This window comes from Chrysemys picta, chromosome 9 (genome assembly GCF_011386835.1).
Source record: "Chrysemys picta bellii isolate R12L10 chromosome 9, ASM1138683v2, whole genome shotgun sequence".
Classification (NCBI taxonomy): domain Eukaryota; kingdom Metazoa; phylum Chordata; order Testudines; family Emydidae; genus Chrysemys; species Chrysemys picta.
In genome coordinates, this window is record NC_088799.1 from 56,890,001 (window position 1) to 57,001,068 (window position 111,068).

Sequence of the window (111,068 nt, forward strand, 5' to 3'; positions counted from 1 at the left end):
GGGGTATATAGTGAAATGGGTGCAGACCTGTGCCGGTGGGGTACATAATGAAATGGGTGCAGAGCTGTGGGTGTTTGGGGGGGTAGATAATTTACTGGGTTTAGAACTGGGGGTGGGTAGATAATGAAATGGGTACAGAGCTGTGGGTACATGGGGGTGGGGTAGATAACACTGCTCTACAGCCAAAATGCTTCTGAAATAAATGTAGTCAAACTTTACTAATTCTGGGTCACTGAGAACGAAAATGATGCTTAAAATTGTTGATTGGCTCTAGTTTTCAAGATATGCTATTGGGTCAGTATATACGACCCTTGACTTGGGAATGGCGGAGGATAAGTGAGTTATAAAGGGAAGGGATCTCAATTTAAACCAGAAATGACTAAAATACATCTTTGACTGCATCTATGAATAAATCTATGACTGGGTTTGGACAGTACTTGCTTTTTAGGCAAAACAATGAATGATGCAATCTGAAGCTGGTATTGTGTCATACATGATATGAATTGCATCATGTTATTCCTAGAAGTCATGGATGATGCAATTATAACGAAGCTTACATCACTCTGCTGAACAAATTGCCCTATATCAGCTCTAGAAATCATACAGTGTCGTGCTCTCTTATTTGTCGGTGTTTGATTTTGCAAAGGGACACATTTCTGTTTAGCCAAAGTAAGCAGAGATGCCTCGTACTTGTGTGAGCAGTGCAGATAACTTCTGCTATGTTTGTGGCGAAGTGGCTTTTGCATCACAAAAGCGCAGTATAACCACTATAGTTAAGAAAGCCTATCACCTTTATTTTGTCTGCAAAATTGGAGATCAGGACAAGAGGTGGGCCCCACACCTCTGCTGCAACACTTCTGCAACAAATCTTCGCCAGTGGTTGAACAGGAAAAGGAAATCTATATCTTTTGCAGTGCCAATGATTTGGAGAGAGAGCCAACAGATCATACCAGCAATTGTTACTTCTGCATGGTGTCTCCAGTTGGGAAAGGTGTGTCAAAGAAGAAAAAGTGGACTGTGCATTATCCAAACATTCCATCAGCTATACGCCTAGTACCCCACAGAGAAGGACTGCCGGTTCCTGATGCACCAGAATCATTCTCACTTGAGTCAGACGAGGAAGAGGCAGAGGATGAAACTTCTGGTCCTGAACCATCAATGTCACAGGACCCACATTTTCTCCCATCCTCCTCCTCTGAACCACACCTCATAACACAAGGTGAACTGAATGACCTTGTCAGGGATTTGGAACTACCCAAGAGTAAGGCAGAGCTGTTGGGCTCCAGACTACAGCAGTGGAATCTCCTGGCAGATGATGTAGGGTTTCCATGTTCCGTGACCGTCAAAAGGATCTTGTCCCATTCTTCTTCATGGAAGGTGATCTTGTAGCCTGCAACAACATCATTGGTGTGATGGCAGCCCTCAACATCGTTCACGATCCAGATGAGTGGAGACTGTTCATTGATTCATCGAAGACGAGTCTTAAAGCTGTTTTACTGCATAATGGCAATGTTTTGCCATCAATTCCAGTTGGTCATGCAGTCCATATGAAGGAAACCTATGACAACATGAAACAACTTTTGAGGTGCATAAACTATGACCAACATCAGTGGCAGCTTTGAAGGTTGTTGCTCTCTTGCTTGGTCTGCAGACTGGATACACAAAGTACTGCTGTTTTCTCTGCGAATGGGATAGCCGTGCAAGAGATTGCCACTACATCAAGAAAGATTGGCCACTCCGACAGTCATTGGAGCTTGGGAGGAAAAGTGTTCAGCATCCACCACTTGTTGAATCAAGGAAGATTTTGTTACCACCCTTACACATCAAGCTTGGTCTGATGAAGAACTTTGTCAAGGCCATTGACAAAACACAAGCAGCTTTCAAGTACCTCCGTGGAAAATTTCCAAGGTTAAATGAAGCTAAGATAAAGGAAGGTGTCTTTGTTGGTCCTCAGATTCGTGAACTTCTTCGAGATGATGCATTTGACCATGCACTGTGTGGCAAGGAAAAGATGGCATGGAAAGCCTTCCAGTTAGTGGCAATAAATTTTCTCGGAAACAACAAGGCAGACAACTACAGGTTGTTGGTGGAAAACCTCCTCAAGGCATACAAAAGCCTTGGTTGCAACATGTCACTAAAGATACATTTTTTGCACTCTCATCTAGATTTTTTTTCCACCGAACTGCGGAGCAGTGAGCGACGAGCACGGCGAGCGATTTCACCAGGACATTGCAACAATGGAGAAACGCTATCAGGGCAATGCTTGCAGACTATTGCTGGACAGTGACAAGAGATGCTCCATTTAATGAATACAAGAGACAAGCCAAGAAGCGCCGAGTAGACACTGAATAGGACTAAACTATGTACATAATAGTTTTTTGCCTTTTGTTTCATAAAATTTTTTATTTATATAACCCTTTTGCTGATTTTTAAAGTGTTACATAAATAGGACAGGTGAAATATTATCATGTAAAGCAACCATAAACACGTGAAAAGACCCAGGTTTACAATTTATGATTAAAACTCTACTATCTACACAATATACATAGACATAAAATGTAAAAACTTAAATATCTTAGAAACAGTAGCCAATCAGTTGTTTTAATTGTCACATTTGAATTCAGCACATCAAAATACATAATAAATAGCACATTTTATCTCTGAAGCAGACGACTTCTCAAATTGTAGACCAGTGTAATGAAATGGGTGCATAGCTGTGGGTACGTGGAGGTGGGGTAGATAATGAATGGGGTTCAGAGCTGTGCCCCCAAATTCATATTCCAAGTGAACTGGTGGATGCATGCAAGGTTTGTGCATAGATTGGGGTGCACTGGCAGAGTTGTGGGGTTCAGGATGTTGGTGTGCATTATCGGGGGTTGGAGTGTATGGGCAAAGCTAGTGGGCTCACCTGTCTCACCTGAGTCCCCAAACTTCTTAACAGCGAAAAGGAGCAGCTAACGGGAGTTTTGTGAGGAAGTTCTCCGGATGAAGGAGGAGCAATTACATGACCTTTGGGGTAATTTTGTTGTCTGTAGCGTTTGTGTTTGTGTTGTGCTTGCTGCTTGACTGAAATATGTAGTGTGGTCTGTTTGTTTGGGGCACCGTGTGCTAACCGTGTGTGTGCTGAGCTTAGCGGCCTGCTAGGCAAGGCTGGGAGCTTCTTAATGCGGCTTTGATCCCTAAAGCCTTGGCTACACTTGCGAGTTACAGCGCAATAAAGGAGCCCCGGGCGCTCTAGCTCACTATCTGTCCACACTGGCAAGGCACGTAGAGCGCTCTGACTCCATGGCTACAGCGCTGCTGGTACTCCACCTCGGCAAGTGGAATAACATTTGCTGCGCCCCTGCTGGAGCGCCAAGGTGCCAGTGTGGACGCCCTGATCCTATAGTGCTCTGATTGGCCTCCAGAAGTGTCCCACGATGCCTTTTCTAGCCACTCTGGTGCTCACTTTGAACTCTACTGCCCTGCCCTCAGGTGACCAACCGTCAGACCCACCCTTTAAATTCTCTGGGAATTTTGAAAAATCCCTTCCTGTTTGCTCAGCCAGGTGTGGAATGCTATCAGTGAATCTTTCCAGGTGACCATGCCTCCACACGCCAGGTGGTCCCCAGTATGGAGCAATGGCAAGTTGCTGGACCTCATCAGTGTTTGTGGGGGGGAGGAAGCTGTCCAGTCCCAGCTGCGCTCCAGCCATAGGAATTACAATACCTTCAGGCAGATATCAAGGGACATGATGGAAAGGGGCCATGACCGGGATGCACTGCAGTGCAGGGTTAAAAAGTGAAGGAGCTGTGGAATGCCTACCACAAAGCCTGCGAGGCAAACCACCACCCCATGCTGCCCCAGGACCTGCCATTTCTACAAAGAGCTGGACGCGATAGTTGGGGGCGACCCCACCTCCACTCTGAGGAACCACCATGGGCACTTCAGAGTCCAGTCCAACAAGGCAAGAGGAGGAGTAGCAAAGTGGGAGCAAGGATAATACCCCAGAATCCCTAGATGCATGCAGCCAGGAGCTGTTCTCAAGCCAGGAGGAAGGTAGCCAGTCATGGCGGCTGGTGCTGGGGGAAGAACAAACACCGGAGGAGGTTCCCGCTAAGTGACTTTTATTTTGGGAAGGAAATTATTTGGTGCAGGCTCTTGGGGCAAGAAGGGTTAGGGCTGTATGCATGCCTAGATGCGGAATATGGCGTTGATGTGATCTCTCACATCGCGGTAATCGGCCTCAGTGATCTCTTCAAAGGTCTCATCCAGAACTTGGGCAATGCGCTTGCGCGGGTTTCATGGGAGATCCACTGTAGTCCTTGTCCCAGTCAGGCTAACTTGTCTGCATCACTGTGCCGTGAGGGGCGGGGGAACCAATGCTGCACACAAAGCAAGCTGCATATGGGCCTGGGCAGAAGCCGCATTGCATTTGAAGACCCTCCCTTGCTTCCCAGGTCACCCTCAGCAACGAGATATCTTCCAGGAAGAACTCCTGTGGAAAATGTGGGGACAGTGTTCAGTATAGGGGCCCCCTTCCACTGTTGGCTCTCCCCAAGGCACAGAAACCTAGAGGACAGTACGGCCATGAAACAATCAGTCACGCTTGACCCTGTGCTTACTCACCATTTTGGGGCTCCCGAGGATTATGTGCGCTCGCTTTGGAACGGGCAAATTATGCTATTGTGTAGACTGTGCTTGCCCTTAAGTATGGGGGAATCGTTGCTTTGTCTGGTGTGAACAATGCTGCCTCTGTTAAGTATTGCATTTTGCCTTTACAGATGCAACCTTGAGATCTCAGCCGTCCATGTTATCACCGGCCGAAAGACTCCAAAGAATCAGAAAGAGGCCACGTAGAAGCAAGGAAGACGTTGCATGAAGTAATGCAGCATTCAAGTAATGAAAATCAAAAAGTGCAGGAGTGGTGGGGAGAGTGAAAGGAGGGTCCGCCAGCAGAATGCGGATTGCTGGCACCAAAGCACGGAGTGGCTGCTAAGCATCATAGAGAGCCAAGCGGACTCGATACAGGTGCTCGTAGCAATGCAGGCGGAGCACATCCGCACCCGCTCCTCCCCTGCAGCCCTTGTCCCAAAACTCTTTCTCTTGTGCCCCCATGTCACCTCCAACCCACTTTCCCCAACATCCAGGTTCTTATCGCCACCAGCTGCTTCCAACACCTGTAGCTTCACCACCCAGCCCTGAAAACTATGACCCTTACCCATTGCACTCAACCCCCATCATCATGCAGTATAGCCATCCTGAAGTGCAGCACTCATTGCACAGCATACCAGACATATGCAAATCTGTGATTGTACCGTTCCCCTCCCCCTTGCCCATTCTGTTTCCCAAGCAGTTGTATCTCTTTTCAATAAATGCATTTTCTTTTCAATAAATGGATTTTTAGGAAAGAAACAGGCACTGCAAGTCAGTGTAGCAAACACAGATTCCTACTAACATTGGAAGCACTGCACTTCACTCCCGTGCAGGACACCAGACATTACAGGTGGCTTTCAGCCTCAAATTGCTCCCTCAAGGCATCCCTAATTGGTGCAGCCCCATGCTGGGCCCCTCTAATAGCCCTGCTCTCTGGCTGTTCAAATTCAGCCTCCAGGTGTTGAACCTTTGAGTTCCATGTCTGAGTGAATCTTTCACCCTTCCCTTCATAAATGTTATGGAGGGTATAGCACGCGGATATAACCGTGGGGATGCTGTTATTGGTCAGATCCAGCTTCCCATACAGAGAGCTCCAGCGGCCCTTTAAACAGCCAAAAGCACACTCCATAGTCATTCTGCATTGGCTCAGCCTGTTGTTGAACTGCTCTTTGCTGCTGTCAAGGCCCCCTGTGTAGGGTTTCATGAGCCACGGCATTAAAGGGTAAGCTGGGTCTCCAAAGATCGCAATGGGCATTTCAACTTCCCTTACGGTGAACTTCTGGTCTGGAAAAAAAGTCCCATCTTGCAGCTTCCTGAACAGGCCAGTGTTCCGAAAGATGAGTGCGTCATGCACCTTTCCGGGCCAGCCTGCGTTAATGTCAATGAAATACCCACAGTGATCCACAAGCGCCTGGATAACCATAGAGAAATAGCCCTTCCTATTAACATACTCAGAGACTAGGTGGGCTGGTGCCATAATTGGAATATGCGTCCCATCTATCGCCCCTCCGCAGTTAGGGAAACCCATTTGTGCAAAGCCAGCCACAATGTCATGCATGTTACCCAGAGTCACGGTTCTTCTGAGCAGGATGCGATTAATGGCCCTGCAAACTTGCATCAACACGATTCCAATGGTCGACTTTCCCACTCCAAACTGGTTAGCGACCAATCGGTAGCTGTCTGGAGTTGCCAGCTTCCAGATTGCAATAGCACCCGCTTCTCCACCATCAGGGCATCTCTCAATCTCATGTCCTTGTGCCACAGGGTGTGGGCGAGCTCCTCACACAGTCCCATGAAAGTGGCTTTTCTCATCCAAAAGTTCTGCAGCCACTGCTCGTCATCCCAGACTTGCAGGACGATGTGATCCCACCACTCAGTGCTTGTTTCCCAAGCCCAAAAGTGGCATTCCATGGTGGTGAGCATGTCCGTGAATGCCACAAGCAAACTCATGTCATATGTGTTACTCGAGTCGATATCATTGTCGGAGCTCTCACTGTCACTTTGGATCATAAGGAAAAACTCGACTGCCAAACGTGACATGCTGGTGAGACTCATCAGCATACTCCTCAACAGTTTGGGCTCCATTTTCACAGACCAAAAGGGAAACAGTGGGGGCGACGGACCTGTCCGGTTTTAAGATAAAGTTAGATAAGTTTATGGAGGGAATGGTTTAATGGTAAAACATAGTAGTCAAGGAAAGCCAAGCAATGGTGGGTAAATAGTATAATGGCTAACGGGGTTGGGCTGGAGACTCTTGCCTATATGCTCGGGGTCTTACTGATCGCCACATTTGGGGTCGGGAAGGAATTTTCCTCCAGGGCAGATTGGCTGAGCCTCTGGAGGTTTTTCGCCTTCCTCCGCAGCATGGGGCAGGGATCTCTAGCAGGAGGGTCTCTGCCGATTGCAGTCACTAAAAACAGGATTGGGGACTTCAACAGCAGAGTCCAGGGAAGGGGTAGGGACGGTTTTATGGCCTGCAGCATGCAGGGGGTCAGACCAGATGATCATAATGGTCCCTTCTGACCTTAAAGTCTATGAGTCTATGAGTCTATGAGACAGCGTGCAGTACAAAAAACGTTGAAAGATGGTGCCAAATGTGGACGGAAGCAAAGGGAATGCTGGGATGCGAACCAATGCATCATGGGGCGTTGGGATAGGACCCAAAATGCCCCGTACTCCATGCCCCCTTCCCATGAGCCACAGCACCAGAATGGGAAGAGGTGCTCTGTGGGATAGCTGCCCATAATGCACCACTGCAAGTGCCGCAAATGTGGCCACGCCAGTGCGCTTGAAGCTGTCAGTGTGGACAGACTGCAGCGCTTTCCCTACTGCGCTCTCTGAAGGCGGGTTTAACTCACAGCGCTCTACATCTGCAAGTGTAGCCATGCCCTAAGCCCTTTAGCACCCATCAATCCTTAACCAGGGGGTGGAGCTACTCAGGAAGACCAAGGCTCCTAAGTGACCAGAGGAGCTAGCGAACAGGAGAGGCTAACAGGGGAGTTTTGCGAGGCAGTTTAGAGGGGAAGTGTGTGGGAGGGGTGTCTAGATAAACTTAACATTCTTTAACCTTAAAGCTAAAAACACCCCGTGATAAAAACAAAACAGCAATAAAGGAACAAGCTTCAGAAGTAAAAAGAGAATTCCGGCAGAAGTCCAGCAACAGAGTAGGGGCTATCCAGTTTATTGCACCCAATGCAGCATGTATGATTACCTGCCCTATGGGCAGGTGGCATGTGTGTGCATTCGGTGCAAGGAGTTCCTGGCCCTCAGAGACTATGTACGAGCTTTGGAGACCAGGGTGGCTGAACTGGAGAAGCTAAGGGAGACAGAGAGGTACATAGATGAGACTTTCCGGGACACAGTAGAACAGTCCCATCCCTGGTCTGACAGCCTCTGTGCTGTTGAGGAGAATGAAAGTCTCAGGGAAGGAGAACATCTAACCGGAGCAGAGGAAAATGATCCCATATTTGGGACCCTCCTTCCAGATGATGTTGTGGTATCCTCTCACAGTGAGGATATCTCTCTGGGGGAGGGAACTCCAGTTATTGGAAAGAGACAGGTATTAGTAATGTGCAATTTGATCATTAGAAACAGATAGCTGGGTTTGTGATGACCGGGAGAACCGCATGGTGACTTGCCTGCCTGGTGCGAAGGCTGTGGATCTCTCAAGACATCTAGATATACTTCTGTGTAGTGCTGGGGAGGAGCCAGCGGTTGTGGTACATGTAGGTACCAATGACATAGGAAAGGATAGGAGAGAAGTCCTGGAGGCCAAATTTAGGCTGCTAGGTAAGAGATTGAAGTCCAGGACCTCCATTCTCTGAAATGCTTCCAGTTCCATGCGCAGGGCCAGTTGGACTGGCAGAACTGCTGGGTCTCAATGCGTGGATGAGATAATGGTGTAGGGAGAAGAGGTTTTGATTTATTAGGCACTGGGGAAACTTTTGGGAAAGGGGGAGCCTATACAGGAAGGATGGGCTCCATCTAAACCAAAATGGAACCTGATTGCTGGCACTTAAAATTAAAAGGGTTGTTGAGCAGTTTTTAAACTAAGGGCTGGGGGAAAGCCGACAGGTACAGAGGAGCATGTGGTTCAGACAGAGACATCCCTTAGGGAAGGATCTATTAATGGAGATTCTCGATGACCTAGTAAGGAGGAGAGGATGGAAGCTGATAAAATATAGGTAAGATCTGATTAGAAAGAGTCAAATGAAAAAAAGTCCCATTCAATTACATCATGTAATGGCAGACAGCTAAAAAGTAACAAGTTTTTTAAGTGCATATATACCTATGCTAGAAGTCTAAATAATGAGATGGGTGAACTAGAGTGCCTTATATTAAATAAAGATATTGATATAATAGGCATCACAGAAACTTGGTGGAATGAGGATAATCAATGGGACACAGTAATACCAGGGTACAAAATATATCGGAAGGACAGAACAGGTCGTGCAGGTGGGGGAGTGGCACTATATGTGAAAGAAAGCATAGAAACAAATGAAGTAAAAATCTTAAATGAACCAAACTGTACCATAGAATCTCTATGTATAGTAATTCCATGCTTGAATAATAAGCATATAGCAGTAATATATTACCGACCACCTGACCTGGATGGTGAAAGTGACTGCGAAATGCTCAGGGAGATTAGAGAGGCTATTAAATTAAAAAAACTCAATAATAAGGGGGGATTTCAACTATCTCCATATTGACTGAGTACATGTCACCTCAGGATAGGATGCAGAGATAAAGTTTCTTGACACCTTAAATGACTGCTTCTTGGAGCAGCTGGTCCTGGAATCCACAAGAGGAGAGGGAATTCTTGATTTAGTCCTAAGTGGAGCACAGGATCTGGTTTAAGAGGTGAATATAGCTGGACTGCTTGGTAATAGCGACCATAATATAATTAAATGTAACATCCTTGTGGTGGGGAAAACACCACAGCAGCCTAACACTGTAGCATTTAATTTCAGAAAGGGGGACTACAGAAAAATGAGGAAGCTAGTTAAACAGAAATTAAAGGGTACAGTGCCAGAAGTGAAATCCCCGTAAGTTGCATGGAAACTTTTTAAAGACACCATAATAGACGCTCAACTTAAACGTATACCCCAAATGAAAAAACACAGTAAGAGAACTAAAAAAGTGCCACCATGGCTAAACAACAAAGTAAAACAAGCAGTGAGAGGCAAAAAAGCATCCTTTAAAAAGTGGAAGTTAAATCCTAGTGAGGAAAATAGAAAGGAGCATAAACTCTGGCAAACAAAGAGTAAAAATATAATTAGGAAGGCCAAAAAATAATTTGAAGAAGAGTTAGCCAAATATCAAAAAATTAAGTGCATCACAAGCAGGAAGCTTGCTAAACAAGCAGAGGGGCCACTAGATGATCAAGATGCCAAAGGAGCACTCAAGGACAATAAGACCATTGTGGAGAAACTACTGTCAATGAATTCTTTGCATCGATCTTCATGGCTGAGGATGTGAGGGAGATTCCCAAACCTGAGCCATTCTTTTTAGGTGACAAATCTGAGGAACTGTCCCAGATTGAGGTGTCATTAGAGGAGGTTTTGGAACAAATTAATAAACTAAACAGTAATAAGTCACCAGGACCAGATGGTATTCACCGAAGAGTTCTGAAGGAACTCAGATATGAAATTGCAGAACTACTAGCTGTAGACTGTAACCTATCATTTAAATCAGCTTTTGTACCAGATGACTAGAGGATAGCTAATGTGACGCCAATTTTTAAAAAGGGCTCCAGAGGTGATCCCAGCAATTTCAGGCCATTAAACCTGACTTCAATGCTGGGCAAACTGGTTGAAACTATAGTGAAGAACAAAATTGTCAGACACATAGATGAACATAATTAGTTGGGGAAGAGTCAACGTGGTTTTTGTAAAGGGAAATCATGCCTCACCAATCTACTAGGATTCTTTGAGGGGGTCAACAAGCATGTGGACAAGGGGGATCCAGTGGATATAGTGTACTTAGATTTTCAGAAAACCTTTGGCAAGGTCCTTCACTAAAGGCTCTTCAGCAAAGTAAGCTGTCATGGGATAAGAGGGAAGGTCCTCTCATGGATTGATAACTGGTTAAAAGATAGGAAACAAAGGGTAGGAATAAATGGTCAGTTTTCAGAATGGAGAGAGATAAATAGTGGTGTCCCCCAGGGGTCTGTACTGGGACCAGTCCTATTCAACATATTCATAAATGATCTGGAAAAAGGGGTAAACAGTGAGGTGGCAAAATTTGAAGACGATACAAAACTACTCAAGATAGTTAAGTCCCAGGCAGACTGTGAAGAGCTACAAAAGGATCTCTCAAAACTAGGTGACTGGACAACAAAATGGCAGATGAAATTCAATGCTGATAAATGCAAAATAATGCACATTGGAAAACATAATCCCAACTATACATATAAAATTATGGGGTCTAAATTAGCTGTTACCACTCAAGAGATCTTGGAATCATTGTGGATAGTTCTCTGAAAACATCCACTCAATGGGAATCATTAGGAAAGGAATAGATAATAAGACAGAAAATATCATATTGCCTCTATATAAATCCATGGTAACACTTCATGCAGATGTGTTCAACCCATCTCAAAAAACATATATTGGACTTGGAAAAGGTTCAGAAAAGTGCAACAAAAATTATTAGGCATATGGAACAGCTTTCGCATGAGGAGAGATTAATAAGACTGCGATTTTTCAGCTTGGAAAAGAGACAACTAAGGAGGGATATGATTGAGGACTATAAAATCATGACTGGCGTGGAAAAAGTAAATAAGGAAGTGTTATTTATGCCTTCTCATAATACAAGAACTAGGGGTCACCAAATGAAATTAATTGGCAGCAGGTTTAAAACAAACAAAAGGAATTATTTCTTCACACAATGCACAGTCAACTTGTGGAACTCTTTGCCAGAGGATGTTGTGAAGGCCAAGACTATAACAAGGTTCAAAAAAGAACTAGATAAATTCATGGAGGATAGGTCCATCAATGGCTATTAGCCAGAATGGGCAGGGATGGTGTCCCTAGCCTCTGTTTGCGAGAAGCTGGGAATGAGCGACAAGGAATGGATCACCTGTTCTGTTCATTCCCACTGGGGCACCTGGCATTGGCCACTGTCAGAAAAGAGGATCCTGGGCTAGATGAACCTTTGGTTGGACTCAGTATGGCTGTTCTTTTTCCTACAATCTATACCCATTGATTCCCCTCCCCATAACTCCCTCCTCGCTCCCCTTATTCTGCTACTGTTCTGCCCCCTAATATTCCTCCTCTCTGAGGAAGCATTCACATGTCTAATTTTTCTTCCCTAAATACTTTGATTACATTCCCCTCAAAATAAAACTGACCCCAAGACTCACAAATGCTAGCATCTTCTAGCCACTCAGTGCAAAACTTCTTTTGTCTTAGGTGGCGGCTTGTGAGAAACTTATCCTTAGTTCTGTTAATTGAAGGGTGAGTTCATAACCAACAATCTCAATGAGCTCTGATTCATCTAATCCAGTGGTTCTCAACCCGTGGGCTGCTTGCAGCCCATATGACATCCTCAGGGCCACAAAGGTATAATATATATAGTGTGTATGGCCCACATAACACTTGAGACCTGCATATGTGGCCCATAATGGTAAATAGGTTGAGAACCACTGATCTAGTCATTTGTACCTCTCAGTTTAACAGTACAAGGCAGCAGAAGGGAAGTGATTTTTGGCAGGGGCCTGTAACTTGGAATACTCTGGGCAAACAGCCGCAAATTTTGGATCACTAACACTGCCCCCTGCCTGCATGAGGCACACCAAATTTGGAAGCAATCTGGTTAACCATTTGGATGTCAGAGCACTGACAAGAGTCAAGGTTTAAAGCATATAAAACAGGAATGGAAACCCTCTAGCTGCTTTTTTTTTTTTAATTGGGGCATGCACATTGTCTTGAACCATTCTCAATGTAGGTCTCCAAAGGTTTAGTGTGTACTATGCACTACCCTGAGGAAATGTGTCTAGAGTGTGCCCACTGTGACCCGCACCACATCAATAGTTTGATCTCTAGCTCTGCACAAATAAAAAACACCTAGAAACTGTTTGAAAATGGATTTTTTTCAGGGCTTAGATTGCTGCAACTCCCTCACACAAGTGACCCCACATCTGCGGCCTGAAGCCTATGCCCTGCGCTCTCCTGAGGCACACAAATTTGCAAAGGAATCTGACTGAACGTTGATGTTAGAGAACTTTGAATGGGCAACCTTTAAACAGAAGTCAGGATGCAGCCTTAACTCTAGTGGTGTGGCTGCACCACTGTCATATTGCACTCATCAGCAGAGCTGCCATAAACATCTACAGCCTTTTCCTGAAGCCCTTCACCAGAGAACTGGAGCTGGGCCTAGCTTGTTCCCAGAAACTTTGTGGGAGTCTTCCTGATGTGGAGAGCACTCACACACAGTCTACTGAGTCCTTATCCAAGGACAGGGCCCAGAGGGATTGTGGAGCAGGTGTGAGGTGGATAGACTAAAGGGTCATGTTTTAGGCCTACAAACTTTGTCAAAAGACAATTTACTTTATAAATTTAGGTTACTGAATTGCATCCTACAATATTTTCTACTTTTCAGAAGAGGCCAACAACTCAACACACACATGATGAGCAGCCTTATAGTATCAAAGCAGCGTGAGGAAGAGCTGGGGTTGGGAAAAGAACAAAAAATGTGGGTAAGGAAACAGATTTCAACTGTTAAAGGGGCAGGAGAGGTCATAAACAAGTGACTATATTCAGCCCTGAATTACAGTTCTTTCTACAATCCTGTGATAATCTGTAGCCCTAAGTAAGCAACAGTTTTATTTTTCTTCCTAGATTGTGTCTCTACATGAGATTTCAGTCTACTGCTCTCATTTTAACAGTTTATTTGAGCCAATGTGGGCTGCTTAGATTTTCAGGTCAGAGCTGAATTTCTCTGCCATCATCTTGTAGCACTACAGACTGTGTACAATACAGGCCTGATCCAACCTTCACTGAAGTCAATGGCAAGACTCCAATGTCTTCACTGAGAACAGGAGCAAGCATTAAGAGACAGGTCACTAGTGATACAATTACATAGGAGAGTTTCTGGATGAAAACGACAGGTGCCCTGGAAAGTACATAAATTCTGAGGTGACTCTTAGTTCATTACAAGAACAAAGAGAGGTATTGTGAGTAACACCAATATACTGAGGATTGGGTTACTTTTGCCTTGTATAAGCTGAAATCTCTGAATTTGTCTCATCAAGGTTATTATAGAACCAAAATTATCTACAGCTAGCAATTAGTTGACACTAATGAACACTATAGGAAGAGATTATATTTCATAGGGAAAGTAGTGCTGATCATTGAATGGTGTAGGAGCAGAGATATTCCATTTGGAAATCTGAATGATTCTGTAGCTTCCAAGTTTCACCTGGCATTGATCATTTAATAGTTACCCAAACACATAGAGCAGATCTATGCAAAGGCTTTTGGAATGCCCACCTTTACCTACCCTTACCTTTACCATGGTGAATAGGATCTCCCATTTATTCCGAAATAAAGGATCCCGTCCTGCTAGGTGGTGGAGTATAAATTTTGTTTCCCACAGTATACAGCATCCCTGAAGCAGCAGTTGCATATAAAAGTTTCATTTTCCAGTGCAAATATATTGCTTATTGTACAGAACCCCTATGCAAACTGGTGCTTGTCATATTTTAAATGCTAAACCATGCCCTGCTGCTTCATGGGTGAGGAGCCCAGCCAACACCCTTAGTCACTTTGCACTTCATACCACGCTGGCCTGGCTCCCGACCACAAGCTGATGTGGGGCTCCCCTCTGCAGGAGACAGCGGATTTCAGGATATTACTCATAGAAAAGATACAGACTCCAATTACAGAAGTTGAAAGAATACTCACCTAAATAGTTAGAGTGCAACTTGTGTAGCAAGCAATTGTGGCAGAGCCAAGCCTCAAATCACTCTGATCCTGCTTATGGGCTGAAATACAAATGCATTTGAAGTTTTGAGCATGGATTGTTAGAAGGGGTTAACTGACAAAACAAAAACTGAAGGTTGGGTGGAAACAGCAGAAGTGTATCAATTAATAATTTCAAAATTAATTTCCTGATCCTGCAATCACACATGTGCATAACTTTACCCCAATGAGTATTGATTTCAAATTGGTTGGAAAGTTAGGCACGTGCTTAAAGTTTTGCAGGTTCTGTTCCTAAGAGGAGCAGGAAACTACCCTCTTCATTCTGACAAAATGAGCAGGTCAGAATTTCAGGTACTGTTTCAGGTAAACTGTTTGAGTTTACTGCCACCAAATGAATTATTAAAAAGCTGACATGTAGACTAATCAAGCAAGCCTGCAAATATGTGTCATCCAGCTGTCTTTGTTTTGTAAAGACAACCACGCAACTGGTATAAGCAACAGCCAGACCTTAAACACTTCAGAAATCAGATGTGACAGGAGCTGAATAAGCAGAAATATTCCTACATACTGAATACTGGTTAAAAAATCAAACTTGGCACAAAATAGTAAATCATACAGCAAGCTGCACACATGGCCTTTGACAACTGGAGAATCCTCTGTGGCCACTAAATGCCAGAGTGTTTGCAAAATGTGTATTGACCATTTCATACTAGCATTATGGATCTGAAAATGCACCTACCGTAGTTTTACATCTGGCTAAAATTAACTAAGCAATTTTGTTTTGCACCAATTTAAAATAATCTGCAGTGCTTAAGTGAAGCAAGGGGAAATCCCCCCGACAAACTCTTATAAAGTCAAACTGAGCAAATGAGCTTTATTAGAGACACCTTCCCAGCTCCAATCAAGCTTCAGAAGCTCATCCTTGGGACCCAATTGGTTCCTCAATAATAGTAGTTTGTTTTTTTCCCTCCCTCCACAGATTAACCTGTATAAAGAGCCCAAGGAAGTGATGCATGCTAAAGGGCAAAGGATGGATTTCACAGACACCACGCTTAGCTACTAACACATTTCAGTGTGGCTGGTGGATGTACAACCAACCAACCACTCTTTCTGCATCTTCGTGTACACACGCACACAGAGCAGAATACCTACCACACAGTCTTATTGAACAGCGTGGGCAAGGAGTCAGCACTTCAGGCATAGCACATCCAATGTGGTGGTGTCTTGGCCCAGGGACAGGTGAGGAACAGTCAGAGAGGAGAGCTATGAGAAGAAATTCATGCAATGTGACGTTAACATGAGTATAGAAATGTGAGTGCAATAACTGAACTTAATGGGATTCCTGGGTTCAGCTCAATAGCCAGCAATTGACATCTGAGCTGGCTATTGGTGACAAGACACGTAGGTTTCTATTAAAGGGGAAGTTTTGGCAACTGACTTGACACAGCAAGTCCTGTCCTCAGTAAGATGCACATTCTTCTCCCTGTTTCAGTGCCTGCCTTTCCCAGAACCAGGCTTCACAGGGAATGATGTAAGAGCATCATTGCCTAGTCCCGGCAGCACGGGGGCCTCAGTTACTGCAGTTCCAGTCTCTCCCAGTGGTGTTGATTGTAGGGGAGATCCTCCCGTTCCAGCTGAAACCCCCACAAATACGGATTCCTTGCAGGATGTCCAGCACTGACAGGCCCTTGGGAGAAGGGGACCTGCGGCAGCTGCTGAAGCTATACCGCACAGAGATCTCCATGGCTGTGGACGACGTTTTCCCATTGCTTCATGGACTTGCTGATCATGATGTTGTCACAGAGGAGATGTTCAAGGTGAGAAGAACACTGGCACTCCATGCTAAGTGACCTGCTCAGGTCTAATGTCTGAGGCGTATATTCTAGTGAGGATTCTAACCCTAGAAGCAGTTTGAATGTGGATACTTGTAAATCTGAAAGAAAGGGTCTCAGAGGTGTGGGGAGCTGTAAAAGGGATTGTCAATGTCTTTTGGGGGTGGAGGAAAGTGTCATATTTTAAGCTCACTTTGGGAATTATTGGGGTTATGACTACATTCCTTCGGGACTAGGCAATGATTGTGCACTGCTCTGTATGTGCACATGTACGTATACATGTGCATGCATATAAACCAAGACTTTCAAGTAAATAGTGATTATGGGTGCTCCTTAAAGGGGCAGGAGTTTCAGAAAGTGCTGAGTACCCACCATCTGAAAGTCAGGTGTCAAGCTAAGCACTCCAAACCACTGGGCACTTATGAAAAGCTTGACTGGAGCGCCAGGTTTATACTCTTGAAAAGGAATTGGAAAAACTGGAAATATTCCACTGAAGAACGAGGTGTATTTCCTCACACTCCGATTCTCTCCCCCACTGCAGGTAGCTGGGAGTCCTATCAGCAAGGATGATTGTACTGGCACAAGCTAGTGCAGATAGTGTGGAGCCCCAAGTGCTGGGCCTGTGGGGAGAGACATTTGAAATGTAGTTGTAGTAAAACTGCCTGATGAGTTATATATAATGCTTAAGGTTAAAATAGGGAAGGAGAAACAACTGAAGGATACACGCTGCAGAGCTGACTTCCTTTTTCAGCTGCCCTCCCCAAGGGTAGAGACTGCTGAGTCTTACCTGGGGGCAGTGTTTTCAGGAGTTTTCTCTTAAATCAGCAGAGGCCACAATTCCTGCAGGTGGCTGCTGGACTCTATTTGAGTCATTAGGTGGGGCTTTGAAATGCTGCTATTTTTATTCTTACACAGCACACCCTTCTGTCAGGGCCGGATTAACCTTTTGTGGGCCCGGCACCAAACATATTTGTGGGCCCCCATGGAAGCAATGGAGCATGGTGCGGGGAGGTCAGTCCCCAGAACGAGGGGCCAGCCAGAGGCAATGGGGCATGGCATGGCAGGGGAAGCCCCGCTCCGTCCAATGCAAGGGCACTATTTACAAACCGGCAGTTGCCAGACGCACAGTGGCCTGCCCGGCCCTGTACTGCCAGCGTGCCCCTTCCCCTCGGGGGCAGGCCCATGCCATACCACACAGCCCCCACCCTCCAGCGTCCCCTGACTCCCTATGTTCAGAGGCCCCCCGGACCCACTATGCCCAGCGCGCCCCCAGACTCACTCACAAATACACAGCACCCCCCACCCCCACTCTCTAGTGCCCCAACACACACAGATCTTCCCTGCCCCTTCACAGCCCAGCACCCCCGTCCCAGACTCCCTACAGACCCATTTCCCCAAGCCGTGCCTCCCGGCCACACTCCCTGCTGGGTGGTGACTGTGTCTGCCGGGCTGTGCCGGCAGCGCAGCCAGTGCTGGTCCCAGGGCCGGGAGTCGCTCTGGCCCCTCGGGAATGGCGTGAGCAGTCAGGTCAGGGCCTGCCCGGCCGGGCTCCCTCAAGATGCACTTGCCTGGAGGGTCCCAACCAAGCCCCTCCCCCACTGTCTCCTCCTTCACCTGGCTGAGACTGGCCAGGCTACTGCACCAGTTCCAGGCAGCTCAGCTCTGGGGAGACAGGCGGGGCCCCAAAGGTGGTGGGAAGCAGAGACTGCTCAGAGTCAGAGGTGCACTGGGGTCCAGCCAGGGGGCCGAGAGGAGCAGGGGGTGGGGCCAGGGAGCGGAGAGGAGCCCTCAGCCAGCCTGCGGGCAGGCCGAGAGGAGCAAGTGGTGGCCGTGGGGAGCCAGCGGGGTCTCGGGGTGCAGTGCAAGCAGAGCAGGCTGGGGACCCTTCTGAGCATGTAAACCATGCCATTGGAGCCATTGTAAACCCAGAACTGACAATACTGCAAGGAAGTCAGCATGGCAGCTCCCCCCAAGGAGCCGAATGTTAAATACTCAGTGTGTGTTGTAATTCTGGTTTGTTTGGTTTTGGATGGTTTCTTGGCTGGAATAGATAAGGTGAAAAGTGTTTTCATGGTGGGAGCACATACACACAAATAAAAGGGGGGAACAGCATGAGGAGGAAGGGGGAGCGGGTTGGATGAAAAAAAGGGGTGGAGCCAAGTAATTATAAAACTGATCTCTGGTGCTAGAGGCTCAGTCTCAGTTATTAGAATTTAGTGCTGGTCAGATTGCAGGTCAGATGCACATTTGCCCTTAACAGCAATTTTTAGGAAGCGGTGGCTATTTTATATGATGGTTGTTAATGGAATGTTGTAAGTCAACTTAATGTACTTTTTAGGGGATCTTTGATTAAAGTCCTTTGCTTTTATATTTACAATGGACTCTTGGCTTCTTTCTGCCCTTCCTCTGCTGTTTTCATGACTCACCACCCCCCACCTCTTATGCTACAATGATAATGTGACTTTGTCGTCAGCTCTAGGCAATACAATTTCAAATCTTATGCTATTTGTCAAACATGGTTTCAGCCTCATTCAGTCCATCCTAGGGTCTCACTCCACCCCCCCAACACAACACAGCCTACCCCAGCATCCTATTGCATGTGATCTTTTTGCTTTCCTTTAATGGCTGATTAAAGCATCCATTCATGCACACCCAGGCACCACCGGGGGAGGAGGTGCTAGGTGCTGTAACCATTGCTCCCTCTTTGCCCAGAGCCTGCATTACACAGCATGGGTGCAGCACAGCTGCGGAGGGAGGCATGGGAACAGGAGGGATGCCCTTGAGAACTGCACATTTGATTACACTGCTCTTTTTGTTCTTGAAGGAAACGCTGAGTTTGAAGGAGCAGGAGGGCTCTCACAAGGCCTTCCATGCCATGCTGACCTGGCTACTGAACCGGGATTCATCCTCCATCCAGGACTTCTGGAGGGTCCTCTTCAAGGATTACAACCTGGAGAGATACTCCAAGCTCCAGCCTATTCAGAGTAGCTTTCCCAAAGGTAGGAGGGTGCTCAGACAGACTGTGAAAAGAATGAGTCCTTACCTAGCAGGCCTCTGCTCCATGCGGGTCCCTCCTCTTTAGGAACCAAGAGCTTCGCCTCTCGTACTCCAATTCCAGCCCTAGGAGAGGTGCAGAATGGCAGCCATCAGCCCAGGAATGAAGTGCAAAGGGAACAGGGTGGGAGGGGAGGGGAGAAGCAAGCAGTGATTGTCTCAGTAACGATCAGCGCCAAGGGGTGAACCTGCACCAGATCACTGGGGAACTTAAGAAATCTAGAGCCCCAGCAAAGCACTGGGCAGTTTGGAGTGTCCCCGCCCTGATGCCAATCTCTCTGCTGTCATTCTTTCCAGATGTGGATCTCAGCAGACAGCGCCGGGGGAAGAAACCACTCCCCAGCCCCAAGACGTTGGTGCAGCACAAACAGCAGCCGAAAAGGAAAGCACCAGAGGAAAGGGACTCTCCCCAGCCAGCTCAGCCCTTGCTGAAATGCAGCTCGAATCCTGGTACAGAGCCTCTTTCGCTGCCTGGCCCATGCTGGATCCTGAGCTGTGCTGGTGCACAGCCTCCCAAACCCATCAAGCAGATAGTTCACCAGGCCTTTCTTACGCTCACAATTCCCCCAGGCTCTATAGGCAACGAAGAGCAGCTGTCCTGTTTTGGACTTTCAAGGAGCTCTTCCCACTTGGGTCTAACAGCTTCTATCCTGGCTTCTTGTAAATATATGGAGATATCCCATCTCCTAGAACTGGAAGGGACCTTGAAAGGTCATTGAATCTAGCCCCCTGCCTTCATTAGCAGGACCAAGTACCAATTTTGCCCCAGATCCCTAAGTGGCCCCCTCAAGGATTGAACTCACAACCCTGGGTTTAGCAGGCTAATGCTCAAACCACTGAGCTATCCCTCAAGTAGCTCCCCATCCTCTCCACAGCTATCTAAATGGAGTGGGGAAGAGAGGTCTGCATTCTGCTGCCCAGCCAGGCAAGGGAGCAGATCAAACTCCCAGCTAGGGGCTTGTGATCAGGCAGAGATTTGGCTGGGCCTTGCAGGGAGATAGATGCCAGTTATCGGGGGGGGGGGGGGGGGGGGCAGGAGGAGTAGGGAAGGATGAGATGGAGAATGTAGAAATGAAGAAGGAAATGGAAAGAATGGCGGAGAATCAGAGTGACTGGAAGAAGGGATGGAAGAAGAGAGGAGAAAAGAATGAAGATTGAGAATTTTAAGAATGGAGATAGAGGAGAGGAAAAGAGAACTGAAAGGAGAGAACCTAACAGAATGGAGAGAGAAAGGAAGGAAAAGTGGTAGATGGAAGAAGAGGAAAAAGAATAAAGAGTTGGAGAAAATGTAAGAAAAGTCACATTGGATATTTTTCTAAAACTCAGCTTTAGGATTTATTTGGGGGCAGGTCTCTGGCCTGTGCTCTACAGGGTGTCAGTCTGGATGATCACAATGGTCCCCTCCGGCCTTGGAATCTATGAATCTCTTTAAAGTTCATATAAATCCATAATATACATTGCAGGGAGATGCAATCATTTATTTATGGTCTTTGGACTTCAGCTGAGTTTCTAAAGCTGCCCATTGTGCCCAGAGGTGTGCACCATGACTGCATGTGCAAGAAGGAATGTAACCACTTGCAATAAGGAGTTCTTACTGCTGAAATAGTTTCTCTTACACCTCAGCGGGTGCAATCTAAGCACCTAAGTAGCTAGATCTGTCTGCTCACGTTGGAGCATTCACCATCCCTGCCTACTGTTCCAGTTTCTTGTAAGGTTTCCATTATCTAACCAGGAGGCGAATTAAGGGCTCTTTCTAATAACATCCAATGTGTACCCTTGTCTCTAACCCATATTATAACCCCACAGGGACCCTGCCAAAGGCAAAAGCTGTAAAGAAACCAGAAGGTGTGGAGATCCAACGTTTCCCTCTGGGAAATGGTGAGTGATGTGTTTCCCCTCATTTCTCCAGCCCTGTTTGGAGAAATCTTTGTTATTAGCACCATCCAGTAATGAACAGGCTAAAACCATTCCTGAGCTGGGTGTCACTGGGCCTCCTTCAGCATGGGAAGAGAATCCATTATCCTGCAGAGCAATGGCCCCTGTGAGTGCTAGTGGGTTGGCGTCTCCCATACACAACATTAGCTTAAGTAAAATGTCTCAGAGAAACAGCAGCTCCCAGAACCAGGAGACAAGTGCAGCACCACACAGGCACCTCAGTGGGCAAAGGGAGGATTCTTAGTGTTTGTGAAGCTAAAGGACTAGTAGCAATGGATTAAAAAAAAACAGCAAACCCATCAACTGCATGACCTTCCCTACACAGCTCTGCCAACACACCTTGGGCACACCTTGCTCCAGAGCTGGGCTTGGCTGGTGTGCAGAGACTTTCAGTCATGCCCTGTAATGTGTGATATGACCAATGATTTACTAGGGACTAGATTGAGCCCACCAATCTCCTTTCATTTGAAATCGAATCCCTATTTAAACCTCCTCAGATGCTGATCTCAGCAGGTGGGGAAGAGAGGTCTGCATTCTACTGCTCAGCCAGACATCGGACCAGATCAAGTGGCCAGCCAGGGGCTTGTGATCTAGTGGAGATTTGGGATGGGTCTTGCAGGGAGATGCAATCATCACGATTGGGGTCATCAAGTTGTATTTAATGCCAGTTTTTAACATACACCTCTACCTCGATATAACGCTGTCCTCGGGAGCCAAAAAATCTTACCGCGTTATAGGTGAAACCGTGTTACATTGAACTTGCTTTGATCCACCGGAATGCGCAGCCCCCCGCCCCCTCCCGAGCACTGCTTTACTGCGTTATATCTGAATTCATTTTATATCGGGTCATGTTATATCGAGGTAGCGGTGTACTTCAAACCATAGCCCTCCCCCGTCCCTTGGGAGAATATATGTACAAAGGCCTCATGTTTCATTGATAATGACTGTTTTTAAAACCATAGGCATTCAGAGTATGGCTGCCTCAGTCCAGAGGGCTGTTACTGTGTCATCCAGTGAACTACCAGTGAGCTGCGGGGCTGTAGAAGGAATTCTCATCAAACAGGTGTTTGAGTCAGGTAGATATGCCAATGTTCTTGGGCCAAGAAATCATGAACTTGGGGCTAGTAGTGACTATAATGAGAGACACAGCTGAGTATCTAGGGAGTTAAAGAACAGTTCTCATGACAACAATGTGGGCCAACTCCATTCCAGGTTTCCCCCCTTCCTAAGGACAGCCTGGTTCCAGGGGACAGATTTAGTTCAGGTTAATCAGTGTGAAAGGACCCTCCTTCTTGAAGCTAGAAGCCACCCAGGCAATTATAGGTAGGGCAAGATTTCAATGCATGCTGGCAGAAGGGCTAGTAGGGTGGATGGTGAAGCCGGCGGGGTGGGCGTGGGGGGGATTAGCAGATCAGACCAGCCAGAGGGCTCTGTAAATAGCATACACTGGTGGAAAGTGTGGATGGCTGTGGGAAGAAGAACAGAGACACAGATAGGGTTAGCATTTGGGGAAGAGCTGGGATATTGGGGGATGGGGAAACCCACAAGGGAGTCCCACTTCAGGTGGAAAGTGTAGCGGTACTGTAACCCTGGACTGGGAGACCCCCTCCTCCTATCATAGATGGTCTTTAATTTTTTAAAAGTCACTGGCAGAATATAAACAAACACAGCCTTCTGGCTACCCCCTGCCTGTGTAAGGAGGATGGAGTTGTGAGCAGTAGTTGTTGTGATGTGGGCATGTACGTAGCATCCTGCCATGGTGCACAAGAGTTATTTTTGCAGCAATGTGAAGTAGCAAGTGGCAGCAGGACCCAGCACTACACCTTGCTGGGCCAGCTGGACAGGTGGTGTTCTGCCCCATGATTCTCACTAACAGGCTGCACATGGCAGGGTGCACGGCTACCAGCCACTGCCCCTGCTGTGCTCTCTGCCCTATCACTGGGATTTGGCCCTTGAAACGTCAGCATATCGTGTGGATGATTCTTGACAAAGCCCATGCAGGTCAGATCCTTCATTTACCTGCTAAGCGTTGGGCTCAGGATAAAGTTCCCTGATAAGAGTGCATCCCATCGCTAGCAGCTAAACAGGGACCTGAACTCCTGCCTGCCACATTTTCTGGGGTCCGTGGTATCATCAGCTGCTTCAGAGGAAGTGCTGACTCCTGAACTGGGCCCTGGGAGGGAAACAGAGAAGATGGTTTTCAAACATTTCTAAAATGTAATGCTTTTACACCTGTTCTGCTTGAACTCCAGCATCCTTACCACGTTAACAATTAAACCTTCCCCTGCACCTGAGCATCGTTCGAGCAGCATGTGCATGTGTTCCCAGCACACAGCTTACATAAGCCAGAGTGTCCTCTCTTCCAGGGGGCTCCAAGAAATGTGTCAAAGTTGGAGGCGAGTTTTATGCACCAAGCAAGTTTGAGGAACCTGGGGGAAAGAACAAAAGCCGAAGCCTGAAGCCCAGTGTACGAGTCAAGGGATTTCAAGGGCCCCAATATGTATGCTTTCAGCAAACATGAGTTGTTTTTACATCTTTGTTCTGTTTGAGTCCTCTTTGCAGTAAGGGGTTTCACACGTTGTACTGGTTCCACCCATACAGCTTAGCTCAGCCTTGTCCTTTTTCTTCATAAACTATTGAGCAGGTTTGTGCTTGGCTTGGCCCTGGGCAGGTTGGGCAGACCTCGTGCTGAATGTGAAAGGTCTGAGTGGTTTTCTAACCTTTCCCTACTCTCTGAACCAGCTTGGCCTAAAGTGCTGTCAGAGCAGTGTTCTTCCTGCAGCACAACAGCTTCTCCAGCCAGTTGGCACAAGTCCGACTCCATTGCCGGAGAACACAGGATGCTCTAGAGTCTAGACCTAGCATCCATCTGAGATAGGACATGCATCTATGGGATGTGCATTTATACAGCTAGTCTGATCACAGCAGCATTTCCTGCCTCACCCCCTGTCCATCTCACTCTGCAGAATGGGGAGCTGAAAATAAACTCACAGAGCAGCCTCCATGTCACCCCTGTTCACACCGTGGATCAACCCCTCCACCAGGTAAAAACCCTATTGAGGAGCTGAGCTTCTCTTCCCCTCTGCCAGGAGCAGGCAAACTGTTTCTGTCCAGTGTCACTCCTTCCTCCTCCAGGGCGAATTTTCCAAATGTTATGCAGGGCCAACATCTCGTTTTCACTGATTCTCTCGTGGTGGATAGCAGTGTGCCTCTTTGCTGCACCACCTTGTCTCCGTGAGAGTGAGATTCTCCTGTTGGGCCTCACGGTGCTGCATGGAATTAGTACATGACTCCTGGAAGTCTCTGGTTTCCTCAGTGTGGTAGTCTTGCTACCAGAGAGGGGGAGACACAAGGGCTTGGTCAGGACAAACATTTGCTAGTGAAAAGCCTCCTGCCCTGGGAAAACTGGAATTCCCCAGAAGATTCCAAAGTGAAACAGCCGCCATTTCCATCCACTGCCCAGCCCAAGAGCTCCCTGCTTAACTGACAGTCTGTGTGTGGGCACTAGACCTACATGTTGAAAGCGTAAAATGGGCAAAGGTTTTCAGAGGTTCAGAGCTTCCCTGCAGGCTGTCAAACATGTTGTATATAACCCATGGAGACAAGTGTCTGTTGAATTTGTGGGATTCTGGAGCTTGGAATTAAGGATGAAGCGTTCACTGCTTTAATTCCTTGCCAGATCCCCAGCAAGGAAGCACCTGCCAGGTGTAATGTCTCCGAAATACAATAGACAGTATCTGGCCACAGAAGTTAAGCAGGCTTGTGTTATAATACTACATCTGCCAGCCAGCTGTAACACATGCTGTCCCCTGAGCATTCACCTCCCTTGGCTGCTCAGCTCTGTATTCTGTTTAGTCATCCTGTAGTGAGAAGAGAGAGGTATTTTCTGAAGTCCAGGATACTAATGTTTTGCTCTAGCTATTAGTTTTGTGACATCTGATAGCAAGGATTCACCAATTGGTCACCTATGCTGGAACATGACCCTTTATAACAGACCAAATCCAGTTTGTCCTGCAGTATACTGGATTGCACTGCACTAGTGTAACAGATCACCATAGTTGGAGTGAGAGAGAAGTTGGCTTTGAGTTTCTGTACTTTTGCTTTCTGTTACATCGTGCGCTATTTGCCTCCCTGGGTCAGAAGAACGATGATGAATGTGCAGTGTGCAGGGATGGTGGGGAGCTGATCTGCTGTGACGGCTGCCCCAAAGCTTTCCATCTGGCCTGCCTTGTGCCCCCACTGACAGAAATTCCAAGGTAATAACAAGCATTCCCAGGCACACTCCCCACAGCGAGTATTTACTGCTCTATCACCCCATCAGCTCACTCTGGTCCAGGGGTGGGGGGAAGATGCAGGATTTTCAAAGTGCTCAGTGTTGGGCTAAAAAAATGCTGAAATAATTTTGCATTATTTTGCCTGATTTTCTTAACCAGATTTAAAATAAAAACCAAAACTTATTGTCCTAAATATAGGAAGGCTTCCCTCTTCCCTAAATATAGGATTTAGTTGGGGATTGGTCCTGTTTTGAGCAGGGGGTTGGACTAGATGACCTCCTGAGGTCCCTTCCAACCCTGATATTCTATGATTCCTACAGAGGCAGAGACCTTGGGTACTTGTAGGGCCTACATGCAGGGCCAGGTCCTTAGTGGGTGTAAATCTGCATAGCTTCATTTTAATTCATTGCTGTTTACAGAACTAACCACTAGCCAGTACTGTTGCTTTACACAACTGTGACCAATCAGTTGAGTTGCCAGAAAAAATCCCTTGTATCTATAAGAAAGCACCATTGCGGTAAATGCAGGTTGGCTTTGCTTTCTCGTTTCTTTTGTTCCCCCTAAACATTTGCTTACTTATTTCTTTACCATGTGACTTTGGACAGCGGGACATGGAGGTGCATCTCTTGCTCAGCTGGGAAAGTGAAGCAGGACCAGCACATAGAAGAGAAGAGGGCCAGAGAGCCACCATCCGAGACACAGGTATAGCTAGGAGCCTTGCTTCACCAAACTTAGCCACGTCCAACCACTCCTCTATCGATATCCCCACACTGCTCTTCTCTTGTGCCCTAGATAGAAATTGGGCAAAATGAGAGGATTATGTTCCAGGTGCTGTTGGGATTACCCTGCCTTGTGTGTAATGTGACATGTGAACCCCCCTATGGCCACCCTCCTCTGCCCCTTGTACCTAAACACGAAAGGGTGGGCAAGATTTTGCTCAGAGTTTTTGCCCAGTCTGTTGGGATGGTTGAAGTTTGCTTCCCTCAGTAGGGACGAATTCTTTGAGGGTGTCAACAAGCACATGGAGGAGGGTGATCCAGTCAACACAGTGTACTTGGGATTTTCAGAAAGCCTTTGACAAGGTCCCTCACCAAGAGCTCTTAAGGATGCTAAGTGGTCATGGGATAAGAGAGAAGGTCCTCTTTTGGGTCAGTAAGTGATTAAAAGATAGGAAGCAAAGGATAGGAATAAATTATCAGTTTTCACAAATGGAGAGAGGTAAAGAGCGGGATCCCCTATGATCTGTCCTGGGACGTGTGCTGTTCAACATATTCATTAATGATCTGGAAAAAGGGATGAGCAGTGAGCTGGCAAAGTTTGCAGGTGATACAAAATTATTCAAGATAGTTAAATCCAAAGCTGCCTGCAAAAAGTTACAAATGTATTACACAAAACTGGTGACTGGGCAACAAAATGGCAGATGAAATTCAACATTGATAAATGCAAAGTAATGCACATTGGAAAAAAAAATAATCCCAACTGCACATAAAATGATGGGCTCTAAATTAGCTGTTATTATTCAAGCAAGATCTTAAAGTCATTGTTCATAGTTCTCTAAAAACTTCAGCTCAATGTGCAGCAACAGTCAAAAAGGTGAACAGAGTGCTAGGAAATACCAGGAAAGGATAGAAAATGCCACAGTGCCATTATATAAATCCATGTTATGCCACATTACTGTTTCCAGTTCTGGTTTCCCCATCTCAGAAAGGTTATAGTGCAACTAGAAAAGGTTCAGAGAAGGGCACAAAGGTGATCAAGGGAATGGAAAGGCTTCCATACAAGGAGAGACTAAAGATTAGGACTGTTCCATTTAGAAAAGAGATGGTTAAGGGGGGATGACAGAGGTCTATAAAATCATGAATGGTGTGGAAACAATGAATAGAAAAGTTCTATTTACCCTTTCCCAAAATACAAAAACCAGGGAACACCCGAGGAAATTAATAGGCTTAATAGATTTAATACAAACAAGAGGAAGTACTTTTTCATATAATGCACAATTAACCTGTGGACTTCATAGCCAGGGGATGTTGTGAAGGCCAAAAGCATAACTGGGATCAAAAAATAATTAGATAAGTTCATGGAGGATAAGCTATTAGCCAAGATGGTCAGGGACCCAACCCCATGCTTGGGACAACCCAAAACCTCTGATTACCAGAAGCCAGGAGAAGAAGATGAGGTGGATCACTCCAAATACCCTGTTCTGTGCACTCGCCCTGAAGCTCTGGTACGGGCATACTGGGCTAGAGGGACCATTGGTCTAACCCAGTACGGCCATCCAGGAGACTGAAGTGCCTCTATACAGAACTGTCCTCAGCAGATCCACCTGCAGGGGCCTGAGGTGCCTCCTCTGGAGGGACTATCTAACGACACTTCTGTTTGTGCCTAGAAGGGTCTGTATGGACAGAGGGCAGCTGGAGACAGAGAGAGGATTCTTATCAAAGAACCCACGCCAGGCTCCGATGCCTCATTCACCTTCAAACAACCTCTGCCCCCTGCGCCTTCCCGCTCACCAATGCCAGTGGTAATGCCAGCCTCAACCCTCCAGCTGCTGTCAAGTCTGGGCCTGGAGAGACAGCTAGTTTGTGGCTCTGCTTTCCATGTGATTTTCAACCACCTTACTCTACAGGGCCTTTAAAACCATGGTGTGCACAGTGTTCAGATTCAGAGAATATGTTAAGCATATCTGAGTTGGCTATAAGGCATATTCAGCTTAGCCCCAGCACTACAAATGTACCCCAAAATACTCCATGGAGTTGCTACCCCAGTGCTCAGAGCAGCAGGTGTGGGGTCAGTGCATGTGTCCTGTAAAGCAGAGCATGCACCATGCCTGCTGCAAAGTGGGGGAGAGAGGGCAGGGAGAGGAGAAGGGGCCAGTGGCAGAGGAGGCACTGCACCTAAAAAGGAGGTGGGCTGGGAGGGATAGTCAGAGCACATATACCCAAGACTCAGCAGGCCCCATGACTGATCCAGAATGTGAGTGTGATGGGATCCCCCACAGTGTGCAGCCTGGGACTGTGGGATCGCTGTGCCCCCTTAATGCTCTCCTGCCTGGGCTGTCTCTCACAATGCTTTGCTAGTGACCAGCAGCAAACCCCTCCGGGTGCTGTTATCACTCAGCACAAAAGCATGTGGAGCCCCCACCCAGCTAGATTGCATGAATGCTCCCAGAGTCACTCATGAATAGGGTGACCAGATGTCCCAATAAAATCGGGACTGTCCCGATATTTAGGCGTTTGTCCCGTGTCCTGATCGATCTTCGGTCGGGACGCTGCACTCTGCCTTTTTTTCCCTCCGCCAGCAGCACTCAGCTGTTCTTGGCTTTTTTTTCCCCCCTCTCCTCTGACTGCCAGTAGCACTCGGCTGTTCTCGGTTGTTGTTTTTTTCCCTCTCCTGAAAACCAGAGGCTCCCCCACTGTAAACTGATCCACACATTGCTACCAGTCTGGACCCAGCTAGACTTGCATGTCAGAATGCAGAGTGAAAGGAAAAGTTACAGTGGTTGTTACTTCTCTGCTCTGTCATTATGGTGATAAGCATGGTGTAAATACCTAGACGCTGGACGTATGCATAGCTAAGGGAGGGTGCATAATCGCCTCTGACTGCCGGCAGCACTCGGCTGTTCTCGGCTTTCTCCCCGCCTCCTCTGACTGCCGGCAGCACTGGGCCACACTAGGGAATTGGGAGAGGGAACTGTTTGTGTCATTACACGAGTAGCACTCGGCTTTTTTTTTTTTTTTTGCTTCGCCGGTGACACCCCGCCCTTGTGTCCCAATATTTTCTTCCTGTCATCTGGTCACCCTACTCATGAATTACACAGAGAAAGGCACCAGAGGCAAATCCCCCCAGCTCCCAGCACTGTACCTCAGGAATATACTGTCTTGCACTGCTCAAGATGGGCAATGCAATTTATTAATTGGTTCACCACTTCAACAATGGAAAGTGGATATACACCAGCCTTTGTCAAACCTGAGCAGATTTGCCACACACTTCATACAAATTCACTGGTAAAGATAAACAGTAAAACAAATGTATTGACTATAAAAGATAGATTTTAAGTGATAGGCAAAAAGTCAGAGTTAGTTACCAAAAGAAAAAAAATATAAGCATGCAGTCTAAACTCTCAACCCTATTAGATTGGGCAACAACTAGATCAAGCAGTTTTTCTCACCCATTGGATATTGCAGTCCTTAATATACAGATTTCACCCTTGAAATCTGAGCCAATCTCCTCTGTTGGAGTCTTGTCTTCTCAGTATCTTAGTTGCTTGCAGAATGGGTGGGGGCAGGAGAAGGGCCCAGTATGTGTCCACTCTGCCTGTTTTATACCCTCAGTCCGTGTGCTTGGAAAACACAAGTACAGGCATGTCTGGGGGCATTGCTGAGTCTCCCGGCAAGGTTGAGCAATTCCCCAAGTGTGGCCTCATGCAGGTGAGTCATTGAATTGTAGTTCCCTTGCTGGACAAAGGTTGTTGATGGGTTGTTTGAAACCCCGCCCGGGTGTTGATTACTTTTCTTGCTGTTGCCTCTGGGGAGCTAATGTCTGGCTGATTCCCCAATTTACAGCATGTTTTAGTGACAACCGTACTACACAATCTCATAATTTCATATGTATTAATGATATACATATATAGATAGAGAAATGACTCTCAGCAGATCATAACCTGATACCTTACAAGGCATGCTTTATATGTAAGATCACAATTATATAAAAATGAGAAATATGGGGGTTACAGGATGCTCCCCCAAGGTATAGAATGCCACAGTGGGGCTGAGAATAAAATCCAAATTCTCCGCCTTTCCTTTCCACAGAAACTGACAGTTGGTGAGAGATGTGGAGTCTGCAAGGGAGGAGGAGACATGACCTACTGTGCCCAGTGCTTCAAGGCCTTCCACGCCCATTGCCACTTCCCTGCCCAAGCAGAGCGGCTCAGGTGAGGTGCACAAGTGCAAAGGCATTGCCATCTCCCACCCGGCTGTACCTGATTTAATCCAGATACAGGTATTTTGTCTATTATTTTACAAGGGAAAAGTTACACTTGCTGGACACTGCTGTTCTCCAGTTTCTTAAGATCAAAAGTACATTTGATTCTCTCAAATCTCTGGTAGCTCCCCATGACTCTGGTATTTTGCACTCATGCTCTATGTTCCAGCCCCCATGCACATGCACTATATTCCACTAAGGGGTCTGGCCAGTCTTTAGAAGCTGAAGGCTACTGGCTTGCTGTCAAAGATGGCACTGAAATTCTCTATACTGTCTTAAATCCTTCATAGTACTCTGCCTCACTTATCTTTTCTGATCCAAAATAGCAACATATACAAAGACTCTCCTTAATTTTTCCAGTCTGCAGGGTGATGCTTTGACTAGGATCCATAATCTTTATCTTCTGTTCCAGTGAAACCTGGCTATGCAAGTCCTGCTCTGGCAGCTCTGGAACCAGTGGCCTGGAGGGAACAGTGACCTCAAATAACCCTGCACTAAGAGCAGTAAAGGTCAGTACAGTCAGAGCCTTTTCCGCAGTGCATGCAGAAGTCCTAGATGACTTTTTTAGGGCTACTTAGCAAAGTGCGTTTCAGTGGGAGCAACCTCTTCCAGCAGATGCTTAGCCCTCTTGTATCATCTGCCATCAAAGACTCTCAAAGCACTTTACAAATACAGGTATACTTATATGGACATATACCTATCTCATAGAGCTGTAAGGAACCCTGAAAGGTCATCGAGTCCAGCCCCCTGCCTTCACTAGCAGGACCAAGTACTGATTTTGCCCCAGATCCCTAAGTGGCCCCCTCAAGGACTGAACTCACAACCCTGGCTTTAGCAGGCCAATGCTCAAACAACTGAGCTGTCCCCCTGTGAGGTAGGAAAGCTCCAGCTTCTTTTACAGATGATGAAATGGAGGCAGAGACATGTTGTGCTCTACCTGGATCTGTGGGGGAACAGAATCCAGATCCTGTGCTTTAACCACAAGGCCAACCTTTCTAGCTGATCCACGTCTTCTGTAAAGCACCATACACATGCCTAGGGCTAGAGTATAACATGCTTATTATAAGAGTAACAAGATTCACAGTTCCCCTGAACTTAGTACACAGTTCCAAGTCCATCTGGTTAAGGGAATCCCCTGTACAGCCTGGTATAGACTGGAGGTCAAATTTTTAGAAGCCCTTTTGAGAATGTTACCAGAGAAGCACATATCGCAGTATATCACTTCATAGACACTGCCACACTTACTTACCACTCTAATGATTGCAGAGAAGACATAGCCAGTCACCTTGCCAATATTCACTCCAAGAACCTCAGTCATTCAGGACCAGAAGGGACCACCATGCTAATCCAAGTAATGAAAGCATAACCAGGAGTGGCCACATTTACTGATCCTCCAATAATCTTCAGAGAGCCACAAGACACATAACCTGGCCCACAGGGCAGCGCCTGCTGGAGAGTAGGGATTCTGCCCTGATCTCCCCCCAACAGGGCTAAAGCCCTTAGACCTCCTTCTCTGCAGAACAGAAACCACTGGTCTCACTACACCACCACAGGGCAGAAACCCTGAGCTCTCCCCCTCCCCCCGCCCAGTCTGGTAGGCAGAAAATGGGGGAAGGGGCTCTGCAAGCCACATTTTACCTGTAAAAGAGCCACAGGTGGTTCACAAGCCACAGTTTGGCCATGCCTGCCATAATCATCTGTGTAACATCCCTACTCTGGCTTAGGTTCTTGTGAGTTTAGCACCACTTTGTTCCCAATTGCCTCACTATCTTCTAAACAAACTGCATGGAGCAACCAGGGCCGGCTCCAGGCACCAGCCGAGCAAGCTGGTGCTTGGGGCGGCAGCTTGTAGGAGGCGGCATTCCGCCCAATCCTAGGGCAGCACGGCTGCTTTTTGTTGTTGTTGTTGTTGTTCCGCTCCGGCCTCCCTGTAGGGGGCAGCGGCGTGGAGGACGGGAGTGCCCTGCAGCAAGCCTGGCAGGGTAGCCCGCATCCTTCCCTCCCAGCTGACCGGAGCGGTGCGGAGCCCTCCCGGTAGGGGGCACAGTGGGAGGGGCCGCGTGGCAGGGCCCCGCTGAAGCCCTGGCCGCCCCTCTTCTCTCTCTCCCCCCGCTCCCTCCCCCTCCCCCTCCCCCTCCCCCTGCCCCCGCTAGCCAGGGCACATCTGAAGGGCAGGGAGTCTCCCTGCACCCTGGCTCTGGCCGCGCCACAGGTTTTTTTTTTTTGGCTTTGCTGTTCTGGCCGCTGCGGGTTTTTTTTTGTTTTTTTGCTTGGGGCGGCCAGAAAGCCAGAGCCGGCCCTGGGAGCAACAAGTGTCTTTAATTCTCAGTAACAGATGAGCTTGACTGGAATTGATTCTCCTCTTGGTTACAGAAGGCTTATGTTGGTATAACTACATTGATGACAATGGTATTACTCCATCATAAACCAGTGTAACTGGGTAGAGACTCAGACCCATTGTGTTTAACATTTCACCTTCATGTTGGGAAACTGAGCAGTCTGGCCATGTTCTGGATTCCAGGCAGTGGAAGAATCTGCTGGGAATGACCCGATCCTGAATAAAGAGGAGTTGGACTCTCTCCTGGGTGAGGTAATAAACCATTTCATCTTCTCATCTCTCCAATTTTATTTTATGCAAGAAAATAGTCCACAATCTGAATAGAGCAGTTCCTACAGGTCCTGGAATTCACAGGCACTCCACTCACCTCTGTTTGCAAAGGCTCCCTACCCAATCCAGGCCTAAAGGCAGCTGGGTCCAAGTGCAGAAATATTGCAACACCTTCAGCAGTCCAGGTATGACTGTACTGAATGGGCAATCCTGTGTCAATGAGTATTCCCTGTAAGCCTTGCTGCGCCATCAGAAACCCCTGCTGGCAAAAGGTGTAGGTTAGGGCTCCTGGGGAGCCAGCGTACAGGCTGAGGCAGGATCAGAGACTGAACAGGCCCATTTACAAGGCTGATAATGCGTAAAGCAGGTTTATTTTTGTATACTGTGTTTGAAATTGGTGCCCATTAAAGTGGGGACAGAGAGCAAAGGCATGCACATGCAAGTGCCTCATATAGCCAGATGAACCAGTTCTCCTAATCTTCCTCTCTCACTTGGAGAAAATCTTCTTACTGCCCTCATGAAGCCCTTCCTTTGCTTTCCTGAGATGCCCTGAATACATACTACCCCTTTGTTGTCTTTGTTTTGTCTTCCAGAGCTCCTTTGATGGGATCCTGCAGTGGGCATTCCAGAACATGTCTCGTCCACTCTCAGATACTCACGGATTTTTCTCTTAGCTCCTGCTGTAATTGTGGACATGTCATACCAACTTGTTGCCCTCCATCAGGGCCTCCCAGTGGGGCAATTTGCCCCAGGTCCCGGGCCCTGCAGGGGCCCCGTGAGTCCTGGCCGAGAATCCCTTCCCTGGCTACTCACCCGGCAGCGGTCCGGGTCTTCGGCGGCACTTCAGCGGCGGGCCCTTCAGTCGCTCCGGGTCTTTGGCGGCATTTCGATGGCGGGTCCTTCAGTGCTGCCGAAGACACGGAGCAAGTGAAGGATCCGCCACCGCCGCCGCAGACTCGGAGCGCCGCCCGGTGAGTACAAGCATCGCAGCGGGTGGTGCCTTTTTTTTTATGTCCGCTCCCCCACTTTGCCCCAGGCCCCCTGAATCCTCTGGGTGGCCCTGCCCTCCATACATTGGACTTGACACTAATCATCTTTAAACATCTTATGCCGACATCTTGGGATATACAGGATTTTCCCATGTTGAATCCTTGTTCATTTACTTCCACTTCTACCACTTTATTACAGTGCTAGGCTGGTTTCAAATTAATATAATGAGAGATTCAGGGTCTAAGGGTTTCAAAAACTTCACTTCCTTAATCTACAAAGGATCATATACCATCCCTTGGATTTTTGTTTCCCTGTGACCCTTTCTTTCCCTGTTGTATTCACAGTCCATCTGCTAATATATTACTGGATTTATCTCACAGGAAAATTGCTTAAGAGCTAGTAGGATTTTTTCAGTTTTGTTTATTCCTGAGTATAGGATGTAGATTTGTTCTCATTTTCCATTAAAAATAAATCTGTATGCTCCCCTTAATCTGAAATAAAAGGCATCTAGAGTGACTGAAACATTCATGTTCTTTAGCCCTTTGTAATTGGGAACACGACAACACACAAGAGAAGGGAGGAATATAAAAATATTGCTAGAGCATGCAGGGGTGTAATCAGGAAGGCCAAGGCACAATTGGAGTTGCAGCTAGCAAGGGATGTGAAGGGTAACAAGAAGGGTTTCTACAGGTATGTTAGCAATAAGAAGAAGGTCAGGGAAAGTGTGAGACCCTTACTGAATGAGGGAGACAACATAGTGACAGAAGATGTGGGAAAAGCTGAAGTACTCAATGCTTTTTTTGCCTCAGTCTTCACAGACAAGGTCAGCTCCCAGACTGCTGCACTGGGCAACACAGTATGGGAAGGAGGTGAGCAGCCCTCAGTAGTGAAAGAACAGGTTAAGGACTATTCAGGAAAGCATGACATGCACACGTCTATGGGTCCAGATCTAACGCATCCGAGGGTGCTGAGGGAGTTGGCTGATGTGATTGCAGAGCCACTGGCCATTATCTTTGAAAATTCATGGCAATTGGGGGAGGTCCCAGATGATTGGAAAAAGGCAAATATAGTGCCCATATTTTAAAAAGGAAAGAAAGAGAACCCGGGGAACTACAGCCTCACTTCAGTCCCTGGCAAAATCATGGAGCAGGTCCTCAAGGTTTTTTTTTGAAGCACTTGGAGGAGAGGAAGGTGATCAGGAACAGTAAACATGGATTCACCAAGGGCAAGTCATACCTGACCAACCTGATTGCCTTCTATGATGAGATAACTGGCTCTGTGGATATGGGGAAAGCGGTGGATGTGGTATATCTTGACTTTAGCAAAGTTTTTGATACGGTCTCCCACAGTATTCTTGCCAGCAAGTTAAAGAAGTATGGATTAGATGAATGGACGATAAGGTGGATAGAATGCTGACTAGATTGTTGGACTCCATGGATACTGATTAATGGCTCGATGTCTAGTTGGCAGCCGGTATCAAGTGGAGTGCCCCAGGGGTCGGTCTTGGGGCCGGTTTTGTTCAACATCTTTATTAATGATCTGGATGATGGGATGAATTGCACCCTCAGCAAGTGTGCCAATGACACTAAGATGGGGGGAGTGGTAGATACACTGGAGGATAGGGATAGAGTCCAGAGTGACCTAGACAAATTGAAGGATTGGGCCAAAAGAAATCTGATGAGGTTCAACAAGGACAAGTGCAGAGTCCTGCACTTAGGAAGGAAGAATCCCATGCACCGCTACAGGCTAGGAACCGACTGGCTAAGCAGCAATTCTGCAGAAAAGGACCTGGGGATTACAGTGGACGAGAAGCTGGCTATGAGTCAGCAGTGTGCCCTCGTTGTCAAGAAGGCCAATGGCATATTGGGTGTATTAGTAGAAGCATTGCCAGCAGATTGAGGGAAGTTATCATTCCCCTCTATTCAGCATTGGTGAGGCCTCATCTGGAGTACTGTGTCCAGTTTTGGGCCCCACACTACAAGAAGGATGTGGAAAAATTGGAGAAAGTCCAGCAGAGGGCAAAGAAAATGATTAAGGGGCTGGGGCACATGACTTACGAGGAGAGGCTGAGGGAACTGGGGTTATTTAGTCTGCAGAAGAGAAGAGTGAGGGGGGATTTGATAGCAGCTTTCAACTACCTGAAGGGGGGTTCCAAAGAGGCTGGAGATCAGCTGTTCTCAGTGGTGGCAGATGACAGAACAAGAAGCAATGGTCTCAAGTTGCAGTGGGGGAGGTCGGGGTTGGATGTTAGGAAACACTATTTCACTAGGAGGGTGATGAAGCACTGGAATGGGTTACCTAGGGAGGTGGTGGAATCTCCATCCTTAGAGGTTTTTAAGGCCAGCTTGACAAAGCCCTGGCTAGGATGATTTAGTTGGTGATGGTCCTGCTTTGAGCAGAGGATTGGACTAGATGACGTCCTGAGGTTTCTTCCAACCCTAATATTCTATGATTCTAAGGGGAAATTTATTTCAGTCTGTCTCCTTAGCAGTCTCTTCTCTCATTGCTTTGGACACCCCATCATTTACTCATTTGCCCAGACCTAACTCCATTAACCCGCCCCCCATGCAAACATACGTTCACTGTGCCCTCACCTGGGGAAGGGAGTTCTGCTGCTGCTCGGAGGGAATTTTCTCCCTCCTTCCTGCAAGACAGGGCTGTAGCAAGGGGAAGCACTGAGTTGGGCTGAGGCAGGGCCGGCTCTGGCTTTTTTGCCGCCCCAGGCAAAAAAGCCTCCGGCCGCCCCCCCCCCCCCTCCAGCGCGGCAGGGGAGGGCGCCGGGGGGGAGAGCGGCTGGAGCCCCAGGGGGAGGGCGGTGAGCCCCGGCCGGGGCTCTGCTCTCCCCGGCGGCCAGGGGGAGGGCGCTGGAGGGGGAGGGTGGCCGGAGCCCTGGGAGGAGGGCGGAGTGCCCGGCCGGGGCTCCACTCTCCCTGGCGGCCAGAGCGCCGGGGGGAGGGCGGCGAGCCCTGCCGTGGCCCCACTCTCCCCGGCGGCCGGAGCCAGAGCACCGCACTGCGCTGCCCCCCTCCAGGTGCCGCCCCAAGCACAAGCTTGGTGGGCTGGTGCCTGGAGCCAGCCCTAGGCTGAGGGGAATGATTCAGGTGCATTTCCACCACAGACGTCAACATTCTCCTGTGGCCTCCACACACACGACACAGGGGAACCTGAGAGTTGAGCTGCTGTGACTAGCCACAAGTGTACCTGTGTCTGAAGGATGTTGGTGAAGGATGTTGTGAGAGAAGCCTCTTGGGGAATACCGAGCAATTCAAGGACAGGGAGCTGGGCCACCTGGAGAGCAAAGCAACACTGTTCATCAACACATTCATGTCTCTGAGTATTTGCAGCCTAATGCTCCTAACTGGCAAGAGCATTGCAAATGTGGTATCGTCTTAGGGCACCCGAATAACTGTAGCTCTGTCCTGGAGTGACACCATGCAACCATCAGACTGATTAAGGCATTTGCTTTTAGTCCCCAATTAGCTGTAACTGATTTTTAAAGACAGATTTTTATTTTCCTTGTGGCATCACTGCAGTGTGAAGGTTGGCCAGGTGAGCCTTCACATCTTTGGATTGCTCAAGTTTAACTGCACCTCACAGTTTCCTGCATTTATATTGCTTGTGTGATAAATGAAGGGGGGAGGTAGCTCCCTTTTATGGACACCCAGCCAGCCAGTTAGCTACAAAGTCCCTCTTGGTGGCTGCTTGCTTTACCTGTAAAGGGTTAAAAAAAGTTCCCCAGGTAAAGGAAAGGGAGTGGGCACCTGACCAAAAGAGTAAATGGGAAGGCTAGAACTTTTTAAAATGGGAAAAAAGCTTCACCTTTGTCTCTCTGTTGTTCTCTCCGGGCTGAAGAGATGGGGGCAGCTGCAATGCTGTGTAATGTTTGGACCAGGTATGAAAAATCATTGTCCATACCTAGAAGGATTCATTGGGACAGGGAATGTTTAGATAGACGTGATTAGGTTTATTTATTTTATTTTCTGTAAGGCTTGTGGTCTCTTCTGTGCTAACCCCAGATGCTTTTGTTTTGCTTGTAACCTTTAAGCTGAACCTCAAGAGAGCTATTTTGGGTGCTTAATTTTTGGAATTGCTCTTTTAAAATCTAGCAAAAGCCTAAGTTCCAGATGTATTTTCTTTCTTTTTGTTTTTAATAAAATTTACCCTTTGTTAAGAACAGGATTGGATTTTTGGTGTTCTAAGAGGTTTGTTGCATATGTTGTTAAATTACCTGGTGTCAACAGCTAATTTCCTTGTTTTCTTTCTCAGCTCGTGTGTGTGTGTGTGTGTGTGTGTGTGTGTGTGTGTGTGTCCAAGCCAAGGTCAGAGAAAAGGTATTTTAATTTTAGTTTAATACAAACCTGGAGTGGCCAGTATTAATTTTTAAAATACTTGTGGGGCCCCCACCTTTTGCACTTGAAGTGCCAGAGTGGGGAATCAGCCTTGACAACTTGTTTTTGTGATAACTACACCATCCATACCATGTGTTTCAGGTTGAATTACTGATAAATACGCTCAACCTTAACATTTGTGTCTGGAAATTCCTGTTTATAATAAAAGATCCATACTTTAAAAGCAAACAAGAAACTCAAGGACGTTACTGTCTGACATTTCTAATTATTTGAAGATACAGTTTTCCTTCCAAAAACTCACTGAAATCTTATGTTTTGGCTACATTTAAAGAAACTGATTTAACTTCCTTTCCTCATCTTAATTTCATTCTGCTATAATTTTCTTAATAAAACCAACTGCACTGATTTTTTTCGAACATTATTATTTTTATCTGCTCTCATTTAAGCACATTTATCTGCAGAATATAAATCTCAGGAGTGGAATTTGATTTCCTACAGCCCCTGCATCTTCCTTTGCTATCTTTGCCTGAAACACAGACCAACATGTAAGTGTACATGCCATTAGGATATTTACAATTTATATGTTAATTGTAACAATGAAATTAGTGCTGTTTTGTATGCATAGACAAACATTTGCACACATTGTGACAGCCTGTACCCCATGTTCATCACATTTACAAGACAATGATAAATTTTGTACAAAGTATGCCTTGTAAGGTATCATTTGAAAACTCATAATCTGCTAAACATTATTGTCCTGGTAAAATATGTGTGGCAACCTTGTATGTAAAATTATAAGATTCTACTCTATGAATTGTTGTGACATGTTCCAATGTTAGAAAAATAGCCCAAAACAGTTCCTCAGAGACAAAAAGCACCTCAGCTAGGTGTCAGTATAATCAAATAGACTATCACCTGGGTAAACGTGCACTCTTTGACAGGAAGTAGGGTGTGAACAACAAATTTACCTTTTAGGCAAGGGAACAGTTGAGGGTTCCTGTCGCCTGTACCCCAGCTGGAGATAATCCTCAAAGAGGAGAGAAAGATATAAGAATAGAGGCCACTCAACACAAATTACCTATCTCCTCCATTCCTCTCTGCTCACGGCAGCAACACCTGAAGAAACACTGAACTGGGGGCGGACTCCTGACTGGGAGGCTTTCAGCAAAAAGCATGAGATCAGAAAAGCCTTTGCTTTGAATTCATTTAGTTTGTGTTTTATATTTTATTTTCTTTGTAATCAATTCTGACTTTTATGCCTCATGACTTGTAATCACTTAAAATCTTTCTCTTGTTAATTCACTTGTTTTATTGTTTTATCTAAACCAGTGTATGTTTGGAGTGAAGTGTTTGGGAACCTCTATTTGGGATTACATGATTTGTGCATATCATTTTCTATTATTGAAATAACAGACTTTCTATGAGCTTGTAATGCACAGAAGGAAAGAGCTGGGCAGTACAAGACACATTTTTCTGGGGACAAGCCTGGAACTGTGAATTTGCTGTCACCCTGTAATGTAATATTATGACATGCCTACAATTCAGATGGGAGTGATTTTTGCATATTAGAGACTGTGTGTGAGCAGGACCAGGCATGATTGCTCTCCCCAGGTAGAAGATTTGAGGGGACACAGCTGTCCTTCTGTTCACATTGTATCCTGAGGAATGTCACACACACATACACACTACTGTTGCGTATTTTGCGGCCACATTGTACTTTTATTACTGACTTGTATTGTAGTAATTGGATATTACAATCACGACAAGGGCCCTTTTCAATTTTGTATCAAAATAACCAACATGTTTGTATTCATTTCTGTCAAAACATCCCTATTTTAAAAGTTCTGGCTGCTGCCACAGAATTCAGCATCACTGATCTACAGGTGTTATAAACAGGGAGGGAATCCTTTAGTGGGAGATTGGGGGGCTGGATGCCTTGATTGTCCAGCATTAACAGTCATGCGAAAGATGGGAGACTCCTGTTCAAATCTCTTCTCCCCATCAGTTCACCCGTCAGCATGTCATATTTGTGCTGCCCAGTGAATGTACAATCATAGCACTATTCAACTGAGTCTTTAAAATATATACCCAAATGGCACCCTTATCTAAATAGAAATCTGGGGATTCCTATGCAGTACTATAAAGGCCCAGTGCCTCTATAATAAATAATATACAATGATGGATTCATTGTCAGCTCATACAATGATCTCAGCCATCACCTGGGTAGTTTACAGTTGTATTCAACCCCCTCATTGATTCAGAGTCTGGCAATCCAACCATCTCCACTGGCATCCATCTAGTATTTAAACACATGGCTCTGTCAAACTGATTGGCATTACCACACTGTTGGCCTTGGTCCCTGTGGCACGAGAACAAAGAGCGAGATAGTGGAGTCTCTGGGAAGGTACCCATGTCCCACTTCCTTATGACCAGGTTTTTAAAGCTGCCCAGCCGCCTGCCTTACACTGTGATATCCCCAGCAAGCCACCCTGCCTAACTGCCAGCACCTCTGCATTGCTTTTCACTGATGGCTATGAACAGCATATTCCCAGCAATTACAAGTTACTATGCAACTCTTTCTAAGCAAGCAGCTTTATTCTTAAAGTAAAAGCATTTCAGAGAAAGCATACGCAAAACAATAAAAGTTCCTATACATATGCCCAAAACTTACCAGATGTCACTCATCAGCCTTATGGAGGCCAAGCAGGCCAAAGTCTTTCCAACCCTTTTGTTTTTGATTTCTCAGATCCTCCTTTGAACTTGATGGAAAGAATGCTGCTTCTGACTGGATAGTGGTTGGTTTTGTCAGTCACAGAAAGCTTTTCTCTTCTGGTCCAAAAGGGCTGTAATCTTAATGTTGTTGTTGTCAAACCAGTCCTGATGGTAGCAAAGCCAATGGATTCCTCACAAACCTCATGGATGGTCTGTTTTAGGGCTTCCCAGTCTTCTTTGACACTTGTGCTGTCATTTCCAGGTGTGCATATGGCCAGTTTTTCACTGAGGAGTATTTGGAAGTTCTCTTGGTGCACTGAGGAGTGAAGTCTTTTGAAGTTGTATTTGCGGTCTGTGAGATTTGGATTGCGTTCTATATTTCAGTGCAATCCTGATGGACATGATTGACCTCACGAGGCGGTGTTCAGTCCAGCAATCATTGACTCCTCTCATGACATGGGTGATTTAGACATCTCTTCAATCCTGTGTTCTTACAATGACACAGTCTAGGAGGTGCCACTGTTTTGAGTGGGGAAGTTGTTTTGTACTTGTTGCTTTGTCTGAAGATTGTGTTTGCGCACATTTGCTGAGTAGAAGGATGCCATTGGAATTGTCTTGTCCACTCCTTCCTTCCCAATGTTGCTACTCCATATGTTAGCATCTCAGCCAACTCTTGTGTTAAAGTCTCCTAAAAGGATTATCTCATCTGTTTTTGGAATGGATGACAAAATGTTATCAAGGTCAGTTTAGAAGGATTCTTTCTGTTCTTTTTCAGCATCAAGAGTTGGTGGATATGCATTAATCATAGTGGCAAATGACTTATTAACCAATTGGATGTGGAGGGTCATAAGATGCCGGTTGATAACAACAAGGAGCTCAGTCAGGCAGTTGGCTAGCAGGTTTTTGATTGCAAAGCCGACACCTGTCACTTGCTGGTTTCCTTTCCAGAAGAAAGTGCAACCACCGCTCTCTTCCCTCAAGTGGCCTTCATCTGCATGTCTTGTTTTGCTGAGAGCAGTGATGTCAATGTAGTACCTCGAGAGTTCTCGAGCAACATTTGCTGTTCTGTGTTTGGGTCTTTCACTTTTTGATCCGTCTAGTAGGGTACAGACATGCCAAGTTGCAAGAAACATTTTTGGTTTTGACCACATTGGGAGTGATCCCTCTGGACACAGTTCTCCAGTCAGGTATCATGGGATATAGCCTATATCCCCTTTTTAGCCCCATCTCCGTATGGGGTGAGCAGAAGGGTTCCTAAAAAGGCCTGCTCAATCATGACCACTGCTGCTGAAAATGCCCCCCATCCCAGTACAGGGATGACAACCATCTTGCGGTCACCGCCTGTGTGTGCATCTCTGACTAGGGACTCCTGGTGATCACTTCACCTATCCCTGTCACCACTCGCTCATCGCCGCAGGACTTTTATGGGTAGGGGTGGGGAAAAAGTTCTTCCTGTGAAAGAAGCCTGCGCATGAGTAGTTTAATGTGGAGGAGCAGATGTGCACCAGCAGCCACACAAATCTTGGCAGAAGAGGCACCTGTGTCTGGTGGCAAGGAGGTCCAAGATGATCGGGTGTTTCTCCTCCGTTGCAGCCTTCGTCCACCTTTGCAGCCATTGAGAGGTGATCCTGCTTCATCCACCTGTTCTGACATTGAGGTCTTCTACTGGGTTGTGCCGTGCTAGACTGCACTTTGTCTAGTACTTCACCTTCAACCTTACTGCTGTAAGCAGAGTCAGAATGAGCTCTACCCTGACATCTGGTGGTGAGTGGTGAAAAAGGAGTTCAGGGGCTGATCTAGTTTGCATGGGCACACCCACCCTGCCTATCATGATGAGACTGCTTGCCCAAATGGTCACTTTGGCTGCTGCAGGATCCCCAGTCTCTTTGTTATTGGGGCAGGAGTAATAAAGTGTTGTTATCCTGGTTATGTGAATCAAGGACAGTAGAACTGTGCTTGGCATTTTATGATGGAGGGACTCGCCCTCAACTAAGTAGCACTTGCTCTGCAAGGGACATGGGTTCCAAAGCCCAGTGAATAGAGAGAGGCTGGGAACAGGTATGTGTACCTGGTAGTGTGGGCCCTAAACACATTTTGATTCTTCCTCTCCCCACAGTATAATAACAGAGCTAATTTTGACTCCATTAGGAGTCTTGTTATATGTTACAGAGCTGAAATTGCTGATTCCTAGGTCTAAGTATTAGACATACTTTGGGCTAGTGGTTCTGGGTGCGCCAACACTGAGGCTCCCCTACTAACAGCTGAAATCATTAAAGTGCTAAAGTTACTAAAATCTGAAGTCACTGAGAGCTGTTTTAAGTGTGCGGGGGGGGGGGGGGGGGAGGCTGAAGACATGGTGAGCGGCTAGCAGGATGGCTGGCAGAGAGGCATGGCAATCGGGCGTCGACCCAAGCAACAGAGCATGTAAGGTGCCTCCATACCTCCCCCCCTTCCACTCTGGCTGGGAGGTAAACTCTGCAGATGATCTTCTGAACTCTGGGGCTGCACTGACCAAGGACAGAAACTGTGGGAGGGGTGACTTAAAACCCTGAGGGGAAAAGGACACTGCCAAACTTACTTGGGGGTGGGTCTTTTGCTCATGGTTTGTATTATGAATCCTGTTTGTGGTGTTTCCCCACATAATGCCATATTGTTTCCCTCCTTTATTAAAAGGCTTTTGCTACACTCAGTCTCTGTGCTTGCGAGAGGGGAAGTATTGCCTCTTAGAGGCGCCCAGGGGGGTGGTATGTAATTGTTCCAGGTCACTGGGTGGGGGCTCGAGCCGGTTTTGCATTGTGTTATTGAAAAGGAACCCCTAGATACTGAACCCGGCCCTTGTTGCTGCCGACTCTGACGGGCAGAAGGGTTACACTGCCATAGATGACCCTACCAGGAGTACAGGACTACAGACAGCATCATTATTAGGGTCTTAAGTATACGCAACATGGTAGTATAAAGATAACGAATCCATCAAAGAGCAGTGGATGGAACACTACCAAAAGCTTCTAAATTGAGAATCAACTATGAGTGACAACACCATCAACTCCATCCCTGGAAAACTCTTGCCAACCCACCAACATCTGAGGAGGTCTGCAAAGCAATTAAACACATGAAGAACAATAAATCACCAGGCCCTGATGGCATGCCAGCTGAAGTACTGAAAATGAGAGAAAAAAAACCTAACAAGCTTCACTTGCTGCTCCTCAAAATCTGGCGCACCGAAGAAATCCCTGCTGACTTATGTAATGCTAACATCATCACTATTTTCAAAAAGGGACACAGAGCTGTCTGTGGCAACTATTGAGGCATTGCCCTCCTCTCGATTGCCAGGAAGATTCTTGCTAGACTCTTATTGAATCGCCTGCTCCCTGTTGCAGGGGAAGTACTTCCAGAGTCCCAGTGTGGCTTCAGACCATCACAAGGCACAACTGACATGATTTTCGCAGCCAGGCAGATCCAGCAAAAATTTCAAGAACAACACCAGGAGCTGTATATGGCCTTTATGGCTCTGACCAAAGCCTTCAACTCTGTCACCTATGAGCCTCTGTGAAAAATCATGTCACAGTTTGGCTGCCCAAGCAAATTTATCACCATTGTAAGATTCCTCCATGATCAGATGACTGCCTCCATCTTGTGCAGTGACTCTACCTCTGAGCCCTTTGTCATCCGAACTGGCATAAAACAAGGCTGTGTACTGGCACCCACCATTTTCTTAGCAGCTATGAAAACACTAATCCAAGACAGTCTACCACAGGGCATTGGCATCCAATATAGGATTGACATCAACCTCTTCAACCTTTCTTGTTTCTGTGCCTGAACTAAAGTAATATTGGCAACAGTAACCAAACTCCAGTATGCAGATGCTTGTGCAATAGTTGCACACTCAAAGGAGGATCATCAAACACCCTTAATTGCTTCTCTGAAGCTTACAAAAGCCTAGGGCTAACTCTGAACATCAGCAAAACAAAAGTTCTCCACCAGCCAGTCCCCCGGTCAATCATCAGACCCAACAAGGAAGCTCTATATCACTAGTTCTCAACCTTTTGTACTGGTGACCCCTTTCACATAGGAAGCCTCTGAGTGTGACCTCCCCCTTGTAAATTAAAAACACTTTTTTGTACATTTAACACCATTATAAATGCTGGAGACAAAGCGGGGCTTGGGGTGGAGACTGACAGCTCGCGACCCCCTCCCATGTAATATCCTCGTGACCCCCCTTAGGGGTCCCGACCCCCAGTTTGAGAACCCAGTCTATATCGACAAAGAAGAACTGGAAAATGTAGAACACTTTACCTATCTCTCACAGAAGGCAGATATAGATGTCAAGATTCAGCACAGAATTCGCTGTGCAGGCCTTGCCTTTGGCAGACTGTCTCACTGCGCGTTCAACACTCACAACATCAGAACACACACTAGACTTTTAGTTTATAAAACAGTGGTAATCCCAACTCTCCTCTATGGCTCTGAGACTTGGGTGACCTACAGAAAACACTTGAAAAACCTGGAACGCCAGCACCAGCACTTTCTTTAGAAGCTCCTCAACATAAAGTGGGAGGATCATCCTCACAGAGGCCAACATCTTCAGTGTTGAGGCCCTGATTATCCAACACCAGCTAAGGTGGCACGGGCATGGTGTCTGTCTGATGTACGCTTACCAAAAAACTGGTGTATGCCCAACTCACCAAAGGAGAAAGGAAACGGGGAGGTCAAAAGAAACGCTTTGAGGACATCCTCAAGATAAACATCAAAAGATGTGGCATCGACATCACACACTGGGAGAGAGCAGCCCAGGATAGGGATAACTGGTAAAGACTTGTCAGAGAGGGAATGTCCATTTTTGAGGAAAATCACCTTGCCCTGGTCGCAGAAAAACACCAGAAAAGAAAGGAAAGACTATCATCATGCAGCCCAACACTGTTTTCCAACACTACCTTCAATATCTGCCAACGGGCCTGTGGCTCAAGAACTGGACTCCTCAGCCACCAAAGGATCCATGAAAAATAAAACCTGTGAAAGAGATCACCGCCGCTGCCGCCATCAAGTCTGTTTTTTTAACCCTTTGAACTTGTCCTAAAGCATCCAGGCAGTCCACTGGCTGTGGGAAGTGACAAGGGACAGGATGCTTAGAGGAGAAAATGTCAGTTGGGTGCCAAGGAAAAGCTTTAAGCTCAATTACATCCTGAAAGTAAATGCTCTTTAGATGAGACCTGCCCCAGCTATGGAGATACCCCTGGAAACCCCTAAGGCACAGATCTAAAGTTTTTACACAAGAGGCCCTAAGGAAAGCTTAAAAGACCAGATAGGCTTGCAGCGCTGCTGGCTGGGAGCAAGCCTTTCCTTGTGCTTTAAGTGCTGTTGGTGGGATAATGCCTCACCTTTTCTCTTCAGAACAGCTTGGGTGGAGAAAAGCTTTATTTAAGCTGATGGATTCCAAATGTTTGGAGTTTGATCCTTTGATAACCCTACAGTCTCAGTGTGGCAGTTTGCTTCCTACAGATGCATGAATAGCTCCTGCACCCACTGACCCATTATAGTGGGTCTCCCCATATCTGCAGAAACCTGTGGATTAGTGGTTTGGCCTCCATTTAATCCTTGGGCTTGAGGCCCAGACTGCTACAAACCTGTCCCCCGGGAATTAGACAGGTATTCCCATACACCTGGCAAGAAAGATGTTTGCCTGCCACCAACCTGGGCCAGACCTCACCTGATGACCAGAAAGGGAAGACCAACCCAGTAGGCCATGCAGCCCCTCAAATTCGTAACCACAGAATTTCTAAAATTCCTGTTTTTTTCTCTAAGTGTCCAAGTTGCAAAAGCCTGGTAAAAAAATGAAAAATCTAACAAATCTGTGAGTGCGCTGTGTCATCTGTCAGTCACAGAAGGGGAAGTTTTTTGAGTTTTGCTGGGAGTGCCTGAAACCCTGGAAAGGAAACCCAATCTGATAAGTGTCAGAATGAATGATGCACTGAGTTCTTATAATAATCGTTGTTATAGTAATGTTATAGGTTGTAATTTCATGCATATAGGTACGAGGCTGAAAATGTGTCCTCATGGCTGAAAGCAAGTCCTGGCAAAAAAATACTCCAGACGCAGAGGGTCAGTTCACACCTTATCAGAGCATATATGGGACAAACCCAGCCCATCTTTAGAGGAACAAAGGACACTAGCCTAGAAAACAACAAGGGTTCCGTTGGACTAGATATACACCTATCTCATAGAACTGGAAGGGACCCTGAAAGGTCATTGAGTCTAGCCCTCTGCCTTCACTAGCAGGACCAAGTACTGATTTTGCCCCAGATCCCTAAGTGGCTCCTTCAAGGATTGAACTCACAATCCTAGGTTTAGCAGGCCAAAGCTCACACCAGTGAGCTATCACTCCTCCCTGTTAGAGACTGTGATGAGATAATTCTCACCTGAATCTGAAGGGGGACGGGCAAAGAACATGATAAAAGTGAGAGACATTTGCCATTCTCTCGCTCTTCCACCTCCAGCTACAGATATCACCAGCAAGAGACTGACATGCTGATCAAAGGGGGGAGCCTGGCTTAAAGTCAACAATCCAGCCTGTGGTGAGAAGCAGCTAACTTTGTAAGAGCCCTGAAAGTGTTAAGATCATCTTTAAATGCATTTTGCTTTTATTTCATTTGACCAAATCTGATTTATTGTGCTTTGACTTATAATCATAGTTAATAAATGTGTTTGTTTATTCTACCTGAAGCAATGTGTTTGGTTTTAAGCGTGTCAGAGACTCCCCTTGGGATAACAAGCCTGGTACAGATCAATTTCTTTGTTAAAGTGATGAACTCATATAAACTTGCAGCGTCCAGCGGGCATAACTGGACACTGCAAGACAGAGGTTCCTAGTGTTGTGTCTGGGACCGGAGATATTGGCTAGTGTTGTTTGGCTGCACGATCCAAGGAGCACCTTACATGCCAGAGGCTGTGCTTCAAGATACGAGGAGTGTGGAGTTCGCACAGCAGAGCAGAGTACGGCTGGGTTGGATTGGAGTGACCTAGCAGATCACCGGTCTGGATAACACCAGAATGTCACATACCTTATTTGTGTTTCTAGTATGCTTAGGCCCAGTAAATAATAGAGACAGCTGTACATTATTTCTATTCTTGAGTCTACAAAAAAAATCCTATATACATAAATTACAATTGTTTGGACATGTATATGTGCATATTCATTTATTTTTCCGAAAGCTACTTAAGTATTTTAGGAAAAATATATCTCTGGGCGGGTATGTTGTTTTTCGTACAGTTATTTGCATGTGGTGGATGGCCTTTTTTCCCCCTCCACATTGGAGCTGATGTTTTCCATATCAGTCCATTCATCACACAGCTGTCTTTAGAGCACTCAGACGATTTTAATACTTTATTTCTCCTTATATGGTGAAAAGTACTAAACTTATGACCAATAGTCAATTAATTCTGCTAGGGGCCTATAGACTTTGTATACTCGCTTATTTTTAGTTGTCCCAAGAGAAGAGTTTTAATTTTTTAACAGAAGCACAAATTGAAAGGGGCATTAAGAATTTGGGGGGGGGGAATCTCAGTTTTTGTTAAAATTAGAAAAAAAAATCATTATTTAAAAGCGCTTTTGACAAATTTCTTTGTTTTAAAGTAGTTAGGATTCTCTGTTTCAAGCATTCCTGGTAGGTCACTTCCTGAAAATAACAAAAACGAGAAAGTCAATACTTATCAGTTCTTGTGACAAATTTCTCGTGGAATTTTAATCTAAAAGGCATTACCTTTCTGTCCTGAACATTTGGTTCAGCTGCACCCTGCTGGCAGCTAACAACCTGGACAGCTCTCTCCCTGGCAGGCATTACACCACCATCCCTTCCTGATGTGGTGTTGCCTCCAGCTGCAGTGCAGGAGTTGGTCTCAACCCCCCCACCACCTGGAAGCATTTGGCTCCCCCCGCTGCAGAAGTATCAAGAAGACTCTCTCCCATTCTCTCAGCAGTTCCTGAGACCTTACCCTTTCCCTTGGGGGTCCCAGCATAAAACTCCCTCCTGCTGCAGGCAAATAGTTTAACCTGAGCTACATGGAAAAAAATCAAGAAGTAGGTTGACTAAGGGGTGTTCCATTCTCCCCCCTCCCCCGGTAAAACACTTTCCAAACCTTCGCACAGTACATGGATTTTAGCTAGTGGTGCAAGGCATCCACTTTCTCTCACAATCGCTGCCATTTTGCCAGGTAACATACTGGCCTTTGGGACCACACTCTGCTTAACCAGAGAGATCTGGAACCCCTTATCCCTCTGCCCCAAGTACTCCCTGCCATTAATTTTGACAACCTTAACATACTCCATATCTTGTTCTGTAGAGGCTAATCGCACAAAACCAATATGATAGGTTTCAATTCCATATGTGTGTGTGTGTGTGTGTGTGTATTCCTGTGTTGAGAACAGCAGAACTAACATGAGCTATTGGTTGCCTGCTTCCGCCTAGCATAGGGCATTTATACCTCACATGATCAGTGGAATTACACTGATTGCACCTTTTGGGCTCTTCTGTTTTTACAGGAGATTTGGGATGAGGGTGAGCAGTAGACGGATGTTTTTGGGTGAGAGACTGTTTAGGCTCCCAATCCCCCTTCTCTCATCCCAGGGACAGAATGGGATCGTCCCTTTCCACCAGTTTTAAATCCCTCTTTCTGGGGCCTGCCCTCAATAGACTCCTACGTCTGTTCAAAGGCGTCAGTTTAAAAAGCCATCTCATCCACAGTCTACATTTTTATCCCATAGAGACTGCTTTACTTCAGCCTTACATGTGCTTAGGAAATGGTCTTGAGCAACGAGATCAAGCATTCCTTCAAAACTCGCCACCTCTTTACCCCGCACCCATTTTCCGAACAAATCTTTCATTTTGTTTACATAGTCCCCATTACTCATACTAATATCCCTTTTAAGATTTCTAAATTTAATTCTATATGTTTTACAGGTAATCTGAAAACTTGCAAAACAGTATTTCAAAATTTCCAATAGTCTAAAGCATTTTCAATAGACATTCCATTGAATACATTTCGAGCTTTACCAGTTAATTTCGCAATCAGGATAGGAACTCTATCATCAGTGATTTCATGTATTACACAAATCCTTTTGATGTTAGTCAGATATTCAGCAATATTATCCTCTTCACTGTATGCAGGACATAAGTGTTCCCATTTGTGGATTTTTGGAGTGACGGGAGTCGTTGGGGTCAGTACTGGATTACCATGGCATCACTGGCGCCAGGCCCACAGTCCAAAGGGGCCCTAGCCCGGCTTGCACTTCTCCGCCTCCCGCTTTCTCCTGCAGGGGCAGGAAGCTTGGTGCTGTCAGCTCCTGGGGCTGTTTTGCTGCAGCAGCCAAGCTCTCCCCTCCCCCACCTCTTCCCCACAGGGTGCTATGTTCCTGCCCCTCCCCCATCTCTGCTGCCAATCAGCTGTTTGCCAACAGAAGGGAGGGGGAAGAGCGGAGCTTCAGCATGCTCGCTGCTGAAAAGGTGGGGGAGGGGACTTGGGGGAGCCCCCTGCCATGAGCACCCCCACAACCCAAGCGCACATCCCCAGCCCGCTGCCCTGACCTCTCCACCCCCTCACCCTCCCAGCCCGCTGCACCCCCTCACATCTCCCCTGCCCTGACTCCTGCACCCTGCCACATACCCAGCCCCCCAACACCCCAGCCCTGACTCCTGCACCCCCCCACACACCCCAAGCCCTCTGCCCTGACTCCTGTACCCCCCCACATCCCCACCCCCACCCTGAGCACCAAACGGGAGCTCCTGCACCCGCCCCATTCCCACCTGCACCTCTCGCACCAAACAGGAGCTGCCCCAGGTAAGCGCTCCACACCCCAACCTCCTGCCCCACCCCTGAGCCCCCTCCCTCACCCTAGCTCCTGGCCAAACCCTGCACCCCATTTTTTTTTTTTTATAAAACGCTCGTATCCAAAGTGCTTTACAATAGTTAGCTAATGGTACAAACAATATTTGGAAAGATCATTAAGTGGTCCGGCGAGACCCTCCGCGATTTTCAAGTGGTCTGTGGAAAAATAAGTTAGATTATAAAACAATTAAGGTACCAAACTTTATTTTCATTTACTTGCTTTACTTATAGGAGGAGGATGAAGAAAAAAAGAATGAAAAACATGGGTGGGGGGAGATAAGAGAAAATGTTCTTTTTCTTGGCTGGGTCCCAAGGAGGGGCCCCAAAAATGAAGCTGAGCACAGGGCCGGGGGGCCCCACTAACTCTAAATCCACCACTGGCTGTCATGTCACCTGGGCTGGGGATACTGTGTCCACTGATCCCCACAGTCTCCAACCTACCTGGGCAGTTCAGCAGACCTGGCCCTGCCCACTAGCTCCTCTCCACTCCCTAGCCCACCCACCACTTGCTTCCCCCATCTCCCCACCTGCTTAAGGCTTAGCCCTCTCATTTTAAAAAATGATTGCTTGCCCATCCCTCCCCCCCGGCTTTTCTGACAGCCCTGTTGACTATCCAGTTTTAGACTGGAAACTCCAGTAGAAAACGGGACCTGAGTGTCCGGTTAGCAGTGCTGACTGGAAACTAAAAGTCCGGTTATAGGAGTAACCACATTAGCCTCTGATCCTCCCACTCCCAACACCCACCCCAGAGGGCTGAAAGAAAACTTGTCCTGCTGCTGTGGGAGGAGGGGCAGCTCAGTGTAGAGAGAGACGAAGAGAATGGGCTAGAACCAGGTAGGTACCCGCTCTATGTGGGCAGGGGCGGGGAGGGGGGGAGATTCTGTTTACCCCCTCCCCAGCCCTGCTGTGCTTGCAGTTTACCCCTGGTCCCTCCCTTGCTCCAGGAACCAACCCTAGCTCCTGCCCCACTGTGCTTTTGCCCCCAGCCCCTTTTACAATCATTCCCCAGGGGGCCCACAAATATGTTTGGTGCAGGGTCCACAACAAGTTAATCTGGCCCTGGGCCTCTGGTTGCTAAATTCCACAGTATCCAGGTCATTGTCTGGGATCCAGGCTACTAGGCAAGGTCATGCCTGGTCCTCTGCAACAACAAACATTCTCTCCCACCACCTTGTTAAACATGCAGCACATAGGGTATTCATGCAAAACACTAAGAAAATCCCCCACTTTGTCACACCTAAAATTGGCCATTTATATATTAACAGTCTAATAGGATAATTTGGCACATTTGCTTTAGGTTGTTTGCAAATTCAAGAAGGCAGCTGTGTCCATTTATATTCATGTTTGTGTATGTTTATTTCTACAACCATGATGGCTAAAAAAAAACAGTATTTCATTTCAAACAAAATTGTACAATTAGGAGCCATTGAATATTCCCCATAACATACAGCTCTGTTTTTTAACAGTTGTTCCTTCTCTTCTTCCCTATTCCCCACTATTAAGGGCAGATTGCACAAAGAACTTCTCTGATTGTTACAGCTTAACATACTGCTATCTATCTGCTCACTTACATGTTTTTCAACAGTATAATAAAAAAAGGAAAGGGTTCCTGTCACTCTGTTAAATGCAGCATTTAATATCACTGGGCCCAAACCAAAACTCTGGATTCAAATGCACCGTGAACTGTGTGGCAGTTTGTATCAGAAATCTCTGGCTTTGAGTCCTCTCCTGTATTAACAATTCTGTAAGCATACGCAATCTCTTTCTGGTGCGTTTTTAGTCAGATATGGCTCTGCAAATATGAATTGTATATTTGAAACAAACTGGGTGTGAAAAACCTACAAGAATAAATGTGTGAAGGTTTTTCTCATTGAAAACAGTTTCAGCTTAGCAGTTGGAACATTTCACAAATGAAGCTTAAAGATCAGACACAAACCACAATGACCCAACTTTTCCTTTGTCCCTGAGAAATGACAGAGGCTGGAGAAAACTCATGCACCTACCAAATATATTTCCAACTGTATAAAAAGAAAATCCACAACAAACATATCAGTAAAGACTGGTCTTCTTCATGATCCTCAGGAATTCCTGCTCATTCACTTCCCCATCTCCATCTCGATCTGCTTCATCAATCATTTCCTGCATGACGTTAAGGATTCAGAGACCAAATTAGATAGGTCCATTAAGGTATACAAGGGAAGGGAGGGAAATGGAATAGAAAGGACACAGGATTTTATTACAGCAAATTTCACATCCAATCTATTCAAAAGCAGTTGTTATGCTGCTATACACACCGGGTGGTACAGAAACCATCTTGGAAGAAAACAACAGATCCTGCTGTATTGTATCTTTGTAACTCCAGAGTATTGCAATTTCACTGAAGTCATTGGAGTTGCTCGGGATGTACAAAAGTGTAACTAAGTAGAATCCATCCGGCCATATATACTCAACACAGTCTTGGCCTTTAGAACCTATTTCAGACACAGATATTCATAAACTCTTTAACTTTATTTTTGTAGTAGTGCACGTGGAAAGGACTTTGATTTAAGATGCAGAAGGATAGCACAACATTCACTTAATACATTACAATGTCTGCACTGGGCAAGAGCTCCCATTGTGGTGTGGATCTTTAACTTGCAAACTTTAGTCCCAGAGTACTGCTATTTGAGCCAGAATGACACCAGCAGAGTACAGGAAACAGGAGGGAGTGGGAAAGGAAAGGGCAGTGAGAAATGGAGATCATTTAAGTAAAACTCAGCACTTTCTGTTGTTACAAATATAATTTACAAATTTACCTGCTTGCATCCAGGGCAAGAGTGGGTTTAAATAACTTTTACATCCCATCCCTGATCCTGATGCCTGTGGTGTGCCTCTTCCACGTAAGCCAGAGCAGCCACAGGATTGTGCTGGCTAAGAATAGCCCCACAGAGCCATAACACCAACCAGGGTTTGCAGGCACACAGCAGCACTCTGGACACATTCCCTTGTCCTACCATCCCTATGCCTTGAAGGCTGAGAGGGTTTTAACACAGATCCAGGTTTCAGAGTAGCAGCCGTGTTAGTCTGTATCTGCAAAAAGAACAGGAGTACTTGTGGCACCTTAGAGACTAACAAATTTATTTGAGCATAAGCTTTTGTGGGCTACAGCCTACTTCATCGGTAGGCTGTAGCCCACAAAAGCTTATGCTCAAATAAATTTGTTAGTCTCTAAGGTGCCACAAGTACTCCTGTTCTTTTAACACAGATCCAGTTATTCCACCAAGGAATTTTCCCACACAAGGGAAATCCTCAAGTACTTGGTTAGGGCAGTCTTATGGATCTTTTGAACTACCACAGCAATGCAAAGGGGATATGTCGGGGACTGGGAATCTAGTCTATGGAGTGTGAAAGAACAAAAGATCTATTGGGTCAACAATGTTGTTAGATGTTCGGCTGTATGTGTTTTTCCTGTGCGCTGTCCCAGCTTTGTGCAGACCTTGAGCAAACCGCCCAATGACCACAAGAACTGTTTAGGAATGAAGACACACAGCTAGGTTTATTGTTGATGAAGCACAGTAATAGCACCTGGCAGACTCTATGAGGATACTAAGATATGTATGCCCAGGAAAATGGATGCAGCTTAGTTAGTGGCAGGACTGCCCCCTAGACTGGCCAAAGACACTTCCTCAGAGACTTTATTTTATACGTTAGTATAAACAAGTACATATTGCCCCTCTAACGTGGTTAGTTAACACCCTCTGATGTAGCCGGTTACCACCCATCACCTTATACGTTTTTATTCATTACACTGTTATTCTGACCTTATTTTTAGGAGGGACAATGTGTCCCTGTTATCTTTGGGGAATGTTTTTGTACCATCTTTAATAATGAAATGCTCTGGTACCACTCTTCTAAAATGAGTTTGCATAAGTACTTTGTACCTACCACTTCTAAGAAATGTGTGTTTTTTGCAATATTAGTCCCGTTCTTGCCAAATTCTGTAAACTTGCAAGCAGGCAAAGTCTGACGTTTGCTCACAGCCTAACTTTGCTTTATATCAGCAAAGCTTGCCCACTACTTTAGTTCAGGCCTGTCATAAACACACAGCTAAGGGTAGCATAAAATCCCTCCTTTACCTGTAAGAGGTTAAGCAGCTCAAATAACCTGGTTGGCACCTGACCAAAAGGACCAAAAAGGGAAGACAATCCTTTCAAATCTGGGGGCGGTGGAAGGGAGTTTTTTGTTGGTGCTCTCTTTGTGGGTTCTCTCTCGGACAGAGAGGGACCAGGGCAGGAAAAAAACATCTCCTAAAACCCTACCTGAAATAAGCATCTAAGATTACAAATTGTAAGTAATAGCAAGGAAATTAGTTAGTAAAATTAGTTGTTTTAGCTTGTGAATTTTCCCTATGCTAAGAGGTAATTTTATTCCTGTTTTGTAACTGGGAAGCAGAATAAGAGGGGACTCCTCTGGGTTTTAAATCTTTTTATTTACCATGTAAAGTTAACTTCCATCCTGATTTTGCAGGTGTGATTCTTTTACTGTTTTTTTTTTTAAATAAATTCTTCTTCTAAGTACCTGATTGATTTTCAGTGTCCTAAAAACCAGGGATTTGGTCTGTGCTCACTTTAACCTAACTGTTGGTATGTTATTCTCAAGCCCGCCCCCCCTCCCGGAAAGGGGGTGAAGAGGCTTGAAGGGATACTTGGGGGGGGGGGGGGAATAGAGCTCCAAGTGGCCTCTCCCTGAATGTTTGTTTAAATCACTTGGTGGTGGCAGCAATACCGTCCAAGGACAAGGAAAGGAATTTGTGCCTTGGGGAAGTTTTAACCTAAGCTGATGGAATATAGGCTTAGGGGTCTTTCATGCGGGTCCCCACATCTGTACTCGCGGAGTTCAGAGTGGGGAGGGAACCCTGACAAGGCCTCATACCAGACCTCTAATACAAGGGCTTATATTTTAGGCTCTTTCTACTACATCGTATACCCATCTCTTTAAAAAGAGCATATTCAAGGCCACATGTACTGTGTGACAAACTAAATGAGAATTCTGTTGCAAAACTTCTGGATTCTGTGGCACTCTAGTGCCGCAGACGGGTGATTCCGCAGCAGTTTCGCCTAAGTTAAAAAATGAATGTTAATGAATTAAATCTGAATGGAATAATACAATCAGTGACTAGTGAGACATTGCTGTCTATATGGTTTTATAAAAATATGCTAATAAGTGTGATCATCCTATTTGTATAAATCAAGGGTAGGCAACCTTTCAGAAGTGGCGTGCCAAGTCTTCATTTATTCACTTTAACTTAAGGTTTTGCGTGCCGGTAATACATTTTAACGTTTTTTTAGAAGGGGTCTCTCTCTAAGTGCATATTATATAACTAAACTATTGTTGTATATAAAGTAAACAAGGTTTTCAAAATGTTTAAGAAGCTTCATTTTAAATTAAATTAAAACGCTGATCTTACGCCGCCAGCCTGCTCAGCCCGCTGGGTGGGGGGTTCAGGGCAGAGGGCTGGGTGTTGGGGGGGGGGGACTTGAGGTCAGGGCAGAAGGCTGGGTGGTGGGGGGGTTCAGGGCAGAGGGCTGGGTGTGGGGGGGACTCGAGGTCAGGGCAGAGGGCTGGCGTGTGTGTGGAGGTGCAGGGAACAAGGCTGGGTGGGGGGGGGGTGTTCAGGGCAGAGGCCTGGGTGTGGGGGGGGAGTCGAGGTCAGGGCAGAGGGTTGGCATGTGTGTGGAGGTGCAGGACAGAAGGCTGAGTGTTGAGGGGGGGACTCGAGGTCAGGGCAGAAGGCTGGGTGGTGGGGGGGTTCAGGGCAGAGGACTGGGTGTTGGGGGGGACTCGAGGTCAGGGCAGAGGGCTGGCGTGTGTGTGGAGGTGCAGGACAGAAGGCTGAGTGTTGAGGGGGGGACTCGAGGTCAGGGCAGAGGGCTGGGGGTTGTGCAGGGCAGAAGGTTGGGGGGGGGTTCAGGGCAGAGGGCTGGGGTGTGTGTGGAGACGCAGGGCAGAAGGCTGGGTGTTGGGGGCAACTTGAGGTCAGGACAGAGGGCTGGGGGAGATGTGGGGGGGGTGCAGGGCAGAGGGATGGGTGTGTGTTGGGGTGGGGAGGTGCAGGGCAGAAGGCTGGGGTGCTCGGCTCGTGGGGGTGCTCCCAGCCCCCTGCCCTGAGCAGCTCATGGCAGGGGGCTGGGAGGGATATGACCTGTTCCACCCCCTTCCCCCAGGCCCATCCCTACCTCTCTCTGCCTGCTCTACGGAGCAGCCACCACGCTGCGCTCGGCTCTGCTCCTCTGGGAGGAGGAGGGGCCGGAATGCACCACGTTGTGCGAAGAAAGGGGGAAGGAGGGAAGCTTGGCTGCCGCAGGATCAAGGTTCTGCGTCCTGCCCCCGCAGGGGACAGCGGTGGGCGGGGGGGCCGAGTGGGGCGGGGGGCTAGGACCCCCCCACACCGCTCTCCCCTGCGGGGGCAGGAGGCAGAAGCTTGATCCTGCGGCAGCCAAGCTTCCCTCCTCCCCCCTTTCTTCGCACAACGTGGTGCATTCTGGCCGCTCCGCCTCCTCCTCCTCTCAGTGGGCAGCAGCGTGCCACTCAGAATCGGCTCGCGTGCCATAGGTTGCCGACCCCCTGGTATAAATGAACCACTCTTGTATCTGAAACTAGAAATATGAAATATAACTCTGAGGGCCTATTGTAATTATGCACAGTGTGGGCCATTAATGGTGGTTTGGAATCTTGATCACTCCCATTAACCAGGACAATTGTCTGCAGATGGCTATGGTTTACCTGTAAGTCTTCCTGTATACGTGTGTGCTGGCACGTAGGCAATGAAGTCTTGCAGTGACATGTGATCATGTCACCTGAACTGGAATCCATGTTTAACCTGGTGTCTTTCCATTGAGAACGAGTGGGGTGGGAACCCAGAGAGGGAAAAAGGATTCTGCCTTATGCAAAAGATATATAAAGGGGTGGAACAGAACAAAGGTAGGAACCATCATGAAGAATCCCCTAGGCTACCACCTGAGCTGGAACAAGAGCTGTACCAGGGGAAAGAATTTGTGCCCAGGTCTGGAGGTGTCCAGTCTGAGAAAAAAAAACTTACTGAAGCATCTCTGAGGGTGAGATTATCTGTATTCAGTTTGATTAGACATAGATTTGCGCATTTTATTTTATTTTGCTTGGTGACTTACTTTGTTCTGTCTGTTACTACTTGGAACCACTTAAATCCTACTTTTTGTACCTAATAAAATCACTTTTTACTTATTCATTACTCAGAGTATGTATTAACATCTGGGGGAGCAAACAACTGTGCATCTCTCTCTATCGGCGAACAATTTATGAGTTTACCCTGTATAAGCTTTATTTGGGTTTAGACCCCAATTGGGAGTTGGGCATCTGAGTGTTAAAGACAGGGAACACTTCTGTTAGCTGCTTTCAGGTAAACCTGCAGCTTTGGGGCAAGTAATTCAGACTCTGGGTCTTTGTTGGAGCAGACAGGAGTGTCTGGCTCAGCAAGACAGGGTGCTGAGGCCCCAAGCTGGCAGGGAAGGCAGGGGTAGAAGTAGTCTTGGCACATCAGGTGGCAGCTCCCAAGGAGGGGTTCTGTGATCCAATCCAACCCGTCACAACTACACCTCTACCTCGATATAACGCTGTCCTTGGGAGCCAAAAAATCTTCCGTGTTATAGGTGAAACCGCGTTATATTGAATTTGCTTTGATCCACCGGAGTGCGCAGCCCCGCCCCCCTGGAGCACTGCTTTACCACGTTATATCCGAATTCGTGTTATACCGGGTCACGTTATATCGGGGTAGAGGTGTACTATGTACACAACATACGTAGACAAAATCATACAAGGCACAAACCTGTAGCTCCTCATCTGTGAGATTTTCCCCAAGTTCCTTGGCCACACGTTTAAGGTTTTTGAAAGAGATTTTGCCGGTTTCATCATCATCAAACAGTTTGAAGGCTTTTAGAATCTCCTCTTTGGAATCTTTTTCAGCCTTAAAGAAGTAATCATCATACCAGTTCATAGCCAAAAACTTTGTTAACTTGTAGTTAAGTCTAAGAGTACATATCAATAACTTAAGTGTAAAAATTGTAGTTATCAAAACAAACATTAGAAACACAAGAAACTCAGCTAAGATTCAATACAAAAGAAACCCAATTATTAGAAATTATGCAAATAGTGAGTGAAAGCACTCAGAGAGCCTTAATTTTGCCAATGTAATGATGTTCTCTGAATATCACTTTTCTGTTCCTTTCATGTCTAGGACCAGATCTTTGCATGATTGAAGTTTTGCAGCATCAAGCTTCTACACCGTCAAATATGTTATTTTGTTATCGTTGAGTTTTTCTAAGAATTTTTAGGTACAGTACACAGATCATGGCAGTAGAGATCTTAAATTTGGAAAAACATTTCACTGGCATAGTGACTATCACGGTCATCCTCACAACTTACCAAAATTTATCACAGCTTCTCTTCTTGGTGGCCAATGTTGTTTTTCCTCTCTTGTGTGGTTTTGATTATATTAGTTTCTCTCCACACCATTCTTTTTAAGCAATCTTATCAGAGAGAAAGATCTTAAAGACACCACCAACTATGATGGGATGGTTCCTATTTGCAACCACAACTTTTGCACATATGGTTGCTAAGATTAGGCAGGGAAGTTTTGAGTCCTTTCAATTCCCACTGAAGTCAACAGGAATTGAAAAGCATTCAGCAACTTGCAAAATTGGTTTCATTGTGACTGTCCCAATTTACATACCATCTTCTGAGTCATCACCACCAGAAAGTCATTGAAGCTGATCTTTCCTGTTCCTTCCTTATCAATGTCTGATATCATTTTCTTGATCTCTTCTTTTTTGGGTTCAAACCCTAGTGCTCTCATGGCCACCTGCAAACAATGAAAAGAGATTAGCTCCTCAGTGGGCAATGGAAATAGAAGTATGAAAGAAAAAAAGTTAAACTATGCCACGCTGTGGTTAAATTAGGTATTTTTTCCTCAAGGCAAATAGTAAGGTCAAAGAGCAGGTGATGGAAAAATGGTCTCCTAACAACACTTAGCAACCTGGAGAGAGCTGAATGTCTTTACAGTAACTCCTTCGGCTTGTATAGGAGCTCTCTAGACATGCCCTGGAGAATATTGCATCCAGCTTTCTCTAGTCAGTACTAGCAAGGAAGTGTAGTCAGTAAAGGGGGAAATTAATGGAAGAGAGAAATTCTTGGTGTTCTGCAGACCTTCTTTCCCCCATAAGAAAAAAGCCGAAGATATAAGACTCATCACCCATGCTGCGTAAGAAATTGTTCCCCCTGCTCCCGAGTCTTTAACCTTATTCATTTGATCTTTAGCATTCTAAGTCACTTTCTGAGGTCTGGGTTTTCCCTCTTTCTGGCTTAGAACTTGGAACTTGGAGGGTAAGTGTTCTGGTTAGGTGAAAGGTTTGGGAAAACAAATAGAACAGATCTAAAAGACCACCTTTTCTCTATGGAAAATCAAGTGTGGATGGGGTACAGGAAAACGCAGAGAGCTCTCCTATTCTACTGGTCAAAGAGTCACTACATTATTATGTGGACACTACATTCAGGATGAGGAACCTTAGATATACAGACTTCCTGGAGCCTCTAGGGAGGTAACTGGAGGGAAAAGAAAGGTCACAGTCTTCAAGGAACATGACCCCATGGGAGAATATCTCATCATGTCTAGTAATGTACTGAACTCCAATCTACTGTGCTCCTCAACTCAACCAGCACTTAAGCTCAGAGGGAGTCAGGGTCTACACCTTGACATAAACCTTCAGAAGAAGTCTAAAACAGCTGGGATTCTGGTTCCTCTATAAATCTCCTTTTAAAAAGCTGAACAGTTGGTTTTGTCTATCATGTATATAGAAGTTGCTTCAGCCCCTGCCACATTCCACTGACATAATGGAAATTTCTCTCAAAGAGTGTAGAAAAAACACTTAGAACCCCCTCAGGAAAGCACTACTGCAAAAAGCATATTTGAGAGTTTCCCCACCCCTCCACACACTGCTTTTGCATTCCCTGGTGAAGAGACAAATGGCAGACTTGAAGGTTTTTTTTTTTTTTTTAAATGGCGCTATACCTATCTCATAGAACTAGAAGGGACCTTGAAAGGTCATTGAGTCCAATCCCCCGCCTTCACAGCAGGACCACGTACCGTCCCTGACAGATTTTTTTATTTTTGTGTGTGCCCCAGATCCCTAAATGACCCCCTCAAAGACTGAACTCACAACCCTGGGTTTAGGAGGCCAATGCTCAAATGACTGAGCTATCCCTCCCGCCACGAGGTTGCCTTTCTGCATGGTCCTCTGAGTGTGGCAGGATTTAAACTGGAGAAGCAGAAGAGGGAGCTGTAGAAAGCAGAAAAATCCTAGACAGGGTTAATCCTCCTCCTCCCTAGCAGAATGAGTGAGGTGGAAGCCCCAAATATCTGCTCTGTCACAGAAATGATGACATGGGCATTTTCTTTAACAATGGCTTTCAGAATGGTATGATTCTAAGGTGGCTTTCATAATGACCAAAAACCTTTGACCATCTACCAACACATACAAAGCTCATGACATCCTGGAACTACATTCCAGAGTGTGTTTCTGTCAACCCAGCTCCAAAGACCCATGGGAGAAGGGAACAGCGCAAAGAGCGACAGATAGCAATTGTGTGGGGATGCAGTGGCTTTGTGTTGTAAAGGGATCAATCCTCCTCTGCTCCAGCTTAAATTAGTTTAAGTCTCTATACGTCTAGGTCCTTTTTCTCTTTAACATTGAGTTTAATCTTGCCTTTAGCTCCTTAACATCTATGTTCCCAGTGCCATCGGTATCAAACAGATCAAAAGCCTCTCGGATCTCCTGCTTCTGGTCTTCAGTTAGTTCAAGTTTAGGACCTGTCTTCTTCCTCTGGGCTACTGCCCCTAATGTAGATTTCTTGAAGCTGGAAGCCTTGAAATATTAACAGAAGAGCAGAGACTAGAATTAGATTCCCAAAGCAGGCAGACAAGACTCTCAGCATCGGGGCGAACAATCCAGAATGAAATCAGAAGCTTCCATTCTCAGCAACCCTTGTGATTTCCAGAGAAGACAGAGAACAATACACAATGTGGCCACACAAAAATCTAACAAGCTGCCCTTTTAAAGGACAGAGGTATGGCTTGTGAAGACAGAAGGTTCCAGCCTGAAGGGGTAACTTGCAGGGATGATAGGTCCCTGCATATTATGCTCCATCTATATTTGTATATAAGTGCATTGAAACCAAGATAGTGCAATGTACACTGAGTCTGGTAATTTTTGCAGGCTACACGCAGAGCTGTCCCTAGGGTATGGCGAATCAGGGCGGCCCCCCGGCCCCGCGCTTTGGGAGGCCCCACGGCGGCCTCCCCGAATTGCCGTACCCTATGGACGGCTCTGTGAGTGTGTTGTACGGGGGGGCGCTAGGCCAGCCCGGGGCGTGTGTGATTAGGGTGTGGGGGGCTTAAGGGGACCCCAGCTCTCCCCGCCAGCTCCCAGTGTCGCTCAGAGGAGGGGCGGAAGCCAGAAAGAGGCAGGGCGGGGCAGGGGAAGAGGTGGGGTGGGGGCTTAAGGGAAAGGATGGAGTGGGGGTGGAGGCTGAGGGGGGTAGTCCCAGGCCCCACACCCCCCTACGGACAGCCCTGGCTACATGGTTGGGATCAAGATGATACAGTGCACACCAGAATATCTTTGCAAGCCATGCAGCTGGAACCAGCACCATGTAGCACACACTAGGGCCTGTTGCCTACCTAGGCCATGCCACCTAGATCAACACATTGTCGCAGTGTAGCCTAATGGATTAGCACTGAACCAGTCTCAGAAAAGCTGGTTCTAATCCCAGCACTATTATTAGCCTGCAGGGTGACCTTCAGTAAGTAATGTCCCTGCTCTGTGCCTCAGTTTCCCCATCTGTAAAATGGGGATAATGTTACCGCCCTCCTTTGTAAAGTACTTTGAGATCGACTGATGGTAAGGGCTGGGTGGTGTTGTTATTATGGCGGGGTGGGAGGAGGACCCGTGCATGTGGGGCCTGCAGCCCCCTTGGAAGCACCACTACAGCACAGGTAAGGATGCAGCTAGGAACTCAGTACTGCCACGCCAGCCCGGACGCAACCCCTTGGACCTCAGAGCTGCCTCCCTCGGGTCGCTGACCACCCCAGGGCCCACTCCCCCAGCCGCTATGTGGGGTTGGGGTTGCTAAATCCCTGTGACAGGCTTCGGGGCCTACTGCTTCTGCACCACACTGCGGTCACTCCATCAAGCAGCCGGCCTAGCCCGCGCCACGCCGTGTTGTGCCCCCGCCCCGTCCTCCAGCCCGGACAGCCCTCGGTCCCCCTCACCATCCCGCAGCCGGTGCCGCTGGAGCAGCGCCTCCGCTCCGAACAGAAAAAAAGGGGCGGGCACAGTATCAACGGCAGCTTTCCCTATAAGTCAATAGTTCTACCCTGATGCCATAGCAATCACGTTTCCCATTGATTAAAGGCCTCGCTCTGGAGACCCGATCCTATGCCGATTGGTCAAGACGCTTAGTGGGCGGATCCGGAAGAAGGGGGGGGGGTCTATTCCGCCTTCCGCCAAGTCGATTGGCTGAAGCGGAGTATTCGGGAAACCAATCATTGAGCGCGTTGGGGCTCGCCTGATTCTCGGCCCAGGAGCTGGGCTGCGAGAAGGGCGGAGCGGGCAGGCAAGGCTAGGCTGTTGCCGCTTGGCGGGTTGCCTGTGTTCCTGGAACGGGACTGGTAAAAGCAGCGGTGGTGTAGGGGTCCTGCCTGCTTCCTCTTGGGGCTGGGCGCCAGGTAGGGGTGGGCAAGGGCTGTGGCAGGAGGTTGGGGGCACACGGGGGAGCTGTGGGGAGAGGGCTAGGAGGGGCCAGGGCTGGAGGGAGGGTGTCTGGGTGCTTAGGGCCGTAGGGGCCTGTGGGTGCGGAGTCCTGAAGGCTGGTTGTGGGGGGTTCGGGACAATGGGAGTCCTTGGGCTATAGGAACAAGGGCAGGTTTGTAGAAATTTTGGTGGTGCACAGAACACCCAGAACCCAGCCCCCTCCACACACACTTGCCTAAGGTGCTGGGAGAGAGTTTGGGTGCAGGCTCTGGTGTGGGGCAGGGGATTGGGATGCAGGAGAGCTGTAGGCTCTGGGAGAGAGTTTGGGTGCAGGAGGTGTGAGGGGTTGGGCTCAGGGAGGGAGTTTGGTGGGGGAGGGGGTCTGGGGTGCAGGTTCTTGGCTGGGGCAGGAGATTGGTGTGCAGGGTGCAGGTTCTGAGAGGGAGTTTGGGTGCAGAAGGGGTGAGAGGTAATGCTTGGGGGAGAGTTTGGGGGGGGTCTGGGGTGCAGGCTCTGGGAGAGAGTTTGGGAGTGAGAGGGGGTGGGGGAGGGAGTTTGGGGGCCGGAAGGTGTGTGTGCGGAGGGGGTGTGAGTGCAGGCTCTGGAAGTGGATGGGAGGGAGGTTCGGTGCTTACCTGGGGCACCTCCTCCGGCAGCGGCTCCTAGGCGGGGCAGGCCGGGGGGGTCTCCTTGTGCTGCTGTCCCCAGGCACCACCCCTGCAGCTTCCCATTGGCCACAGGGACATTCGGGGCAGGGGCTGCTATCCCCCCATGGGCTGCAAGGACGTGCCGGCAGCCAGGTGGAATGAGCGCACAAGAAGCCGCTCAGCCCCGCTGTTTTAAATTGCCCGGGGGCAGCAGGTGGGGCTGGGAGATGCACGGGGGGTGGGGAGGGAAACTTTGCTGGAGCCAGGCCCCTGGGCTAGGGGTATTCCTGGTGCCCGGGCACCAAGGGCCCATAGAACTCGCCGCCCATGAACAGGGGGAGTTATGGGCTGTGTTTGTCATTCACATGTATCATTTTAATATGTGTGTTGGGAGGGGTGGTATCCCCCTAGGCTTCAGCCCGCGGCAGGGACTCATCTCTGGGCTCTCTCCCATGTTGCCTTTGTGTTGCCAACTCTTGTGCTCCAAGCTGCTGGAACTGCTATACAGTACAGTACTTCAGTTTTCATTCTTTTAAAGAAAGTTTCTAGCCGTCCTGGTGAGGAAGCAGGTGCACTGTGAAGGCACAGAAATCTTTTATCATGTAAAATACGTCATGAATTTTAAGCCAATCTAATGATTTTTCAGGGCCAGACTCTGATTTTTGAAGACTGGGGACTGACAATACTACTCTTCCCTGGCAAAATCTCCCTGATAAAATCCTAACAGCCACTAACTTAACCTCAAATTCTTCCTTAAGAGTCACCTTTGCTGTTATACCTACAAACCCCAGCCTGTTAAACATAGCTGGACTAGAGACAAGCTGTGATTCTTCCTCCCCAGTTAGTGTACCTTGTTTGTTTTCAATGTAACTAAATAAGCGGGGCCAATTCCTCACCAGATTCATTTGCTTATGTTATAGTCTCATTCTTTTTGTCTTTAAATTGTAAGCAATTCAGGGTAGGGATTGTCTCTTTTCTCTGTTGTACAGTGCTCAGCACAATGGGGCCCTAGTTCCAATTTGGGAGTTTGCGCTACCATTATTATTAGAAAATATTTTTATATTATAGTGCTTCAATCCTGTCCTGGCTAAGGATAAACCATGTGGCCATTGGTTCCTCTGCCTCTGGACATTGTGCAGATGGACCTTAACAGATCTGCAGTAGTTATTGATGGGCCCAGTGTGGCTGCTCCCAGAGTGGTGGAACTGGGGGGGCGGTCTAGCCCCCACCCCTGCAATAGTCACACAATAAACTCATACCTGGGAGGGGAGGTAAGAGTGGGAGCCAGAGAGGCTGGAGTGGCTACCATGGGTTGGGGGTTAGGCCAGAGAGTGGGACCTGCAGGGGCTGGAGTAGGCAGGGACCCTTGGGAGCCTCCTTCCCAGCCTAGAAACACTGCATTTCCTGGCTGAGTCTTAGTACCACCCCTCAATCCCCCATATTTACAGGGAGCTTCTGCCCCACTCCCAGGCTGCTCTCTGGGAATTATATTGCACAGTCTGCTGATGTGTTTGCAGTCTAGTGTTCAATTCAGAGATGACACGGCAGTTTAAACTGGCTAAAATGAGAAGGATTTGCTGATTAAGAGGCATTTTTCCACAAATACACAATTACCTGAGCTACATAAACCTGTTCGGAGTACTGTCATTGATGTAGAATCTTTATATCAAATTGAATTTCAATAATTTATGTATTTTCTGGAGCTTAAAATAATAAGAGATCAACTATGTTGCTGAGAAGTTTTATAAAAAATAGCCATTTTATTTTTGTGGGACCTACGCAAAAACAGTGTGCTCTCCCTATGAGGACGATGCTAGCGAGTAAAGTGTACAAGATTGATCCAAGTTACTCATCTGCTGTGGTGATGTTATATGGGAAAAATCTGTGTTTTCCAGTTTAAATGGCAGGTGTTTGTTTTTGCACCACTTAAATGTAATATGAAAAGTATTAACTTTTTTTGTTTTGTTTTTTTGGGAATTAGATTTGCAGTGAATCCTCCAAGAAATGGCCACACAACTCAGACCAGTAAGTTCAAAGGAAATATTTTTTTCTCATCTCCGTTCTGGAAAACTGGTACCCTGCAATGGGATCCCTGTCTAAAGACACAGCACTTAGAATCCATTGAACAATCATCTGCCTTGGGCAGTTTCACTGGGATAATTTTCCCCTTGAACTCTGTAGAAGATTTGCTGAGGTGAGTTTTTGTGTAGTAACAATAGAAGCAAATCTATTTGCAACCAGGACAGTGGGTTCTCTGTACAAAGCTCTTCTGCAAAGCCTCAGTTGCTCACTCTGTGCTGGTGCTGAGCAGATAGGTCACTGGTCTTATTTCAGACAGGTGAGTACTCAGACCAGAGTGCCTGATATTGACTCTGACCAATGTCTTCATAGAAGAAAGGCTAAGGATTAATTAAAAGGGTAAGCTGTATCTGCTTGGCTGCCTTCCTGGTTTTGGACCCATTAGTCCTGCTCCAAGCTTTGTGTGAGAACTAGTTTCACCTGCTCCTTTCCATCACTGAGAATGAAACTCTATTGGAATAAACTACAGCAAGCTAAGTTTGTGGGAGGGTTACAGCTATATATGAGGAAACCGCTGGAGACTAGGAGCTACTGACAGCCAGAGTGGACTTTGTTCTCATTGATTTTAAGAGACACTTGGATCTACAACTGCACCTATCATTCATGCTTGTGTTTGTAGATACACTGTCTGCACAATATGAAATACATGTATGTATCGAAGTAGACAAGAATTTTGCAATCTGAGTGCTCTAGAGATTGAGATTTGGTAAATGAGTGAGCAAATGGAATATATAAAGAGTGGGGCTCATTGGCAGAATGGGGGAGGGGGTAGATAGCTGTTTGTTTTATATCTGAGCCAAATTAATGGCATTACATGGGTTGTGAATCAGTACATAAAGTCAGATAGGATTGTGTAGAACTTGGTTCATCATATTTTTAGGGGTGGCTAAGCTCTTGTTTCCCGTGTCTCTGGCTCTTGAGCAGTTTCAGACTGCTTGATATAAGAACTGGGAAATTAAACAAAATAAATTAGTCTAATGAAATTTCGCCATATAATCAACCTCCTGGGAAGGTAAATACAGTCAGGATAAACCTAGTCAATGAGAGGGAATGAGACAGGATCTTACAAAGGACATAAGCTGTGCCAGTGAGTTGCTTAATACCTGGATTCAGATTCCTCTGATCAGCCTAATTACTGACTTGTCTAACTGCAGCAGTGGAAAACTTGAATTCTGAACTTCAGCCAAGCGACTGAGATCATCACTCCTGTGAAGTTGAAGCCTGGGTTTACTGAAAGACTTCACAAGTGTGTCTGCTTATTATGATACTTCTCTCCCCTTCTTGCCTCTACAGGCCAGTAAGAAATGCACCGTGATAGGTGGCTCAGGATTCTTAGGCCAACACATGGTGGAGAGGCTGCTGGAGAAAGGCTACACAGTCAATGTGTTTGATATCCAAAAGGGGTTTGAGAATGATAAAGTGCAGTTTTTCCTGGGAGATCTCTGCAGTAAAAAGGTATAGTATGAACAGAGCTGACAAATATAATACTGTGTTAGGAAACAAAAGTGAAATATATAGACTGAGCTTAGGATCTCGTAGAGGCACATTCCCCAAGGTAATTGACTCAATTTTTGTGTGAGACATGTAATGTGTTCCTTGAAAGGTGGGAAGGTCAACGCTACAGCAGTATTTTGTGGACGGGTTGCCGTACGACCTTGTGAAAGGGTGATCAACTATGTCCCCTCTCTGCCAGTGCAGTCCTTCGCTTCTTTCACCAGTGGCTAAAAATAATCCCTAATGGGGGACTCTTCTTGAACTCTTTGGAACAGTCCTTGGTTGTTTTGGCTTGTATCTGTACAAGGACAGGGCTTATACCTGCCTTGCAATGTGGAGACATGCATCACGATGTGTCTTGGAAATAAATTGCTGCATGTGTCTTAGACTCCTCCACAGGCATGATGTATTCCTTACGAGGGATGCACTATAAAGCTGGGCAGTAATGTTGGGATTTGGGGGTTAAATCCTTGGAAGGGTTCCATGCTGAGCTTTTAACTCCTATCTGAGACGTCCTTGGCCTTCTACCTGCACCTGACTAGCTGGGTGTGGCTAGTTTCCAAGCCTTAGGAAGCTTCTGGATTTTTTTTCCTGGGGGGAAAAACAACAAATGGAGCTTCCTGCCTAGCAGTAAGAGGTCTGGAGATACAAGAGCTGGTCCTATATCTCGACTCTTCGGCTTCATGAAGATGATGTGGCTGTTACGTTTCACAAGAAAAATGTGGGCATGTGTGTGTTCATATAACCTATACACTTTCCAAAATGGAAAGTACTCCTGGTGTTTTCACTGGTGCCTTGTCTCATCTGTCCCCCTAGGACCTGTTCCCAGCTCTACAAGGTGTGACAGTGGCTTTTCACTGTGCTTCACCAGCACCTTTCAGTGACAACAGGGATCTGTTTTACAAGGTGAATTTTATGGGGACCAAAACTGTCATTGAAGCCTGCAAAGAAGCTGGGGTTCAGGTAAGAGTAGAACAGTGTATGGGGGGACATGAGATGCTGAAGTCCTGATATAAGGATATAGAGCAATAGCGGCATTAAAGAAATGTGAACTTAATGACTCCAATAGTAACTATAAGACAACTGCACCATTTTCCCCTTGGTCTTTCCAACATCACATGAGCTTTTTATTTCAATTTCTGCATATTGAAATCCTTGAGCACTGGATGAATGAGAGACTTTATTTTTTGGTGGAGGGAAGGTTGCTATGAAATACACCCATTGTACAGTCTCCGGGTGGAAATACAGAATTACTAAAACAATACACAAATTAAATGATGCATGTCAAGTATGGACTCCCACCCCACAATTGCTTTCTTTCTATAATAGGCTGCTGGGAGGAAAATGGGCCATGTATTGTTTACCTTCAGGCTTCAGATTGGGATTCGTCAGAACAAGGAGTACATCTGAGTCCAGAACTTCAGGCAGAAAATAATGTCTCTTTTAAACTGTAAAAGATTAAAAAGTCGTGTTTCAGAGTGTAATTTGGTTGATGGTATTTCTGATCATCTATATATCTTTGACTTCCCATTTCAAATCTGCTGGGCCATATCATATTCCAACAAATGTAGCATAAAAATATTTTTAAGATACTTTCAAGACTAGCAAATACCTCTTAAAAAGCATACATTGGTATTAAGAGTTGAAATATGCCAGGAAAGCAGGCTAAGTGGGCAATCAACTTCTCCTTGTAAACTATTTTTCTCTCTTGATTGACAACACTGGAAATTTTCTGAAGTGTCCACTTCACCTGTTTCTGAAGCATTTTGTCATTTCAGTAGGATTATTTCATCCTTAGTAGGATATATTATGAGACGTTTATGTTGTCAGGCGGTCTGCAGTGGCTTACACCATGAGTTTCTATCTCAGGGCAGATTAAATTAATTAATTAATGGAGATATCCTATCTCCTAGAACTGGAAGGGACCTTGAAAGGTCATCGAGTCCAGCCCCCTGCCTTCACTAGCAGGACCAAGTACTGATTTTGCCCCAGATCCCTAAGTGGCCCCCTCAAGGATTGAACTCATAACCCGGGGTTTAGCAGGCCAATGCTCATTGTCAGAACCAGGGCAGATACCACAAACTGGTGATGTATTCTATAATTAGATTTCACCAAATGTGAACTCCTGGATCACTGTAACAGTTTTAGCATAGAGTCAGACAGTCCTCTTAGACTCTCCAGTCTATCTTGTCATCCAGACAAACTGGACTTGGTGATAAATGGTTATGTACACCAAAAATCATACCATATTCACATTGCTTCCAATCCCAAGAGACCAGTTACTTATCCCAAATCAATTGGTTCCCTAGATTTTACACCAAAGACCATGCCTGTAGCCAGTCTTGTAATAAACTACACCTCTATCCTGATATAATGCTGTCCTCGGGAGCCAAAAAATCTTACCGTGTTATAGGTGAAACCGTGTTATATCAAACTTGCTTTGATCCATCGGAGTGCGCAGGCCTCCCGCCCTCCCCCCCCCCCGGCTTCCCGGAGCACTGCTTTATCGCGTTATATCTGAATTTGTGTTATATTGGGTCACGTTATATCGGGGTAGAGGTGTATCTAAAGGTTTATTAACTGGGGGGGAAGAGTTAGTTACAACTTAAAGCAAGCAAACGTATACACACAAATGACTTACCATCTAAATTCTAAGAGTGACAGAGATGTAGTAATCTGTCAATTCAAAGTGTCTTTCAGAGCAGACCCAGGAGACAGCCCCTGGGGATCTCTGGCTTCAGTTTGGTTGCTCTGGCCCTGTGAGAGTTCAAACTGCAAAGAGAGAAAAAATTTTTCCTGTGACTTTGTTTTATTAGAATTTCCCAGGTGTGAGAGGCCCATTAACCAGTTCATTGTATTGCGATGTTCCTTGATGGCCTATCTGATTTTGATAGCCCTTTGGGATGCCTGGGTTCACAAGTTCAGAGTAAATATTTTCCAAATTATAAAGCAAAACTTACGCATTTTCTTAGTATGGAATACCAACATTACAAGTGAGATTAATGCATGCAAAATTTTACAAGCATTTCGTAGAGTCTAAACATTAAATACGTTAGGTTTTTTGAGCAAAGCTAACGTACAGGTGAACTGGTCTGGTCTCCAGCTATGAGTTTGTCAGTTCTTAGCTAATGCCTGCAGCATGGGTAAGAGCCGGCATCTGGTCCGCCAGTATGTGCCGTCTAATGGAGATCAGTTATGAATATGGGGTTTTTATAACCTGTAATTTTCAGATCACTTTCAATTAAAGCATCTCTAAAAGAAACTGCTGCATTCTCTGTAGAACTAGCCAAGAAGAGGCTAATATTGTTCCTTCTCATTGACTTTTCATGCAGCCTTTGTAAACAATATATCTTTTGGCTTATCCTCTAACACATTACGTTTCTTCCCTAACCGTTGTCAGAAACTGGTGTTAACCAGTAGTGCCAGTGTAGTCTTTGAGGGCACAGACATCAAGAATGGAACAGAAGACCTCCCTTATGCAAAGAAGCCCATCGACTACTACACAGAGACCAAGATCCTGCAGGAGAAGGTATACAGCACCATGCTGCTAATACTATCACACTCTGTGCTTAAACCAGCATTTCTTCTTCGAGTGATAGTCCCTATGTGGATTCCAAAAGTGGGTGCGCATGCATGCCTGAGCCGAAACTGTTCACAGTAGTGTCCATTGTTCCGCACATGCCGAGGCTTTAAGAGGTTGCGTGGGTCGACGCCGCTCCATTTCCCTCTTACCGCCACATGGCCAGAGTCGGAACCCCTGTTCCTTGCTGCTCTTAGCTTGATAAGAGAACTGCTTCTGTCCATTGTACATAGTTTTTTCTTCTTAGTTAGTTTTTTGTAGTGTACTTACTTGTTTATCATTAGTTAGTTAGCTGTTTCCCCTGGACTTCTCCCCTCTGGGAACTTTTTGCCCGGCAAGCTGGGTTCAAATATAGTGCTTCGTGTCTGCAGTCCTTTTCTGTGAGCGACGAGCACCAACATTGCCGTGACGAAGCTCATATTGCTGCCCACTGCTCTATTTGTCGATCGTTTCTGTCACGCATCTGCAAGGCCAGAGAATGTCACCTCCGCAAAAACCTCATGGAAGAGGCAATGCGACGCAACCACGTGTGCTTCCAGGATCTGCTGGAGCGGGGTTCAACACTGGTAGTGAACACCTCTCCAGAACCACCCCACCCAGCACCAGCTGCATAAAAAGCACACTCGTGGGCACAAAAGGTGCTCCCTGATGGCAACTGCCTCCAAGCAGTGTTGCCTCCCTGAGCCGTGCCAGGTCGGGTAAGAAGTTGCTTGCCAACTCAGACACTCCTTCTCCAAAGAAGTCCTGCTCTGAGCACAAATCTAAGACCTGCGCTCCGCTGGCACTGTCACCGGCCACAGTGTCTGGCCTGCCGCTGTCGCCTCTGGCTCTGTTCAGCCTGCCAAGTCCATCCAGACATACCTGCCCAGTACCATGTACGCCAGGAGCTTGTCTCCCCTTACATCAACGGCTGAGCTTAGTCTGCCATACGTGGTCTCCCCGCCTTGTCCCGGGACCTCTGTCACTATTTGCCTACCATCCCCCGTGGACGAGCTGCTCCTATTCCAACCTTCTCCACTTTTCTACGCCGGGTCCATCTACTGTTGCTCCTGGACTGTCCTCCCACACCAGCGGTGCCAGTGGTCCTGACGGCTCTGCCCCTACCAGACCTGTCTTTTGAATCTAAGTGGTCTTCCGAACTGAACACCGCATTCTCGCCTGTACGCTCCTACAGCTCGGACCTTCAGTGCCATCCATACCCTCCCGCATACGCCCCACTGGCCAATCCATGGTACCATTACTTCCGAGCACCACCGCTGCCTGGCGACCCATATGCTGGGCCATACTGGGCCATGTGGAAGCCCTACCATGACCATGGCATGCCAGCTCACTCATGATACTGTCCATCCCCAATGCACGTGGCCCCTTCCTCCATCTTTGACGACCCATAGTCTGTCCCTGTTCTGGCGGCACTGGTGTTACTGACAGTGACCTTACCAACCCCAGTCCATACAGGCGCTTCCTTGTCTCCCGATGATGCCATCATCCCTCCTACACTCATCTCCTTCTGACCTACTGCAGTACCAGGACTTATTTCAACGTATGAACAACACCCTCAATCTGCCTATCCAAGATGTCCAGAACCCACAGGATCAATTCTTGGACATCCTAGGATCTCCTGGACCCTCGCATATTGCCCTCCCCATTCACAACGCACTCTTACAACCGGCCCAGGCTGGCACACCCCAGCTTCCTGTGCCTCAACACCGAAGCGGATGGAATGCCGCTATTGCATTCCTTCGAAGGGTGTGGACTTTTTCACCTACCCTCTCCGTAATTCGCTGGTGGTCCAACCTGTGACTGAACATGCCTGCTGACACCTGTGGTCTACATCCCTGATTGGGCTGCCAAGAAGTTGGACCTCATGGGCTGTAAGGTCTGCTCCTCTGCTGGCCTTCAATTCTGCATCGCCATCTTGGCCAAGTATGACTTCCTATCATACTCCAAGCCTGCAGACTTCCAGGCCTTCCTTTCCCCCAGAGAAGCAACAAGACTTTCAGTGCCAACTGGATGAAGGCAAGTTGGTGGCCAAGGTTGCTGTCCAGGCTGTGGTTGATGCTGCGAATACTGCATCCTGCTTGCTAGCATCCGGGGTCGTTCTTCACTGGGATTTCTGGCTTCAATCCAGTGGCTTCCCAAAAGAGGTCCAAACCACCCTTGAGGACTTCCCCTTTGACAACCATAAGTTGTTCAGCTTCGAGGTGGATGAGTCCCTATACTTCCTCAAGGACTCCTGTGCCACTCTCCAGTCCCTGGGCCTTCTTCTCTCTCTTCCCCCCCCCCCCCCCCAACAACTCTCCTCCTTCCGACCACGTACCAGCTACCCTGCCACTGCTTCTTCATCTGTCTCCAACATTCCTCAAAGCGGCCCTTTTGACTCCTTCCCTGAGATCCATTAACCGCCCCACCACCTTCCCGTCACTCCACAGGTGGTTTTCGAGGGTCACCTTGCCCTCTTTGCTCACAACTGGGGCAACATTACCACAGACTGCTGGGTGCTGGACATTGTTAATTGTGGGTACCTGATTGAGTTTATCTCCTTCCCAACTTGCTGCCTATCCCGGGAGCACCCTGCCACATTATCACACTCATCCCTCCTCCAGAAGGAAGCATATGCCTTCCAACTCAAGCGCTGCTGGGGCTTCTGTTCCCCTATTTCCTCTTTTCGAAGGACAGTGGCCTCAGTCCTGTTTTGGACCTCCGCCTTCTGAACAAATTTATTTGCAACTTCCATTTCCTCATGGTTCACCCTCCCCCTCATTATTCCCCCTCTCCCCATGGAACTTGGTTCACAGTATGAAGGCATCCTTTATTTATATTTCCATATCGACATCCACCCTGCTCATCGCAAGTTCCTCTGCTTCACAGTCAAACACTCTTATTATCAGTTCTGGGCCCTCCCCTTTGGGATTGCTAACACCCCCCGCATCTTCACAAAGGTCTTTGCCCTCGTGTTAGCACCGCCTGGGCCATTCTATGTTCCCATGCTTAAATGATTGGCTCTTCATGGTATCATCCCAAGCCCATCTCCTCACCACTATTCAAACTCTGTGTGCCCTCCTTGGCGCCCGAGGGGTTTTCATCAATGAGGAAAAGTCTATCTTCACCGCTACCCATTCCCTCACCTTTATAGGCGCTCGTTGCGGCCTGGGCTTACCTTCCCTCAGAATGCTTCCCCACTCTCATGACCCTCCTTGCACAGCTCTGCTGACACCTGTGTACACACATCTGTCTTGCCTCTCCCTTCTGGGTCATATGGCATCCTGCACCTCCGTTACCCCATACACCCATCTCCATTTGTGCTGCCTCCAACTGTGGCTCCGTCCATCTACAACCTGCAGTCCAACCACCTCAACAAAATGGGTCCTCGTTCCTCCACCAGTTCTCACCTCTCTCACCTGGTGGCGCAATCCAGCCACAGTTTTGACTGGCATTCCCTTCGCACCTCCCACACCCCACCTTACCCTCATGCTTTGCTCATTGGCTGGGGCGCTCATCTAGATGACCATGTGGCTCAGGGCCTCTGGTCACTCAAGGAAGCACGGATGCATCTTGGCATCCTAGAGCTGCAAGCTGTTTGCCTTGCCTGCCGGGCCTTCCTGCCTCTCCTTCGATCCCGCTATGTACAACTGCTGTTGGACAACATGACAGCTGTTGTTACATCAACAAGCAGGGTGGAGCCCAATCCCCCTCTCTCTACTGAGGCCATCCTCCTGTGGAACTGGTGCCTCCAGTACGACGACATGTTGCAGGCAGTACATCTTCCTGGAACCAGCAACTCCATGGCAGACATGCTCAGCCATTCCTTCCATGCCAATCACAAGTGGGAACTTTACAACTCCGGTCCCTTTTCCACCTGTGGGGCATGCTGACTTGGGACCTCTTTGCCATGTCAGAAAACCACAAACTTCCTCTCTTTTTGCTCCACAGGTGCTCTTGGCCCAGGCTCCTAGGGCAACGCTCTCCTTGTTCCCTGTTCCCCCAGTCTATGCTATGCTTTCCTCCCTGTTTCCTTACTTCCCCAAGTCCTCCGCAAAGTATGGTGAAATTGCGCAACTCTTCTCAGAGCCCCCTCCTCGCCCCGCCGGTATTGGTACATGGCTCTCCTCCACCTCTCTGACCCCTAGATAAGTCTTCTGGACGTCCTGAATCTCCTCACACAACATGGCTGACTACACCACCCCAACCTGGGTCCTTTCCACTTCGTGGCCTGGTATTTGATGGGGCTCATGCGTAGACAATGCATGTTCCTCTCCTGTTCGTGGCATCCTTTCCCAGAGTTGCCACCCATCTACTAGGGCATGTTACCAAGCCAAAGGGTGCCGTTTTGTTGCCTGGCTCCCCTTGGACTATCTCCGTTCCTGCCATTCTGGACTACCTCCTTCACCTCCATCAGTCAGGCCTCACCCACTCTTCTGTCTGCATCCACCTGGCGGTGCTTAGTGCGTCGATTTCTCCATCTTCACCCACCCGACTACCTCCTCCTTTTTTCATAGCTTTCTCAATGCCTTCCCCAGCATATGAAAGCCTACTCCTCTCTGGGACCTTAACCTCATCCTCTTGGCCCTCACCAAACCACCATTTGAGCCGCTTGCTACATGCTCCCTCGCCCAGATCTCTCCATGAAGGTGATGTTCTTGGTGACCATCACCTCTCTAAGGTAAGTTAGTGAACCTAGCAGCCATGATGGCAGGACCCCCCTTTACTGTTTTGCAGAAGGACAAGGTCTCCCTTTGTCTCCATCCCAAATTCCTCCCCAAAGTTTCCTTCCCATTTCACCTCAATCAATCTGTGCACCTCCCCACCTTCTACTCTAAACTGCAGGCCTCTCCCCAGGAATGCATTTTCATACCCTGGATGTCTGCCATGAATTGGCCTTTTACTTCCAGCGTACCCAGTGCTTTTCAGGCCTCCCCACTGGCTTTTTATCACTATTGCGGAATGTTGTTGCAGCCATGCCCTTTCGTTGCAACGCCTCTTGTTGCATCATGGACCACTACATGCTTTCCCATATTTCTCTTCCCTCCCTCCCCCCGGGAGTCATGGCCCAGTCCACACGGGCTCACACTGCTACATCCACCTTCCTGGCGGATGTCCCATGGCATGACATCTGTCGGGCTGCCACCTGTGCCTCGGTCTACACCTTTTCCGCTCATTATGCCATCGCTTCTGCCACATCAACGAATGCTGCAGTGGGCCATGCTGTTCTTCGTATTATCTCTTCTTCCAAGCCCTCGCAGCCGCCTTCTACCTGTGCACTACTCTCCCACATAGGGACCACCACTCGAAGAAGAGGAGGTTACTTACTGTAACTGGAGGTTCTTCAAGATGTGTGGTCCCTATCTGGATTCCAGTCTGCTCTCTTTTCCCTCTACTCCAGGCTGCTTTGTTGCCAGGAAGAGGGAACTGGAGCAGCGTTGACCTGCCCAGCTTCTTAAAGCCTCGGATACGGTGGTCAGCGGACACTACTATGAACAATTTCATAGTACATGGTGAGCATGCACATCCACATTTAGAATCCAAATAGAGACCGCACATTGTGAAGAGCCTTCAATTACAGTAAGTAACCTCCTCTTCCCAAAGTAGGGTATGTCTTGTGCAGTGGGGGCAGACAACTAGCCATGGGGTGGACAGACTTCTTAGTTTTTCAGAGTCTCAGCTTTCATTTAAAAAACAAGATCTCTCTAGCTCTTATGGCTGCAAAGAAAACCTTCAAAATGTGACCCAAGTATAACTGATGCAGCAAAGTTTGCCTGAGTTCTCAGAGCCTGAAAGGATAGCTCTAAGATATAAAATGTACCATTCATTTCATCAGAGCTGCTGTTCTTCTTTAGGTGCTTGCTCATGTCGATTTCATTCTAGATGTGTGTGCACCCCTGTGCACAGTTATCGGAGACTTTTGCCTTAGCAGTATCCAGAGGGCTGGCTGTAGTGCCCCCTTGAGTGCTGCGCTCCTGCGTTGTTATATCAGGCACCACCAGCCCTACGCCCTCTCAGTTGCTTCTTACCAACCATGGTGGTTAGTAGGAGTGCTTCTTTCCCTTACTTTGCAGGTGGTCAGCGTTTTTTTTCCCTACCTGATCTTTGTGCTATAGCTGTAAATAGTTTGTTTATAGTAGTTTCTACATAGAGTTATATAGTAAATAGGCAGTTAGGGTCCCGGCAGGGACTTTGCCCCACGCGGGGCATGCCTCGGTCTCCAGGTTTTAAACCCTGCTCTGACTGCAACAGACCTATGCCTGTTAGTGACCCGCACAGCAACTGTTTGAAGTGTCTAGTGGAATCCCACATAAAAGAGAAATGTTGCATCTGGAAGTCCTTTCATCCCAGGACACGAACACAACATTCGTTTGATGGCCCTCCTCATGAAGGCTGCTCTTCGCCCAGCCTCAGAGCCAGCACGGCTGGTCGCAGTGTGACATTACACTCCATATTCTTTATGGAAATATGCTTATGATATGGATATGGCATAACTGAGATACACTTTATGGAAGATGGCTCATGTAAGATCACTAGAAAGGTTGATTTATTGAATGTGATTATCCAGTGTGTATGCCTGTATCATTTCTGTAACTGAAGTTAGGAATATTGACCAAGTATCTGTATTTCAATTGTGCTACTTTGGGTGTCACCCACAGTCCTTCAGGTATAACAATGAAAAACCAGACCGGGCTCATGGCTCATCAGCAAAGACTAGGGTGACCAGATGTCCCGATTTTATAGGGACAGTCCCGATTTTTGGGTCTTTTTCTTATATAGGCTCCTATTACCCCCCACTCCCTGTCCTGATTTTTCACACTTGCTGTCTGGTTACCCTAGCAAAGACAATAATGGACTGTGAAAGAGCTTAGTCTTCCTGTCGACCCTCCAGGCAGCCTGCGAGTAATGGCTGCTACAACTCTGCAGAGACATGGGTCTGAGTCACCTGGTACTGGACCCCCCCACCCCACTTGGAATGCCAGTGTTTTTCCACTGGAAGACAAAGGGTTCCTGCCATACACAAAAGCTATATAAGGCAGGGCAGTGACATCATCGTGGTTCTCTTCCTCCCTGCCCAAAGAGACACTGGGAAACACTTGAAAAGAAGAACTGAACTGAGGGGAGAAGAATTGAGCCCAGGCTTGAAGGTTGTGTAGCCTGTGAGTAATAATACCTGAAGTTTCAAGCTGCAGGCCAATGCAGCAGGCTTTCAAGAATCTCTGTAATCTGCCTGAAACAACTTTTAGGGTGAGAAATTACGATTTGTAGCCAATTTCTTTAGTGAATCAAGCTCAGTTTGCGTTTTTGTTTTATTTGCTTAGTAATCTGCTTTATTTTGCTATCCCTTTAACCACTAGAGTTAATAAATTTGTTTTGTTTATTATTAAACCCAGTTTGTGCAATTTCTAACTGGGGGGGCAAGAAGGTATTCAGATCTCTCTTCACATTGAGGAAGAGGGTGAATTTTTGAGTTTGTGTTGTGCAGATCTTCCTATACAGTGCAAGACAGTATTATTTTGGGTTTATTCCCCAAAAGGGGTGTGAATGTGACTTCAGAGCTGACTTCAGTCTGTGTCTGCAGCTGGGTGTGGCCCTACGTGTGTGTGTGTGTGTGTGTGTGTGTGTGTGTGTGCGCGCGTGCTCTGCAAGAGGCTAATTCAGCAAAACTGAGAGGGAATACAGGCTGGTTGAGCAGGAGGAGGGGCTCAGTGAAACCACAGTACATCAGGTGGCATCCCAGCAGGGGGTCTAACCCGTCACACGCAGCACCCAGCACTTCGGCGCGTAGTGCACCTCCGGCACCAGGTTCTTCCTGGCAGCGGTCCCCTTTGCAGGTGCCCATAAAGAAGGCCAAGAAGAGGGACCCAGCACCAAGCAAACTGGATAAAGGGGCATTGGGCAAAAGACCCTGCTTGGCCTGCCCACCCACACTGGAGCCGCAAGGGGGCTCTGCCCCAGGGAGTACCACCCCCCCAATGCACCCCATACGGATTCCAGGGAGCAGTGGGGGAGCCAGGCTGATGGTGCAGTCAACGCCTTCTCAGCTCCCGGTGCCCGGAGAGCAACGTGCACTCCCACTGCAATCAACACCGCTTGTGATGATGGACCCGGCTAAGGCCCCTCACAAGGGCAAGCCTGCCGTGAGGCAAGGGCAAGCCTCCCAGAAGGCAAATGAGCACATCCGGTCTCCGGAGCCAAGGCAGAGCCACACTGTTGGTCTCCATATCAGCCCAGGTCACCGGTTTGCCTCTACAGGTCGCCAGCACCGCATTCCCGGTCTCTGCCCTTGCGCCTGGACTCGCCTAGCGAGAGACACTGGTCGCCTTACAGTCAGCACTGGTTGTCTTCGCGATGATGGTCACCATCACTGAGGCCTCAGGGACGCTCTCCAACTCGGCGCCTCTCCCGCTACTGGACCATTCCAGGCACTGCAATGGTTAGTCGCCAGACCCAGGCCTTGAAGATCCTGCCCTAATTTCCAGAGGAAGAGGACTTTTCCGGCACGGAGGAAGTTCAGCCCCTCACCTAGACAGCAGCACAACTGGACTCTAGAAGGTGCACCTGCTATGGCAATGCTGACCTGGCAGCAGGGCTAGTGGCTGACACAGTGGCCCCATTGGAAGGCCTGGGTATACCCGTTATGCTGATGCACCAGTCCTTGGTCGCCACATCGGCCAAATGTCAGTTGGCACCGGGTTCGGTGGTGCTGGATGCGCCGCTGGGTGCTGCGGTGGAGGAGTAGATGCCCACCCTGAGACCTCCTTTCCCTGCTGGGGAAGATGCCTTGGGCCCTCTCTCGGTAGTCCAGTCATCCTACTCCTCTCCAGATGAGGCGGTGGCAGAGGCCTACTGGCCTAGCCCACCAGATGACTTCAGAGATCATCAAGCGCTGCTCCGCCGGGTGGCCACCAACTTGGGCCTCAAGACGGAGGAAATGGTGGCACAGTCACACACTTTATTCGATGTGCTCTCCGCATTCACCCCCACTTGTGTCCCACTCCCAGTCCTGAATGTTGCCAAGACCATCTGGGAAACCCCATCCTCCATCCCGTCCACTTCCAAGAGGACGGAAAAGAAGTATTTTTGTCCCCACAAATGGATTTGAATACCTATACATCCACCTGCCCCCGGAGTCGTTGGTCATGTTGGCAGCCGACAAATGGGCTGGCCAGTTCCACCCCAAAAAATAAGAAGGCCAAGAGACTGGATCTTTTTGGGTGCAAAATTTATTCCACGGCCAGTCTCCAGTGGCTAACCACCAGGCCCTTTTGAGGTGTTATAACAGGGGTTGGCACGCGGCTCGCCAGGGTAAGCACCTTGGCGGGCTGGGCCAGTTTTATTTACTTGCTGACGTGGCAGGTTCGGCCGATCGCGGCCCCCACTGGCCGCGGTTCGCCCTCCCGGGCCAATGGGGGCAGCGAGACGCCGCAGCCAGCACATCGCTCACCTGCACCGCTTCTCGCCGCCCCCATTGGCCCGGGATGGTGAACTGTGGCCAGGGGGGGCCGCGATCAGCCGAATCTGCCGCGTCAGCAGGTAAATAAAACTAGCCCGGCCCGCCAGGGTGCTTACCCTGGCAAGCCGCGTGCCAACGTTGCCAACCCCTGTGTTATAACTTTAACTTGTGGGACTCCCTCCTCAAGTTTAAGGACTCCATGTCCCAGGAGGTGGCCCAAGAGTTTAGGGCTCTGGTGGAGGAAGGTACCGCGGCAGCCCGGTACTCCCTCCAGATGGCCGAAGATGCGGCCAATTCGTCTGCCAGGGTGGTCACCTCAGTGGTGGTCATGAGGCACAGTTCCTGGCTCCAGACTGCTGGCCTGTCCTAGGAAATGCAGGCCTCTATTCAGGATCTCCCATTTGATGGAGTTGGGCTGTTCTCCACCCAAACGGACGCAAGGCTGTACGGCCTAAATGACACTCAGGCCAGCCTCCGCTCACTGGGGATGCATACTCCTTAGTTTGCATGGTAGCCATTCTGGCCACCCCCACCGCCAAGGCAGTGTCAGCCTTGGCAGGGACCTGCAAGGAGAAAGGATGCTGGTTTTAGTTGCCGCCGCCCTTCATCCTCCCACTCACCGGCACAGCCCGGCTAGGCAAAACACCATGGGGCCAGAAGCGCTCGTTTTGATAGTGCGCTCGAGAGTGATGCAACAGTCACCTCCCCAGGTCTGCCCCACCTTTTCCTCGACCGTCTCCGTCCCTTCTGTTCGGCCTGGTCAAGGGTCACCTCGGACCATTGGGTGTTGGACATCATGTCATCAGGCTACACCCTCCGTTTTTCGGTCACCCCTCCCTCCCAACCCCCCTCTTTCCCATCCCTCTTCAGGGACCCGTCTCACGAGCAGCTCCTTGTTTAGGAAGTAAACAACCTACTGCAACAGGAAGCGGTGGAGGAAGTCCCTGAGGAAATGAGGGGGGAAAGATTCTACTCTCACTATTTCCTGATCCCAAAGACAAAAGGGGGCCTACATCCCATTCTGGACCTGTGATGGCTCAATAAATACCTCATGAAGTTGAAGTTTTGAATGAAGTATTCATCATTCCCTCCCTATATCTGGGAGACTGGTATTCCGCTTGACTTGAGAGACTCTTATTTCCATATCTCTGTCTTCCCAGTACACAAGTGGTTCCTTCCTTTTGTGGTGGGCTAGCGCCATTTCCAGTTTACAGCACTCCTCTTTGGCCTATCCTCGGCCCCATGGGTCTTTACAAAATGCATGGACCCAGTAGCCGCTTACCAGAGACCCCAGGGGATCTATCCTTATCTCGACGATTGGCTCATCAAGGGTAGATCACAGGATCACGTGCAGACCAGCCTCAATCTGGTACGAGCCACGCACCGCAACTTGGGCCTGTTAGTGAACAAAAAGAAGTCAACCCTTGTACTAGTGCAATGGATAGAGTTCATCTGGGCGGATCTCGACTCCATGCTGTCAAGGGCATTCCTCCTGGAATCCCGCTTCTGAGCCATGTCGGATGTAATCTCCCATGTGAGGGATCATCCGCTCACCACCACCTGCACCTGCCTAAGGTTGTTAGGTCATATGGCGGCCTGCACCAATGTGGTCCACCATGCCTAGCTCCATCTCCACCCGCTGCAGGTGTGGTTGGTGTCAGTCTACATCCCCAACAGGCACAACCTGGACCCGGATCACCTTCGGGCATCCCTGGCATGGTGACTGGACCCTGCATCAGCCTTGCAGGGAGTTCCCTTCACGGCCCCGTCCCCGTCATTGACTCTGGTGTCCGATGCCTCAGATGTAGGCTAGGGAGCCCACCTAGGAGGGTTCAGTACAGAAGGCTGCTGGTCGGGGGTCAACTGCTCCCTCCACATAAATGTCAGGGAGCATAGGGCGGTTCACCTGGTCTTCCAGGCTTTTCGGTCCCAGCTACAAGGCAAGGTGGTTCAAGTCCTGATGGACAACACTGCCACGATGTTTTATACCAACAAACAAGGTGGAGCCAGGTTATCAGACCTTTGCTGGGAAGCTCTCCAGCTCTGGGACTTCTGTGTGTAGCATGCCATTCATCTCGTGACAGCGCACCTCCCCGGGACCAGGAACGTTTTGGCGGATCACATCAGCAGAAACTTCTCATCTCGCCACGAATGGTCTCTCCATCCTGATGTGGTCGACCGGAAGTGGGGGGTCTCCCCAGGTGGACCTGTTTGCAACTTGCCAGAACAGACGTGCCACCTGTTCTGCTTGTTCCGGGGGATTGACAGGGACTTCCTGCTATACACCTTTCTACTCCTGTGGTCAGAGGCTCTGATTTACACTTTCTTGCTGGTGTTATTGCTCCACAATGTCCTCATGAAGGTCAAGCGGGATAAGGCAAAGGTCATCCTGATCGCCCTGGCTTGGCCTCGCCAGCACTGGTTCAGTATGCTTGTGGACCTGTGAGTATTGGACTCGATGCCACTGCCCCGTTGGTTGGATCTCCTGTCGCAGAATCACAGCTGGCTGCTGCACTTCACAGCTTAGTTGCTCCATGGTTGATTACTGAGAAGTAGGAGTGCTCGGCTTGAGTCCAGCAGGTCCTACTGGGAAGCAGAAAGCCCTCCACTAGAGCCACCTATCTGGCTAATGGAAAAGCTTCATGTTTTCACGGATTGGGCCTGAGCAGGTCTCGCTGCAGCTGATCCTGGACTACCTTGTGCATCTTAAGCTCCAGGGGTTGTCCCTTTCATCCATTAAGGTCCACTTGGCTGCTATATCAGCCTTTCACTCTCCATCCAGGGCAGATTGGTCTTTGCGTCTGGCATGACGGTCTGGTTCTTAAAAGGTCAGGAGCAGCTCTACTCTCAAGTCCGGGATCCTGTCCCTTCGTCGGACCTTAATCTGGTACTCAGCTCGCAAAAGCCCCCTTCGAGCCCTTGGTGTTCTGTTCTCTTCTGCTCTCCTGCAAGGCCTCATTCCTGGTGGCTATAACTTCTGCCCGAAGGGTTTCCGAGGTTAGGGCACTCACATTGGAAGTGCTGTATGCTGTCTTCTTCAAGGACAAGGTCCAGCTGCGGCCACACCTGGCTTTCCTGGCCACGGAGGTTTTGCAGTTTCACACGAGCCAAGACGTATTCTTGCCAGTCTTCTTTCCAAAGCCTCAGAAGTCTGAGGAGGCACATAAGTTGCACTCCCTGGAGGTCAGGAGAGTGCTAGCCTTCTACATAGAAAGGACCACACTGTTTCGCAAATTGACTCAGTTGTTCATTGAGGTGGCAGATAGGATGAAAGGTTGTCGGGTGTCCGCCCAGAGGATTTCATTTTGGATCACTGCCTGCATCTGTTTCTGCTATGATGGGCGAAGCTGCCTCCGCCGACGATTGTCACCGCCCACTCAACTAGAGCGCAAGCCTCGGCAGCTGCCTTCCTGGCCCAAGTGCCCATTCAAGATATCTGCAGGGCCGCTATCTGGTAGTCCATTCACACATTCATGTCTCATTATGTGCTTACCCAACAAGCTCGAGATGATGCTGGCTTTAGTAGAGCAGTGCTGCAAGCCGCACGACCATGAACTCCGAATCCATCTCCATGGATACAGCTTGTGAGTCGCCTAGAATGGAATAGACATGAGCAAGCACTCGAAGGAAAAATGATTACCCACCTTTTCGTAACTGTTCTTCGAGATGTGTTGCTCATGTCCATTCCATTACCCGCCCTCCTGCCCCTCTGTTGGAGTTGCCGGCAAGAAGGAACTGAGAGGGTGTAGGGCCGGCGGTGCCTGATATACCGACGCATGAGTGCGACACTCAAGGGGGCACCACAGCCGGCCCTCCAGATACTGCTAAGGCAGAAGCCTCCGACAACAGTGCACGTGGGCGCATACACTCCTAGAATGGAATGGATATGAGCAGCACCATCTCGAAGAACAACAGTTACGAAAAGGCGGGTAACTTTTTTGTCTCCTTGCTGGCAGTCTTGGCAAAGACATTAATGAGCCATAAAGAATGCACGAATATCTCTCATGTAGAGATGATGGAGACTTTCAAAAATAGAAATAGTGGTTTGCATGCACCTTTGAAAATCTCCCCTGGTGCCTTTAAAATAGCATCGTGGCACACTGATGGAGCAGTGGAAAAGATGCTTTCACAGCAGATGCTCATGCTGTTCCTGTTCTTTGCATAAATATAGAACTTTGTCTCCACAGCTGTCAAACCTGCCCTTATACCAGCAGTACCTTTGCTTAATAGAAAAGAGAGCAAAGTAAACCTGTGGCATAAGTTAGGCTATTGAAGTAGGGTATATGTTTGAGATGTGTTTTTGTGGAGAAGGTGTGCCAGAGGATTACTATGGAAAGAGCAGGAAGGTGAAACTGAGATGGGCAAAGTTAAAGGGACACTGTCAACTTAATCATATGTTGTACAAACACATTTTGTTGCCTCTGGGGCTGAGAACATCTTCCATTATGAAAGCAAAATCTTGTCTGTCTCTTGCACTTTGCATTTTCTCCCACTTGGGACACTGAAAATCCCTGAAGTCTGTTTCACATTCAAGTTCTTAGTACTGCAGGAGTTGGGTGTTAAATATGGCAGGGGACTGTTTAAATGAAACAAACCCAAATCCTTGTAGTTGGAATTAAAAAAAAAAAAAAAAGAAAAAAAAAGTATGGAAACAAGCTCAAGTTTCATAAAGTTTTCAGTAGAATTTACATTTGAATACCAATTTAAGTTGACTGTGGCCCCTTAAGCAAAAGTATTAGGCTTAACAGCCTTTTTGCATTCCTTGAAAAAACACTTAGCTTTTTTAAAAAAAAAGCTATATACTTGCTATTCAAAAATCGCATCAGAGCATCCGTTCATTTGCAAACTCAGCTGCTTTGAAGATTGATGAACTAATAGAGTAGGAGGCTTATGAATACACGATTGGACAAATCCAGCCCAATATGCCCATAATTATGCCTTTGTTTTTGTCAAAGCAGTGGAAATATCATATTTATTTGCACATACAACTCAGTACTTCATAACACATAACATGAGTTTCTTCTGGGAAAGACACCAGCTGCTGGAATATGGTAGAACATGTTGTTTGGAAACTCCTAATGGAAATAAAAATAAACTAAGTCTGCATGTTATCAGTTGGTGCTTCCAGTGGCGTGAGATGATGCTTTCTCAAAAGGTGCATTAAGGGAGCTAATGATGGAAATCTTTCGTTTATTGACGAGCTAAAGGATTTTGGGGTGGAAAAATAATTCTTTCTGATTCTCCTATTCCCCACTACCTAAGCAAGGAATGGGATGGAGCAGTGCAGTTCTAAAAGTTCCAGGGTTCCAATGTTCACCTATAGATATGATTTCTTTGTTGAGAGACCTCCTTTGCTGGCCGATCTGTGAAGTTGTGTCTGACAATGAAACTGGATGCGGCCTTGTCTGCTGCCTTCCTGACAGGAAGAGGAGTGGAAAAAAGGAGGCAATCCAGAGGAAAAAGGTGTTCCCCAAAGGCATAGATGAGCATTAGCTCGTATAGATGCTGGAGAGAGGTTTCCCCAAAAGATGCAGAGGAAGCATTTTTCTAGTGAGAAGCAGTTCAATGGGATGACGCAAGGGATGCATTTCTAAGCCATCTGTCGGTCTCACCAGTCTTTCTTGACTAACTTTTTGTCTCCCACAGGAAGTGTTAAATGCTAATGACCCAGAGGATAATTTCTTCACAACTGCCATTCGCCCTCATGGGATATTTGGTCCCAGGGACCTCCAGCTGGTTCCCATCCTCATTCAGGCAGCTAAGAGTGGCAAAATGAAGTTCATGATTGGGTGAGAGAGGCTCAGACATCTTTTTCTCATGGGAAATTTGATACCAAAGTGACATGCCCCTTTTGGAAGGGAGTATTATTAAATCTGTAGTATTAAAGATATGGATGGTGCTTCTCCAATGTTAAATCAAAGGCCCTGACTGGAGATGCCCAAGAACTAGGCAGAATGGGTGATTTAACAGTCCATCAACTTCTACACAGAACCTACTCAGGAATCATAAAAAAAAATTCCAGGAAATGATGGGTTCCCCAGCTATACCACCACTGCTTTGACCCAGGATTCATTTTGAAGAAGCCTTCTTTTTGTGGGATACTGGCACTGAGATGAGTGTGTCTCCTGTTTGAAGAGACTACATCACTTGAGCTATCTATGAACAATCTAGAACAAATGTATATAATATAACTATGTACAAATATTGCTTAATGCACTACTGGAAGGTACTAAGACTCAACAGTAATGAGTGGCATATGAGCCTTTATCAGATAGACCATCTTTAAGAGTTTGTTGTTCTATGCTAGCTTATAGTGAAGATTCTTGATCATTATGGCTAAATTATGATTGAGACATTACTGGTCAAACCAAAGATTGACCTGTAAATCAGAGAGAGGTTACATTCAAATGCCACAGCCCTAGTAGTTTGGACAGTAGTTCAAAGCTGACCAGTCACACATTCAGAATGGTCCAGTTATGTTCATCTATAATATGCAACAAGACCTGACAGAGCATGGATTGTGTTACATTAACTCATCTAGTGTTATACAATTCTTGCTTTCAACTCTCTTATTGTGATCTCAAAACTTAAATTGCATTTTGATATTCATATTGATAACTATAATAAGGTTCAAAAACTTGGCTTCCTCATTGCAAGTGTCACAACTTGTAGTGTGGAATTTAAAATTTTAGAGCAAGAAATAGTACTGACTGCCATTAAGACTTTTCTTAGACTCATATATGGTGATTTAAAAAATAAATTTCCCATCCAGCTTATGATAGATTTAATTGCATACTGGGAGGGGGAGAGGTGTGTGAGGAAGATATGTTTAGAGAGACAAAACAAGGAGTCCAGTGGCACCTTAAAGACTAACAGATTTAATTGGGCATAAGCTTTCGTGGGTAAAAAACCCCACTTCTTCAAATGTTTTTTACCCACGAAAGCTTATGCCCAAATAAATCTGTTAGTCTTTAAGGTGCCACCGGACTCCTTGTTATTTTTGTGGATACAGACTAACACGGCTACCCCCTGATATTTTGAGAGAGAGGTGTCTTGTGTGGCTTTTGTGTTAGCTTGCACCTCTGCCATCAATTAAACTTCCCCTCTCAAGCTGCTTTATGAATCATTAATCCAAATAAATTTAAGCTTTCCCATCTTATGTTACGGAAACATTTCTTGTACAGTCTCCACTTTCCTCCATCAGAAAGCTGTTGCCTCTGCAGAACTAGAAACACTCATGTATTCCCTTCCAGTGAAGAATATTTTCTTTTCTGTCTTTGTATGGCTCATTAAATCCACAGTGACTGAAAATTATAAATCATCAGGACAATTGTTTCACAAAAATTTGCGTTCAGGGATAGGGGCTGGGAGAGTGCATCTGACAATCCAGTTGTTGATTTAATGAACATAGTGGGTTAAATTCAACTCTGATGTAAGCAGGTGAAGATCCCCCTCGTTTTGGCCAGGGCCAAATTTGGATGAAATTTAAATTTAATGAGCCAGGCAAATTCATAATTGAGCAGAAAGCTTGTCCTTAAATGACCACTTTTGTGCTAGATACAATATCCATATTTGTTCTGCTTCTATGGATTGTTCCACTGATGTTCTGTGGGTCCCCAAACCTTCAGATTTCAATTAGATGTGACTGCAGGTTTTGAAGGCTTTGGACAGGAGCTGGGATGGTGCCAGGCTTGCTCTGCTCTCCTGAATAGTGATTTAGGTTTGTCTACACTAGCACTTTTATCGATCGGGGTGTGAAAAAACCCACTTTCCCATTAACATAGCTACCACCGCTCACCGGGGATGGTTTAATTATGCTGGTGGGAGAGCTCTCTCCCATCGGAATAGAGCAGCTACATGGGAGACCTTACAGTGGCGCAGCTGCAGCGGTACAGCTGTGCCACTGTAAGGTCCGAGTGTAGACAAAGCCTTAGAGACTTCTTGACTTCCCCTCTGCCCGGTGGGTGCTCGACCCCGGCCCTGTCCCACCTCTTCCTGCCCCTGCACCACCCTTGCCCCACCCCCATTCTGCCCCGCCCCCATTCCACCTCCTGCCCCCAAGTCCCCATCCCTGCCCTGCTTCTTCTCCCCACTCCTCCCCCTCCCTCCTGGAAAGTCCTGAGTGCCGCCAAACAGCTGTTAGGTTGGAGGGGTGGAAAGCGCTGGGAGGGAAGGGGCGGAGCGGGGACACAGTGTGCTGGGTGGGGGGAGAAGAAGGAGGTGAGGAGAGGGGAGCTTGGCTGCTGGTGGGTGCAGAGCACCCGCTAATTTTTCCCCATGGGTGCTCCAGCCCTGAAGCAGCACCTTTTTCTGACATCTGCAGAAGAGGTAGCTGAGAGCTCAGCTATGTTGGTTGCTTTGCCTTTTGCCACTTGCTGATTTTCAGCTGCCTTGTACGTTGAGATAAGCTTTTTCCTTTTGTGTATGCAGGGACGGGAAGAACCTAGTAGACTTTACTTTTGTGGAAAATGTGGTCCATGGGCACATACTAGCTGCAGAGCATCTTCATAAAGACTCTCCCCTGTGTGGGAAGGTAAGGTATTCTCTCCGTTGCATATGGATAGCAAAACTGGGTGTGCTCAGAGATTCCATTTCTTTGTGTCTTCTTTGTTCACACACATTTTATTCCCTTTGCTCTTCTTTCCTCTCAGTGACTTGGATAAATTTTTATTGCACGGGAAAGTGACTGCACTAACTAGAATAAAACCCACTATGAAAAAGTGCTGTGTAAACTTCCCTCAGATGCCATCTCCTCACCCCAACATGCACTGCTCTGCCACACCCTATGGTCGGGACTTAGCTGGGGTGGAGGGAGTGTGGTACCCTATCCATGCTCTGCCCACACTCCTGAAATAGCTGCATTTTTCTGCTAGTAGGATTGGCAATAAAATAGTTAATACTGACATGGAAATATTGGTCTCAATGGGATGTTAACTTTGAAGACCAATGGAGGTAGTTCGCACCTCTTAGCTTTTTTTTTTTTGGCTGCAGATTCATTCAGATGGCTGTGCATCTGTTAAAAGCTTCTTGCAACCATAAGGGGTAAAGATAGATGGACTTAAACTTACTACTCAATCAAAGCTCTAAGCACTTAAAAAGTAGAACATAGCAGTTACAAAACACCCACTCCAAAGCAGCAGAAAGTCTCAAGGTTATCTTTGGGTAAAGAATTAAGCAGTGCAACAGTCACTAATAGTCTGAGGTCTTGTCTACGCTTAAAATGCTACAGTGGCACAGCTGCGCAGCTTTAGTGCTTCAGCGTAGACACTGTCTACACCAATGGGAGGGTTGGTCCCATCGGCATAGGTAATCCACCTCCCCGAGAGGCGGTAGCTAGGTCAAGAGAAGAATTCTTCTCTCAACCTAGAGCTGTCTACATGAGGACTTAGGTTGGCTTAACTATGCCACTTAGGGGTGTGAATTTTCACTTCTGGTTTGTTGGGAGCAGTGGGTTCTCTTAACACGGGGGGGAGTTGTAGCTCCCTAAATGGCCTTTCTTGATATTAAATGTAGTTAATTTTCTTTAAGTCTGATACTAAGAATCATCAGAGCAAAGCTGCGGGTATTAATCTATTCAACAATAAAATGAAATGAAAACTAGGACTTTATAAAAATGTGTCCAAATTGTCACATTTAATCACAAGGCTTTTTTTGTGTTCTTTCTTTCAGGCATTTCACATCACAAACGATGAGCCAGTCCCTTTCTGGTCATTCATGTCCCGTATCTTGACTGGCTTGAACTACGATGCACCCAAATACCAAATACCCTATTGGGTGGCATATTACTTAGCCCTCTTACTGTCTCTGGTGTTGCTGCTGCTGAGTCCACTCATCACGATCAAACCTACCTTCACCCCCATGCGGGTAGCATTAGCTGGGACATTCCATTACTACAGTTGCAAGAGGGCCAAAAGGGACATGGGCTACAAGCCGGTGGTGAGCCTGGATGAAGCAGTGGAGAGGACTATCCAGAGCTATTCCCACCTACGCCGGGCCAAGTAAGGAAACCCAGAGAAACCCCTCTAGCTAATAAATTTAACAAGGGCATTGAAGAGAGCTGTATTCTCTGGACAGATGAACCTTTCCTCAAGCCTCTCCTAGGAATAACAAGTTTCTCTGGATTGAAGGACTTCATCCTGTAGTTGTACTAACAGCCCGTACCTCTCTGTGACTGCTTTGTGTGACAGCCTGTTCTAAAATAGTTATTGGCTGCTACTCTGTTTGAATAAACACCCTAATGTTTCCTCGTAAAATAGTGAGCTAGCACATCCAGATTCCATCCCCTGCTGTCTCTGCCCATAACTTCTATTTTGCTGCTTTGGTGACTATGCCAGCCTTTCCTAATGGCTGTGGATTGAGTAGCAGAATAGGCACAGGAGGAAGTGGGCGAGCAAGCTGCTGGACCACCTCTGGTTGCGGAGGACCCCTTGGTACCGGCTTCCTCCTCGGTGTCGCCAGACGAGGCTATAGTGGGGCCCTCTCCACTGGTTCCCCAGGATGATGCTAAGGCACATCAGGAGCTGTTAGAGGGTCGCCGCCAACCTGGGCCTCTAGGCGGAGGAGTTAAAGGAGCCCGCAGACTCTCTCTGATGTTCTCTGCCCCGTAGCTGCAGCCAGGGTAGCTTTGGCTCTACATGAGGGGGTCACGAAAATTACAAATGCCCTCTGGCAAGCCCCCTCCTCCTTGCCTCTGATCTCCAAGATAGCGGAGCACAAGTACTTTATGCCATCCAAGGGTCACGAGTACCTTTATACCCACCCTGCTCCCAATTCCCTAGTGGTAGAGGCAGTCAGCCACAGAGAGAGACTGTGTCAACTGGGGGCTACCCCTAAGAATAAAGACTCAGACTAGACCTATTTGGGCATAAAGTTTATTCGTCCTCTGGTCTATAGTTGTGGGTGGCCAGCCATCAGGCCCTACTAGGCCGCTATGATTTTAATATGTGGCAGGCCATGACCAAGTTCAAGAGCTCCCTTCCTGAGGCTTCTAGGAAGGAGTTCCAGGCAGTCCTGGATGAGGGCTTGACTACAGCCAGAGCAACTCTCCAGGCAGTGGTGGACTGGGCGGACACCGCTGCCCATACCATGGCATCAGCCGTCATGTTGGGCAGGGTTTCTTGGCTGCTCCTCTCTGGGCTTTCCTTGGGTGCTCAGCAGTCAATGCAAGACCTCCCTTTTGACGGGCACACCCTGTTTGCAGAACAGATGGACAATAAACTCCATGGCCTGAAAGATTCCTGCATGACCCTGAAAACACTGGGCTTGTACATCCCCTGCCCTTCCTGCAAGTGGCTTAATCCACAGCAGTCTCAAAGCCAGGGGAGCCACCCTCGCCAGGAGCCTCCCCACAAAAAAATCCAGGGGCTACAAGAGATGACCTGGCCACCAACCCCTGTTTACATCCCAGTCGAGCTTGACCCGCAGTTAGCAGATGGGCAAGCACCTGTTTTGAGGGTATGCCCCAGGGCGACCTACCGGACTGTTTTCTGGATCCTTCCTCCCCTCTATTTGCCAACTGCCTTTCTTCCTTCCTCCCTGCATGGGTGTCTATAACATTGGACCGATGGGTCCTCAATACGGTGGTGCAGGGTTACACCCTTCAGATATTTTCTACCCGCCCTTCCCACCCCTCCTCCCAATATCTCTTCAGGGACCCTTCTCACAAGAGTCTTCTCTCACAGGAGGTAGAGGGTCGACTGCAGCTGGGTGCAGTGGACCTCGGCTGGGGGCACACCTCAGCAGCCTCCAGACCCAAGGTATGTGGTCTCCAGAGGAGTCAACGCTACACATAAATGTCAAAGAGCTCAGGGTGGTGTGCAGAGCATGCGTGGTCTTCCTACCTCACCGATTGGGCAGAGTGGTCAGAGTCCTCAGCCTAAATGTTCTACATCAACAGTCAAGGCAGAGCACGATCCTTGGCCCTCTGCCAAGAGGCACTCCGTCTCTGGGACTTCTGCATCGACCACGGAATCCATCTAGAAGCGTGTCACCTGCCGGGTGCCAGGAACATGGTAGCAGATCACCTAAGCGGGGACTCTCACCACGAGTGGGGTGTTCCACCCAGAGGTAGCTGGCATGATCTTCCAGAAGTGGGGAACTTCACAAGTGGATTTGTTCGCCACCAGGCAGAATAGGAGGTGCCACAGGTTCTGCTCCAGATGGGGTCTGGGCAAGGGTTTCCTCTTCGACGCCTTTCTCCTGCCGTGGGCAGGAATCCTGATGTATACGTTCCCTACCGATTCCGCTCATCAGCAAGGTCCTAGCAAAAATCAAGAGGGACAAGGCACAGGTTATCATGATCAACATTGATTTGGCATGCTATTGAACTTGGCAGCAGTCCCCCTGTGACCCCTGCTGGATCGACCAGACCTCCTGTCACAGGACCATGGTTGCCTCTTACACCCCAACCTTGCATCTCTCCAGCGTGGATGCTGTGTGGCTGAATCCTGAAGAACGGACCTGTTTGGAAGTAGAAAACCCTTGACCAGACAGACCTACCTGGCAAAGTGGATGAGTTTTTCCCACTGGGCGGCCGAATGGGGCATCTCTCCATTGCATTCTTTGGTGCAGTCAGTCTTAGACTACCTGCTTCATTTGAGGAACCAGGACCTGGCACACTCCTCTATCAAGGTGCATTTGGCAGCCATATCCGCCTTTCATCTCCCCGTCCAAAGGCAGACGGTTTTCTCCCATGATGTGATGGTTAGGTTCCTCAGAGGTCTTGAGAGACTTTTTCCTCAAGTTCGGTCCCCAGTCCCTCTGTGGGATGTCAACTTGGTTCTGTCCAGGCTCATGGGCCCACCCTTTGGCCTCGTGCTCTCTGTCTCACCTATCGTGGAAGATAACTTTTCTGGAGGCAGTAATGTCGGCACCTGGCCTTCCTTAGCAAGGTGGTGGTTGCTTTCCACATGTGCCAGAACATCTTCCTTCCGGTCTTCTGCCCTAAGCTCCATGAGACTAGTGAAGAGAGGCGCCTCTACGCTTTGGACGTAATAAGGGCCCTGGCTTTCTACCTAGCTCGGACAAAGCCTTTCCATAGGTCAACTCCACTTTTCATCTCTACAGCGGATAAGATGAAGGGCGTCTGGTGTCCACACAGAGGATTTCTAACTGGATTACTGCTTGCATAAGGGCTTGTTATGAGCTGGCAGGGGCCCCACCGCCGATCGTCAGAGCTCACTCGCCTAGAGTGCAGGCATCCTCGGCAGCCTTCCTGGCAGATGTTCCGATCCAGGACATCTGTAAAGCCTGTATGTGGTCCTCGGTACACACATTCGCAGCCCACTATGCCATCACACAGCAGGCCAAGTACGATGCTGGGTTCGGCAGAGCTGTGTTGCAATCTACATGTCTGTGAACTCCTTACCCACCTCCATGGGTACGGCATGGAGTCACCTAAGTTGAATGGACATGAGCAATCACTCGAAGAAGAAAAGACAGTTAGTTACCTTTTTCCATAACTGGTGTTCTTTGAGATGTATTACTCGTGTCCATTCAATGACACCCCAGCTACATAAACGAGCTCGGGGTCATGTCCCCTTCCTCCCTCACCTGTGAACTGCTGATTAAGGGAACTTGTGTCTAACATTTCTTTGCAGTAATTGATCTTCAAGGTAAAAATGTCTGTATAATATGCTTAATGCTGAAAACAGTAAACAGCTGGGTATAATTATATTCTGTATATAGCTATTAATATTCATTATATGGGCATTCATGTTATCAAATAAGGGTTTTGGGGATGTTGTAGTAAATGGGTAGTTACATATTAACTTAGGTAAAAGAGCGTGATGTGATTAACTTACCACTTACTTGATAATTGGGTCAAGGGGAACAAGTACCGCAATAAAGAAGCCTGTTTACTCAATCTGCCTCTGGGTCAGCCTGCTCTTCATCTCCAACAGAGTGGGGAAGTACTAGTGTGTGTTGTGCACTTCACTGAGCTGTCAAGCAAGTTACTGGTTTCTAAACTGTGACATTGCTATTGCACTTCCACTTTTGCATTTTGTGTGAGGAAGCATGGGCCTGGGATTTACTCACTTCTGACCTTAGACCCATCCCTTAGCCTCTCTGGACCTCAGTTTCCCATCTGTAAATTGTGGGATACTTCCCCTGCCTTGCAGCTGTGTTGTGAGGATAAATGCAGAAGGGATTGTGAGGTGCTCAGACCCCAGGAATGAGGGTCAGATAAGTACAGAACCAATGATAGATTGGCCTGCAGATGGCACTTGCCAGCTAGAATTGTCTGCCAGCTTCTGTTTTCACCATACCACAAGTACTGTCTATCTCAACCATCAGCAGTAATTGCAATGGAGGGCTTTCCTCTCCCACTGTAGGATCATCAGGGTATCAAGGGAATGTAGCATCCAGCCAGAAGTGCTACAGGACCTGGAACATTGAGACTGGTTGGACTGGTGTAATGTAAGGAGCAGTGTGCATGCTAGAATTTTCCCTCTAAAACCCAGCTCATGAAGAGAGGAATAAATGAGAGACTGTGATAGGTGAGGTAGCCAGAGGAGGGCAAGAATGGTCTCCGTGTGCTGGTAGCTCACAAAAAGCATTTGGGAGAATTGGAATTGGACTGACCCACTCAGTACTCCCTATCGATTAGGTCACCTCACCATCTCTTCAACATAGCATCACTAGCCTTTACTTTCCAAACCAGATAGAAACCCTGCACTATGGCTGGGCTGAAGTCAGATATTAACATGGCTGAAATTGTAGCCACTAGCTTAGAGACACCTCTTCTCCACAAGGACCCAGATCCATATAGGGACTTAAATGATGCAGCGCTGAGTATCGTGGCTCCCATCTTTTAGGTGCCTAGAGAATGACAGAACACCACAGTGAGCCACAGAGCCTGAGTTAGGCTCCTAGGTTCCCTATACAATGAATGGGCACCTTAGAATGTGAGTCACAGAAGCCAGCATGCCAGGTGGGGAGCCGCCTAAAGTAGCCAATAGGAGATGCTGAGCTGAGAGCTGTGTGCTAAGTCCTGCCCCCCTCTCAGAGATGATGCCTAATTCCAGGCTGCAGGCAGGGGCCTCACAGTGCTTAGTGTTCCAGAAACAGGAACCAGCCACTTGGCATCTTGTGGTTTAAGCACCTAAGGTGTTTCCTGCGGAATGAGTCCAGCACCTGCTTCACTTCACACAACACAGCTGAAGGAGGAGGAGGCGGCACCCATCTTATAGCCCAGCAGTTAGAGCACTTGCCTAAGACATGGGACACTTGGGTTCAATTCCCCCCTCTGCCAGGCAGGGAGAAAGGGTTTGGACTGGGTTTCCCACCTATTTGGCAAGTGCTCTACAACTGAAGTGCTCCCTCAATCTCCTCTCAAAGCTGTTCCACTGTGCGTAACTGTAGTGAGTCGGTGTGGCTCCCCTCCTGCCCTGAAGAGGGGGCCCACGTGCAGGCACCAGAGTGGGCGGGACCACCACCGCCTGTCCCCGCCCCCCGGAAGTCAAGGGGCGGGACAGGAAGTATAAAGGCCGGCCGCCAGAGCTCAGTCTGCGGCCAGCCACCACAGGGAGCAGACGTGCGGCCGGGAGCTCCCGGCCAGGAGACCGTGGAAGACCAAGGCCTGGACCCTAGCTGGCCCGAGCTACCCTGGGCCCGCTACGAGGAGGAGCTGCCGGAGCCCGTTCACGCCCGCTACTGGGAGAACCCCTGGGAACCGCACCCCACTAACCCTGAGGGTGAGACTGGACCCGAACCCCTTCGCCCCTGTTGCTATCCAGAGGAGCCGCCTGAGGACCACTGGCCGGACTTCCCAGCAGAGCTACCAGACTTGCCGCCGAGCCCGGGCAGAGAGGAGCCCATGCAGGTGGACTGGCCCGATCCCGGCGCTACGAACGAGGTAGGCTTTGAGGGGGATCACGGAAGTAGCCCGGGGGTAGCCGACCCTGGTCCGGCTGCAACTGAGTGTGAGCCTATGTCAGTGTGTTGCGGTCTGGATACCCCACTGACCAGCAGCGGCAGCAACCGCTGTTAGGGCCCCGGGCTGGAACGCAGTGGAGTGGGTGGGCCTGCGTTCCCCCCTGCCACCCTCCGCTCACGGGTGGCAGGCTTCCCCCTCACCCAGCGCTCGGCCACAGAAGGCCTAGGCGTACCGTATCTGAACTATTTGCTCGCTCAGCCCTGCAACAAGGGCCTGAGCCTACTGTGTTTGCCCCGCCCTGATCCAGGGCCTGGGCTCTGAACTATTTGCTCGCTCAGCCCTGCAACAAGGGCCTGAGCCTACTGTGTTTGCCCCGCCCTGATCCAGGGCCTGGGCTCTGAACTATTTGCTCGCTCAGCCCCTGCAACAAGGGCCTGAGCCTACTGTGTTTGCCCCGCCCTGATCCAGGGCCTGGGCTCTGAACTGTTTACTCGCTCAGCCCTGCACCAAGGGCCTGAGCTAACTGTATTTGCCCTGCCCTGATCCAGGGCCTGGGCTCTGAACTATTTGCCCGCTCAGCCCTGCACCAAGGGCCTGAGCTACCTGTGTTTGCCCCGCCCTGATCCAGGGCCTGGGCTTTAAACTGTTTGCTCGCTCAGCCCTGCACCAAGGGCCTGAGCTAATTGTGTTTGCCCTGCCCTGATCCAGGGCCTGGGCTTTGAACTATTTGCCCGCTCAGCTCCCTGCAAACAAGGGCCTGAGCTACCTGTGTTTGCCCCGCCCTGATCCAGGGCCTGGGCTTTAAACTGCTTGCTGACTCAGCTCCCTGCAACCAAGGGCCTGAGCTAACTGTGTTTGCCCCGCCCTGACCCAGGGCCTGGGCTCTGAACTATTTGCTCGCTCAGCCCTGCAACAAGGGCCTGAGCCTACTGTGTTTGCTCCGACTCTGCACAAAAGAGCCGGAGACTCGGGACTAACTGACTGCTTGTTCCCATAGTAGTGAGTCGGTGTGGCTCCCCTCCTGCCCGGAAGGGTCGAGCCCCGGCTAGGACCTACTACAGTAACTAATGATTCTTCTTCAAGTAGATGTGTATCCCATGTAGGATGTGTGTGATCTGTGCACCCGGGCTGGAGACTTGCCTAGCAATACCTGTAGAGAGGCAGCACTTGTGCATGTAGTCCCGCCTGTGGTTCTATGAGGCGGCCCCCCTCAGTTCCTTCTTACTGCCCGTCAACTGGAGTTGGAGCTCTGTGTGATTTTCTTTACAATCTCTCAAATTTATATCTTAGCCTAGTTGTATATAATTAATAGTAAGTTGGTGATGGAAATGATGCCAGTACCAACGATATCAGTGATGTCGGCACTCTGTCCTTGCCACTGGTCCAGGACTTTGCAAGGCTGGTGCCTATTATGAGACCCCAGTGGGAGCATGTTGTTGAAGTCTTGGCACCATGAAGCACCACTTCTTCGAGTGCTTGCTCATATCCATTCCATTGTAGGTATGTGTGCTCACCAGTGCCGGAAGTTTTTCCCTCAGTGGTATCCGTAGGGGACCAGTTCTGGCACCCTCTTGAGTGTCATGCGCATTCACCAGTATAAGGGGCACTACCGGCTTCCTCCCCCACCCTCAGTTCATTCTTACCACCAGTAATGGTGGTGGAATGTCTCCTTGCCTCAGCAAGCCTATTCTTCTCAACTGTGCACAGTTGTGAACTTTGTATATAGTTGTTATAAAATTGTTAGTTTTAGTATAGTAGTGGGTTCTGAGTGGGACTTAGCCTAGGGACAGGGCATGCCCCTGTCCCCAGGCTTCAAACCTTGTTGTGACTGTTGCAAGATGCCCATGCCAATCAGTGATCCCCATAGAAGCTGCTTGAAGTGCTTAGAGCAGGGGAGGACAAACTACGGCCTGCGGGCCAGATCCGGCCCATTAGGTTTTCAATCCAGCCTGTGGGACTGCCAGCCCCATGGCACAGTGGGGCTAAGGCAGGCTCCTTGCCTGCCCTGGCCCTGCACTGCCACTGGAAGCGGCCGGCACCATGTCCCTGTGGCCCCTGGAGGGGCGGGGGGGGGGGGAAGAGGGCTCTGTGTGCTGCCCTTGCCTGCAGGCACCACTCTCTTTCCCCCCTCTCCCCCACCCCTGCAGCTCCCATTGGCTGGGAACAGAGCCGCCTGCCCCACCCCACCCCCAGGAGCCACTGCCAGACATGCTGGCCGCTTCTGGGAGTGGCGCGGGGCCAGGGCAGGCAGGGAGCCTGCCTTAGCTCCATTGTGCACTGCTGCCACCCCGGTGCTGCTCGACGTAAGCTGTGCCGGGCCGGAGCCTGCACTCCAAACCCCTGCTGCACCCCTCACACCAACCCCCTGCCCTGAGCCCACTAACCCCCTGACTTCAGCCCCATGCTCCACCCCTCTTGCACCTCAACCCCCTGCCCTGAGCCCCCTCCTGCATCCCACACCCTTTCTGCACCCCAACCCCTTGTCCTGAACCCCTTCTTGCACAAAGCACTCCCTCCCACACCCCAACCTTACATTCATAGCCCTGCATACAATTTCCCCACCCAGATGTGGCCCTTGGGCCAAAAAGTTTGCCCACCCCTGGCTTAGGGGAAACCCACCTTAGCGACAAGTGTCACAATTGCAAGAGTTTCAGACCGTGGACCAAGAAGGAGCAGGACATTCGTCTCCAAGCGCTCCTTATGGAGTCGGCCCTTACTCCGGCCTCAGAGCCGAGCAAATCAGACTCTACTCCTAGCATTGTGGCTTCGGTGTGGAGTGTGTCGCAGACCAGCACCGATCCCCATCCCCGGTAGCAGCTAAAAAACAAAGAAAAGCCGTGAGGGAGCGTTCTCCTACGTCCCATAAAGGGAAGGGGAGGGCTGGAGGAGAGCAAAGAGGGGCAGCTCTTCCCCTCCGGACAGAGGTCAGTCCCTGACTCCCGCTGAGTGGCCAAGCCCACTCCAGGACTCGCCTGCCATCCAGGGAGTGGCAGAAGCACTCGGCACCTGGCAGTGCCATCCACGCTGGAGGCCTTTCAGGCTGTGAGACATTCTGTCCTTGCCAGTGCTGCCCATGCCAGCTACAGACATGCCTCAGTCGAGGGGTAAACTGGCCTTGGAACCCTTCCAATGGTCCTCATCAGTATGACACCGCTCCTTGCCACAGGAGGTGCCATGTCAACGCTCACCTGAGCAATAGCACCAGCCCGCGGATGCGGGCCGTCTGGCCTGCCAGAGTCCCTGGCGTCAGTCCACGGACTCCAGGCAGTGTTCCTCGGGCTTGAGGTGGCAATCACCAGTGGGATGGCGCAGACCTGTAGAGGTACAACAGCAGTCCTCAGAGCCCCAACGCCAGGAGCGCCTGACCCGCTCACCCAGTGCATGGCACCACTCCACAAGGTCGAAACGCCGGTCCCCAGAGCTATGCCACCGGGCGCCAGACCGCTGGTACGGCTCACCACGAGCGCATTAACAATCTCCGACTCATCAGTCAACCTGCTCATGCTCCCACTCGATGGAGTGGCACTACTTGCGAAAATGTAAGGCGTCGATCGTGGAGGTACAGTCGCAGATCCACTGAAAGCTGCCGCTGGTCACCGGGATTGTGGCACTGCGAGACATCACCCTCCTACAGAGTCTCAGCAGAGGCTCGGGGCCAGAGCCGATGGGATTGGAGTAGACAGGCGCCCTCGGCACTGGCCTGGTCCCCAGACACATATCCCCTCCTCTAGCTCCGACAGTTAGGTGGAGATACTGCCCGTGGGCCAGGGCCACCCGTTAGGGGCATTGGCGTTCCCTGCTGGGCCACCAGTGGTACCATGGCCATAAAATATCAGGGTTGGAAGGGACCTCAGGAGGTCATCTAGTCCAACCCCCTGTTCAAAGCAGGACCAATCCTCAACTAAATCATCCCAGCCAGGGCTTTGTCAAGCCTGACCTTAAAAACCTCTAAGGAAGGAGATTCCACCACTTCCTAGGGTAACACATTCCAGTGCTTCACCACCCTCCTAGTGACAAAGTTTTTCCTAATATCCAACCTAAACCTCCCCCACTGCAACTTGAGACCATTACTCCTTGTTCTGTCATCTAGTACCATCCTCTTTGGAACCCCCTTTCAGGTAGTTGAAAGCAGCTATCAAATACCCCCCTCATTCTTCTCTTCTGCAGACTAAACAATCCCAGTTCCCTCAGCCTCTCTTCATAAATCATGTGCTCCATCCCCCTAATCATTTTTGTTGCCCTCCGCTGCACTCTTTCCAATTTTTCCACATCCTTCTTGTAGTGTGGGGCCCAAAACTGGACACAGTACTCCAGATGAGGCCTCACCAATGTTGAATAGAGGGGAATGATCATGTCCCTCGATCTGCTGGCAATGCAAGCCCAAAATGCCGTTAGCCTTATTGGCAACAAGGGCACACTGTTGACTCATATCCAGCTTCTCATCCACCATAACCCCTAGGCAGAACTGCTGCCTAGCCACTCGGTCCCTAATCTGTAGCAGTGCATGGGATTCTTCCATCCTAAGTGCAGGACTCTGCACTTGTCTTTATTGAACCTCATCAGATTTCTTTTGGCCCAATCCTCTAATTTGTCTAGGTCCCTTGGTATCCTATCCCTACCCTCCAGCATATCTACCACTCCTCCCAGTTTAGTGTCATCTGCAAACTTGCTGAGGATGCAATCCACGCCATCCTCCAGATCATTAATGAAGTTATTGAACAAAACTGACCCCAGGACCGACCCTTTGGGCACTCTGCTTGATACCGGCTGCCAACTAGACATGGAGCCATTGATCAGTACCGGTTGAGCCCGACGATCTAGCCAGCTTTCTATCCACCTTATAGTCCATTCATCCAGCCGATATGGAGGTGATGTGGTGGGGATGGGGCCAAGGGCTTTGGAGTGTGGAAGGGGGGTCAAGGCTGGGGCAGAGGGTTGGGGTGGGGGGTGAGGGCTTCGGCTGGGGTGCAGGCTCTGGGGTGGGGCCAGGAGGGCTTTGGGGTGCAGGCTGCCCCAGGACTCCCCCCCCCCCCCCCCCTCCCCACAGCAGCACTTGGGCTGAGGGGGAGAGGCGCCTCTCCTCCAGCCATGGCAGACCCGGGCTGGGGCTGGGGCCGGGGCTGGGGGAGGGGCACTTCTCTCCTGGCCACAGCCCTGAGTCCCAGGTAATGTTTAGTGTCAGGTGACAAGACCACCTGATTCTGTAGGATCACAGCATCCAGGAGGCCCTTTTCACAATCCATTGTCCTCACTGATGGGTCATGAGCCCTGTCTGGCTTTTCCATTGTTGTACCTGAAGTGTTAGCAGTGGGCGTCACCCAAAGTAGCATAGTTGAAATACAGATACATAGTTAATATTCCTAACTTCAGATACAGAAATGATACAGGCATAACCTTTCCAATGATATCTCACATGAGCCATCTTGCATAAAGTACATCTCAGTTATGTCATATTCCTATCATAAGCATATTTTCATAAAGAATATGGAATGAAACGTCACACCCACCCTGCCCCAAGCTCACTGGTTGTGTTGGCAGCCAAAGAGCACAACAGATAAGGCCAACCAGGATCTACGCCCAAGAACGAGGAAGCAAAGAGGCTCGATCTATCATTCTATGAAAAAGGCTCAATCTCTTAGGTAGAAAGATTTATTTTACATCCAGCCTCCAGCTGAGAGTGGCCAACCACCAGGCCTTGCTTGGCTGCTATGATTTTAATATCTGGCAGTCCATGGCCAAGTTCTTGGATGCGCTGCCAGAGGAGCCCATGAAGGAATTCCTGATGGTCCTGGATGAGGGTAGGACAGTAGCCAGGGCAGCACTCCAAGTGGCCTCAGATGCCACAGACTGCTGCCCGAACCATGGCCTTGGCGATTTCAAGGAGGCATGTGTTCTGGTTGCAATCAGCCTGGTTGCAATCGTCGGGCCTTTCGATGGAGGTTCAGCAGTCCATCCAGGATCTCCCATTCGATGATCTGGCACCGTTTTCTGAACACACAACAAATTGCATGGCCTGAAAGACTCGAGGGCCGCCTTGTGCACCCTGGGCCTATATACACCGGTGCCGGCAAGGAAGTGGTTTAATCCGCAACAGACACATAGGTTCAGGAGCCAACCTCGGTCAGATCCCTTCTGTAAGAAGGGCAGGAGCTATAAGTGCTGGCAAGGCAACAGTCGGCTTCCTCTGCTCACTCAAGCTCCAGCCGTAACCAGCAGGGTAATAAGCAGGCATTTTGAGGGTGCACTCAAGGGCGATCTTCCAGCCTGTGTCCTGGATCCTGCTCCCCTGTTATTTTCCAACCGCCTGTTCCCCTTCCTCCCTGCCTGGGCCTCTATAACATTGGACTGGTGGGTCCTCAGCACAGTAGCAGGGGGATATACCCTCCAGTTTATTTCTATCCCCCCTCTCCCACCTCATCTTCCCGTCCCTCTTCAGGGACCTTTCTCACAAGCATCTGCTCGCTCAGGGAGGTACAAGGCCTTCCCCGGGTGGGAATTGTGGAAGAAGTACCGCTGCATTTAAGGGGCAAAGGCTTTTACTCCTACTATTTATGGCTCATCCATGACCTGCAGAACCTCAACAAGTATCTCAAGAAGTTGAAGTTTTGTATGCTCTCCCTGGCCTCTGTCATTCCTTCCCAGGATCCAGGAGTTCTCTGCCAGGAGGCCCTCTGCCTGGTGGATTTTTGCATCCAGCATGCGATCCACCTGGAAGCCTCGCATCTCCCAGGCATCCAGAACATGCTGCCGGATGGCCTCAGCAGGTCCTTCTCTCACCATGAGAGGTCGCTCCATTCGAAGGTCATTGAGGCGCTCTTCTGAAGGGGGGGCTCCCTGAGTGGACCTGTTCATCACCAGACAGAACAGAAAGTGTCATCAGTTCTGTTCTCTCCAGGGCCTTAGCAGGGGCGCCTTTCCAATGTTATCATATCCTATCATAGTCGGGAAACCTGATGTATGCCTTCCTACCCATTCCACTTATGGGCAAAGTCCTCTTCAAAATCAAGAGTCCTTATGATCGCCCTGGCGTGGCCTCACCAGTATTGGTTTGGCACGCTCATGGAACTGGCTATGGTAACCCCTTGGCCACTGCCCAGCCACCCGGACCTACTCTCGCAAGACTACGGTCAACTCCTGCACCTGAACCTTACCTCTCTCCACCTCAGGCTTGGATCCTGCATGGTTGAACCCAGAGGAACAGGCCTTCTCTAGTCAGATACAGGTTCTCTTGGAAAGCAGAAAACCCTCCACCAGAGCAACTTACCTGGCAAAGTGGAGGCGCTTCTGCTGGGCATCAGAGCGCAACATCTCCCCGACCCACTCGTTTCTGCAGTCCATCCTGGATTACCTGCTTCAATTAAAACACCAGGGCCATGCCTTCTCTTTGATCAAGATGCACCTGTCAGCCATATCGGCCTTCCACCCTCGAGTCCAGGGCAAATTGGTATTCTCGCATGAGATGTCGATCAGGTTCCTGAAGGGCCTTGAATGGCTCTTTCCACTGATCTGGGACTTGGTTCCCCAATGGGACCTCAACCTAGTCCTCTCCAGGCTCATGGGCCACCCCTTTGAGTCACTGGCTTCTTGCTCCCTTTTCCATCTGTTGTAGAAGGTTGCTTTCCTTGTAGCGATTACTTCGGTGAGGCAAGTATCTGAGATTAAAGCCCTCACTTTGGAGCCACCGTATACGGTATTCTACAAGGACAAGTCCAGCTGAGGCCCCATCCGGCTTTCCTACCTAAGGACCCTTTTCATGTCAACTAGGATATCTTCCTCCCAGTGCTCTGTCCAAAGCCGCACTCAGCCAGTGAGGAGAGGTGGCCTCACACTTTGGATGTCTGGTGCAACCTGGCTTTCTACCTGGAGTGCACCAAGCCCTTCCGCAGGTCAACCCAACTCTTTATCGCGACAGCTGACAGGTGAAGGGACTTCTGGAGTCCTCTCAGAGGATTTCGAATTGGATCACGACCTGCATCCATACTTGTTTCAAGTTGGCGCAGGCCGTGCCTCCACCGATCGTGAAGGCTCACTCGACTAGGGCTCAGGCATCTTCGGCTGCCTTCCTGGCACATGTCCCTATCCAGTACAACTGCAGGGCCACAACATGGTCTTCAGTACACACGTTCACGATGCATTACGCCATCACCCAGCAAGCCAGAGATGATGCTGGATTTGGCAGAACTGTGTTGCAATTGACATGTCCATGAAAACCTACCCGCCTCTCGTGGTACTGCTTGGGAGTCACCTACAAAGGAATGGACATGAGCAAGCACTCAAAGAAGAAAAGATAGTTACCTTTTCGTAACTGAGATGTTTTGCTCATGTCCAGTCTCTGACCTGCCCTACTTCCCCACTGTCGGAGTTTCCGGCAAGAAGGAACTGAGAGTGGGGGGAGCTGGCATTGCACCTTATACCAGTGCATACGTGCGCCACTCCAGAGGGTGCCAGAACTGGTCCCCTATGGATACCACTGAGGAAAAAACTTCCAGCACTGGTGCATGTGGCAAGCACAAACACCTACAATGGCATGGACATGAGCAACACATCTCAAAGACCAATAGTTACGGAAAGGTAACTGTCTTTTCTAGGGCTTGGTATGGCCACAGTACTGGAGACAGTACAAGGCTCTTCAGTACTGTGTCCTTCCTTGGCACTGGTGCAATCGATGCTGCAGCTGGTTCCGTGAAGGCTGTCTCCAACCTCAACATTGAGGCATGCAGGCACTCCAATACCTACAGGCCTGTTTTTTCCTATGGCACCAACCTTTTCAGCACTTCTGGTGAGGACTACTTTGGGAGCCATGATCCTAACCTCATTCTGGGCTATGGATGAGTCGGATTGGCTATTGGCTCCTTCTGGAGTCACCACTCCTATGTTTCCGAGGTGCTGGGACTCCTCTCCTTCAGAGTTGGGCTTCACTTGACCTGAGAGCATCCAAGGGCCATCGGTGGACCACTACGGCTACCAAAGTTGGCATGTGCCTCAAGGCCAGGATGAAGGTCCCTTGCCTAGCGCCTTATCCTCCTCAGACCCAATGGGAGACTATTCACTCTCTGAGGTCTCGCTCATCGTCCAAGTCAAGAGTGAGATCTCCTGCTTGTGTGGCATTTGTGGGTGTGGATCAGATGCAAATTCAAAGACCTGAAGTTCCCCTGCCCATGGAGCCCCAGAGCATCCTTCTCTGGAGGTGGTGTCCCGGGAGTAGGACCTGCTGGAGGTCCAGACAAGACTCATCCTTGTCCCTGAATGATGTGGTTTCACCTCATTCTTCCTGCTCTTCCATCCTGGAGGACTTTAAGGCATACCAGGACCTGTTATGCCAGCTGGCCTCCTCCCTGGGTACTCAGGCGGAGTTTTTCCAGAAAAATACCTATAAACTCGTGGACATTCTCCAGCCCTCTGTCTCTGGGAGAGTGGCCTTCCCAATTAATGAGGTGCTCCTTGAGACTGCAAGGGCTTTTGGGGGCACACCAGCCTTGGTACTACTGGTAGGTAAGCAGTTGGGAAGCGCTAATTTATCCCAGTTCAGGGATATGAGGGGTTTTATTCCTACCTGACCCTGATCTCCCTGGTGGTCACAGGGCCCAGCAAGGCAGAGTCAAGTCCTCCCCCAGGAGGCTCAAAGCACCTAGACCTCTTAGGCAGAAAGATATACATCTCATAAAAAGAAGAACAGGAGTACTTGTGGCACCTTAGAGACTAACAAATTTATTAGAGCATAAGCTTTCGTGGACTACAGCCCACTTCTTCGGATGCATATAGAATGGAACATATAATGAGGAGATATATATACACACATACAGAGAGCATAAACAGGTGGGAGTTGTCTTACCAACTCTGAGAGGCCAATTAATTAAGAGGAAAAAAAAAAAAAAACTTTTGAAGTGATAATCAAGCTAGCCGAGTACAGACAGTGTGATAAGAAGTGTGAGAGTACTTACAAGGGGAGATAGTCAATGTTTGTATCTTAATTAATTGGCCTCTCAGAGTTGGTAAGACAACTCCCACCTGTTTATGCTCTCTGTATGTGTGTGTATATATATCTCCTCATTATATGTTCCATTCTATATGCATCCGAAGAAGTGGGCTGTAGTCCACGAAAGCTTATGCTCTAATAAATTTGTTAGTCTCTAAGGTGCCACAAGTACTCCTGTTCTTCTTTTTGCGGATACAGACTAACACGGCTGTTACTCTGATACATCTCATAGTAACTTCAGATGAGTATTGGAAATCAGCAAGTGCTGCTGGCCAAATATGACTTCCTCAACTGGCTGGCTATGGCCAAGTTTGAGGAGCAATAGCTTGAGGGCTCCTAGGATGATTTTCAGGCATTTGTCTCTGAGAGCTGCTTGGTGGAAAAAATGTCTTTGCAATCTGCCCTGGATGCAGAATACACTTTGGCCAGGGTGATGGCCTTGGCAATTAAAATGAGGAGGACTTTCAGGCTCCAAAACTCAGGGATGCTCTGGATGCCCAGCAAGCTATTGAGGATATGCCATTCGATGGCCGAACCTTGTTTTCAGACAAGAATGATGAAACTCTCCATTCCTTCAAGGATTTGAGGGTTACCTTATGGTCTCTGGGAGTATATACATCACCTGAACAGATATACCATTATGGGGCTCAGCCATAGCACCCCTTTTGCAGCCCGTCCCCCCCGAGACAGCAAGACTATCCCAGGAAGGATAGGTCTCATAAGAGGAAGCACCTGAGTTCAGGGCCCAGTCACTCAGTACACCCTCCTTGGATGCCTACTAAGCGCCCAATTTGACTCATTGAGCCAGAGCACTGAGCCAGTTGTTCTTCTTCCTCATTCATCATTCCCCATTCCTCTGGGGACAGGCTGGCTTGCTTTTACAATGCCTGGGTCTCTATAACCTCTGACAGCTGGGCCCTAGACACTGTCAGATTGGGCTATGCTATCCAGTTCCTCTGAACGCCCTCTCCCCACTTCTCTTCAGGGACCCCTCTCATGAGATACTGCTCTTCAAGTGGGTCAGTTCTCTGATAGTATTGGAAGTGGTGGAGGAGGTCCTGCAAGAACACTGCAGTCCCAGATTCTACTCCAGGTATTTCCTGATACCAAAATCCAAGGGTGGGATGAGACCCAAACTCAACAAGTTCATCAAATATGTGAGGTTCTGTGTGGTCACTCTGTCAGCTAGCCTCCCTGTTTTGTCCCAGAATGACTGGTTGGCTGCTCTGGACCTTTAAGATGTTTACTTCCATATGGCCATTCTACCAAATCACAGGAAATATCTTTGCTTCATGGTAGGAGACCACACTTTCAGTAGATGATTCTCCCATTCGGCCTCTCTTCTACCCCCTGAGTCTTCACCAAATGCATGGTGGTGGTCATGGCGCACCTCAGGAGGAAAGGAATCCATATCTTCCCTTACCTCAATGATAGGTTGTTGAAGGGCAGCTCCAGAGAGGAGGTTCTCACCCACATTGACACCACTCTATGCTTGCTCGACTGTTTGGGACTCATTCTAAACACCATAAAGTCAACTTTTGGCTTCCCACTCAGCAAATAGAGTTCATTGGGGCCCTGTTAGAATCCATGAAGTCGAGGGTGCTCCTGCAGACTGACCGCTTTCCAGGCGATTTGACAGTTGTGCCTCAGTCTGTAACCACAGTTGTCCATGACAGTCAATGTGTGCATGAGCCTATTGGGCCACATGTCCGCTTGTACCCAGGTGGTCCATCTTACCAGGTCATCCTCATCAGATGTGGCTCGGGACGGTTTACTGCTCTGCCCTGCATTCTCTAGACAGGTTGGTTCACCTTCCTCCATCAGTCCTGGAGTCCTTGCGCTGGTGGGAGTCTCCACCCAATGTGTGCCAAAGGGTCCCCTTCACTCTCCCACCAAGTCACTGGTTATTGATGTGTTCCTCTTGGGTTGGGAAGCGCATCTGGACTCGGTGCAGGGTCTGTGGTCAGAACAGGAGACCACACTCCATATCAACATGTTGGAGCTTTGGGCCATCCACAACACATGTTTTGCCTTCCAGTATCGGATCAGGCGTTCACTGGTTCACATGCTCATGGACAAAACCACTGTGATGTACTATGTGAACAAATAAGGGGGAGCTCACTCAAGAGTACTCTGCCTGGTTGTGAGTTCAATCCTTGAGGGGGCCACTTCGGGATCTGGGGCAAAAATCAGTACTTGGTCCTGCTAGTGAAGGCAAGGGGCTGGACTCGATGGTCTTTCAGGGTCCCTTTCAGTTCTATGAGATGGGTATCAAAGAGGACATCACCCTGATAGCTGTCCACGTACCATGGGTCCAGAACCATCTCTTGAATCATCTCAGCAGAGTTTTTTCCCCAAGCCACGAGTGGTCCCTATAAAGATGAAGATCTTTCAGATGATGTTCACAATTGACATCTCTTTAACAAGGGAAAATAGAAAGTATTGCCTATTCTATTCTTGAGAGGGGCTCAGCCCAGATTCCCTGTCTGATGCTTTCCACTGCAGCTGGAACTTGACCTTGCTGTTAGCATTTCCTCCTATCCTGGTCCTTCCCCAAGTCATCGTCCAGCTCAATGCGGATTGAGCCAGACTCATCCTCATTGCCCTGGCGTGCCCAAGGCAGCACTGTTCTCAGATCACCTTGCTCTGCCTGTTCAGCCTCCCCACCACTTCCTCTCCTTTCTGACCTCTTCACACAGGACTGCAGCTGCACCCTGCATCTTTCGGTGTGGCTGTTGCATGGCTGAACAAGGAGGAAGAGCATTGCTCAGAGGCTGGCCAAAAGGTTCTACTTAACAATAGAAAGCCTTCCACCAGAATGGCCTACTTGGTGAAGTGGAAGAGGTTTTCTGTGTGGTCCTTGGCCTGTGGGACCAATCTTGCAGAGGCTTCTATCCAGGGCATCTTGGAGTACCTGTTGCACCTTCAGGAATCGGGCCTAGCACTCAGCTCTCTCAAAGTGCACTTGACATCGGTCTTGGTGTTTCATCCAGCAGTGGGTAGCATAGGCTGTGGAAGGCTGTGCCATCTCAAACAGGCAGGCATGTCCCTGCCCATACTCCACCCCCAAGCCCATTCCTGCTTGCTTCCAGTTCCCTTCCCAGCACTCTTCCATGGCTGAGAGGCTGGGGTAGGCATACTGGGGCTGGTGCTCACAAGGCCCGGGGCTGGGGGCGCTGGGGCCACACCACGCCACCCGTCCGCTCGGTGCTGGGGTTGGGGCTGTTGCGACTGCGCCACCCGCCTGACTCTCCAGGGCTGGGGCTGGGGCCTCCTTTCACACAGTTCTCCAGGGAAAAGGTTACGCTTTAGCCATATCCGTAGTTTGTATCCAAGGTGGTCTCAGTTTCACTTGACCTAGCCTATATTCTTCCCCAAACTGCATTCCTCCCTGGAGGAGCAATGCCTCCATATGCTAGACAATAGACGCTGTCTAGCCTTCTATCAGAAGAGAACAGAACAGTTTCATGCTTCACCTTGCCTGTTTGTATCATGCAGACCACATGAAAGGTTAAGCGGTCTCTGCACAGACTCTGCACAGTCTGACATCTTTAGATGGATATCAACTTGCTTCAAGGCTGCATATGAGATCGTATGAGCTACACCTCCTCAACAGATAAGGGCATGTTCAACAAGAGCACAGGTATTGTCGGTGGCGTTCCTCAATGACATTTCCATATTGGACAGTTGTAGAGGAGCCACATGGTTGTCCATTGATACTTTTACAGACCATTATGCAATCACTGCTTCTTCCAGAGCAGACGCTAATGTCGGAAGAACAGTCCTGAGATCCTTGCTCAGGTAGACTCCGAGCCCTGCCTCTGGATGGGGGTACTGCTCACTAATCACCTACTTGGAATACGTGTCTGCATCTACTCAAAGAAGAAGAAATGGTTACTTACTGTGTAGCTGTGGTTCTTTGAAATTTCACGCAGACATGTACTCCAGAACTCACCCTCTGTCCCCTCTGTATTGGAGTCTTCTTTTGAATGT

The 111,068-nt window shown here is 48.2% G+C and overlaps 3 protein-coding genes and 2 long non-coding RNA genes across 15 annotated transcripts; 3 read left to right on the forward strand and 2 right to left on the reverse strand.

The window, feature by feature from the left end:
* Positions 1–2,879: 2,879 nt before the first annotated feature.
* On the forward strand, positions 2,880–5,375 carry LOC135973357 (uncharacterized). The gene is made up of 2 exons (XR_010590164.1): positions 2,880–3,016; positions 4,764–5,375. It is a non-coding gene; the product is annotated as an uncharacterized LOC135973357 (long non-coding RNA).
* On the reverse strand, positions 3,010–30,081 carry LOC135973356 (uncharacterized). 4 transcript variants are annotated; one of them, XR_010590162.1, is made up of 9 exons: positions 29,822–30,081; positions 26,242–26,441; positions 23,641–23,808; positions 23,399–23,552; positions 19,434–19,510; positions 16,763–17,010; positions 15,711–15,821; positions 14,541–14,620; positions 3,010–4,477 (listed from the first exon to the last, which is right to left on the reverse strand). It is a non-coding gene; the product is annotated as an uncharacterized LOC135973356 (long non-coding RNA). The 4 variants fall into 4 exon arrangements; XR_010590160.1 differs by lacking the exon at positions 3,010–4,477 and adding an exon at positions 5,368–6,758; XR_010590161.1 differs by lacking the exons at positions 3,010–4,477; positions 23,641–23,808 and adding an exon at positions 5,368–6,758 and having other exon boundaries at positions 29,822–30,079.
* AIRE (autoimmune regulator) lies at positions 15,804–35,041 on the forward strand. The gene is made up of 14 exons (XM_065556251.1): positions 15,804–16,375; positions 19,215–19,389; positions 19,742–19,894; positions 21,251–21,322; positions 22,342–22,455; positions 23,746–23,879; positions 24,346–24,423; positions 25,520–25,635; positions 26,259–26,355; positions 28,040–28,252; positions 30,462–30,583; positions 31,046–31,142; positions 33,155–33,223; positions 33,835–35,041. Exons 1-14 carry the CDS (start codon positions 16,226–16,228, stop codon positions 33,913–33,915), a joined length of 1,671 nt encoding a protein of 556 aa, XP_065412323.1. The 5' UTR covers positions 15,804–16,225; the 3' UTR covers positions 33,916–35,041.
* A 17,458-nt stretch (positions 35,042–52,499) lies between these two features.
* CETN2 (centrin 2) lies at positions 52,500–63,700 on the reverse strand. Of its 2 annotated transcripts, XM_005311327.5 has the most exons (5): positions 63,506–63,700; positions 61,941–62,099; positions 59,912–60,040; positions 59,009–59,146; positions 52,500–53,307 (listed from the first exon to the last, which is right to left on the reverse strand). In XM_005311327.5, the coding sequence occupies exons 1-5, from the start codon at positions 63,506–63,508 to the stop codon at positions 53,218–53,220; spliced, it is 519 nt and encodes a 172-aa protein (XP_005311384.1). In that variant the 5' UTR covers positions 63,509–63,700; the 3' UTR covers positions 52,500–53,217. The 2 variants fall into 2 exon arrangements, with proteins under 2 accessions (XP_005311384.1, XP_042714699.1); XM_042858765.2 differs by lacking the exon at positions 61,941–62,099 and having other exon boundaries at positions 63,506–63,618.
* Positions 63,178–95,086, forward strand: NSDHL (NAD(P) dependent steroid dehydrogenase-like). Of its 7 annotated transcripts, none has more exons than XM_042858762.2 (8): positions 63,178–63,229; positions 66,615–66,658; positions 68,006–68,167; positions 69,023–69,169; positions 71,607–71,735; positions 86,869–87,011; positions 89,653–89,755; positions 90,892–95,086. In XM_042858762.2, the coding sequence occupies exons 2-8, from the start codon at positions 66,638–66,640 to the stop codon at positions 91,222–91,224; spliced, it is 1,038 nt and encodes a 345-aa protein (XP_042714696.1). In that variant the 5' UTR covers positions 63,178–63,229; positions 66,615–66,637; the 3' UTR covers positions 91,225–95,086. The 7 variants fall into 7 exon arrangements, with proteins under 7 accessions (XP_042714696.1, XP_065412325.1, XP_042714694.1 ...); XM_065556253.1 differs by having other exon boundaries at positions 63,193–63,229; positions 66,615–66,827; XM_042858760.2 differs by lacking the exon at positions 63,178–63,229 and adding an exon at positions 63,763–63,849.
* Positions 95,087–111,068: the final 15,982 nt, after the last annotated feature.

Excerpts from the sequence above, each read along its gene's own strand:
- AIRE (XM_065556251.1), top strand. The coding sequence starts at position 16,226 with ATGTCCAGCACTGACAGGCCCTTGGGAGAAGGGGACCTGCGGCAGCTG. Across the intron at positions 19,390-19,741 it reads TCAGAGTAGCTTTCCCAAAG|ATGTGGATCTCAGCAGACAG; the intron begins GTAGGAGGGTGC and ends CATTCTTTCCAG. Across the intron at positions 28,253-30,461 it reads TTTGTGGCTCTGCTTTCCAT|AAACTGACAGTTGGTGAGAG; the intron begins GTGATTTTCAAC and ends TCCTTTCCACAG.
- CETN2 (XM_005311327.5), bottom strand. Across the intron at positions 60,041-61,940 it reads TAGATGTTAAGGAGCTAAAG|GTGGCCATGAGAGCACTAGG; the intron begins GCAAGATTAAAC and ends CATTGTTTGCAG. Across the intron at positions 59,147-59,911 it reads TGGTGATGACTCAGAAGATG|GCTGAAAAAGATTCCAAAGA; the intron begins GTATGTAAATTG and ends TACTTCTTTAAG.
- NSDHL (XM_042858762.2), top strand. The coding sequence starts at position 66,638 with ATGGCCACACAACTCAGACCA. Across the intron at positions 66,659-68,005 it reads TGGCCACACAACTCAGACCA|GCCAGTAAGAAATGCACCGT; the intron begins GTAAGTTCAAAG and ends TTGCCTCTACAG. Across the intron at positions 69,170-71,606 it reads GCAAAGAAGCTGGGGTTCAG|AAACTGGTGTTAACCAGTAG; the intron begins GTAAGAGTAGAA and ends AACCGTTGTCAG.